The sequence below is a fragment of the Xenopus laevis genome, chromosome 2L (genome assembly GCF_017654675.1).
Source record: "Xenopus laevis strain J_2021 chromosome 2L, Xenopus_laevis_v10.1, whole genome shotgun sequence".
In the NCBI taxonomy this organism is placed as follows: Eukaryota; Metazoa; Chordata; class Amphibia; order Anura; family Pipidae; genus Xenopus; species Xenopus laevis.
Genome location: NC_054373.1, coordinates 8,865,895 through 9,004,359, shown reverse-complemented (window position 1 = coordinate 9,004,359; position 138,465 = coordinate 8,865,895). Strand labels below are relative to the sequence as shown.

Sequence of the window (138,465 nt, the reverse complement as noted above, 5' to 3'; positions counted from 1 at the left end):
GTCAAGCGCTAAAACGGTCGCCGGCGTCTAAGAATAGTCGCCGGCGTCTAAGAATAGTCGCCGGAGCCTAAGAATAGTCGCCAGCGTCCAAGAATAGTCTCCAAGAATATTCGCCGGCGTCCAAGAATGGTTGCCGGCATCCAAAAACGAGACGCCGGCACCTCCATTGGGAGAAGAAACCCTCAATTTTTTGATTGAAACTTACCAGAAGCTGCTGCATTTCTCACCCTCGGCTTATACTCGAGTCAATAAGCTTTCCCAGTTTTTGGAGGTAAAATTAGGTACCTCGGCTTATACTCGGGACGGCTTATACTCGAGTATATACGGTAGTTTATACATTTCTGACTTTTCATTACCAGTTTTAAGAATAACACTCTCTCCTTACAGTCCAAAATGCGTGTGATGCTTCAGTAAATCCATGTCCTGCAAATGCCATCTGCACTTCCCTCAACGGAACAGCCACCTGCCAGTGTAGGTCTGGTTTTAATGACACAAGTCCAAGTGTTCCTGGAAGAACATGTGTAGGTAAGAGGAAATGATAGAGTGTTGAATTGGAGGGTAAATGTTTGTATAGTGTACACACAATTGTACAGTGCTAGACACCTTACTTCTCCCACTGATATTACAGGATTCATGTAGAGGTAATACCCATCTACATGGAGGAGGCCATTTATTACTTTGGGTTTTGTAGCTTGAGTTTTCTCTGCTGTAACCCTATATCCTATTCTTAAGGGAGTGTGTTGTGCATAGTATGAGACATGTCAATACTTTCTATTTTAAGTAGTTTTTCACTGCATAAAAAACCTGTCTTGGATTGGGGTTTGAGATTCCAGAAAGACCACTCATGATCCACAGGTATCAGCTAATGCTAAACTTTTCCCTCCAGCAGCTGATAGTTGTACCCACACAGCATGTGCCTGCCTCATATACATATACATCTTTACATCATAATACCCAATAATGTCTTTTGGCTTCATAGTTTTAAGTGGGATTGTAGCACAACCTCATTGTATTACATATAAAGTTTGTGTAATACCCCTGGTCGAACAAATTAAAATTATACCTCTTTGATTATAGTTGGGGTCTGACAAACGTCAGTATGTCAATTAGAAAAAAACTTTTGTTAAGAAGAAAGAACCCCACTTATATCAAATTAAAACTTAGTACCAGTTACGGTACTTATTAAATAGATGTCTCTTAATTTATCTCAATCTACTGTGCAACGTGAATCGTTAATTAAAAAACATCAATTCATTCACCAATGCCCCATGGAACTTATTCAATCACAGTAATTAAAGTGCAGTGCAATAAATTAGAATTAAAAATGATCAATTAATTCACTAATAGTCCAATGACTTATTTGCTCATGGCGATTAAAGTGCTGTGCAAAAAAATGAATTAATAAAGAGAAGGACATGAATTCCCACCCTTCACTAACGACAAGTGATATAATAAATATACTTGGATAGCTTATGTAAATCTAAAGTGCAGTGCAATAAATGAATCACAATTAAATTCACAGTTCATAGTATTAAAAATGGAGAAAATTAATTAGTAGCCAGTAAAATTAATTAAAAATGAATTGTATCCACCAACTGCTCACATTGTATGAATGAATGCCATCAGAGGGGGACAGGGGGGAGAGTTGTAAGGGGCCCCGAGGGTAAGGAGGGCCCGGCCACGCCACACTTACTTGATTAGCCGGGCCCCCCTGCTTTCTGAGAGCTGCAGACTTTGGAAAGGCAGGGCGGGAGCACTGGGGGAGGTATCTTCTGTCCATTACTTCCCCTTATTGGTCACAGAGTTTAAGTCCCAGTTGAGCTGCTCAGGGATTGGATAGCTGAGGTTTGAACTTCTCCTCCAGCTCATCCAATCACCATGCAGCTTTACCAGGACTGGAAATTCTTAATAAGGAAAGAAAATGCTGTCACTGGAAGAAGATGCAGCCACCTGTGCTCCCCTCCTCCCTTCTGTAGTTGGCAGCTCACTGACAGCAGGTGGGCCACACTAATGAAGTAAGTGTAACATGGCCGGGCCCCCCTAAAGGTAACCCTTTGTGGTCCCTGTTGTGTGGTGGGGCCCTGGGCACCAAATTTTTTTTAAAACTTTTTTTTAAACTTTCATAAACCATTTAAGGGAGGCCCTGGCCACCAATGTTTTTATAATGTTCTGGGGGGGGGGGCGAGTTTTTTTCATAATCCGTTTTAGGGGGGCCCTGGCCACCAATGTTCTTATAATGTGGGGGGGGGGCTGGCCAAAATGTTTTTTTTTTTGCCATGTGGGTTCCAAGCCATCAATATTTTTTAATGGGGGGCCCTGACCACAAATGTGTTTTTTATGGGGAGCCCTGACAACAAATGTTTTTTTATGGGGGGCTCTGACCACCAATATTTTTTTATTTTTTATTAACATGTGGGAACCCTAACCACCAATGTTTTTTTTTTTTACTGTGTAGTGGGGGTGGACCTGTGGGGTGGGGAGGGCGGACTTGTAGGTGGGGCTTGTGGTGGGCGCAGCCCAGGGGGCCCAGGAAATGTTATCGTATGGGGCCCTGCGATTTCTGATGGAGGCCCTGACCGGGACTGTGGTCTCGTTTTTTGCCTGCCCTATACTGTGTAAGAAAGCTGGCCTAACCTAAAAAAACACACATCTTCGGGGCCTTAGCAGGAAAAGAGAAGTTCAATATGAAGGAAGCAGTTGCCTCCCAAACACTACATTATCCCTTAGGTTTCCAGAAAAATTATAAAATTGACTTCCATCTATTTCTGCATTAAGCAATTAAAATCGGTAAGGCAAAAAGAGGAGAGTCCGCCTCATTGTACAATCTCATTGGAACCATAACTCCCTGTTTATTCATTGTTTTCCATTTGCAGATTTAAATGAGTGTTTAGCCAGTTCCAGCCCGTGCCAACCTATAGCCTCCTGCAACAACACCATAGGAAGTTATCAGTGCCAGTGTTTGCCTGGGATACTAGTTTCAAACTCTTCTAACCCTGGCCAACAATGTATCGGTGAGTACAAATGCCTTAAAATAAAGGAGCGGGGTTTATCAATATTTAACATTTGTTTTCCAATGTTCCTCGCTGCATCTCACTCTTGACAAATGTTATAATTAATGTAATGCATGAAAATGCAGAAGGAAGGGTTTGAAATTTGAATTTGCCTGTAATATTCCTTTTACAGACCCAACCTCATGCTTTAACAGCACCACACTGTGCTCCAGCACCTGCCTTGATAACAGAGACACCGTATGTGCAAGTGAGTATGTCTATAATTATGGCTATGTTAAAGGGATAGCTCATCTTCAAATGAACTTTAAGCATGATGCCGACAGTGATATTCTCAAACACATTGCAATTGGTCTCTATTTGAATTATTTAGCAGCTCTCAGGTTTGGAATTATAGCAATGAAAAGTAGGGATGCACCATCTTGGATTCGGCGGAAACCCTGAATCCTTTGTGAAAGATTGGGCCGAATACTGAACCGAATCCTAACCTGCATATGCAAATTAGGGGTGGAAAGAAGAAACAATTTTGACTTCCTTGTTTTGAGACAAAAAGTCATGGAATTTCCCTCCACGTCCCTAATTTGCATATGCAAATTAGGATTTGGATTCGGTTCGACTGGGCAGAAGGATTCAGACAAATCTGAATCCTGCTGAAAAAGGCCCAATCCTGGCCAAATCCCGAACCAGATCCTGGATTCGGTGCATCCCTAGTGAAAAGTAAAAAAAGAACAAAACTAAGCAGGGTAATACCCATATTAGACACAGACCATTGCTTGTAAATATAATAGAGACCTCAAATTATAAGCTCTGCTGGGGCAGAAATTCATATTTTTTTTTGGTCAGTTTCCCACCAGTCTGATCACCAAGTAGTCAATGAAGTAGGGATGCACTGAATCCACTATTTTGGAATCAACCAAATCCCCGAATCCTTTGTGAAAGATTCGCCCGAATACCGAATTGAATCTGAATCCTGATTTGCATATGGGAAGGGGAAATTTTTTTTTTACATTACTTGTTTTGTGACAAAAAGTCTCCCAATTTCCCTCCTAGTCCTTAATTTGCATATGCAGATTAGGATTCGGATTTCATTTGGCCGGGCAGAAGGACTCCTGTTGAAAAAGGCCGAATCCTGGCCAAATCCAGAACCGAATCCTGGATTCGATGCATCCCTACTAGTAAGTTGTCAGGAGAAAGAACGAGGCTGCTCTGATGTTCTTCTGCTTAGGAAAAGTTTGAGAAACGTGTTTAATTGTTTTCCTAAGCAGAAGAACATCAGAGCAGCCTCATTCTTTCTCCTGACAACTTCCTTGACTACTTGCTGGTCAGACTGGTGGGAAAATGACCAGCAGGTGGCGCTGTTGTAACAAAATTCATATTAACAGTACATGTATCCCTTAATATCCTGGAATTTAAAATAAATAAATAATGAATGTAAGTTGCAAACGTGCTTAGAATAGCCCCTCATCAAGTTTACATTTTCACTTATTTTTAAGGTTTACTTATCCTTTAAACTTCCCTGTAGAAGAAAATGATAGTGAGCTCTGTTCCCTCTATAAACATGAACAATGCCAGTCTAATCAGAGGAACAAACACGGTTCTTTTAAAAACAAAAAAAGACTCACACAAAGTTCTCTCTGTTGCAGATAATAAAGTCATTCCTTTCATGATAAAGTTCAACGACTGGACCTTCACTCCAGACCTGTACGACAGAACCAGCGCCGCCTACGCCAGCAAAGCAGCTCAGTTCACAGGGAGTGTAAGGAAATCATTTATCCCTAGTTCACTAGAACTCAAATACTGTACAGGAGACATGAATTCATGCTTTATTTAAGCGGGTGTGTGTAACAGAGAATATTTCTCAGAGAGTGACAATAGAGTCTGCCACAATTTGTCAGTAGTGAACTCTACATTTACTTCTTTAGGATTTTTAGGGGGATATTTACCAAAGTGATAAAATAGAGTTCATCCATAAATATGACAGTATAGGACAGATTCAATTCAGTGAGAAAAAAGGTTTATCAGGTGAGAACCCATGGATGAAATTTAATTTGAGATGCAGTTCAATTCAGATCACGTGATAAACCGTGAGATCGGTTTTTATGAATTTAATTTGATCTCAAATTGAATCTTGTCCATGAGTTTTCACATGATAAACCTTTTTCTCACTGAATTGAATTTGGCTCTATAAATCCTATATAAGCCTTGGGACCAAGGGGCAGATTCACTAAAGGGCGAATTGTCAACAGCGACCACTTCGCACACATCACACCACTTCGCCAGGCGCAAATTCACTACCAATACGCTAACTCACTAATATGCGAAGTTGTGCCCTGGGCGCCGAATGTTGGTGACTTTTCGGTAGCATTACAGTGCGAGCATTTCATAGCGAAGATGCGCTAGCATTCGTTTGTGCCTAGTGAAAATTCGCTAGTGATCTTGCGCGGTCAATTTGCATACGGCGGGTAATTTAAAGTTGTGTGGGCGTCTTTATTATAAATGTTACCACTTTTTATTACACATGTCCAGGAAACCTTAATAAAGACAAGAGAGTTAATATAATGACCTACACATGAGCCCACTGTAAAATTAATGTTCCATGTGTTATAAAATGTCTGGAGAAAACCGGTTACCCAAAGAAAGTCTAAATCAGGACTTTTGCAGGCAATCCCGCTTACAAAAAGGAAAAGTCACCAGCGTTTTTTTGCGTTTTCAGCACACAGGATATGATATAAGTGCCAGAAGATTGAGGAAGATCTATGTAAGACGAGCCGAGAAATCTTCTATCGTCCTTACCTCCTGGCGCATCCATTCCAGGTTGCGGTGGCGCATCCAGCGATGACTTCATGATCCTCGAAGTGACGATGGCTTCACTTCGCCAGCGTTGCGTCATGAAGCTATGCATCATGATATCATCATTCAGTGCGATTTTTTAAATTTTTGTCACCAAGATTCCCTTTAAAAGGCCAATTCGCCATTTTGTCAATGCCCAAGCTGGCTTCTGTCTACAGACCCTGCTGAAGAGTTTTTTCTCTATTTGATTACTCTGGTTTTTGACTCCTGCCTGTTTTTTTACCTTGATTCCTGCCACCTGCCTTGACCCTTTTGCCTGATTGACGTTTTGCCTGATCCATGCCGGTACCTGATTTTGGATTTGTTGTTACTTAAACACACTTATTCCTCCTAGGTTCCGCAGCAAAAAGCCCGGGCCCCAAAAGGGCATCGGTGAACACCGGAACCCTTTGTGCGTCAGAGTGTACCCACCGCCTTCTAAAGGTTCCTGTTTGACGAGTACATTACAATCTTTGTAGCACTTCACCTGGTCTGAGGTGGTAAAGTCAACTCTGGCGAAAGGTGTAACGTTCAGTAAAATCCACACTTAAGTGAATTTGCAGAGTAAGGATCATTCGTCAAAGCGAAAAGTTGTCTGGCGATAGAGTGCGAATGAACGCTAGAGACGGTCCCATTTGCTAGAGAATTGGCGCCTGCGCCTGTTAGTGAATTGGCAATGTCCCTGCGGGTGGCAAAGCTGGTGATAAGTTACTAGCGTTAGCTACTTCGCCCTTTAGTGAATCTGGGTATAATCTCTGGGTACATGAATGTTTCTTATTCTGCAGGTGGTAAGTGCAATGAGAGTGACGCTAAGTGACAGCACCTTCAATATCACCGTGGTTGGCTTCAGACCTGGAAGTGTCATCGCCTCCTTTATAGGCACAACTATGTCGTCCACTCTTGACACAAGCACCATCCAGACCGCTCTCATTAACGCAGTGTCGCTCTTGATATCCAATAACATTACAAACCTGAGTAAGTTCTAATTAGCTTTGCTATTAAGTGTGGTGTGACTGCTGTAAGAGGTATCTGGTTTGAGCTGAGAGACAAAACTAGATGTTATTGGGCCCCAGATTAAATTCATTGTAGGGCCCCCAAATATGCAGAGGTTGTCCTGTGTTACCAGTACATATTAGGACTTCACTGGGCCCCCTATACCTCCTGTAGCCGCAGAGTCTACTTCCTGTAATTACGCCCCTGGTTTGAACATGGACAATGTCATGGGAAAACATGTTTTTTTCAAAACACATCAGTTAATAGTGCTGCTCCAGCAGAATTCTGCACTGAAATCCATTTTTCAAAAGAGCAAACAGATTTTTTTATATTCAATTTTGAAATCTGACATGGGGCTCGACATATTGTCAGTTTCCCAGCTGCCACCAGTCATGTGACTTGTGCTCTGATAAACTTCAGTCACTCTTTACTGCTGTACTGCAAGTTGGAGTGATATCACCCTCCTCCCTCCCCCCCTCCCCAGCATCTTAACAACAGAACAATGGGAAGGTAACCAGATAGCAGCTCCCCAACACAAGATAACAGCTGCCTGGTAGATCTAAGAACAACTCCATCCAAAAAATCCAGGTCCCACTGAGACTGATTCAGTTATTAAGTAGGAGAGATAACAGCCTGCCAGAAAGTAGTTCCATCCTAAAGTGCAGGCACAAGTTACATGGCTGAGGGCAGCTGGGAGACTGAAAATATGTCTATCCCCATGTCAGATTTCAAAATTGAATATAAAAAAAGCTGTTTGCTCTTTTGAGAATTGAATTCCAGTCCAGAATTCTGCTGGAGCAGCACTATTAACTGATGTGTTTTGAAAAAAACACGTTTTCCCATGACAGTATCCCTTTAATAATGTACGCCAGACTCAGCACTGGTCAATCGGTGTTGGGTTCTTCTGTGATGTTGGCTATAACACTTTGGGCCAGATTCGTTTCAGTAATAGTTATTTCCTGGTTTATCATGGACAAGATTCAATTCAAGTAGAAAAAACTTTTCTCCTAATTCAGTTCCAGTTTTTTTCCCATAGACTTCAATAGAGCTTTCCCTTTAGGTAAGTTTTTCTGAATTGAATAGCATCTCAAATTGAATCTCGTTCATGAGTTTTTCACATGATAAACCTTTTTCTCAATGAATTGAATCTGGCCCTTTATCGGATTATCCAGAGCAGATTATGATGTCAAGGAACAACTTCAGGAACATTTGCATGACCTTGACAGGTTTGAGATGGAGTATTTTTGGATTCCGCTTGGGATATAATAAATCTCTTAAAATGCGAGTTTTTCCCTTAAAAACCTCAACCAGATAAAAAGAGATTTAAGTAGCCTCTGATAATGAAAGGAAGTACTCAGATAGTTGCTGTGGGTAACTGATGTTGGGGACAATTTTCCTAATCCCAACACTTTTATTTCTGCATGATTCCAGCTGGAGTAAATCTGTATTTATTCATTATGTTTTCCTTTTTTTTCAGTAAATGTTGCTGTAACGACCTCTGCAAGCAGTCCAGACATATTCTACGGCTGGAGAACAGCCACCATTGTCTTGGGTGTTTTTCTGGGAGTCGCTTTGCTCTTGGTATTGGTCTTTGCTGCAATGTGTTATCGTATCGGGGGCAGATTAGGCCGATACAAACTCACTGCATAGTGAGAGTCAAGACGGTCAGAAACAACACCTATCGTTAAATTAGAAAGGAATCTCTTTGTGCCTCCTGCCTTAAAGGAAAACTGAACCCTTAAAATGAATATGGCTAAAAATGTTATATTTCATATAGTGAACTTATCGCACGAGGCTAAAGTTTCAGCTTGTCAATAGCAGCAATGATCCAGGACTTCAAACTTGTCACAGGGGGTCACCATCTTGGAAAGTGTCTGTGACACTCACATGCTCAGTGGGCTCTGATTGGCTGTTGAGAAGCTAAGCTTAGGGCTCGTCACTAATTATCCAGCAGAAAATGAGCTTCCCTGGCTGTAATATAAGCTGATGCTACAGGTTTGCTGATTATTAAATTCTGATGCTAATTGCACTGGTTTCAGTGCTGCCATGTAGTAATTATGTGTATTAATTACTAATCAGCCTTATATTGTGACATTTCTATTCTATGTGTACTGTATATTGTGAGTGGGTCCCTAAGCTCAGTAAGTGACAGCAGCACAGAGCATGTGCAGTGAATCAGCAGAAAAGAAGATGGGGAGCTACTGGGGCATCTTTGGAGACACAGAACTTTACTTCTAAAGGGCTGTGGTTGCCTTGGGCTGGTACCGAAGCCCAAAATATAATGTACAACATTTCTGCTCTGCTTCTTTAGTTAGGCTTTAGTTCTCCTATAATGTATTTATCCTTATCACTGGTTTTAATTATTAAAATCTGATATAATATGGTGTATATTTCATTAAAAAAAATTCAAAATTATATTTAATGTACTCATTTCTATGCCCTATGAAAAAGAAATATATACAGATAAATAAAACGTATCTTGCCCACCGCGATGAGGCTCCCGGTCTCGGCTCAGTCTTCCACCTTTGGCAACCGCCTTTGGCTCCGGTAGGAGCCCGAATAATAGACCTAACAACGGGCAATGATTTTTGACCCAAGGCCCTTTAAATATTTAAACTTTCACGCTAAAACGTGATGACGTCTTATACACAGCACGTAAAAAACACGGAAGTGCGTGTGGCACTCACCATAGGAGGAACCAGCACCAGAAGAAGAGGATCACCATGGAGGGCTTCCCCACCGCGGAGGAGAGTCCTAACAGCAATCAGGTGATGTTCAGAAGGAGCTGGGCAACGAGGGCTGGAGTCCACTGGTTTTTTCCCGTTGTCCCGTCGGCCCAGTCCAACACTTAGTGGATATGACCATCAGTCAGAATATAAGGGGACCCCTTGTAGTAAACAGATTCTCCCCCTCATGAAGGAAACATCCTTCAACAACAGTTGGTTGCAGGTTGGAAACTCCTAAAATGTATAGTAAAAATATCTAGCAAATGTATTACAGGAATGGAACCTGTTCATGCTCGGATAAGGGATCTTTCTGTAATTTGGATCTCCATTCCTTAAGTCTGTTAAAAAATCACCTAATTGGATTGTTTTGCCTCCAATAAGGATTCATTATAACTTTGTTGGGAAATCATTTTTAAAAATACGAACGATTCGTGTAAAACGGAGTCTATGGGAGATGGTCTTCCCATTTAAGTCCTAGCTTTCTGTATAACAGGGTTTCAGATAACAGATCCCATACCTGTATAATAATTCTCTGTAATATACAAATATACCAGCAGGTGGAAGTATTGCTGCGCATGTGCTTTTTAACCTTGCTGTATGGGAAGTGTTTTATGTATTAGTGAGTTTGCTTTTCCTTTTGAAACAAACTGATAACTGTTTGGCAATGCTGGCAGTCCTTTACTACTTTCCTTTCTTTCTGAATTCTGTTTTCCTATTCCGCTTCTTTGTGCCCATGTTCTCCTGTCCCACCACCTTTTCTGCCTTACCTGTCTGTAAAGCTACACATTTAGGGGCAGATTTATCAAATGTCGAGGTGAATTTTCGAAATGAAAAAAATTCTAATTTTGAGTTATTTTTTTGTGTACTTCGACTGGGGAATAGTCCTAAAATTTGAATATCGAAATTTATCATGGACTGTCTCTTTAAAAATTCGACTTTGACCATTCGCCATCTAAAACCTGCTGAATTGCTGTTTTAGCCTATGGGGGACCTCCTAGAACCCAATTGGTGGACTGAAAAATCTAAGTTTTTTTGGGGAAAAACTTCGAATCAAATTAGAATGCGCTATTCCTTCAATTTGAATGATTCAAATTCGGCTGAATACAGACCTATTAGATCGAAAACTGACCTATTCGACCAAAAAAAAAACTTAGACTTAGGGGCACATTTACTAATTTCAAAGTGGTAAAACTTCGAAATTCGACCATTGAATTGTAGAAATTCGATAGTCGATAGTCAAAGTTTTTTTTAGAGTAAATTAAGCCGTTTTCGATCTAATTCAAATTGTTCGATCGAACATAGAAATCGTTCGAATCGAACCATTCAAACAATTTAATCGATCAATCGAACAATTTTCAAAAAAAACCCTTCGACTTGAAAAAACTTTTATGAGGTTCTAGGAGGTCCCCATAGGCTTACATAGCAATTCGGTAGGTTTAAGGTGGTGAAGTGGAAGTTTTTTTTTCAAATGGTCAAATATTCAAAGTTTTTGCGGTTCGAAAAACAAATTTAGGCCTATTCGATGGTCGAAGTACCCAAAATAGTTCAAAATTTGAAGTTTTTGAATTCGAAAATTCACTTCAAATTCACTTCAATGGGCCCCTTAATTTTGGTTGGTCTTTTTGAATTCGAATTTCTTAGTTTTTTCAATTCGAAATTCGACCCTTGATAAATATGTCCCTTAGAGTCACATTTAGGTTGAATTTCGAATTCACGTGAGTCTCTAAAAACTCCCATAAACTCCCATGAACTCAAAATTCGAAATTTATAAAAAAAAAAAAACAAATTTGTCCAACTTGGGTGATTAGGATTGACCTGAAAACTCAAATCATATTCAATTCGAGTTTAAAAACTCGATTCGATTTTTTCCCCCGAGAAAAACTCGAATGTCAGGAAGGCTGCAAACAAATGACAATTGATCCCAGAACGTCTCCCATTGACTCAGCAATTTGTGGCGAATAGTCTAATTCAAATTTTTTTAAAAAAACTTGAATCAAATTTGAACAATTCCCTAGTCTAATTTGACAGTTTTGGTCATAAAAAAAAATGTGACCCTTGATAAATCTGCCCCCTATTGTTATTGCTACTTATTATTCAGCTTTCTATATATTCATAATATTATCCAGCTTTCTTTCAGGCCTCTCCTATTCATGTTCCAGCTTCTAATTCAAATACATTTATTATTGCTAGGGTAAAGTGGAGCCTAGCAACCAGACTGCTGAAACTGCAACCCGGAGAGCTGCTGAATAAAAAGCTAAATAGCTCAAAAATAACAAATCACTCCCTACATCAGACCTAGGGACAGATTTATCAAGGTGTCGAATTTCAAGGAGATTCGAATAAAAAAAGACCAAACGAAATTTATTAAAAAAATCTAATTTTAACTTCGGGTGAATAGGCTGTATTTTATCATTCAATTGGAATTCAGATCGTATTTGATCGAATTCGAATCGAAGGATTTTTCCAAAAAAACTTAGTCCACCAATTAACTCCAAACGGGTTCTAGGAGGTCTAAAACAGCAATTCGGCAGGTTTTAGATGGCGAATGGTCGAAGTCCAAGTTTTAAAGAGACAGTACATGATAAATTTCGATTTTAGAATTTTCGCATTTTTTTTTTTAAAATTCGATTCGAAATCGGACTATTCCCTAGTCGAAGCAACAAAAATAGCTAGAAATTTTTTTTCTTTGAATTTTCAAGTCAACCCTTGATAAATCTGCCCCTAAAAGTTCATTTAAAGGTGAACAAACTCTTTAAGGGCTTTTGTTGTTGTGCCAGAAACCACCCAGATTACCCCAGGCTCCAATCAGCCCCCCATCACCATCACCTCTCCTATATCAGTCTATTCTACCCTTATTCCTACAATCGTTTTGTTCCATGACAAAGTCCATTGGTTCTGCTTCTCAGGCCATAATCAATAAACAAAGAATCAAAGGGTTGGGCAATGAAATAGTAGGTCAGAAGTTTCAGGTACTTGAAATGTGAACTATGAGGGAAATAGACATGTCTAGGATGTGGGTAATGTTTGTTGTGTAAAACAATATTATGAGCAGCTTTGGTGCCAATGAAAATAAAGACCTAAATGAACTTACCACATGTGCTGTATATTAATTGCATCCCAAACAGTTGGGAAACCCAAGGAAGAATAAAGAGCTATAAATAACTTTACAAAGTAACAAAAGAAACAGATGAATGATTAAATTGCTGTGTAAAAATTCGAACTGCAATTGAAATGTACTGAGTGTTACTGAGCAGCAGTTGAAATAAAAAGGCAAAGTGCAATTACACATAGGGAAACTGCATGATCCAACCAACTTCATTTTTTTTTATCTGCTAAAATCATTTATCCTTCCAGGTTTAGAAGGGTGAAATGGATAAATATTTTACATGATTGATTATGTTATTTCTCAGAATTCCCAATATAGTATATATCACAATGCTTAAAGGGCTTGTTCACCTTTGAAATGACTGTTAGTAGGATGTAGAGAGCGATATTCTCAGACAATTTGCAGTTGGTTTTCATTTTTTATTATTTGTGGTTTTTGAGTTATTTAGCTTTTTATTCAGCAGCTCTCCAGTTTGCAATTTCAGCCATCTGGTTGCTAGGGTCCAAATTACCCTAGCAACCATGCCTTGATATGGATAAGATACTTTAATATGAATAAGACAGGCCTGAATAGAAAAACGAGTAATACAAAGTAGATATAACAATAAGGGGCAGATTTATCAAAAGTCAAGGTGAACAAAAAAATTAGAATTTCAAGTTATTTTTTGCATACTTCGAGTAGGGAATAATCCAAATTCGATTCGAATTTGAAAAAAGTTCAAAAATTTTAATATTGAAATTGATCATGTACTGTCTCTTTAAAAATTCGACTTCAAACATTCGCCATCTAAAACCTGCCAAATTGCTGTTTTAGCCTATGAGGGACCTCCTAGAACCTATGTGGAGTCAATTGGTGGACTTTGAAAAGTCAAAGTTTTTTTTGGGAAAAACTTCAAATCAAATTCAATCGAGTGCGCTATTCCTTCAATTGGAATGATTCGAATTTGGCCAAAAACGGACCTATTCAACCACAAAAAAAAAGTCAACTTAATTTCGGTTGAATTCGAATTTCAAAGTTTTTTCAATTCGAAATTCAACCCTTGATAAACATGCCCCTGAATGTGTAGCCTTACAGAGCATTTGTTTTTTAAATGGGGTCAGTGGCCCTGGAAAAGAGTCAGAAGAAGACGGCATACTGTTTAAAAACGATAAAAAAATAAAGTATGACGACCAATTCTATAATTATATCCTATAATATTCTAAAAATGATCTTAAAGTTGAACCACCCCTTTAGCTGCAGTGATGTGTGTGCCTCTTACTCACCTTTTTGAACTCCCATAACTTGAAATTCGAATAAAAAAAAAAGACCAACCAAAATTTATTTTTAAAAAAATCAACGTTTTTTTTTTTCACGGGTGAATAGGCCACATTCAATCGAATTAGATTCAAAGTATTTTCAAAATAAAACTTTGCTTTTTCAAAGTCCACCAATTGGCTCCAGATAGGTTCTAGGAGGTCCCCCATAGGCTAAAACAGCAATTCGTCAGGTTTGAGATGGCGAATGGTCAGAGTCGAAGTTTTAAAGAGACAGTACATGATAAATTTCGAGATTCACATTTTTTTTCAAATCCGAATCAAATTTGGACTATTCCCTAGTCGAAGTACACAAAAATAGCTTGACATTTGAATTTTTTTACTTTGAATTTTCATATCCCTCCTAAATTTTACAGGGACATTATTCATTCCGGCACGGATCATTCTTCTGGTATCCAGAAAAGACTAGTCTTCCAGAGGGTTAAACACAATTAATCGCACAGAGAATTTATCTCCATTTCCCAGAGTCCAATGACAGCCACCATTATACCACCCCAACCAACACGAGGATTTGGCCATTTAGGCTTGGAACTTGGCCATGACGTGAATTCTAAAAGTTGTGTCTCGATACATTAGACCAAAAATGCGTGGAGATGTTATTGGCGCTATAGTGTATAATCCTGTAAATTATTATATAATTTAATTTATAAGCAATAACATAAACCAGGGAGGTTTATCTAGGAACAAAAATAATAACTGGATTGTTGTATTTGTTGGTTTTTAATGTGGTCTTCTGCAATTTATCATCAATGAATCATTCTAGAAACAATAATAATAAAAATGCTGAGAGATGACTCAGTAAACCTCATACACTCGTGCACTCCAACCAACCCAAACATACCTGGAGTAAACTTAGAAGCATTTACTAAGTAGTTTGTAAATAGTAGTTAAATGCAAGAGAATTTAAACTGCATTTCAGGTCTTCTTCCAAATTATTGCTACATAGGATGATAATTAGGGATGGGTGAATTTGTTCCGTTTTGTTTTGCCGAAAAAGTCATGAATTTCCTGTGAAATTCGGTAAATGGCGAAAAATTTGCGAAACGCATTGAAGTTAAAATTATTTTGACGCGCATCAAATTTGACACCCGCGACAATTTTTATACGGGTGCCTATTTTGTCCCAATGCATTAAAGTCAATGGGCGTCCAAATAATTTTGACGCACGACAATTTTTATGTGAGCAACTATTCTGACACGTGCCCGGATTTTTTTTGGGGGCGGTGCATTTTTTGCCAGTTTTCTAGACAGTTTCACGAATCAAAAGTGAAAACGGCGCCCATAGACTCTAATGGGTGAAAAAATTTGTTGAGCGAAAAAAGGAAATCGATTTTAAAAATGGGAATTATTTGATTAAAATGGAGTCTATGGGAGATGGCCTTTCTGTAATTTGGAGGTTTCTGGATAGTGGGTTTCAGGATAACGGATCCCATACCTGTATTCAATTCCCTTTCTATGGTCTATACAGTGGGGGATTATAATATACTTAGCATTTGCTCCTTGGGAATCAGAATCACTAGCAATAACGGATGGCAAATGATATACAGGTAAAGGATCCCTTATCCGGAAACCCGATATCCAGAAAGCTCCGGATTACGGAATGGCTGTCTCCCATAGATTCCATTTTATCCAAATAATCCAAATTTTTAAAAATGATTTCCTTTTTCTCCGTAATAATAAAACAGTAGCTTGTACTTGATCCCAACTAAGATATAATTAATCCTTATTGGAAGCAAAACCAGCCTATTGGGTTTATTTAATGTTTAAATGAATTTCTAGTAGACTTAAGGCATGAAGACCCAAATTACGGAAAGATCCGTTATCCGGAAAACCCCAAATCCCGAGCATTCTGGATAACAGGTCCCATACCTGTACTTGTAAGTACCTGTATGTAGACATTGTGTTCCTACTGAGTACCTACCTTGTGTAAAGTTGGAATTATAGATTCACAGGTGCACTCAGATATCATGATGTAAAATTATGCAGAATTACAGTGTATGTGTGCTAAGAAGAATTACAACGATGCTGTAGCTATGCCCGCTATCTATCACTAAGGGGGTTATTTACTAAGCAAAAACTTGAATTTCTTGTGGAAAAAAAAACTTGAATTTTCGAGATTTATTATACCCCGATGCTGCACAAAGCTTGAAAACTCCACCATCTCAGACCTGCCAAGGTCTAATTTGAAGATATTGTCATTTGTGCTGAGTTTTGTGCAAAAAGATTTGGGGTTTTCAGACAACAAAGTATTCAGTAAAAAATAGAGTGGAGTAAAAATTCTATTTATTAGACATTAAAAAATTAAGTAGCTGGAGGGCATGGGTGTGTGTTTCAGGAACACCAACGTATTAGGCATCCTATGCACTCCAGCTACTCCATTTTTTAATGTCGAAGGGTAGAACTAGATGGGCAACTTTGGTGCGTTTCCGGCAGATTGGACGCGAAACGTCAAAACGAAGGTGTCAAATCGGATGTGCCGTAGAATGAGATCAGCAATAGCATAGCAATGTTGGATGATGTCACAGCGTTCCTTCAAGAAGACACGACTGTCGGATGCAGACGATGCATGCTGCATCCGAATGTCGTGTCTAGTCGGATGAACGCTGCGACAAGATACGACATTTGTATTTCTTACCTTATTTTCCGTCGCATCCGATTTGACGCCTGCGTTTTGGTTCACCGCGTCAGATCGGCCGTGTAGTTCTACCCTAATAAATATAATTTTTACTCCAAGAGGCGGTGTGACACTCTATTTTGCTTCCGAATATTTTGTATGCTGCAGCTGAGGAGCCCTGCATGATTATGGGCACGCCTGGTTCTCATTATACTCTCCAGAGCATTTTGGAAGGGGTGTGTGGGTGAGTCTGTACCCTGTTATTGTGAACAATCTGTTTTCAGACAAAACAACCTGAAGAAATCATGCAATTTGGGTGAAAAAGTCTTCGCACAATTTTAACGTTTTCTTTCCCTATCCAATTCATTTGATTTTTTAAATGAATAAATAAGGTCAACTCTGGCATGGGAGTTGGTCGTGTTTTTTTTAATAAAATAATGAGATACATTCGGAGTTTAGTAAATAACCCCCTAAGTGGCAGGATTTGCCCTAAGCCCGCTGTAGACCCAGACTCGTCTTGCTGATTTCTACTATTGCTGAAGGCTACCTGTCTCCAGGGCCGGATTTCTGAAAGCCGCACCTCGAGGCCAGTGCCCTGCCGCTTCGTGTGTGCACCCTCCCTTCACTGCGCGGTCCTAGCGCCAGACGCATGGTCCAAATCGCCGGCCCCTGTGAGCACGCGAGTGCACTATTCAGTATTGGAGCACCAAGCGCTTCCTTGGATGCGGCAGGGCGGCATGCCGCCCCTAAAATTTTGCCGCCCTACGCCCGGGCCTATGTGGCCTCGCCATAAAACCGGGCCTGCCTGTCTCACCTTGCTGAACTCTGATATCCAACCCACCCAGCAAAATATCATCTGCAAATTAGTTCTGCCTACATATAATTACATAATTGAATTCATTATAAACAAGCAGGGCTGAGCACATGCCTGGAAAATTAAATCAACCCCATCTTATCCTCAATGAGCACACCCTGAATGAGTAAGGGACACATCTCACGTTTGAAACTCATAAAAAAAGCAGCTTTACATGGCTATATTTTGTAATACAGTAAATATCTGTGTCTCCAAAGATGCCCCAGTAGCTCCCCATCTTCTTTTCTGCTGATTCACTGCACATGCTCTGTGCTGCTGTCACTTACTGAGCTTAGGGACCCACTCACAATATACAGTACACATAGAATAGAAATGTCACAATATAAGGCTGATTATTAATTAATACACATAATTACTACATGGCAGCACAGAAACCAGTGCAATTAGCATCAGAATTTAATAATCAGCAAACCTGTAGCATCAGCTTATATTACAGCCAGGGAAGCTCATTTTCTGCTGGATAATTAGTGATGACCCCTAAGCTTAGCTTCTCAACAGCCAATCAGAGCCCACTGAGCATGTGAGTGTCACAGACACTTTCCAAGATGGTGACCCCCTGTGACAAGTTTGAAGTCCTGGATCATTGCTGCTATTGACAAGCTCAAACTTTAGGCTGGTGCAATAAGTTCGGTATATAAAATATGCCATTTTTAACCATATTCATTGTTAGGGTTTAGTTCTCATTTAAAGTAATGAAACCCTTCCTATGCTGATAGCAGGATCTCCTTATGGCAGGTGGTAAGGACATGACATCAGTGTGGCTGCAACAAACAATCGTATGGGGAAATTGGACTGGGATTTTACCCGCACGCTATGCTCACAATGGTTTAATTAGGACTTGAATAAATATGCAAAGTCACCTCAAAAATACGTCCTCTGTATTGTGCGAAATTAAATATAACAATTCTTTTGGATGCCCAAACGGTCGCACCCTGACACGACGCACGTTAATAAAACCTTGGCGAGAAAGTGCAGATAATATAAAGACTATAAGAAATCACTGGTGTTGTGTCTGAGCTGAGTGACGAATATTCAATTTCCAATATTAGCCCTTTACGGTTAAATTCAGGATTGAACAAGATACTTCCGCTGGTTGGGTGGATTGACGTCTGCCGTCCATGTTAGAAATACAACAAACAAGTAAACACTTACATGAACCCAACTGGAAACAGCAACATAAACCATTCAGAGGCATGAGATGCAGGTGGATAGTTTCTACAGGGCTTTCTATTGCCTCTTTGTTTGTGTGAATGATTCAGACACAACAGTAGAGGTGATGCAAAACAGGTTTGTCTTTCTATTAAATCAAAGGATGCTGATTGGCCCAGGAGCCTCTCCCTTTTATTGTCACAGCTTTTTAAACTGGAGGATAGCAGAACGGCATGTCAGAGGAGCTTGAGGTGCTGCTGAAGGTGTGAGGAGCAGATCTTACCATGGAACGATGGGTCTATTTATTCACTTTGTCTGCCCTCTGCGGTAAGTGTGTATTTCACAGACACCCTGAAAAGGTAGAACTTATCTCTGTAGCTCTAAGATGTTCAGGAGTAACACAAATACAGCACTGTCAGAATGAACTTCTTGTACCGAATGCAACTGACTGTAACTAACATTCTTGGTCAGCTTACAAGGGGACTGTATAGAAGCACAACTGGTTGTAATTGCTTATTTCATATGGAAGAATGAATTAAATAGGATGGTATCTCTCTCTCTCTCTCTCTCTCTCTCTCTGTGTATCTCTCTCTCTCTCTCTCTGTGTATCTCTCTCTCTCTCTCTCTCTCTCTCTCTCTCTGTGTATCTCTCTCTCTCTCTCTCTCTCTCTCTCTCTGTATCTATCTATCATCTATCTATCTATCTATCATCTATCTATCTATCTATCTATCTATCTATCTATCTATCATCTATCTGTGTATCTCTCTCGCTCTGTGTATCTCTCTCTCTCTCTCTCTCTCTCTCTCTCTCTCTCGCTCTGTGTAGCTCTCTCTCTCTCTCGCTCTGTGTATCTCTCTCTCTCTCTCTCTCTCTCTCTCTCTCTCTCTCTGTGTCTCTATCTAGCTATCTATTCTATCATCTATCTATCTATCTATCTATCTATCTATCTATCTATCTATCATCTATCTGTGTATATCTCTCTCTCTCTCGCTCTGAGTATCTCTCTCTATCTCTCTGTATCTCTCTCTCTCTATCTATCTATCTATCTATCTATCATCTATCCATCCATCCATCTATCTATCTGTCTGTCTGTCTGTCTGTCTATCTATCCACTGGGTGGTTGAGCACAAAAGGATTTGAGATTTTAGGGGTGCCCCTTAGAGCACCTCTTCAGGTTCTATACAGGGTCTTCATAAATGACCCATTTTGAGTTTTCTTTCATCCTGTAATTGTTACATACATGGTGCTTAACATAATGTCTAGGTAGTAAAAATGAACCAAATACTAGGTTTTTTTGTTGTTGGGAGTAAGTTATACAGTTAAGGGACTTATTCTCCAGAATGCTTGGGACCTGGGGATGTTCTGTTATTTGCATCTCCATGCTTTGGGCCAGATTCAATTCAGTGAGAAAAGGGTTAAAACTCATGGACGAGATTCAATTTCAGTTGCTATTCAATTCAGAAAAGTCTATTAAAGTATATGGCGAAAAGTCTATGGAGAAAAAACTGGGACTGAATTTGGAGAAAAGTTTTTTCTTCTGGAGTGGAATCTTGTCCTTGAGTTTTCACATTATAAACCACGAGTTAACTTTTTCTCACTCAATTGAATCTGGCCCTAGAAAATCATATCAACATTAAATAAAGCCAATAGACTGGTTTTGCCTCCAATAAGGATTAATTATATCTTAGTTGGGATCAAGTACAAGCTACTGTTTTATTATTACAGATATAAAGGGAAACATTTTAAAAAGTGTAAAAATTTTAATTATTTGCTAAAAATGAAGTCTTTGGGAGAAGACCTTCCCATAATTCTGAGGTTTCTGGATAGCTGGTTTCCAGATATTTCCAGAAATTATTTGGTAATTTAATTTCTGGAAGACTGGGAATGACTTCATCGTGTGGAGCTGCAGAGCTCCTACAATATGAATTGCTTTGCTAACACTTAAAGGAATTGTTGAGTGTAAAAATAAAAACTGGGTAAATAGATAGGCTGTACAAAATTAAAAAATGTTTCTAATATAGTTAGTTAGCCAAAAGTGTCATCTATAGATGTTGGAGTGACTGGATGTCTAACATAATAGGCAGAACCCAACTTCCTGCTTTGCAGCTCTATTATTGGTTACCAGTCAGTAACCAATCAGTGACTTGAAGGGGGACCATATGGGTCATAACCATTTGCTTTTGATCCTTAGCACGCAGGTCAGATTCAAAAGCAAACTAACTGAATATTTATGTCCCATGTGGCTCTCCTTCACTGACTAAGGGTGGCCATACATGATAAGATCCTCTCGTTTGGCAAGGTCACCAAACGAGTGGATTTTAACCCCATATGCCCACCAAAGGCAGGGCAATATCGGGTTAATCCCTAGGACCAAACAATCGCATTACAACAAAGTAAATGGGCGCTGACGGGACAAGGACCTCAACAAACTAGCCAATGCGATCCTTGAAAAAATCAAACCTGCCCAACCAATATCTGGCCTGAGACCCATCGGAAGCCCCATACACTGGCAGATAAGCTGCTGAATTGGTCTAAAGGACTGATATCGGCAGCTTTAACCTGCCCGTGTATGGCCACCCTAAAGGTGGCCATACATGGAGAGATCCGCTTGTTTGGCGATGTCGCCAAACGAGCGGATCTCCCTCCGATATGCCCACCTTGAGGTGGGCAATATGGGGCTGATCCGATCGTTGGCCCTAGGGCCCAACGATTGGATCCTAACGATGCCTAACAGGCGGTCGGATCGCGGGACTGCATCAACGAATAGATGCAGCCGCGATCCGACGGGATTTTTTGTCCCATCCGATCGAGATCTGGCCGACTTTCGGCCAGATCTCGATCGGTGAAGCCCGTCGGGGGGCCTCATACACGGGCCAATAAGCTGCCGTCTGTCAGCAGCTTTTATCGGCCCGTGTATGGCCACTTTAACTCAGAGTTATAAAGCTGAAAAGCAGGAAGTAGTGTTCTGGCTATTATGTTACACATCCAGTCACTCCAGCCTTTATACATTACATTTTTGGCTAACTAACTATATAAGAAACATTTTTTATTTTGCACATACTATCTATTTACCCAGTTTTTATCTTCACACTGAACAAAGGGCTTGTGGGACTCACCTTCTGTCATTCTCCAGGCCCTTGAACATCTCGTGAGCTCTGCTGCAATATATCATGTCTCCCCCATTTATTGTGGCCAGGTTTGTAACTTGATTGCCACTGTGTCCCAGTCCAATGAGGTAATATCAGTAATGTTAGTTAATTTAGGAAGTGCTTGCTTTAAGGTAATATATAAATTCACATCTAATGGAAACAAATGGTACAGTGAAAAATATGATCTATTATTATGTAACAGAGATACAAGATACAAGAACTCTAGTTTTTGATTTCACTTTTCTTCTGTATTTTAGATTTATACATGGCACAGAGTGTAACCAGTACAACATTACAGTCAGCAAACAGTAGCACAACTCAGCCTCTGTGCGTATGTTCTACTGCCTTATCCACAACAATTGCAACAGCTTTCTCTAGCACAACTCAACCTATAAGCACTGCTAGTACCACACCAACAACTACAGCTGCAACATCTACTATAACTACTGCTGCTTTGACTACTTCTACTACTACAGCTTCACCCACAAGCACCACAGCTACAGTTTCCACATCTATTGCACCCTCATCTACAACAACTACCACTGCTTTAAATACTACATCTCAACCAACTAGCACCACTACAACAGTTGCAGCTATGACTGCAACATCTTCTGCAGCTTCATCCACAACAACTGCTACTACAACGCAGCCTACAAACACCACTACTATTGTACCCACAACTGCAAGCACACCAGCATCTACTGCTTCATCATCCACCACAAGTGTGGCAGCTATAACAACTACAACTCAACCTACAAGCACCACTACTACCACACCCATGTCTTCAAATAATTCAACAGCTACTATTACATCATCAACGACAAGTAATGCAACTACAACTCCGACAAGCACCACTACTACCACCCCCACATCTTCAAATACTTCAACAGCTACTGTTATGTCATCCACAACAAGTAATGCAACTACAACTCAACCTACAAGCACCACTACTACCACTCCCACATCTTCAAATAATTCAACAGCTACTATTACATCATCAACAACAAGTAATTCAACTACAACTCAATCTGCAAGCACCACTACCACCTCACCCACATCTTCAAATACTTCAACAGCTAATATTACGTCATCCACAACAAGTAATGCAACTACAACTCAACCTACAAACACCACTACTACCACCCCCACTTCTTCAAATACTTCAACAGCTAATATTACGTCATCCACAACAAGTAATGCAACTACAACTCAACCTACAAGCACCACTACTACCACCCCCACATCTTCAAATACTTCAACAGCTAATATTACGTCATCCACAACAAGTAATGCAACTACAACTCAACCTACAAGCACCACTACTACCACCCCCACATCTTCAAATACTTCAACGGCTAATATTACGTCATCCACAACAATTAATGCAACTACAACTCAACCTACAAGCACCACTACTACCACCCCCACATCTTCAAACACTTCAACAGCTACTAATACGTCATCCACAACAAGTAATGCAACTACAACTCAACCTACAAGCACCACTACTACCACTCCCACATCTTCAAATAATTCAACAGCTACTATTACATCATCCACAACAAGTAATGCAACTACAACTCCTACAAGCACCACTACTACCACCCCCACATCTTCAAATACTTCAACAGCTACTAATACGTCATCCACAACAAGTAATGCAATTACAACTCAACCTACAAGCACCACTACCATACCCACAACTACTACATCTATTGCAACGTCCACTTCCTTATCCACAACTTCTTCAGCACAGAATTCTACAACTCAGACTACAAGCACTAACTCTACAGTCCCCACATCTACAACAGCATCTACTGTAGCCTCAACACCGACCACAGCATCAACTGCAAATACAACCAGTCTTACATCCACTAATACCAGTACCACAACACCAACAACTACTAGCAGTGCTACAACCACCACCACCACCACACCAACAACCACAGCAACAACAACCACAACAACCATTTCAGCCTGTGGTAAGTAACTAATGTATTCAATCAAACTCTAAATAAATTTTTTGTAGTACCACTTGTGACTGAGTTCTAATGCGCCTTTTGTATTTGCAGCACAATCGACTGTGTCCATTCAGCTGATCCAGGTGTCTAGTGATCAAATCCAGCTCATGCCTATTGGTCAAAATGGACCAACTGGAGCTCAGTTCAATGTGACACTGTCAAAGAACAACACAGTCGTAGACATAAAAACAACGTCTGGTTCAACGGTCACATTTTCTGGTCTATTTCCTGCAAGTCAGTATGACATTGCTGTAAAGCAACTATCTTGTCCGAACAGACCCGATACTACCAGCAGTGTTACCACAGGTATGGTTCTTTTGTTAATTAAAAAAAAAACACACATGAGACATCAATGTCCTACAGCCCACAATGGTGCATATTTTTTTGTTGAAAGGATATTTTGAGTCTGCTGGTTTGGGAATTTATTACCATTTGTCAACACTTACAAGTACTGTTTTTATTGTCTACAAATGATACTCCCCTTGTCTACTTGCAGATGGAAAATTATTTTCTGCAGAAATCCGGATAACAAGTACTGTATATACCTCTGATCTGGGCAATAAAAGCAGCGCGGCATACAAAGAGTTTGAAGCCAACTTCACAGCAGATGTGAGTAGCAGTCACATGGGCACAGTTTGCCCCAGTTAAATAACTCATAGATTTGATTTCTATCTCCACTGAGATACAGGTATGGGATTCTTTATCTGGCAACTCTTTATGTAGAAAGTTCCGATTTACAGAAAGGCCATCTCCCATAGAGTCTATTTTAAGCAAATAATTCTTATTTTTTTTAAAAAATGATTTCCTTTTTCTCTATACAGGTATGGGGCCTGTTATTCAGAATGCTCACGACCTGGGGTTTTCTGGATAAGGGTCCTTTCTGTTATTTGGATCTCTTTACCTTAAATCTGCTAATAATCATTTAAACATTAAATACCCATTAGGCTGGTTTTGCTTCCAATAACGATTAATTATATCTTAGTTGGGATCAAGTACAAGCTACTGTTTTATTGTTACAGAGAAAAAGGAAATCATTATCAAACATTTGAATTATTTGGATAAAATGTAATCTATGGGAGACGGCCTTTCCGTAATGTAGAGCTTTCTGGATAATGGGTTTCCGGATACCTGTATTAATAAAACAGGACATTGTTCTTGATTCTAACTAAGTTGCATGAATTCATATTGGTGGCAAAATAATCTTTATTTTAAAAAAGTGAACCAAGATATGCTAAGTAGTAGTAGAGACAAACTCATCAGTAGAAATGTTGGGTTTGGGTGACACACCCCAAGCCTTCCACAAAGGGGAGCAGAATACCATCAATAACAAAATCTGACCTAGCTCTCCAAAAATCGACATGCAGGCCATAAGTGTAAAAATGTAAAAAATCTTTGATTTATGATGTCTACAGCAAACTTCTGATCTTACTGACGCATGAAGGCAAAAAAATGCTTCAAGCCATTGTATAACCATTTAATTTGCATAAGAACATTCTGTACTTTTATACTTATGGTCTGCCTGTTGGATTTTTTTTTTGGAGTGCGAGAATGGATTTTGTTGTCAAAACAATACTACTGGCTTTATCTATTGCCTAAATGAGTATGGTAATCCAAATTACAGGAAGATCCCTTATTCCCAAGTATCTAGTGTAGGTAAATCTAAAAATAACTGGATTTGCTGAGTAATCAATGAAGACGTTGCACTACTCATCCAAGCAGCTTCTTCAGTACAACTGACTGGTGTGGGAAGTTCTCAGCATTTAGACTCTTCCAATAATCCAATCACAATGGCACATTGTAACTCTTCAAAGAGGTGACATCTGAAGAAATTCACAGAGGTGTAGATTCTGTGTAGTTACTGTGATAGGATTATCCAATGTGTCATGCAACTCCTAGAAAGAGGTGTTACTTATTTGAACAAGGCGATTTATGTCAAGGAGGAGAAACCATCCCTGAACAGAGGCGGGGGGCTTGGACACCACCTGACTGCTACATACAATGCTGTTCTAACATCTGTACCCCGGCGGTTCCAGAACACTTCACACGTCCATTCATGCAAATCTCACAAGTAACACCTCTTTCTAAGAGTTGCATGACACATTGGATAATCCTATCACAGTAACTACACAGAATCTACACCTCTGTGAATTTCTTCAGAAGTCACCTCTTTGAAGAGTTACAATGTGCCATTGCGATTGGATTAGTGGAAGAGTTTATATGCCGAGAATTTCCCACACCAGTCAGTTGAACTGAAGAAGCTGCTCGGATGAGTAGTGCAACGTCTTCATTGATTATTCAGCAAGTCCAGTTGTTTTTAGATTTACCTATACTAGATATACCATGACCTGGATGAATGAAAATCTTCATAGTCTTATTCCCAAGTATTCTGGATCATAGTAGAAACCTACTTTCTGTGGAGTGCCGGGATATCTGTTTTCACCATTTACACTGTGCAGATAACTGTTGTTTCTTGTAGTTTTGCAGTTGGGATAACAAAAGGACGTCATTCATTGCACCAATTGATGGGCAGAGATGGGGGGGGGGTGCCTACATGCACTTCCCAAAAGGAAAAGCAGACCCAATGCTAATTCTAAACCAGAGTTCAAAATGTTAAAAACAATGATGGATTGCACTTTTTTTGTACATTGCACCAGGGTCGGACTGGGGGGCCCGGGGCCCACCAGGTTTTTTGTTTCAGGGCCTCCGTCCAGACTCTGAGGGCTGCTGCCTCACTGCCTTCTGTCCTGCAACCCTCCCCCCCGCCTCGTGTGTACGCACTCCCGCATGTGCGTCAGTGCACGTCCTGTTTGGTGGCGCCAAAAAGCTATGCTGACACGCATGCATGAGTGTGCACTTGCACACACATGCGTCAGGCAGGAGGCCCTGAGCCAGTAGCCCTCAGGGTCTGGAGGGGTCCTGAGGCAGAAGACCCGGGAAGAAATCAAGGTGGCGGATCTGGGCCGGCAGGGCCCACTTGTGCCATGGGCCCACCGGGTTTTTTCCCGGTGTCCCACCAGCCCAGTCGACACGGCTTTGCATCCTGCCTTCTAGTGATGTGCGGGCCAGCTTGATACCCATGGGACCCGCGTGTCGGGCGGGTTCGGGCCGACATGTTCACTCCTCTTCACGGGTGGCTTTTGTCTTCCCGCTTCCGGCTTTATAGCCGCATGCCTGCTCCCCCCTCCACTATTGTGACATCACCGCAGGGCGGGTCGTGTAGGCCTATAAAAGGAACCCAGAAGTCACATGCAGGCGGGTGTGGGCTGAGGGAGGGCGAGTTAGGGAAAAACCCGACTGCACATCACTACTGCCTTCCACTTCAAAAATGACCCCTGTGGTTTGCTGTCATGTAGCAATGGCAGCTCCAGGTCATATGTATCCAGGCATGCAGAGGAGGAATATTCTGTGCACACAACAGACCAAACACCCAACAGCTTTGCCTGGGCTACAATGATTAATGAAAGTGAGCATTTGATTGCTTTATAGCCCTGAAGGCAACACCAATGCTGCTTTATATGCCCCAGTCTATGCTGAAGTAAAAGAAATTAATTAAAGTCCTTCCCTCTTTTGTTTGATTGACAGATAAAGAATAATGTGCCATCGGACACCAAGGCCCTGTTTAACTCTGGGAGAATGATCATTTTCATAACCGGTATCAGGAATGGAAGTATCATCGCCGACTTTTCCATAGCCACAAATACGGCTGATAACATGACTCTGACCAACGTGACTCAGTCATTCACCAGCGCACTCAACAGCAGCTCCACATATAAAGTTGACCCAAACTCTTACAGGTTTGCAGGTAAAGACGGTTCTACTAATTGGTTCATTGGAAGACAATTAAATGGCTGTGTGTCTTGATCCTGAATTTCCACGTTTTACTGGTGGCGAATACATTTGCGAAATCGCAGCGAAAATTCACCGGCGTCAAAGTTTTGACGACGTCGGCAATTCAGACGCCGCCGACAAGTAAATGGACGCCCATTTACTTTAATGCACGTCGGAATTGTCGCCAACATCAATTTTGACACCCACTAATTGACACCAGCGTCAAATTTTTCTCCCGTTTTGCAAAACGGGACAAATTCACCCATCACTATTTACATGTTTTTCTAGTAGACTTAAGGTATGAAGATCCAAATTATGGAAAGATCTGTTATCCGTAAATCTCCCGGTCCCAAGGATTCTGGATAACAGGTACCATACCTGTACCTTGTACTTGATCCCAACTAAGATATAATTAATCCTTATTGGAAGCAAAACCAGCCTGTTGGGTTTATTTAATGCGCATCGGAATTATCGCCAGCGTCAATTTTGACGCCCACAAATTGACACCAGCGTCAAATTTTATGCCCGTTTCGCGAAACGGGAGAAATTCATCCATCACTATTTACATGTTTTTACGAATATACGAATATAGGATGGTCTGAATAGAAATAAAAGCAAAGGAATTTGTAGCCTCACAGAGCAATAGTTTTTTTGGCTGGTGGGGTCAGTGACCCCCCCCCCCCCTATTTGAGAACTGGAAATAGTCGGAAGAAGCAGTCAAGTCATTCAAAATCTATGATAAATGAAGACCAATTAAAAAGTTGCTAAGAAATGACCATAACATACTACAAATAGTGATGGGCGAATTTTGGGCGTTTTGATTCGCCGAAAAATGTGCTAATTTCCGGAAAAATTTGCGAAACAGCTAAAAATTTGCGAAATGGCGCTGGCGTCTCGTTTATTACGCCGGCAACCATTTTTTGGACACCAGCGCACAATCGCGACGAATTTTCGCAATGGTTTCACAAATTTATTCGCCAGCGGTGAATCGTGGGAATTCGCTGCAAATTCATGCCTGGCGAATACATTCGCCCATCACTATCTACAAATAAGCCTGAAGGTGAACCAGCCCAGATGCTTGGAAGAGTCATTCCTTATGTTCATACTGTATTCCATGTGATTCCCACATTGTGATATATTTGGCCACAGCCCCAATAAGTCCCATCCTACCAGCCTATTGTGGTTCATATTCACAGTCTCCTTCAATACCTCACTCATTTTCTGTTAAAAAGACCCCTGTTCCCCAATGGGGCCCTTAATATATAGCAATTGAGGCTGAGAAAAGACACAGATCAAGTACTATCCATACAATGGAACAGTAAGTGGTGTAACTACAGAGGGAGCAGACCCTGCGGCTAGTGATGGGCGAATTTTTCCCCAAAAATTAACGAAACTCGAAAATTGTTGCGCGTGTCAATTTTGACACCAGTGTTAAAGTCAATGGGAGTCCGAACAGTGTTGACGCGCTGTGATTTTGGCGCGAGCTACTTTTCGGACGGAGGCCCCAGGAAGTGTAGGGGCCCTATGAGGCCCTAATTCAATTACAATTTCAATAAATATTAAAATTGAACAGGTCAATCTTTAGAGATTTTGAGGGCCTGAAAAATGATTTGCTGTGCGGCCCAGTAATATCTAGTGACACCACTGGGAACAGTTATACTTTTTTTATTATATTGAGTTTCTAACTCTTTATTTGCTGCCTTTCTAACTTACCGGTACTAAAAATAACACTCTCTCCCTACAGTGCAAAATGCGTGTGATCCTTCAGTAAATCCGTGTTCTGCTTATGCCAACTGTACGTCCCTAAATGGAGCAGCCACCTGCCAGTGTAGGTCTGGGTTTAATGACACCAATCCAAGTGTTCCTGGAAGAACCTGCGTAGGTAAGACAAAATGATTGTGGGGGTTATTTATTAAACCTCGATTTTTTTCTGGTTGGGCTTTTAAAGGGAATAACTTAAATATTTTGTGGAAAAAAAAAAGATTTTTTCTACTCCGAGGCTTCTTAAAGTCCAAATCTGTCAATGGCAGATGTCTCTATTCCCAGGCCCAGATTTGTGGTGTCCCTATTGCCAGGCCTAGGGCGCCAAAATTTTAGGAGCGGCATGTCGTCCAGCCGCATCCTTAGGAGCACCGGGAACTCAAAGCTCCCCAGTACTTCTGTGCACCCTGCGACCACGGGGGAGGGCTTTATCAAACCCGGCCCTGCCTATTCCCATTTGAAGACATCGCGATCTGCGCTGGGTTTTCGTACGATATTCCAAAAACGTTTTTAGCGATAACCTGAAAAAAATTTAGCAAGTCATGAGTAAAATCCAACAATTCGTACGATTCGGGTTTTCGCTTGATTTTTTTTTTAGTCTTTCCACAATCCGATTTTTTTGAGTTATTTTAATGATAAATAAGTTAAAATTGAGGATGGGAGTTTGGTCATGCTTGGTTTAATAAAAAAAAATTAGATTAATTCGGATTTTAGTTAATAACCCTAAGCGTTAAGGAGGGGAGGGAAGCATGTCATCATCATGTCTCCATACTATCAATGATGATATTCCAGTACCACCTTAAATTAAATAATAAAATGGTAGAACATCTAAAGTGGTTCCTTATGTGAGAGTTAAAGGAGAACAATACCTTTAGTGATAACTAGTCCCCAAAACGTTCCTGCCCTCTCCCAGCTGAATGACATAGGACCCCATAAATGCAGCCCCAACATTGTCCTGTAAAGCAGAGTAGCACAGCAAGGTTGGAGGGCGACATCTCGCCCTACTCCTCGTCCCATAGCAATCAAGCAGCAATTCAATTTTAACAGTCATCTACAAGTTTAAAAACAAAAGCAAAGATCTGATTGGTTGCTGTGGGCAATATCCCTGGTGATATTTATCTCTAGCATGTAGCATAAGGCCTATGAATACCTTATGTTAATGTAAGTAAGTGGCAGATAAAACTTGGCTTTTGTCTTTATTGGGTTGACCATTTATGAAACACCGTTAACCGATGACGCTGAACTATGTCCCCCAGCTGATTTATATTCTACAATACCCTTAATACTCATTGGCTTCGAAGTTTTAAAGGCAGTGGTGGTTTTATGGGATTTAAGAGCAACTACTTTGCAACCATCGATCCTTAAAGGAAAACTATACCCCCAAAATGAATACTTAAGCAACAGATAGTTTATATCAAATTGAATGACATATTAAAGAATCTTACCAAACTGGAATATATATTTAAGTAAATATTGCCCTTTTACATCTCTTGCCTTGAACCACCATTTTGTGACTCTATCTGTGCTGCCTCAGAGATCACCTGACCAGAAATACTACAACACTAACTGTAACAGGAAGAAGTGAGGAAGCAAAAGGCTGAACTCTGTCTGTTAATTGGCTCATGTGACCTTACATGTGGTTTGTATGTGCACAGTGAATCTTATGATCTCTGGGGGCGGCCCTTATTTTTTAAAATGGCAATTTTCTATTTATGATTACCCAATGGCACATACTACTAAAAAAGTATATTATTATGATAATGGTTCATTTACACGAAGCAGGGTTTTACACATGAGCTGTTTTACTCAGTATCTTTTAATAGAGACCTACATTGTTTGGGGGGTATAGTTTTCCTTTAACTGTTTTCAGTTCCAGATACAAATGATTATACTGCAGCCTCTTAGTGACCATGGCCCTACATTATTTATTGCTTTCCATTTGCAGATATAAATGAGTGTGCCGCCAGTCCCGGCCCTTGCCCAACTCTAGCCTCCTGTAACAACACCATCGGAAGTTATCAGTGCCAGTGTTTGCCTGGGATACAAGATGGAAACTCGTCTAACCCTGGCCAACAATGTATCGGTGAGTACATAACCTGCCTTACCATAAAAGGGTAAGATTTTTAAAAAATCAAAAATTCTTCCTGATTTTCCTCATGGACAATCACTTTTGTGAAACGTCACAGCCGGGAATGATTTCATTCTTGGGTATTTGTCATTGTCAGCAATGCATGAAAATATTGTGTTGAGATGTGTTCAAGAAAGGTCCTGAGCTGGATCCGGTGCTTCTGGAATAAATACAGCATAGTGATTGACAGAGACCTGAAGGAGCAGGATACATGAATTACAATATATTTAAACAGCAATTGGGTTGGGCTGTGAGATGTAAATTGTCGGCAACTATACCTGGAAGATCTGCTGAAGCTGCTCAAGACGACCTTTGCTCAAAAGGGTATTTAGGTGGTAGGCCAAAGCAGTCGGAATTGATCATGAGTGGGCCTGTGTAGAATCTCTGGGAATGGACCACATGTAGGGCTTTATGCAATGTCTTAGCATAAGTGTGAGACGGGCCGGGAGATTCTCTCCGTCTCTTACCTCCCGGCGTGTCTCTCCTCGTGTGCAGGTGCGCAGGCGTGCACTTCCTGGTTCAGGGCCCAGTGACGCTGGCGCTTGAAGCCAAGCCAAACAAATTTGAATTATTGGCGCCAAATCATCTTTAAAAGCCCAGTCCTCCATTTTGATAGTGCCCAAGCTTGTTTCAGTTTACTGATCCTGCCGAATCGTTGTTATCGTGTTTGAATTCCTGTTTTTTGACTTCTGCCTGACTTTTCGACTGCAATTCCTTGATCCCTTTGCCTGACCTTCGACTAAGCGTTTGCCTAATCCTTGCCGGTACCTTGCTTTGGACTACTACTTTTGCACTACCCCTTGGTCGGTTCAGCAGCAGAAAGCCAAGGGCCCAAAAAGGGCGTCGGTGAACACTGGAATCTGCAGGGGTGCCCTGTGCATCTGTGTGTACCCGCAGTCACCATGGTTACAACTAAGTAGTATGTTACAATAAGAATGTACAGTGATGTAACTACCAGCGGTGCAGGGGGTACAATCTCACCGAGCCCTCTCCCAATTGGGGCTAGTAATAAAGCATTTTGTGAGGGCAGGGCAGAAGAATGTTTCTGGCATGATAGTCCAGGGGTGGCCGGGTTCGGGGCCAGGGTATACATCCTGCAGCCAGGACCAATTGCAACTAATTAGGTCACTGAGAACATATTTAGTACTGATATGTAGGAGACAGCTATAGTCCACCCAATGTAATATAGCAGCAGATGTGCTGACGCTCTGGGGAGAGTCCAGGCACCTTTACTTACCATCCCTAGAGCAGCAGTGAAGTCATCTCATAGACTTTAAGCTCCTCAATGATTGCAAGCTCTTCAGGGCAGGGAGCGCATTCCATCTGTGTATTAAACTAGCATGTATGTAAAGCACTGTGTGTGTTGAATTTGCCTGTTCATCAATAAACCTGTAATATTCATTTTGCAGACCCAACCTCATGCTTTAACAGCACCACATTCTGCACCAGCAATAGCACCTGCCTCGACAACAAAAACACCATATGTGCAAGTGAGTATGAATCTGTATGTGTACGGTCACCTTTACATTAACTGTTGCAGACAGCGATATTCTGAGACAATCTGCAGTTGTTCTTTATTTTTTTGTGGTCTTTGAATTATTTAGCTTTTTGATGGCCAGTCTGATTTACCCTACCAACCAGGCGAACAGGAACAATAAAATGATAGTTTTTACAGAGAAATAGTTTTTCAGCTGTCGGGGTCAGTGAACCCCCTTATCTGACAGCTGGAGAGAGAAATAATTATTAAGCTACAAAAAATAAAAATGTCCAATTAAAAAGTTGCTACGGATACGAGATTCTGTAACATTTGTGTAGTGATGGGCGAATCTGGGCCACCAAACAGTTTGCGAAACAACGAAAATTCACAAAACACATTGAAGTCAATGAGCATCAAAATTATTTTGACGTGCGTCAATTTTTGACACGAGCGACAATTTTTATAAGTGCGACTATTTTGTCCAAATGCATTAAATTCATGGTGGTCCTAATAATGTTGACACATGACAATTTTTATGTGAACGCCAATTTTGACACACAACAAGCCAGAGCCAGATTTTTCACCTGCAAATTTTCGCCGAAAACATTCGCGGGCGGCAAAACTCGAAAATTTTCCACGAATCCATACCTGGCCCATCACTACATATGGGAAGTTATTGTAAAGGTGAATTAGGTAAAATATTATATTATGGTATTATATAATATATGTGTTTACTTCTGTTCATGTGTTGGCCAATATATGGCTCAGCCTGTTCTACACAGAGAGCTTTGTGTCTGCATTGTATTCACGTGCTGCCACTGATTAACATGCCGTGGTAAAATGAAATCACTCATGAACCAAAGGTAAAGAGCACACCCTAGTGATTTGGTTATTGTGAACACACATATATATTGGGAGCACACTCCGGATCACAGTGCTGCTTCTGGATACTCGGCCACGTTTCGATACAACCATGCATTTACTAAACTAGTTTTGCCACAGATTCACAATTGCAGCACTTGAACAAGGCACTGTGAAAAGAATATACAGGTATGGGATCTATAAACCCGTTATCCAGAAAGCCCCCATTACAGAAAGGCCATCTCCCATTGACTGCATTTTATCCAAATAATCCAAATTTTTTAAAATGATTTCCTTTTTTTCTCATTTATAATAAAACATAAGATATAATTAATCCTTATTTGAAGCAAAACAAGCCTATTCATTAAGATTCGAGTTGTATTTTCCACTGAAATTCAAGTTTTTGAGTTTTTGGTTTTTTTTGGTTAAAACTCACATTTTCCGAATTTTTTGAGATTTATTATACCCCTATCCTGGAAATAGCTTGAATCTGAAAATACACCTAAAACCTGTTGAGGTCATGTAGAAGTCAATGGCAGAGGTCCCTTGAACCATGTTAACAGCCTGCATGATGTTCAATGTTTTTTTTTTAAAGGGTTTTCCTCAAAACTCAAATAATTCAAGCGATTCAAGTTTTTTCCCGCTGAAAACTCAACATATTCAAGTTTTTTGTAGTTTCGGGACTCAAACTCGCAGAATTGTGATTTGCCATTCAAGTTTTTTCTTAAATATGATACCTTTCGAGGTATAAAAAACTCTAACGCTAAACTCTAACCTTTGATAACTACCCCCCTTAATGTTTAAATGATTTTCTAGTAGACTTAAGGCATGAGTATCCAAATTATGGAAAGATCCCTTATCCAGAAAACCCCAGGTCCCCAGTATTCTGTTTAACAGGTCCCATACCTGTATAATGACCTGGACTGCCTAATTCCACTTTCTAGAAGAAGATCATGGTGAGATTTGTTACCTCTTTGATAAATATGCCCGTTGTCAGTCTAATCAGAGGAACTTCGATATTATAAACTCTTATTTAATAATTCTTTTAAAAACCAAAAAAACCCTCAAGTTCTCTTTTTTATCCAGATAAAAAAGCTGTTGCTTCGGCGATCAAGTTCAATGACTGGACCTTTACTCCAGACCTGTACGACCGAAGCAGCGCCGCCTACATCAGCAAAGCAGCACAGTTCACAGGGAATGTAAGGAAATCATTGATCTCTAGTTCACTGGAACTCTGAGTGTTTTTTACTTTATTAAAGCGTGTCAACACATTGCGGCATATTCATCAAAAACTAACAATAGAGGTCAAGATAACTTGACAGAGGTGAACTCCCCAGCTATTTATGGATATGTATACGTTTTTAAGGAATATATTTAGAGTTCAACCCTAAATATGAAACTAAAAATTGTATATGTGGAAAACTTTATTCTCACATTTTGATATACCGTATATACTCGAGTATAAGCCGACCCGAGTATAAGCCGAGGTACCTAATTTTACCTACGAAAACTGGGAAAACTTATTGACTCTAGTATAAGCCTAGACACAACTACAGCCCTGTCTCCCAGCAGCGCACATTCTGCCAAAGTGACCCCCCCAGCGATCAACCGGACTTCTTTGCAAAGTTGATGGTGACAGAGAATTGCCAAATGGATTATTGTGTGCATTGTCCCACTGTCCCACTACCATGTGCAGAGGGTGCTGTTTGATATTGCCATCACTGTTAATCTTTCGTATAACCAACAGAGGGCGCTGTGTGATATTGCAGTCACTGTTATTCTTTCATATAACCAACAGATGGCGCTGTGTGATATTGCAGTCACTGTTATTCTTTCATATAACCAACAGAGGGTGCTGTGTGTGTGATATTGCAGTCACTGTTATTCTTTCATATAACCAACAGAGAGCGCACTGTTATTCTTTCATATAACCAACAGAGGGTGCTGTGTGATATTGCAGTCACTGTTAATCTTTCATATAACCAACAGATGGCGCTGTGTGATATTGCAGTCACTGTTATTCTTTCATATAACCAACAGAGGGCGCACTGTTATTCTTTCATATAACCAACAGAGGGCATTGTGGGATATTGCAGTCTATCCCCAAGTGTTTTGTTGGTATAGGAATGATTAAAAGTGACTGCAATCTCAGCTACTCGAGTCGGGTACCGCTGACCCGAGTATAAGCCGAGGTAGACTTTTTCAGCACATTTTGGATGCTGAAAAACGCGGCTTATACTCGGGTATATACGGTATTTGCCCCTTTGGATTAGATGTTTAAGGGAGTGGCTACCCATCATGTTTTTCTTCCCATTGACATGAATGGGAAAGTGTTAGGTGCCCCTACACATGGGTGACTGAAGGTGGTAGGCATTTTCAGGTGATAATTGCAACCTGCTGTAAGTCACCTGCTTTGGGTACTGGATATTTTGCCAGATATGTGCCCATAGTATGATATAAGATAATAGTCTGAATTATGAAACCTGTTCTCCAGATCTTCACTTAAGCTGACATTTGGTTGCTAAGTTTACTGACCCTTGCAATGAAGAATTAGAGTCTCACAATGGGACAGGGCATGTATTGAAAAATAAGAGATATAAATAACAAATGTAATTTCACACTAGAGTTGGGCCATCAGAGAAGTGTCTCCAAGACAAGATCCCCCTACTCACCGATCACCTGTTGCAACTCCTCTGTGTCTCCCCTATACCCCGGCCATCGCCATCATTCAGTCTCATTCAGTGCAGGACTTGAGTTAGAGGAGGTGGCACAGGGATGTGCCTAAGGTCCCCTCTCATTACTCCTGGGCCTCTTCTGCCTAAGCCTAGTGTTGGTTCTGCCTCACACTCAGTCATTGTCAACTTTGTGCATATTTGGAATTTTTGCAAAGACCATTTGTTATCCATGTACTGTATGTTCCCTGGTTACATGAGTGTTTCTCATTCTGCAGGTGGTAAACGCAATGAAAGTGGCGCTAAGTGACAGCACCTTTAATATCACCGTGGTTGGCTTCAGACCAGGAAGTGTCATTGCCTACTTTATATGGACAACACAATCGTCAACTCTCGATACCAACACAGTCCAAGCGACTCTCATTAACGCAGTGTCGCTCCTGATATCCAGTAACATTACAAGCATGAGTAAGTTCTAACCATCAGCTTTGCTGTTAAGTGTGGTATGACTGCTGTAAGAGTAATCTGGTTTGAGCTGAGAGTAGAGCGTTGGCAAACTGTTCCTTTTGTGGACCAGACTCAAAAATCACATGCATTTTTCACTCAATATAGTACTAAAAATGTGCCCTATATTGTTAGAGAACTTCCTATCCACTGGGCTACAACTATTGCTTTGTCAATAGAAAAAAAGACTCCCCTGTTTCGAATTTCTTAAGAACATGCCTGTGATTTTTTTACATTACCTCTGGGCAACTTGGTATCTACTACTACACACTACTTGTGTTTTCCAAGAAAATTTAATTTTTTTGAGATTTATTATACTACGAAATAGCTCGAATCCAAAAAATACACCGTTTGAAACCTGTCGAGGTCATGTAGGAGTCAATGGCAGAGGTACCTTGAACCATTTGAAGATAGCCTTCATGATGTTCATGTTTTTTTTCCAGAGGGTTTTGTCCCACAACTCGATCAATTACAGTTTTTTCCAGCTGAAAACTTAATCAATTCGAGTTTTCGAGTTGTTATCCCCGAAGTCGCTGATTCGAGTTTTTCCCTTTCGAGTTTTTATTAAATTAGAAACCATTCGAGTTGTGAGTTAATACAAGTTCATTCGAGGTATACAAAATTTGACCTTTGATAAATAACCCCCTTAGTATAGTAACTCTGTTGCTGCTTAACTACATAGTACCATCTATAGTTTATATATTACTATTAGCTTACATGCACAGGCACACCTTATTAATCCGACCACCAGCAAATAATATCTGGGTGCTCAAATCCCAATTGCTTAAATCGTATTACTTAGTGAAGCCAGACCACAGACAGAAGTGGTCTTTGATTCAGCATTGTTTGGTCCCTTACAACTCTTGCACTTGTACCTGGGGCTGGTGTAAGTAAAAGACCCAAAAAGTCTGCACTAAACTGAATTTCTGAGGATGAGGGGGACGTTGATAACAAATTAACACCCACCACCCCAGTGAATTCCTTCCTTCCATTCCTTTAAAGGGGACCAGTCACCCCAAAAAATTATTCAAAATCCCATTCTATCACATTAGTCAAGCAAAATGAACTTTAATTACACTATATAAATTATTTGAATCATGTTTCCTTCAGTATGGGAATTCATAATTATAACAAGCAGGCAGGAGCCATTTTGTGGACACTGTTGTTAAGGAAAGCCTTGTATCATCTCAGAATCTTGTTTGTGCACCAGAATGGGGGACCTGATGTCCATCCCCATGCCCTGGCTACACAATTAAATGGTGAAGAGAACGAGGGGATGTGGGGAGAGCAGTGACATCTAGTAAGTGAATGGAAAGTGAAAGTAATTGTCTGCCTAAGGCATAGAGGAGGGGCAGACAATATTTGATTGACAGCTGAGATTTTTAAATGAGCTTAAAACAACTGTGAATGCTTTAATAAAAAATAAAAATTGGATTTCATGTTTAATTTGAAAGGACTTTCATTATACAGCTTTTTGTGTCTGGATAACAGGTCCACTTTAATCCTTTAAAATCATCATTTACTGGCCAACTTTTCGAAAGCAAACATCTGATTGGTTGTTAACAGTTGCTAGATCTGGTGCAACTCTTATTACATTACCCCCCCTGAATGTAATGGAAGGACATGCCCAGGTGTTTGCTGTGGGTAACGGATGCTCGGGACAGTTTTGCTCATGATATTCCATTACACATAAATCTCAACATATTTTCAGATGGAATATATCTGTATTTACTTCTTATTCTTTTCTTTACAGTGACAGATATTGCCACCTCAGGAAGCAGTACAGACCCCTACTACGGCTGGAGAACTGCTGTCATTGTCATCGGGGTGTTTCTGGGAGTTGCTCTGCTATTGGTTGCGGTGATTGCACTAATATGTTACAACACTGGGGGGAGACTTGGACGTTACAAACCCAGTGTTAGCAGTGATGAGATGGCCAGAAGCCTCTCCTATCGCTAATTATCCCTATTGCTCTTTGTACCTCTGCCTATTGTATTTATTCTGTATCACTAATTTGCCAGTCTCATATAATATGACGTATAATTATATTTAATGTGCTGAAGGCAATAATCTAAGCTACATGGATAGGACCCAACATTAGAATAAGAGCGGGCACCTAGTAGGGTTGCCACCTGGCCAGTATTTTACCGACCAGGTTGGTAAAAATGATGGTTGATCCCAATGTTATTAATAGGGAAAAAAGATAAATATATAGGAAGGCCGGAATTTTTTTTCCAGAAAAGATGGCAACCCTAGCCCCGAGTAATGTTCCACATGTCTAGAAAGATCAGTTTGTCGGTATAGGATCTGCCCTTTATTTTTGCTTTCTCACCGATATCCGCTCACTGCATCGCAGACTTGCTTGTATAAAGCTAAAGCATGTCTGTACAACAGCCAACTTGTTGTGTGATCGATAGGAAAGTATTACTAATCTGTAATTGCTGGGTTTGGTTCAGCTCAGACTTTACCTGCCAATATCTCCCATGACTTTATATTTGGGGGCGAATTTTACTCCAGATTGGGGATGTCAGACTTATATCTGAACTACATTTCCCATGGTCCCCAGCAAGCAAAAACTGCTGGAAGCTGTCGTTTAATTACAGCTGAAGGGCCACAGACTGAACATTCCTAATGTGAAAATTGCCTCGTTCCTTGAGTTAAATTAATGTAACTCACGTAATCTTGCTCAGCCTGCTTATTATACATAATCCCGAATTAATAATTCTATTTATAACACATTAAAATAGTATGAACTACGTTCTGCATAATTTATTGTTTAAACTATTTTTTGAGTAGATGTAATAAATGATATTTTGGTAAGATGCCTTGTTTTATTTACTGGATATGTCAAGAGGGGGGGTCACTGATATGCAAGGGAATATCTGAAATATGGAACGCACAAAAGAGGGTTAAAGGGGAAGTAAAGTCTAAAATAGAACAAGACTAGAAATGCTGTATTTTGTATACTAAACATAAACATGAACTTACTGCACCACAAGTCTAATCAAACAAATGATTTATACTTTCAAAGTTGGCCACAGGGGGTCACCATCTTGTAACTTTGTTATATATCTTTGCAAGACCAAGACTGTGCACATGCTCAGTGTGGTCTGGGCTGCTTAGGGATCGTCATAAATTATCAAAACAACACAAGTCAAATAATATCTGCCAGAAGCTGATACAGCAAGACTGAGTAATAATCAGAATATACAGACTGCACTGGGTCCTGTGTTGTCATGTAATCTAATGTGGAGTTTATCGTTTTTGTATTGTTTGATACAAACTTTCTCCAACTCTGCAGAACCAGTGGCTGCAGCAAAAAAAAAGGGGGTGTAAAGGCAAAAATAAAATCCAATACAAATCTCTACACAGTCGCCGATTGCTCTACAGGGAAACAAACAAAGCTGCTTGAGTTCTGCATGGCTGGAAACTAAGTCGGGGGCTCCCCCTGCTGTTCATAAGTATGATTGTTTCCCTGCAGAGCAGTTAGGGACTGTCTGACAATTCCTATCCACAGCAGTAAATGAAGGGAGAATTTCACTGCATACAGTCAGGTTTCTTATAAAAACAATACACATTTTTTAATTAAAGTATATTGGAGATAGGTTCATTAAAGAAAGTAAAAATGGGATTTTATTTTTTTGCCTTTACATGCCCTTTAATTTAATTTAATAATGGATACAAAGATTGCTCCCGCAGAAACCAATGAAATCTTTGCAGACTGGCAAATCCTGCTGTTGCCATAGATTACTAGAAGAGGAGCTAACTTTGGCAACTATAGTTACATTATCCCACCTTCGCAGCTTTTTAAGCACTGCTTGACAGCATTTCACAGCATTTCAAGCACTTCCCCTTTTATCCCTTGGTTTACTGGACATTTCATCTAAACCCTCTCAGCTAGGGCTGCCACCTTTGTGTGGCTCATGATCCACAGGGGAGGGTCACAGGGGAGGGTCACTGATGCAGCAGGCAGGGTGTGCTACATCACATGGGCGAGGTTATGATGTTGCAATCAGCGATTGGGATTGTTCACCTCTGAGTTAAAGGGGAACTCCACAAAAACATAACTTAAGCTTTTTGAAAAGTAAACACAATTTCAAGCAACTTTGCAATATACATCAATACATCAATTAAAAATATGCAGACTTTTAATGATTTGTAATGGTTTGGAACAGTTCCCTAAGCGTAGCCCCCTGCTCTCCTTCTGATCTGTCTGACTACTTTGCTGAGCTGTCTGACTACTGTTACTTTGTATCAACAGCCATCTGTCCTCAGCCTGCATCCTCCAAACCCCATAATTCCCTGCACATGTGGTTTCAATAAGGAACATACATCACAGTGCAATGCATTGTGGGTTATGTAGTTCCTGCATGTTGTCTGTAAGCTGTGGAGAAGTTGTTACAATTTGTAACATCAGTGTTTAGTCCCTCCTTCCCTGCCAGGATTTCAAATGATGCAGAAAGAGAAGAACTGTTAAACAGCTGGATTTCAGCATAGAAAATTATATTTATTCATACTTTTTGAAGAAACCGATAACGCTGATAGATATATTAGGGGTTTCTGTGTTATGTGGGGCTCTTTATCAAATTTTGGTTTGGAAGCCGAAGTTCCCCTTTAACTTTTAGTATGATGTAGAGAGTGATTTTCTGAGACAATTTGCAATTGGTTTTCATTTTTTATCACATCTGATTTTTGAGTTATTTAGCTTTTAATTCAGCAGCTCTCCAGTTTACAATTTCAGCTAGTTGCTATCATCCAAATTCCCCTAGCAACCATGCACTGATTTAAATAAGAGACTGGCATATGAATAGGAGAGGCCTGAATAGAAAGATGAGTAAAACTAAAAGTAGCAATAACAATACAATTGTAGCCTTACGAGAGTCAGAAAAAAAGGCAAATAATTCAAAATCTATAAAAAAGAAAAAATGAAGACCAATTGAAAAACTGCTTAGAATTAGCTATTTTAGAAAATTGTAAAAGTTAACTTAAAAGTTGTTCTAGAACATATATAATACACAAAAGCTATGAATATCCTGTAAATTATATCCTTATAAACGGTGAGTTCTGATGTCATCAGTTATAAACGGTGAGTTCTGATGTCATTTCTGTCACATGACTCATTGAAATTTGTGTATTATAATAAATAAAGTACCCCCAGTTGTAAAATATGAGGATATTAGAAGTTACCTCGGAGTTCCATGACCTGTATAAAAACACTCGGCCTTCGGCCTCGTGTTTTTATATGGTCATGAAACTCCTCGGTAACTTATAATATCCTTATATTTTACAAAAGGGGGTACTTTATTCACTATATATATATACTGTAAAACAGGTGCATAATGGGCGCTGTTTCCTACTAAGTAGTGATGGGCGAATTTGCGCCGTTTCGGTTCGCTGATAAGTTCGCGAATTTTGCGTGAAATTCGTGAAACGGCGAAAAATTCACGAAACGGCGCTGGCGTCTCGTTTTCGACGCCGGCGCCCGGAATTTTTGACGCGAATTTTCGCGGGCGTTTCGCGAATTTATTCGCTGGCTGCGAAACGCGCAAATTCGCCGCAAATTCGCGCCTGGCGAATAAATTCGTCCATCACTACTACTAAGTTACCGCAGAGATAGGAGGGGGGTTACCCTACTGACTGACTGAAAACGTGTTCAGCTTGTAACTATATGTGTGGTGAAATATCTTGTATGATCAATCATTATAGGGTAATGGAGGTGAGACAAGGACTTCATTCCTGGATATCTAATCAGTTAAGTGACCTGTATAGCAAATAATTGGACTTATCAAAGGGCTCAGCCTGTCGCTTGGACAGAAGGCAAACTTACATCATTAGGGTACAGACACACGCTCAGATTCGGGGAGATTAGTCGCTCAGCGGCAAATTTCCTCCTCTTCGGGCGACTAATCTCCCAGAAAAGCCTTCCTGCCGGCTAGAATCCAAATTGCCGGCGGGATGGCACTCAGAGCGATTCGTTTTCCGAAGTCGCCCCGAAGCTCTCCGAGTGCCATCCCGCTGGCGATTTACATTCTATCTGACGGGAAGGCAGTTCGGGGAGATTAGTCGCCTGAAGAAGAGGAGATTAATCGCCGTGTGTCTCTGCCCTGAAGGACCAGATTCAATTCAAGTGAGAAAAGGGTTTATCACGTGAAAACTCATGGACGAGATTCAATTTGAGTTGCTATTCAATTCAGAAAAACATCTCACAGTTTATCACGTGTTTATGGGGACAAAACTGGAACTGAATTTGGAGAAAATATTTTTCTCCTCGAACTGAATCTCGTCCACGAGTTTTCATTTGATAAACCGTGAGATAACTTTTTCTCACTGAATTGAATCTGGCTCAAAGTGCCAAATAATGTAATAAAGCTGTATGTTTGTTTTCTGTGTATCAGTCATATCAATATATAAATAAACATTTCCCTTTTAACTTGAGCCTCCATTTTGTGATGTTCAGCTGCTCCATCACTGATCACCTGAAATAACGAAGCTTCTGACTGTACCAGGAAGTAGTGTGTAAAAGTCCCGACCATTTATTGCATACCTGCCAACATTTTGGAAACAAAAAGAGGGACAAAAAAAGTTGCCCCGCGTAGCGTGGAAATTTTTTTGTGGCCACACCACCTAATTACCATGTTCCTTTTGCAAAATTTGGCAGGTTGTGAAAGTGTGAACATATTTCTGTGTTTTTTCCCCAGTTATTACAGTTTTGATAATGAAGGTGAATTGCCCTTTAAGCTGTGAGTCTAACTTTTCCCAAGGGACCTCCTTATCTAAATTGTTACAATTACTTATTTTCTTATTTCAAAATTGTTACAAAGTATCTCAGCTGCACCTGGTGTCTATTCTGGGCTCTCTGCCAAAAGCCAATTAGCCACTTTGTTCCTTTTTCTGGCTGTTCAGTGCAAAGAAAGTTGGGACTTTTCAGTACAAATGCTGGACTGCGGGTTGACCTGTCATAAGCAAGACTGTCCTGCTGAAAACGGGACAATTGGGAGGAATGTCATTGGATGATGTAATCTAGCATGTATGTGCACTCTTTGTCTGTGTGTGAGTGCAATGCCTCATATAGGGTTGCCACCTATCTCATTTTGACCCGGACAGCCCGGTATTTTGGAGGGCTGCTTGGGTCAAAACTTCCTTTCGAAACAAGGAAAAGCGGGCAGGATTCCCCGTGATTAACATGGCGATCACAGCGTAATGGCCCCACCCCCGACATCATGACCCGCCCCTGCTGCGTCATGGTCACACCCCTCCATGTCAATGCCCTGCCCCCTGCCCAGTTTCCATTGGGTGAAATGGTGGCAACCCTAGCCTTATAGGAGCAAAAAGATGCGGCAAAATTGAATGACCACGCCCATTTTGTGGCTACACCCTCTAATTACCATGTTCATTTTACTAAATTTGGCAGGTTATGAAAATTTGAACACATTTTTGTGATTTTTATGTGTTATTACAGTTTTGCTAATGAAGGTGAATTGTCACAGTCACAGTTTTTCCAAGAGACTTGCTTATCTTAAACAGTTCTTTCATTGCTCTTCTTAAATTGTTACAAAATTATTGAAGTGCACCTGCCGGGTATTCTGGGCTCTCTGCCAAAAGCCAATTAAGTTTTACAAATTTGTATCATTTTCTGGGTGTTCAGTGCAGGAGATCAAAGAGAAAGCCGGGACATTTCAGTAACTGAGGGCTGAGCTGTCAAAATCAGGACAGTTGGGATGTATGAAATAGTCCCCCTGACTTCTCAGTAATAGGCATTTATGTCACATCTAGGGCGAATTTGCGGCGAATTGCCGCCAACAAATAAATTAGCGAAACTGTGGGGAAAATTTGCAGTTGAAAAATCCGCCGCGTCGAAAAAATGTGGGTGCGCGTCAGAATAGCCATGTGCATAAAAATTGTTGCACGTCAAAATTATACGGACGCCCATTGACTTAAATGCATTTGGACAAAATAGGCGCATGTATAAAAATTTTGCGGGAGTTGAAATTGGCGCGCGTCAAGATTATTTTGACGCCCATTGATTTCAATGCTTTTCATGAATTATTCGCCGTTTGGAAATTTTGGCGGAGCGAAACAGGACAAATTCGCCCATCACTAGCCACATCACAAATACTCACAGGCTGCGCAGGAGACAAACTCAGATTAGCAAACACAGCAGAGGAAGAATACACAGCCTGTGAATTATTTTACACTGCAATACCAACCTCACTCCACCTATACAAACTTTATATCTTGTATTTGTATTGTATTTGTGACCATGAGTAGAAATGTCAACTTTAAAAAAAAAAAAAATGACCGTATTTTAACTGACTAGAAGTGAGCATTTATTTTTTTATAATATAAGAATGATTTCAGCATATTATAATTCTCTGTACTATATAAATGTGTTGTGGTTGCAGTAATGCATGTGCTTTCATACACTGTTCAACATACCCAACAACCTTGCTGTATGGAAAGTGCTTCATGTATTAGTGAGTTTGGTTTTCCTTTTGAAAAACATATTGTGACATTTATGACTGTGTAATACAAACTGATATCTGGTGCGGATGCTGGGAGTTGCAGTTCTTGCCTACTCTCGCCTTTCTTTCTTTTTTTGTCTATTCATTCCTGGTCACCCCATATTCTTCTAGGATCATAGATACAGATTTCAGCAATGCAGAGGCACACCAATTAATGTGGATTCTGTGGCCTTCCAGCTATTGAATACAGGCTCAAGAAAACTCCCAATAGCTTGTAATCTATGTTTTAAATAATATTTATAATCTGTTTTTCCATAAAAGGAGCTTTTTTTTCCCCAAACAGTGTCTCTTTGTTAAGCCCCCTCAGGGTGGGAGCCTCTAGCAGTTACATGGGATGCTAAAAGGAAGGGCCAACCTGGGACCCTCAAACTCATGCAAGTAACACTGTGCAAGTCCTATTGTGCTAAGGGGAACAAAATTGAACCATTAGTTCAAAGTTAGTGATGGCCGAATATATTCGCCTGGCACGAATTTGTGGCGAATTTCCACGTTTCGCCACCAGCGAATAAATTCGTGAATCCCTTGAGAAAATTCGCCGGTCAATTTCCGATTTTCATGGTTTTCTCGTGAAAACTTTCGAATTGCTTGATTTTTCCATGAAATCGAATTGCTCGATTTTTTTGTAAAAACTGTCGAATTACTGGATTTTTTTAGTGTAACGTTCGATTTGCTCGATTATTTTGTGAAAACGTTCGAATTGCTCGATTTTAGTGAAACCGTTTGAATTGCTCAATTTTGTTTTCGTGAAAACATTCGAACTGCTTGAATTTTTTTGGGAAAACTTTTGAATTGCTTGATTTTTTATTGAAAATGTTCGAATTTCACATTTTTCTCGGGAAAACTTTCAAATTTCACGATTTTTAGTAGGATCATAGGAAAAAATCAAACTTGACCGATAGATATCTGCCCGATTTTTGGCATGATATAGATCGGGAGGACCCCCCGGGAGCCCCCACACATGGGCAGATAAGCTGCTGAATCGGTCTAAAGGACTGATATTGCCAGCTTTAATCTGCCTGTGTATGGCCACCTTTAGCATTTACAGCTATAAAACATTTGATTGAGTGTGTGAAGCTCCGGAGTTTCCGTTCTGCAGTGGAACGCACACGCTGAGTATAAACCAGCGCCATCTTTGATTAACAGAGAGAAGACCTGTAGAGTGGCTTTTCCACTAGAATTCTGGGCTCTGGTCTGCCAGGTATTAAATGAATTGATTAAGAATAGGGATGGGCGAATTTTTTCACCTTGTTTCGCCAAAAAAATTACGCCCATCGACTTGTATGGCGTTGTGCGCCAAAATAAAAAGACGCGCGTCAATACAATTTTGCTGCGGGATAAAAAAATGTCGACGCCCATAGACTTTAATAGGCGTCGGCGACATTTCGCCGGCGGCAAATTTTTGGTGAAACGGGTCAAATTCGCCCATCCCTAATTAAGAACCTATTAAGGGTAAAAAAAAATTTATATGTAATTACTAACTGGTTTCTAATTACACCTTTTTAAATTGACCAAATTAGCTTTTAGTCAAAAGTGATTTGACTAAACTGAGCAGAAATCTGGAAAATATGGTTCAATGTTGATAAGCGCAAAGTATAAATAATATAAATATAGAGTAACACACTAAAGGGGTTATTTATCAAAGGTCGAGTTGTATTTTACCTGAAAAATTCAAGTTCAAAATTCGAGAATTTTTCGAGATTTCTTATACCCCATAGCTGAAAATAGCTCTAATCCAAAAATACACCATCTAAAACCTGTCAAGGTTAAGTAGAAGCCTATGGCAGAGGTCCCTTGAACCATTTCAAGATGTGTTTAGCCTTCATGACGGTCGAGTTTTTTTCAGTGGGTTTCGCTCTAAAACTCAATTAATTCAAATGATTTGAGTTTTTTTTGCCGAAAACTCGATCATTTCAAGTATTTCACCCCGAGTTTTTCACCCCGACTACACTGATTTGAGTTTTTCCATAACTAGGCCTCACCTGGAGTATGCAGTTCAGTTTGGGCTCCAGTCCTTAAGAGGGATATAAATGAGCTGGAGAGAGTGCAGAGACTAGGGGGCCGATTCACTAACTTCGAGTGAAGGATTCGAAAGTAAAAAAACTTCGAATTTCTAAGTGTTTTTTGTGCTACTTCGACCATCGAATGGGCTACTTCGACCTTCGACTATGACTTCGAATCGAAGGATTCAAACTAAAAATCGTTCGACTATTCGACCATTAGATAGTCGAAGTACTGTCTCTTTAAGAAAAAACTTTATTCCCTAGTTCGCCATCTAAAACCTACCGAACGCAATGTTAGCCTATGGGGAAGGTCCCCATAGGCTTGCCTAAGTTTTTTTGGTCGAAGGATAATCCTTCGATTGTTGGATTAAAATCCTTCGAATCGTTCGATTCGAAGGATTTTATTGTTCGATCGAAGGATTATTCCTTCGATCGAACAATCAAACTATTTGCGCTAAAATCCTTCGACTTTGATATTCGAAGTCGAAGGATTTTAATTCCCAGACGAATATCGAGGGTTAATTAACCCTCAATATTCGACCCTTGGTGAATTGGCCCCTAAGTGCAACTAAACTGATTAGAGGGAGGGAAGACTTAAATTAGGGGAGACTGTCAAGGCACTTGCGAAGGGACATGATTACTCTTTACAAATATATTAGAGGACATTAAAGACAAATAGTGGGTGGATATTTTTTCCCATAAAGATCACCGTACCAGAATAGAAGAAAAGAACTTTCATTTGAAGCAACGTAGGGGGTTCTTCACAGTCAGGACAGTGAGGTTGTGGAATGCACTGCCGGGTGATGTTGTGATGCCGATTCAGTTAATGACTATAAGAGGGACTTGGATGATTTCTTGGACAGACATAATATCAAAGGCTATTGTGATACTAAACTCTATAGTTAGTATAGATATGGGTATATACAGTTTATGTTAGTGTATAGATAGGTAGGAATGCGTGTGTATGTGCACTGGTTTTCATTTGAGGGGTTGAACTTGATGGACTTTATTCTTTGTTAAAACCCAATTTACCTATGTGATTTACCAGCATATTTCCTCATACAATTCTATGAGGACTACACGCAGATGCAATTATGCTAAGTATTTTCCCCGGCAAAATTGTCTTCAAATTGCTAAATATATACCTCATGCATTGTCTCCGACTAAATATACCAATGGGGAAATGGCTGCACCCTCACATGATGCACCCTAATGACCCTCGGAGAAGGAAGTATAGGTGATTTAAAGGCTAAGGAAATATTGGCGTCGTGTCTGAGCCGACTGATGAAGCTTTCAGTTCCAATATTAGCCCTTTAGGCTTATGATTTCAGAAGGAAACAAGAGACTTCTGCTGGTTGGGTGGATTGACGTTTGCCGTCCCTGTTAGAAAAACATCAAAGAAGTAAACACTTAATTGAACCCAACTGGAAACGGCAACATAAACCATTCAGAGGCATGAGATGCAGGTGGATATTTTCTACTTTCTATTGCCTCTTTGTTCATGTGAATGATTCAGACACAACAGTAAATGAGATGCAAAACAGGTTTTTCTTTCTATGCAACGAAAATTTCCCATTCAATGAGGTGATTGGCCCCGGAGCCTCTCCCTTGTTTTTCACAGCTTTTTAAACTGGAGGATAGCAGAACGGCATGTCAGAGGAGCTTGAGGTTCTGCTGAAGAAGTGAGGAGCAGATCCCAACATGGCACGATGGGTCTCTTTATTTCTTTTGCTTGCCCTCTGCGGTAAGTGTACATTTCACAATGCTAGAGCTTTGATAGAGCTTCAATAGAATTTACTTTTTCGGAAACGGTAGCAAAACTGCTACAATCCTCTTTCTGAATGCCTCAGGCAGCTCTTTTGGTGTCACCATTGTGTTCACGCTCACCTCAACAGTCAGAAGCACACCAAACTAAAGGACTTATTTATTAGTCCAAATGCCAAAAACTCAAGTTTTTTTTACTATAAAATCCAAATTTTTAGTAGAAACAAAAACTCGAAGTTTCATGATTTATTGGACCCTGAGGCTGCGAAAAGTCAGAATCCGAAAATACTCCATCTCCAAGCTGTCGGGGTACTGTAGAAGTCAACGGCAAAGGTCCCACTTCAAATCTGAAGATATCATGGGATAAACTGAGTTTTGACCAAAAATCCGAAAAAACTTGGGGATTTAGAGCGAATTCACAAAAAATCTGCGTTTCGGGCATAAAACCCGAACATTTCTGGGGTTTTGCCAAAAATTTTTTTAGTTGTATCCGAACCTATTTTTTCAATGATAAACAAGGTAAGACCATGGATTCAAGCGTGGTCAGACTTTTTTTTTTTTTAATGAAAAAATCAGAAAAAATCGGATTTTGACAAATAAACCACTAAATGTTGGAGGTTTAAATAGGGCAAACCTCCTTCAAAATGCTGAGCTACCATGTTCTAATCATGTGCACCTGGTGTGATACACCTGTGTGTGATTTGAGCCATTTTAAGTGGGAATAAATGTGGGGGTGTCCTGAATTACATTTTACAGAAGATTTTGAAAAAGTATTTTCTTCCCTTTTAATTGTTTAGTTATATTTCTTGAACCTTCCAGTATTGTTAAAATTGAGATTAAATATGCTTATGTCCAAGAACGTTACAAAAACACAGGCTTTTATAGGGTATCCTGATTTTTTCACGAGTGTACATCCCTAAGTTTTCTGGTTGAGAAAAAAATGAACTTTCAGACGTAACACAAATACAGCATTCTCAAAATAAAGTTTTGACTGTTACTAACACTATTGGTTACCCTGCAAGGGTTTAGTAATTGCTTATTTTATATGGAAAAGAAATACATATTGAAGTGATCTATGTTGTATTTACTAAGAACTTTAAGGGGGTTATTTTCTAAAATCTGAATTTATCTCATATTTTATTTTACAAAAACCACGACCAAACTCCCATGCTCGATTTTGACCTTATTTATTAATAAAATAACCTGCATTAATCTGATCATTAGTGATGGGCTAAATTGTCCCATTTTGCTTCAGCGAAAAATTCGCGAAACGCATTGAAGTCAGTGGGCGTCCGAATAATTTGTGACGCACGACAATTGTTATGTGTGTGACTATTCTGATGTGGCGTTTTTTTCGTAGGTAAATTTTCTCTGCAGAAATTTGCACCTGCCGAATTTGTTTGCCCATCACTACTAATCACAGAAAGATTCGATAAAATCAAGTGAAATCCTGAATCCTGATTCCTAATTTTTTTAGGCTTTTCCCCGAATCACACAATTTTTCTAGATTTTGACCGAAACCCCTGAAAAAGTTGGATTTTTCAGCTAAAACCAGCACAAACCAAAAGAACTTCAAATTGAGATAGGTGACTCTCCCATTGATTTAGGGTAGGACTACATGGATGTTTTTAGCGCGATCCGACGTACTGCAACAAAATGGCTGCGACAAGTCACATGATGCCGATTACAGAGAGCCCAGACAGAAGTTGAAGGGAATGAATGGGGTGCAAGAGATTGCCCCTTAGTGCTCATGGGGCCTGGCTGAGACATCTCAGGTCGTAGGGTAGGAGGTATGTGCAGCTTCACTGCGGCTTGTGTCTGACACTTTTCCATAACTAACTGTGATAGATTATAGTAGAAAGCATATGGTACTGTCTATTCATATCTAATGGGAGATTATTGTATAGTGAAATATATGATATCTGGCTACATTCTCTAATGTTTGCTTTTCTTCTGTATTCTAGATATTTGCACGGCACAGTCAACAACCAATAGTACAACACAACCAGTGTGCATATGTCCTACTCCCACTCTAAATACTACAACGCAACCTACAAGCACCACAACTAGTGTCACCACAATTACTACTACTGCTCCCTCATCCACAACTACTGCAGCTTTAACTACTACAACTCAACCTACAAGCACCACTTCTACTGCCCCCACATCTACAAGCACCACTACTACTGCCCCCACATCTACAAGCACCACTACTACTGCCCCCACATCTACAAGCACCACTACTACTGCCCCCACATCTACAAGCACCACTACTACAGCCCCCACATCTACAAGCACCACTACTACTGCCCCCACATCTTCAAGCACCACTACTACAGCCCCCATATCTACAAGCACCACTACTACTGCCCCCACATCTTCAAGCACCACCACTACAGCCCCCATATCTACAAGCACCACTACTACTGCCCCCACATCTACAAGCACCACTACTACAGCCCCCACATCTACAAGCACCACTGCTACTGCCCCCACATCTTCAAGCACCACTACAACAGCCCCCATATCTACAAGCACCACTACTACTGCACCCACATCTACAAGCACCACAACTAGTGTCACCCCAACTACTTCATCTGCTGCTTCATCATCCGCAACTACCACAGTACTGACTACTACCACTCAACCTACAAGCACCACTACTACTGTTTCCACAACTGCTAGCACAACAACATCTGCTACTTCCTCATCCACAACAACATCACAGTCAACAACCAGTAGTTCAACTCCAGTATGCATATGTCCTACTCCCTCTTCCACAACTACTGTAACTACTACAACTCAACCTACAAGCACCACTACTTCTGTCCCCACATCTACAACAACTACAACCACACCAACAACCACAACAATTTCAGCCTGTGGTGAGTGACTAATATATTTAATCCTACTCTAATGTAATTTTCTAATTGTCCTTTTTCTAATGGTCCTTTTTATTATTTGCAGCGCAATCAACTGTGGCTATTCAGCTGATCCAGGTGTCTAGTGATCAAATCCAGCTCATGCCTATTGGTCAAAATGGACCAACTGGAGCTCAGTTCAATGTGACACTGTCAAAGAACAACACAGTCGTAGACATAAAAACAACGTCTGGTTTGACGGTCACATTTTCTGGTTTATTTCCTGCTAGTCAGTATGACATTGCCGTAAAACAACTGTCTTGTCCGAACAGACCCGATACTACCAGCAGTGTTACCACAGGTATGGTTCTTCTGGTATTAATTAACAAAATTAAGGTTATTGCAAACAAATAATAGTAATAATAAAAAAAAAACCAAACAAGACATCTCTGCTTATGGTTAGGCTACAAGGGAGTTTCATGTTGTTAGTAAAGTAGATCTTTGGAATCCAAGGAAGATCAAATTTGCTGGCAATATGTATAAAATAATTTCTGTAACTACACTATTATAACCTACGCAATGGTCTGGTGCATATTTTTTAGGATGGGTAATTTGAGCCTTGTGGTTAGGAAATGTATTACCATTTGTCCTTATATTACAAGTAAAATGGAATCTGTGTTTTTATTGCCTGAAAATGCTTATTACCCACCAACCTATTCCTTGTCTACTTGCAGATGGAAGATTATTTGCTGCAGTAGTCCGAATAGTAAATACTGTATATACTGCTGACCTCGGTAATAAAAGCAGCACGGCATACCAAAACTTTGCAGCTAACTTCACGGCAGATGTGAGTAGAAGAGAGTGAGTCATTGGGCGTTACAAGGTTGTCACATGGGCAGGCCATGCTGCCTAGGGCAACAAGTTTTTGGGATGGCAAGCCACCCAGCCGCAACCTAAGGAGCACTGGGGATGCATCATCCATGCAGGGGGTGTGTGTGTGCTCATGAGGGCGATAGGACCCAGCAGCCTAGGGGCACCCAAGCCTGAAATCTGGGCCTCAATCTGGTCAGTTCAGTAACTCACAGCAGTTTGGATCTGTATCTTCACTAAGGTACCTACTTTCTAAGGGTTAAAGATATATCTGTTTTGACCATATGCCAATAACTGATGTTACTTTCAGTTTTTCAGAAGGGAAAGAGCTCATTTACTTAGACTATGGAAGAGAACTAAGGGGTACAAAAGCTGACCCTACTCTGCATCTCATGTCAGAGATTGCATCTGTAGTGGGCACAATATCAGACTGGGATGTGTGGGGCCCACCTCAAAGGCCCATCACCCCAGCCATGGAGGCCTCCACATATTCGTGAGTTCCCCAACAGCACCCCCCCCAGCACCGACTTTTATGCCTTACCTGCCACACCATGATGCTGCCTGAGCTCACCGCAATCATGTTTCATGGTTGGGTAAATAACGGGTATGGGCTGGCAACTTCACTTCATGTTTCAAAGACAAAACAGGTGCACGTTTCATTTTGTCACTCACCAACCAGGTCACACAGATCATTTGAAGAAAACAGCACCAATGTATCAAGTTAAAAAGCTTTTATCAAGAAAGTTGGCTTTGATCAGTAACATAGCAATGTTTCAGGCGTGATGTGGCCTACTGATTCACACATGGCTATACAACTTCATAAATACACCATCTCTTGGCACAATTAACACACTAACAGTTCAAATCCACAATATAAAATAATTGATGCATATCTACAGATACAATCTTACACACAAATCAATACATAGTACAGTATACCTGTATGTGCTTATCAGTATCGTGTTAAGGAAAGTCCATAAGTAATATATATATTCATTATACATGTATCTGTAAAAAATATAAACCATTGGGAACCAAAGGGCCTCAACCGAGAATATCATTTACACAGTATTCCGAATCTAATGACCCGTTTAGTATAATTTAAGCAAACATTTGATTAGTCTATAGTCTCGAAGCAAATGTAAAGAAACTCCCTCTCTTGTGTGATCGACAGATAAAGAATAATGTGCCGTCGGACACCAAGGCCCTGTTTAACTCTGGGAGAATGATTATTTTCATAACCGGTATCAGGAATGGAAGTATCATCGCCGACTTTTCCATAGCCACAAATACGGCTGATAACATAACTCTGACCAACGTGACTCAGTCATTCACCAGCGCACTCAACAGCAGCTCCACATATAAAGTTGACCCAAACTCTTACACGTTTGCAGGTACAGACGGTTCTACAACTTTGTTCACTGGAAAACAACGTACCAATTAGGGTTGCAACTTTTTGGCCCAGTTGAATCTGGGCAGAGGGTTGGGCCATGGTGCAATGGATGGGGGGGGCAGAGTTGAGATGCTGCGGAGGGTGGGTCGTGACATCAGGGACAGGACTGTGACGTGGTGATTAGCCGATTATCATAGGGAATCCTGCCTGGTTTTCCTAATTTGAAAAAATGGACAGGCAACCTTTCAAAAAACTGAACTGTCAGGGTCAAAACCGGAGAGGTGTCAGCCATAGTTCCAATGTGTTATGATCCTGAAAGCCAGATTTGAAGAATTCACAGCAACTGACAGCTATCTTTTTGAGTATTAAAGAACTGAAATTCCTTTTAAAAAATGTATGGCTGCCCCAGATGCTTGTAAGAGTCCCTCATCTATCTTCATATTGTCCCTCCCAATGATTCCCTTTGGAAAACTGGGATCCATTAGGCCACTGTCACAATCTGTTCCATCCCACCAATCTATTGTGTTTCATATTCACATTTTTCCCCAAACCCCACTCATTTTCTGCTAAGAACATCCCTGCCCTAATTGGGCCCTGGATATATAGGGGCTAATTAAAGAATGTTGAGTCTACTAAAATAGAGCAAGAGTGCCTAAACTCCTGTGTGATTTCTTCCATCAAATACCTCGACTTCCTGCTGAGCGGGTTGATTTTCCTTGAGTGTGTTTTTCAAAAACATTAAAAGCTTGGCACCTAAATCCAACCAAGCTTTTTATTTTCTTGCTCTGGAAAAAGCCCACTCAGCAGAAAGCGGAAGGAAGTAACCATGTGAGAGTTTAGAAATTCCCGCATTGGTTTTAGTACCCGAAGACTCGAAATCGGCACCTTAGTAACTAAGGATAAAAAAGACACAGATACATCAAGTAAGAGCTATACACATGTTCAAGTATACATTTGTATTATATTGAGTAGATAACAGGTTACTATATACATTTCTGACTTTTCCGTACAAGTTCTAAGAATAACACTCTCTCCCTATAGTCCGAAATGCGTGTGATGCTTCAGTAAATCCATGTCCTGCAAATGCCACCTGCACTTCCCTCAACGGAACAGCCGCCTGCCAGTGTAGGTCTGGTTTTAATGACACAAGTCCAAGTGTTCCTGGAAAAACCTGTGCAGGTAAGAGTAAATGTGTTGAGTAAATGATAGAGTGTTGAATTGGAGGGTAAATGTTTGTATAGTGTACACACAATTGTACAGTGCTAGACACCTTACTTCTCCCACTGATATTACAGGATTCATGTAGAGGTAATACCCATCTACATGGAGGAGGCCATTTATTACTTTGGGTTTTGTAGTTTGAGTTTTCTCTGCTGTAACCCTATATCCTATTCTTAAGGGAGTGTGTTGTGCATAGTATGAGACATGTCAATACTTTCTATTTTAAGTAGCTTTTCACTGCATAAAAAAACTGTCTTAGATTGGGGTTTGAGATTCCAGAAAGACCACTCATGATCCACAGGTATCAGCTGGTGCTGAACTTTTTCCTCCAGCAGCTGATAGTTGTACCCACACAGCATGTGCCTTCCTCATATACATATACATCTTTACATCATAATACCCAATTATGTCTTTTGGCTTCATAGTTTTAGGTAGGATTCTAGTACAACCTCATTGTAACCATAGTTCCCTATTTATTCATTGTTTACAATTTGCAGATATAAATGAGTGTTTAGCCAGTCCCAGCCCTTGCTCGGTTCTAGCCTCCTGCACCAACACCATAGGAAGTTATCAGTGCCAGTGTTTGCCTGGGATACAAGATGGAAACTCTTCTAACCCTGGCCAACAATGTATCGGTGAGTACATAATATGCCTTAACATAAAGAAACAAGATTTATCAATATTCAAAAATTCCTCCCAATATTTGTTGCCACAACTCACTCTTGACAAATGTTGTGGAGAATATATTCTTGAGTATTTTTCATTGCTCAGCAATGCATGGAAATGCCTGAGAAAGGTCCTGAACCAGATTCTGGATCCAGTGCATCCCTAGTTATTACAGCAATAAAAGAATTAAGCTCACCATGCATTGGAAGGTCATTGGAAGCTGCTCGAGGAGACCTTTGCCTGTTTGGGCATTCAGGTGGTACGACAAAGAAAACTCGTGTGATCATTTGGCACCTGATTCATTGATTGGATCACAGGAGTTCGGAAAGGACTGTGTCCAGGTTTTTATGCAGTCCTCGTCCTAATGGATTTTCCAGCCAGATATTGAGAGTTTGTCTTTTTTGGCCCTGTGCATGATTGCCAACTGGGGCAGTCTTGAATCAGTCTGCAGTATGGCCAGCATTAGATAAATACAGTGCATGTGAGTAATTCAACTGCTAGTCTGTCATGTGACTTGAACCCTGTCAGTCACCGAGGTAGAGTCTTGTGCTGGGTCGGGTACCCTCGGAATACCCACAAATCAGTCGGGTTGTGGGTAGAAAATCCCTAATTCCCTGACCATGCGGGTAGTCCTTGGGTAACTTGCCTGGGTACCTGGAAAATGTGCAGGACTGCTCCTTTCCACCTAGGGTTGCCACCTTTTCTGAAAAAAATACCGGCCTTCCTATAAATTTATCTTTTTTTCCTATTAATAACATTGTGATCAACCATCAACCGGCCAGATGGCAACCTTACTCCCACCCTCCCTGGTGCTGCAAGGAATTTTTTTTACCTATGAAGGTGAAGCGGAGTGACGTCACTTACGGTCTGAAATGATGTCACTTCTGGTCTCACGGGTCCCGGGTTGGGTGGTAAGTTTGGGTTTCCGGGTCAGGTAGTGGCTCTGGGTAGGGGGATGTGTTGGGTAGCGGGTGCTGGTCAGGTAAGGGGTCAGCGGGTTTGGGTCGGGCATTCCAATAGGACCTGTGCAGGACTCTACATTGAGGGCTCTATAAAAACTTAATTTGTCTGTTCATCAATAAACCTGTAATAATCCTTTTGCAGACCCAACCTCATGCTTTAACAGCACGACACTGTGCTCCAGCAATAACACCTGCCTCGACACCAAAAACACCATATGTGCAAGTGAGTATGTGTATAATTATGTCTATGCTAAAGGGATAGCTCACCTTTAAATTAAATGTTAGCATGATGCAGACAGTGGTGTTCTCAAACACATTGCAATTGGTCTCTATGTTTTTGTGCTGTGTGCATTATTTAGCAGCTCTCTAATTTGGAATTTCAGCAGCCATCTGGTTGGTTGTGTCCAACTTACTGTACCCTAGCAACCAGGCAGTTTGAGACTGAAAGATGATATTGAAGAATTAAAAGATAAGTCATAAAAAGAAACAAAACAATTGCAGCCTCACAGAGCAATCGTTTTTTGGCTGCCGGGGTCAGTGTCCTGCATTTGAAAGCTGGAAAGAGGCAGAAGAAGATAAATAATTGATTTGCTGTGGCAAAATAAAGATACGCCTAAACCCAAGCTAACAGTGCACCCTACTGGTCGAGATATTGTGAAACACATCTACTGGAAGCACGCCCAACAGAAACTTGTGTATTATAATAAATATTGTACCCAATGTTCTCAAATATGAGGCTATAAGAAGTCACCTCATCATTCCATGACCTGTATAGAAGCGTTTATATGGTCATGGAACTACTCTGTGACTTATACTATCCTTAAATATCACAACAGGGAGTATTATTTTCTTCTTATTATTATTTTTATTCTCTATATACAGTATAACACTGCTAATTATATAGTATACAAGTCAAGCCCCAGTTTACTTAAAGGCATAAAGTCTAAATAAGCAAGGTAAAACCCATATAAGACACAAACAGACAGTTAGTTGGCTCCTCATGAAATTGACAATTGCATGTGAATATAATAAAGACCTTAAAGGATAAGCTCTGCTGGGGCATGGATTCATGGGAATGAATGAAACTTCTCTATAAAGGGGTGCAGAATATGATGGGGCTTTATAATTAAAGGAAAATAATAAGGCCATCCCCATGCTGTACAATGCAATGACCTCAAATGAACTCTCATTTTCACTAGGGATGCACCGAATCCACTATTTTGGATTCAGCCGAACCCCCGAATCCATCGCAAAAGATTAAGCCGAATACCGAACGAAATCCGAATCCGAATTTGCATATGCAAATTAGGGGTAGGAAGGGGAAAACATTTTTACTTCCTTGTTTTGTGACAAAAGTCACGTGATTCCCCTCCCTAATTTGCATATGCAAACTAGGATTTGGATTCGGTTTGGCCGGGCAGAAGGATTCGGCCGAATCCTGCTGAAAAAGGCCGAATCCTGGCCGAATCCCGAACCGAATCCAGGATTCGGTGCATCCCTAGTTTTCACCTATTCATTTATTTTAAGAAAATTTCAGTAGAATAATTAAATAGAGAGCTACTAAACTTCCCTGTAGATAAGGACTATAGTGAGCTCTGTTCCCTCTTTTATAAACATGAACAATGTCCTTACACAGGCAATACCCCTAAGTTTTCTGAGTTTTCGGGTGAAAAATTCGTAAAAAAACCGTGAAAATCTGATTTTTTTCCCGCAAAGCAAATTTTCGGGAAAATGCCATAATAAATAAGCGCAAAAAACCCGAGCGGATTTGATCGAAGTTTGCAGCAGATAATATGGAGATAAATTCGGACTTCGATAAATAACCTCCTTAATAACTCAACTCTTTAAAAAAAAAAAAAACGACTCACACAAAGTTCTCTCTGTTTCAGATAATAAAGTCATTCCTTTCATGATAAAGTTCAACAACTGGACCTTCACTCCAGACCTGTACGACAGAACCAGCGCCGCCTACTCCAGCAAAGCAGCTCAGTTCACAGGGAGTGTAAGGAAATCATTTATCTCTAGTTCATTGCACTGAACATGAAATGTGAATATTTACTTGGCCAGCTCAGACCAGGCGAAGTGCAATCGAGTGTATAGGACTTCAATGGACCTCAATGACCCAAAAATGCCGGCGTCTTTTCACTTTTTCAGGGTGATAGGCTGCAAAAGTCCGTAAAAATTTTTTTGGGTACCTGGGTTCTCCCCTACATTTCCTAACATATGGCACATAAACTATACACTGGGCTCATGTGTAGGGCAATATAACAACTTTATTTTATTTATTAAGGTTCCCTGGGCTTGTGTAGTGTAATGTATTTGCTGCAATATGTGTAGCAAATACATTACATTATGTGCATTCAACTTTCACTTATCGCGGTATGTAAATTTGGCAACGCTAGTGCAATTTCGCTTTGCTTGCCGAAGTAACGGTAGCACAACTTCGCCAGCGGTCGTCGCCCTGGACGTAACTTCGCATGTTAGTGAATTAGCGTTGTCTGGGCGGATTTACGCCTGCCGATTTGTTGCAATGTGAGCGAAACGGATGCTAGTGCAAATTCGGCGCGTAGTGAATCTGCCCCTATGTGAGTGCTAAGTCACCTGCTGTGGGTTCTGGATATTTTGCCAGACATGTGCCCTCACTATGATATATGATAATACAATTATACGGCAGTTTGCAGTTATGTAACTGTTCTCCAGATCTCCACTTTTACATTAAATGAGAACTAAATAGTGATGGGCGATTTTGTCCCGCTTCACGAAAAAATTTGCTGATTTCTCGCAAAATTTGCTAAAACAGCGAAGAATTGGCAAAATGCATTGAAGTCAATGGACATCAAAATTATTTTGATGCGCATCATTATCGGCGCCTGCAACCATTTTTATACGCACACTTATTTTGTTCAGATGCATTAAAGTCAATGGGCGTCTGAATAATTTTGACGCGTGACAATTTTTATGCGCTCGACTATTCTGCCACGCACCTAATTTTTTTTATTGCAGGCAAGTTTTTGACGCAGTTTCGCAAATGTATTCGTCAGTGGCGAAACGCGGAAGTTCATTGGGAATTAGAGTCTGACTAATTTATTCGCCCATCACTAGAACTAAACTAAAAATGTTTATGGCTAAACGTGCCATATTTTATATGGTGAACTTATTGGATGAGGCTAAATTTTGAGCTTGTCAATAGCAGCAATGATCCAGGACTTCAAACTTGTCACAGGGGGTCACCATCTTGGAAAGTGTCTGTGACACTCACATGCTCAGTGGGCTCTGATTGGCTGTTGAGAAGCGAAGCTTAGGGCTCGTCACTAATTATCCAGCAGAAAATGAGCTTCCCTGGCTGTAATATAAGCTGATGCTACAGCTTTGCTGATTATTAAATTCTGATGCTAATTGCACTGGTTTCTGTGCTGCCATGTAGTAATTATGTGTATTAATTACTAATCAGCCTTATATTGTGACATTTCTATTCTATGTGTACTGTATATTGTGAGTGGGTCCCTAAGCTCAGTAAGTGACAGCAGCACAGAGCATGTGCAGTGAATCAGCAGAAAAGAAGATGGGGAGCTACTGGGGCATCTTTGGAGACACAGATCTTTACTGCTAAAGGGCTGTGGTTGCCTTGGGCTGGTACAGAAGCACAAAACGTCATGTACAACATTTCTAGCTACTTATTTAGTTAGGCTTTAGTTCTCCTTTAAAGCTGACATCTGGTTGCTAAGTTAATTGACCCTAGCATTGAAGAATTAGAATGTCCTGCAATGAAGGATGAATGGGACAGGGCATGTGTTGAAATAATATAAATAACAACACAAATCTAACCTCACTCTCAGTCAGTGACACCTTGGGGCATATGTTGAATATTTGCAAAGATCTTGCATTTTCCCTGAGTATATTAGTGTTTATTATTTTTAAGGTGGTAAGTGCAATGAGAGTGATGCTAAGTGACAGCACCTTCAATATCACCGTGGTTGGCTTCAGACCTGGAAGTGTCATCGCCTACTTTATATCCACAACTCAGTCGTCCACTCTTGACACAAGCACCATCCAGACCGCTCTCATTAACGCAGTGACGTTCTTGATATCCAATAACATTACAAACCTGGGTAAGTTCTAACCATCGGCTTTGCTATTAATGTGGCGGTTCACCTTTAAGTTAAGTTATAAAATGGTCTTTTCAGTCGGTCTTCATTATTTATTTTATATATTTTTTAATGATTTGCCCTTTGCTTCTGACTCTTTCCAGCTTTCAAATGGGGGTCACTGACCCCCCATCTAAAAAAGAAAAAAGCTCTGTTATGTTATTGCTACTTTCTATTACTCCTCTTTTTGTTCAGGCCCTCTCCTATTCATAATCCAAATCAGTGCATGGTTGCTAGGGTAATTTGCACCCTAGCAACCGGATAGCTGAAACCACACACTGGAGAGCTGCTGAATAAAAAGCTAAATAACTCAAAAACCACCAATAATAAAAAATGAAAACCAATTGTAAGTTGTCTCAGAATATCACTCTCTACATCATACTAACAGTTAATTTAAAGGTAAACAACCCATTTAAGTGTGCTATGGCTGCTATAGAGGGAATATGGTGTGAGCCGAGAGTTACTGATGTTGGGGACATAATACTACCAATGTCTCCATGTTTTCATCTGGAGTTTATCTATATTTATTCATTGTTCTTTTATTTTATACAGTGACCTATGTAAATATTGCTGTAACGACCTCTGCAAGCAGCTCGGATGTATGCTACGGCTGGAGAACAGCCACCATTGTGCTCGGGGTGTTTTTGGGAGTCGCTTTGCTCTTGGTATTGGTCTTTGCTGCAATGTGTTATCGTATAGGGGGCAGATTAGGCCGATACAAACCCAGTACACAGAGAGGCAAGTCGGGCAGAACTAACACCTATAATTAAATTAAATGTGGATTTTCCTTGTACCTCCTGGTTTAATGTAGTTTTTCTTATCGCTGATTTGAAATACTTCCAATCTGATTTATTATGACATATATTTTATTTTCTCTAAATTATATTGTTGTGCTCATTTCTGCTCTGTGTCCTAATAGACAGAAATACTGTATATTACAGACAAATAAAGTGTATCTCACTTACAGCACTGCGGGTCATTTGGCAATAGCTTAATCCTATGTGGATAAACATAGATATTCCTCCCACGTAGAAAACAACATGCAACAACAGGTGGAAAAAATAGGGACCATTGATTCCTATGGCATTGTACACACAAAAGCCAATACACAGAAGCACATTTATCAAGGGTCGAATTTCCAGTTCATTAGGGGAGTTCAATTAGGGGAGTTTTTTTAAAACTCCCATAAATTCGAAAATTCGACGAATCGAAATGTATTAATGAAATAGAATTTTTCCAATTCAGACGAATTTAAACGACCCGAAAACTTGAATCAAATTCAAATTAGGGATGCAATGAATCGCGAAAGATTCGGCCGAACTGCGAAAGATTGGCCAAATACCGAACCGAATTCTAATTTGCATATGCAAGTTAGGGGTGGGAAGGGAAAAACATTTATTACTTCCTTGTTTTGTGACAAAAAGTCACGATTTCCTTCCCTGACCCCAATTTGCATATGCAAATGCAGATTTGGTTCGGCCAGGCTGAAGGATTCAGGTGAATCCGAATCCTGATGAAAAAAGCCGAATCCTGAACCAAATCCTGGATTAGGTGCATCCCTAATTCAAATTGAATCCAATCAAACTCAATTTAGTTTTTTCTCCGACAAAAACCCTCAAATGTCAGGAAGGCTGCAAACATCACCAAATTCATCACTGGACTTCATTGACTTAAAAAAGCAATTCGGCAGGTTTTAGGGTAAGGACACACTGGACGATTTGTCGCCAACGTTTTTAAAAAGCAAATCGCGGCGACATATCGCTCGTTTTGTCTCTGAAACGCACTGGGACCCTTTTCCGAGCGATTTATCAGAAATAACATGTACTTAGAAAAACACTGAAATCTCCTAGACACGCACACACATACAGATAAGTAGCAGCAATTGTATTCAAATTACAATGCGAACGCAATGACGCAAGAACGCAAGCACGTCAAGACGCCAGGTTACAGCGGGAAGCACAAACCGTTTCCCATAGGCGGAGGGTGAATATTTTGTTTGGGGAGGCTAAAGATGGGCCATTCATAGACTGACCTAAAGCTACTGTGAGGCTTAGTGGATGCACCACTGGAATGAAAATAAACCCCCACCCCAACTACCTCAAGCGGTTCTGTGGGTTCCACAACTCATATTAAATGGATTCTCAATCCATTTGTGTTCACAGATGTCCCTTTCATTTTAACAAAGGGGTGATATATTTGTGAAGTGTTAAACAGTGTTAAGCTTAGATGTGAGATTTAGTCTATATTTACAAAACAAGAACATATATGCAGTGATATGCAGTGGGTACTGGTGGCAGAGATTCAGATATATTTATGCCCCCACACTGTAACATTGCCACTGAAATACAACATTGGTTTGTTTCCAAGCCACCTTAAAGGGGTGCTTCACTTTTAAGTACACTTTATGTGTATAGAATGGCTAATTCTAAGCAACTTTTCAATTGGCCTTCATTTTTTCTTTTCTTTTTTTTATAGTTTTTTAATTATTTACCTTCTCCTTTTGACTCTTTCTTTCTTTCTTTCAAATGGGGATGACCTCTTCTAAAACAAATGCTCTGTAAGGCCACAATTCTATTGTTATTGCTTTTTTTTTAATGCTCATCTTTCTGTTCAGACCCCTTTCCAGTTCCTTATTCAAATCTATGCATGGTTGCTAGGGTGATCTGGACCCTAGCAACCAGATTGCTGACATTGCACATTGGAGAGCTGCCGAATAAAAAGCTCCACAAATAATAAAAAAAATTAAAGACAATTAAAAATTGTCTCAGAATATCTGACTAACTAACTTACAGACTTAAAAGGTTTTGTTCACCTTTGAGTTAACTTTTATTATGATGCAGAGAGTAATATTCTTAAACCAATTTGCAATTTGTTTTCATTTTTTATTATCTGTTGTTTTTGAGTTATTTAGCTTTTTATTCAGCAGCTCTCCAGTTTGCAGTTTGAACAATCTGGTTGCTAGGGTCCAAATTCCCTAGCAACCATGCACTTATTTGAATAAGACACTGGAATATGAATAAGAGAGGCCTGAATAGAAAGATGAATAATAAAAAGTAGCAAAAACAATACATTTGTAGCCTTAGAGAGCATTTGTTTTTAGATGGTGTGACCATTAAAAAGCTGGAAAGAGTCAGGAGAAGAAGAAGGCAAATATTTCAAAACCTATAAAAATAAATAATAAAAGGCCAATTGAAAAATTGCTTAGAATTGGCCATTGTTTAACATACTAACAGTTAATGTCAAGGTGAACACCCTTTTGACTAAAATAAACAAAGTAAGAGAAAAAAAACAAGTGCAAAAACATAAAAAGCACAATTTGCCTTTCATGGGGAAAGAGTTTATTCAAGATTGGAGCAAGGGAGATAGGTATATTATTGGTGCCAGTTGAGAGCAAAAACTTTGACAAAAGAAACTATTTTATTCCAGATAGTGTTTAAGCTTTTCCAGTATAGTACTGTACCTGTGGGAGCAGTAAGTTGAAATCTGCAGCAAATAAGTTACACCTCTGGTGAGGTTCCTTCTAGTCCTTTCTGCAGTGCCTTCTGACGATCCGAATCTCACCCCCACCCCCTCCTTTATCTGTGACCTGATTGGCTAGTTCTACTGTCAGTCAAGAGAGGTGCATTCTGATTGGGGAAACCATGAGGAATAAGATCCAATCAGTGTGCGGCTCAGAGAACCGGTTTCCACAATGTTAAAGGTGTAAACCAGCAGTCAGAAACGGAGAGAGTTTGTTTTATTTAGGTGCCAGGCAGGTTTGGGGAGGCTTAGCCTCCCCTAGCCTTATTGAAAATCCGCCTATGCCGTTTCCGTTTCCGGCTTGGGTGGAGCACGTACCGCACAGAGTAATGGGATACAAATCGCTCTGTGCCAATAGTCGCTGTGAATCGTCTGTTCAAAAAAGACGATCGTCTTGTCGCCGCAATTTACTTTTTTAAAACGCTGGCGACAAATCGTCCAGTGTGTCCTTACCCTTAGGTGGCGAATAGTCGAATTTAGGGCTGGGACACACTGGCCGATTTGGGGAGATTTAGTCGCCTGGCGACTAATCGCCGCGACTTTCCACGACCAATCTTCCCCGAATGCCTCCCCTCGCTCTGCGCCTGGCTAAAATGAAAAATCGCCTGCGCTAATCACACGCGGCGATTCGTTTTCTCAAGTCGCACGAAGTTTCCTCGTGAGGCAACTTCGGGCGACTTTGGAAAACGAAAAGTCGCTGCGATTAGTCGCCAGGCGACTAAATCTCCCCAAATCGCCCATTGTGTCCCAGCCCTTAAATTCTTAAAGGCATAGACTATGATAAATCTCAAAAATCGAATTCAAATCGAGTTTGGATAAGTCCCTAGTCGAATTTGACAGTTTTGACCATAAAATAACTTCACAGCCAGGGCACAACCTACATTTTCAGGCTTTAACATGTGCAAACATACATAAGGCTCAATCATCCCTGTTCTTGAGCACTTGGGTAGAAACCCCATGTCATGAGTGGGATAATGATCCACTCCAGGGGCATATTTGATACTTTACTCTTGTTATTATTTAGTCTGAAGAGGAATTCGGTACAAGAATGGGCGGTCATCTCCTCTAATGGAAATTTAGATCAAGTAGCCCAATAACTATGATGAGACCAATATATACATTATACATTTAGAGGAGGCAAAACTCAGGGCTCAGGGGAGTAATATTTTTGATACCTTTCATAGAGTACTGAGCATTATTTTACATTAACTCTTTATAGGGACTGGGTCAGCGTTTAGGTAACTCTTCACTGCTCACAATAAAAACCTTTTCGAAGCCGTATTTTTCTTACAGTTGCAGGACTACTTGTTAAACATTCCTGACGTTAAAAGGTGGAATCTTTGCAGACACAGGGCCACATTTTTACTGATAACAAACACGTTAGCGATTGAAGACATTTTGTAATCTTGTACAGTCTGTTTGGCAACCACAATCCTGAATGAATAATTCATTATATTTGTGAGATATTAAAATAACATGAACTCTGATCTGAATAATTTATTGTTTGAAATATTTTTTTTTTTTTTTTTTTAGTGGATGCAATAAATGATATTTTGGTAAGATGCCTTGCTTTATTCTCTGGTTTTTTCAGGAGCGTGTCAACAATACTGGCCTCAGGGTGCTTGAAGCCCCCATGGAAATCTCTTGGTTGGAACTTTTGCGCACAATCATTTTAATAACAGGAGTAAAACATTGCTCTAGTAACAACCCATGGCAACCATCTCTTGACTTGACATTTTATTTGAACCCTCCTGGTAGAGTCCTGCAGCAGGTCGGTTACCCGCGGGTTAGCCGAAAAAAAGCGGGCACCCTGTGGAATAAGGGGAGGATTTTCAAGTATGGGTATCGATGCGGGTCTGCGGGTCGCAGGTCGGGTTGCAGGTCTCATCTTAATTTCTTATCTTATGTAATATTGTCTATATTTTACTCCTTTTAAAGATTTGCAAAACGTGTCACTTCCGGTTTGCAGCAACATCACTTCCTGTTTGATGGTGGTCAGCAGATTGCGGGTCGGTTTGCGGGTTGGGTTGCGGATAAGGCAGTATGCGGATCCGGGTCGGGTAGCTGATCGGGTATGCGGATCCGGGTCGGGTAGCTGATCGGGTCGTGGGTTCGGGTCGGGTCCAGGTCTTAGAAATTGGTTCCACGAATGACATAGTGAATGTTGCCATATAGTCCTGAGACTGGTAGCCAGTATCGGACTGGAACACCAGGGGCCCACCCAAAAACTTTAGACCAGGTGCCCAACCAAAAACCTTAGACCAAGGAGCCCACTCTCAGTACTAATATTCTTCCTCTCCTCACTCAGCCTCTATTCTGCTAGTCTCTTTTCTTTACATACTATAATCCATTATTCCATCTATTTAGCCTCTTTGTTCTCATAGAAATAGGGAATGACCATGAAATAGGTAAAATGTTTAGCAGCATTAGGGGCCACTGACACCTGGGCCCACCGGGAGTTTTCCTGGTACCCCGGTGGGCCAGTCCAACACTGCTGGTAGCTGTCAGGCTGCAGCCCTGTTTTCTGGTTCTACAACTTAAAAATACATATTGGGGGTAGGGTTACCACTTTTTAATAAAATTTCCACCAACTGGTGGTGGGGGCAGGAACAAAAGGGAGGGCCATGACGTAACCGGGGGTGGTCCATGATTTAAAAAGGGATGGGGCCACATCACGCGATGGCCAGAAGGAGGCAAAAGGGTAAGTTTTGAGTTTTACTTTGTACAGGAAGGTGCAAACTGCAAAACAAAAAAAGGGGGTGCAATGTGCCAAGTGTTTTGTCCTTGTGTGTGGCCTGCCCATCACATAAATGAATTGCCACATGTCCAAATGGATCACAGAGATCTCTCTCCCCCCAAGGAACACAGCACATGGGTGTTACCCCGCTTCCCATCCACTACCTATTTTTTGCCCAGATGGAAGTGTTTTTGAATAAACACTAAGGGGTAAATGTTTACACCACGTGGTCCAGATAAATAAGCCCTGTTATTTTGCCATATGGATATAGAGTAGTGGCAAGTTCATGGTAGCTAGGAGAGATGACATTTGTTTTCCCTCCAGTTTTATTAAAGGAGAACTATACCTTATCAGCAAAAAACGAGCAAACAGAAAACGTATATCCTAATAGCTGGCCTATCGACAAATCTTATCAAATTGGCTATGCATAAGAGTAAATATTTTCCTTTTGCATCTTTTACCTTGAGCCTCCATTTTGCGATGTTCAGCCGCCGCCGCCCTCTCTGATCACCTGACAGGAAATAATGCAGCGTCTCCCTGCACCAGGAAGTAGTGTGTGAGTAAAAGATACAGCTTGACCCTTCATTGGCTGATGTAACCTAGCAAGTATGTGTGCCCTAGGTTTGTGTGTGAACGCAGTGACTCATGTACGAGCCAGAGAAACAGTCTATATTAGTCAAAATCATATTTTTTTTCTAAATTACATAGTGTCATATGCTATCATACCTCAACATTTAAAAAATGGAAAGAGGGACAAAAAGTTGAGGTGCGTTTAGTGCTGTGAAATGTTTTGTTTTATGAAAGTTTGAACAACTTTCTGGAAGTTTTACTGCAGTGCTTTATGTGTTATAGCAGATTTGCTAACGGAAGTGAATTGCCCTTTAACCAGTGAATCTCAGGTCTGCCAAGAGAGTTACGATTGTATCTTTGCTTATCTTAAATTTTTACAGATGTGCAGCTGCTGACTGTTCTGGGCTCTCTGCCAAAAAGTCTCTTATTTTAATTAAGTTTCAGAAACGTTGTATCTTTTTCTGGCGTCACTGCAGGAAAAGTTGGAAAATTTCAGTAAGAAACCTGGAACTGTAGTCTGAGCTGTCAAAATCAGGACTGTCCTGTATGAAACGATGTATGTAGCAGGGACTGGAACTTAAAGGGGACCCGTCACCCAAAAAAATTATTCAGAATCCTATCTTATCACATTAGTCCAGCAAAATTAACTTTAATTACACTATAAAAAATATTTGTATCTTGTTTTCCTTCAATCTGGGAATTCATAATTATAACAAGCAGGCAGGAGCCATATTGTGGACACTGTTATTAAGACAAGCCTTGTATCATCTCAGAATCTTGTTTGTGCACCAGAATGGGGGACCCGATGTCCATCCCCATGCCCTGGCTACACAATTAAATGGTGAAGAGAATGGGGGAATGTGGGGAGAGCAGTGACAACTAGGAAGTGCTGAATGGAAAGTGAAAGTAATTGTCTGCCCCGCCTCTATGCCCATGGCTTAGAGGAGGGGCAGACAATATTTGATTGACAGCTGAGATTTTTAAATGGGCTTACAATAGCTATGAATGCTTTAATAGAAAATAGAAATTGGATTTCATGTTTAATTTGAAAAGGACTTTTATTATACAGATTTTTGTGTCTGGGTGACAGGTCCACTTTAAGAGTAGGCAGAAGAGGCACGTGCCTAAGGAGCAATAGTGGGGGCAGAGCTGTCAATTCCCCTGATTTTATTGGGAGTTACTGTCTGATGTCCTAATATCTGATGAATTGTAATGATTTGCAGGCAAAACTCCAGCGTGCATGGTTTTGCACATGTGTGATGTCACAAACCCATAAAAAAAGATATATATATATATATATATATATATATATATATATATATATATATATAGGGACCCATAGGGTTAATGTGCCCCTATGGCTTTAAATCCCTATACTTCCTGATCTGCCTAGTTGCTGGGCAGATGCCCATGTATCTAGTTGTGATTTACATGCCACAGTTATTGGCCAGGAGGCACTGTGACCACTTCCATACACACTTTGTTATAGTGAGAGAGAAGGGGTGGAGCTTTCTCTTTGGCTTCTGTTTGCTGATCCATCTGGATGTTTCCAGGGAGCCTGTGTACAACAAGGCCCAGTAAAGCCATTCTGCCCTAGAGGGACCTGAACCTCTAGAGAGTTAAGTCAGGAAGCAGGGACCCAGGTAGAGATAGGATACTACCTGTAATCAGGGTCGGACTGGACATGGGGGGGGCCCACCAGGTAACTATACTTCAGGCCCCCCCCCCACGCGCATGCACAAACATCTGGGCACACACCGGCGTGTGTGCGCAAACGCTGAATGCTGATGCGCATGCGATACCGGTGCAACAATTAATTTATATTTCGGGGCCCGGACATCGGGGGAGGCGGCCCAGTCCAACGCTGCCTGTAATAGGACAGTGAGGGAAGTAAGACAGGGGGAGAAGAAAGAGAGAGCAGCTTTGTGCTCCATCAAGGAGGTGCCGCAGGGTGTAGATTCCCAGGCTGTAAGATTTGCCTACAGTGAGGGGACACAGTGGATAAGGTGTCAGGCTTTAGCTTCTCCTTCCTGACCCCTCCACTGGGTGAGATCCAGACCACGTGTGAGTTATTTCTGCCTGGAGGTGCTGTACTGCCTTAATTACATCCTCAAGGAATGCACCTGCCTCTACCCGATATACTGTCTGACACGTGTGCCTATATATTCTGCAAATGCCTCTTTAGGGTAAGGCCACACGAGGCGATTCGTCTTTTGAGCGACTATCTCCCCGAACTGCCTCAGAGTTTTCCCCATAGGTTAGAATGAAAAGTCGCCTGCGCTATGCAAAAAAATTCAGCTACCGAAATTTATCATGTACTGTCTCTTTAAAACATCAACTTCGAACATTCGCCATCTAAAACCTGTGAAATTGCTGTTTTAGCTGATGGGGGACATCCTAGAACCTACTTGGAGTTATTTGGTGGATTTTGAAAAATCAAAGTTTTTTGGGGCAAATACTTCGATTTCAAATACAATCAAATGCGCTAAAACTTAGATTCGAATACAGTCTATTCACCCGAAGTTAAAAACTTTTTTTTTTTTTAAATAAATTTAGATTAGTCTTTTTTAATTCGAATTTCGAAGTTATGGGAGTTAAAAAAAAACTCCCATTACTTCGAAATTCGACCCTTGATAAATCTGCCCCTAAATTGATTTAGGAGAAAATGTATATTGCTATATTCAACAAACTATTGTTTCTTCTGTAACCTTAACACAATGGTCCATTTACTGTACTTAGCTCGAATGAAGGAATAGAATAAAAAAAAAACTTCGAATTTCAAATGATTTTTTTTGGCTACTTCGACCATCGAATTGGCTACTTCGACCTTCGACTACGACTTCGAATCGAACGATTCGATAGTCGAAGTACTGTCTCTTTAAAAAAAACTTCGACCACCTACTTCGCCACCTAAAACCTGCCGAAGTCAATGTTAGCCTATGGGGAAGGTCCCCATAGGCTTTGCAATCTTTTTTTGGTCGAAGAAAAATCATTCGATCGATGGATTAAACGATTCAAAGGATTTAATCGTTCGATCGAACTATTTGCGGTAAATCCTTCATATTCGAAGTAGAAGGATTTACATTCGACAGTCGAATATCGAGGGTTAATTAACCCTCAATATTCGACCCTAGGTAAATCTGCCCCTAAATATCTGAATGAAAATCCTGAAATAGGAGGGTGATATAGACAAGCTGTTTGTTGACAGTGTCTTGAGATCTACTGATCCCCCACTAAAGGTCTACTCGTAGTTCCTGATCTATCTTTTGGGCACCCCTGATTTAAATACTGTAAAAAAAAGCTTAAAATTCTCTGTAATATACCAATGTACCAGCAGGTGGATGTATTGCCATGCATGTGCTTTTATTCAACACAACCAACTACTTTCCGGCATCAGTGAGTTTGGCTTTCCTGTTAAAGCAAACTGATAGCTGTTGGACAATTCCAGTAGCCCTTCCATACTTTTCTTTCTTTCTGATTTCTGTTTTCTCATTCCCCTTCTTTGTGCCCATGTTCTCCTGTCCGACCACCTCCGTTTCTTCCTCACCTGGCTGCACAGATAGCACCATATAAACATACCTCCCAACTGTCCCTTTTTCGGAGGGACAGTCCCTCTTTTGACAGCTCAACCCGCAGTCCCTCATTTGTACTGGAAAGTCCCTCTTTTCTCTGCACTGAACAGCCAGAAAAAGAAACAAAGAAACAAAAACACTTAATTGGCTTTTAGCAGAGAGCCCAGAACAGCTAACAGGTGCAAATAAGATACTTTGTAACAATTTTGAGACACAAAAACACAGTTTAGATAAGGAGAAATATTTCATAACTTTCATAACCTGCCAAATTTTGTAAAACAAACATGGTAATTAGGGGGTGTGGCCACTGAAAGGGGTGTGGTCAAAAAATTCTGCACTTCGTGCTGAAAACATTTTTTTGTCCCTCTTTTTACTTCCAAAATGTTGGGAGGTATGATATAAATTCTAGGGAGGTTGGGTGCCAGCAGCAGCTGGTCAGAATTTAGGGACAGGCAAGAGCAGTGATGAGCACTAGGGTGAGCTGTGTCCTTGTCTCCAGCACCTTCATTCCCTACTCATGGACACAGTTGGATATAACAGGCATGGCCCAAATAGATTGAGATGTGGCAATACATTCTTTATTTGTATTTTGAAAATTTGGATAGCTTCAGGCAGCTGAACCCTAGCATAACTATATACAGGTACGGGACCTGTTATCCAGAATGCTCACGACCTCAGGGTTTCTGGAAAACGGATCTTTCTGTAATTTGGATCTTCATACCTTAAGTCTACTAGAAAATCGTGTAAACATTACATAAACCCAATAGGCTGGTTTTGCTTCCAATAAGGATTAATTATATCTTAGTTGGGATCAAGTACAAGCAACTGTTATTATTACACAGAAAAATTTGGATTTTTTGATTACAATGGAGTCTATGGGAGACTCCGTAATCCGGAGTTTTCTGGATAATGGGGTTCTGGATAACGGATCCCATACCTGTACAACGAGAGACATTGCTCAGTGCAGTGTGTAAGCACCAGCAGCTCCACTAGACAGCCTCTGTATAGGCAAAAATTATATATTAATTTCTTTATCAGTGGGGAGAGGCTAAGGTAGTGCACATTTAAACCCAGTATTTACAATATTCACAGCTTGGCTGTTTATCAAATTGCCGGAAAAAAAAAAAAAATTTATGCACAGCCACAAGCCTTTGTTTTATGCAGCTTTTGTATTTGCTGCATATTGATTTGTGACTTTGTTCTCCATAAAAGATCTGCCAGCCAGAAATACTATAGGAATAAATAGGGATGACAAGAGCAATTAATGGCTGCTTAGTGTGTGAGCCACGTCTTAGCCAAACTGCACTTATTTTCCAAACCCGGCAAAACCCAACAGGTAAGGGAGTTATTCCAGAGATCAGGAGGGAAATAAGTTGTACGGCACATTCTGTTTGGACATATTTTGTCTAGCTGGCCAGTATATAGTGATCCCTACAGATCTGCCCTTTAGTATAGATTATCTTTAAAGGGATCCTGTCATCAGAAAACATGTTTTTTTCAAAACACATCAGTTAATAGTGCTACTCCAGCAGACTTCTGCACTGAAATCCATTTCTCAAAAGAGCAAACTGATTTTTTTATATTTAAGTTTGAAATCTGACATGGGGCTAGACATTTTGTCAATTTCCCAGCTGCCCCTAGTCATGTGACTTGTGCCTGCACTTTAGGAGAGAAATGCTTTCTGGCAGGCTGCTGTTTTTCCTTCTCAATGTAACTGAATGTGTCTCACTGGGACCTGGATTTTATTATTGAGTGTTGTTCTTAGATCTACCAGGCAGCTGTTATCTTGTGTTGGGGAGCTGCTATCTGGTTACCTTCCCATTGTTCTTTTGTTTGGCTGCTGGGTGGGAAAGGGAGGGGGGTGATATCACTCCAACTTGCAGTACAGCAGTTAAGAGAGACTGAAATTTATCAGAGCACAAGTCACATGACTTGGGGCAGCTGGGAAATTGACAATATGTCTAGCCCCATGTCAGATTTCAAAATTGAATATAAAAAAATCTGTTTGCTCTTTTGAGAAATGGATTTTAGTGCAGAATCCTGCTGGAGCAGCACTATTAACTGATTCATTTTGAAAAAAAATTTTTTTTCCCATGACAGTATCCCTTTAAGGGCTTATTTGATAACTCAATGAAAGTGCAACATGCGCTAATGAGAAGAAAATTGCACCCACTAGAACTTACACTTGTGTATATTTGGCACAAGGCATAGAGAGCAGTTCCCTTGCACCATGCAATAGGGCCCTTAGCTAGTGACGGCCAAATTTATTCGCGAGGTGCTAATTTGCGGCAAAGTTCCATGTTTCGGCGCTGCGAATAGATTTGTGAAATTGCAGTGAAAAAATACCGGCATCACATTTTTTTTGACGCCAGTGACAATTTTGGCACCAGCATCAAAATTCGAATTTCGCCAATTTTTCATCATTTTGCTAATTTATTTGAAAATTCACACATTTTTCAGCGAAGCAAAACTGCTTTCTTTGTCAGTTTTTTCAAATTGCTCATTGTTCTGCCACTGGTTCAAACAGGCAGATCTTCCTGTGTATTACCAGAGTTTTCATCAGAGCAACCCCAATATTCACCAGTGTTTATTGTCTGGGATATTCCAGCCATAGAGATAATTTTGCACTCATGGATCACACTACAACCCCAAGCACCACCCTAAGAGGCCCTGCACCTATAGGAGGAATAGTTGGCCTTGAAGGGGTCTGCTCCCCCTCTATAGTCACAGCACTGATCCCTACTTTCTGTTTTTACTGAACTGGGCTTTTCCTTTGATTCATTTTAGTTTTTCTTTTATCACGCTACAAAAAACAAAACAAAACAAATGCTTGTGTAATCCAACCCATTCACTGCTGCCAAACAACCATATAAATCAATAGAAATCAGCCGAAGGAGACCGGGAGACAGTTCATTGTCACAAATGACGTGGGAGTGTTTTTCTCATGTATAAATCCAGCAATAACTGCAGGGAAATACATTATCTTCCCCAGTGAATCTGCCAGCACGTTAGGCCCTGCAATGCAGTTTCATTTAGAAATAAGTCACAGCTCCAGGAAATTCTGTTGGGAAACTGACAGTGAGACATTGCAATTTGGGATCAGTGAGAAGATACCCTGGAACCGACTGTAAGGGAACCGAAACAGAGTCCTTTCCACGTGTATTTGCATCTCAACAATATTATTTTAGTTTATTCAGAAGACATTGTATGGCCAGTCTAATATTATACTGTGTTTGAAACCAAGGGGCAAATTCACTAAAGGACGATGTGACTAATTCTGGCGAAAATTTTCCAGCGTGACATCATTTCGGAACTTCGCTGATTTACTAACGGTCATTGCCGTAACTTCGCTATCGAAGGAGATAGATTCTAGAGGTACTTCGCTCCCTAATGCCAGGCGAATTTGAATCTTACGAATGGACGTAACTACGCAAATTCACTAAGATGCGGATTTTACTGAACGTTACCTCTTGCGCCAGACTTGCCTTCGCCACCTCAGACCAGGCGAAGTGCAATAGAGTAGATAGGAGTTCCTAAAAAAATAGTTGAAAATGTTTCTAAGTCCCAAAAAACATAGCGTCTTTTCCTTTTTTCAGGGTGATAGGCTGCAAAAGAGCATAAATTTTTTTTGGGGTAATCGGCTTCCCCCCTACATTTCCTAACATATGGCACATAAACTATACAGTGGGCTCATATGTAGGGCATTATAACAACTCTATTTTATTTTATTAAGCTTCCCTGGGCTTGTGTAGTGTAATGTATTTGCTTAGGGTTGCCACCTTTATTAAAAAATTTTACCGGCCAGTGGGGGGCGGCACCAAAAGGGGGCGGTCTGTGATGCTAAAGGGGCGGAGCTATGCGGTGTGCCACAAAAGGGGCGGAGCAACATCGCACAGCGCTGGAAAAAAGGTAAGTTCTTTACAAATTGGGGGCAGACCAGGGGCTTTTTTTAAAGGGTATTACAAATTACCGGCAATTGTATTGCCAGTAAATTTGTAATACAGGCCCCGGCCTTGGCAGGTGCGGGTGGTAACTCTATATTTGCTGCAACATATACGTCCATTCAAATTTAGCTTCCCGCCGTATGCTAATTACTCAACGCTAAAGCAACTTTGCTTTGCTTGGCGCAGTAATGCTAGCGCAACTTCGCCATCGTTCGGTGCCCTGGACACAACTTCGAATTTTAGTGAATTAGCATTGTCCTGGTGAATCTACGGCTGGCGAAGTGTTGCGCTCTGAGCGAAGCCGTCGATGCCGCATTTTCGGAGGTTAGTGAATTTGCCCCCAAGAGAGACAGATGTGTAGAGAATGAAGAGGAAAGGGAAATATAGGAAGATAAAGAAGGGGGTAAACAAACAGGGGAAGTGATATTAACACAGCATAGAATGTACTATTGAGACAGCCAACTTGTATTAAAGTGACAGTATGTAGGGTATGTATGTACATTTTTATTAATACAGTGCTGCTTATGCACACTCATTTAATTTGAAAAAAGGGTTGTTACAATAAAAACTAGAGTACAGTTACATTAATAATTAAGAGCTAAGTGCTAAAGAGACAAGCATAAAGAAGTCCCTGTCCTGTAGAGCTTACAATCTAAGTGACTGGGTAATTACAGACACATATGGAAGGATACTAGAAGTGGCAGAATTGGGTCACATCTTATGTGAGCGCTTCAAGAGGTAGTCTTTAAACAGCACTAGAATACACCGTTGAAGGCTGGCACCAAATAGTTGAACCAAGAGCCAGAATTCTAGTTTAAATGAATTTGGATCAATTACCTTATGAATACAGAAGATAAAAAAAGTAGCCTTATCATGGGCTCAACAAAGCCAATAAACAGGGCAAGCGGGGAGACTGAAGCTACTCCATGATTGGTTCTTGCAAGGTAGACAATTAGATTCCCAGTGCACATACAAGCACCCTACACAATGGACTTCTGGTAGCAAAACAGTCACAACAAAGGGAGAAGTAAAGGGTTTTATACAGGTAGATTCAGGTTGAAAATAGTGCATCAACTGCTCACTGATCAACAGTAGGCCAAAAAACTAAACCCATCCCGTCAGCCAACCAACCCACTCAGCAAGAGGGGTGGGTTTATTATTTATTTTACAAAGAGTTATCATTTAACCTTGCACTTCTCCATGCACAGCACCACCCCTCGTTGAGCAGTATGTAAAACATCAATGCACACAAGGCTTTAATTACTGCTTATTACTCTTGCATCAAAAGAGACGTATATAAGGCGCTAACCGGCATTTAAGTTATGAGCTAAGAATGTGCACATTGTAGGTAAATATAGGATGTATTTATGTATCGTGCCACACTGTGATGGATGCATGAATACTTTCCTTATTGCATAGCTTGCTTAATTAATACAATTCTAATGACATTCTTTAGGGAAGGTGACACATTCCTAATGACTCTGGAGCAACCGGATGAGCTGGTTCTTCCCAATTCAGCATGTAAAAACAATTGCATTGTTACTACACAATTTAAGGGATTAAATACATTTCTTATATGAAAATGTGTCTGTAATAAATTGAAAGAGAAGTACTACCCTACTTCAGTGGTTTATCTTTGGCATACCATAGTTGTAAACCAAATCTACCATATTAAAGTGATACACTTCTGTTATTCTAAGGAAGTGATTGTCAGACTTTTTTCTTTACAACCCCTATTGAAGGTCCAATAGAGTTAGCTTATGATATGTTTCCAGTTATAGGAACGTATTGTTATATCAGTTATTTATCCATAGTTCCAAGAATATATAGTGCACCAAATACACCAAATACATTTTCACCCTAAAGCTTATCCAAACTAATTTACAGTACATACTGGGATTTTAACTGAATCTAGGAGAATAAAAAAGGATTTTTCCCAAATCTCATCAAAACTCTCATTTAGTCTGAGCCCCCCTTGCCACTACTCCAAGCCCCCAGGAGACATAAGTCCCATAGTTGGGGACCCACTGGCCAAAGGCAACACTGAACACTCATTGAAAACCAAATGCATTTGAGCTCAGAAGGACCCAAGGCCGTGTATTTTTAGATGCTGTTAGTTAAAGGTACTTGCATCCAGTTGTCATCTAGTTATGGAAGATGAAGTGGAGAGGACAGGAGAAGTCAGGCAAGCAGCAGTCAATAACCAGACTTGGAAACCCCTTCAGTATGTCTTAAGGGAATTTGTAATACATGGTCTGAAATGACAACAACCTAACCAACGATTTGACAAGAGGGTCTGAATTACATTCTGCTGTCAAAGCCTAAAAGGTCCTGGAATCCGATTGATGGGGACAGAAGAAAGATTGAAGAGAGTCATGCAGGACCCGCTAATCCTATTTATATTCTATAACCTTAGTTAGATATATCATTATGAGACCGATGTTCTTGCATTTTACCCTATCCCCCTAAATCAGGTGTCCTCAATCTATTTTACCCGTGAGCCACATTAAAACAGTAAAATAGTTGAAGAAATGTATGAAAAATGTTCCTGGGGTGCCAAATAAAGGACATGGCTTGCTATTTGGTAGTCCTTATGTGGACAGGCAACCAACAGGAGGCTCTGTTTGGCAGTACACCTGGTTTTTATGTAACAAAAACTTGCCTCCTAGTCTGGAATTCAAAAATAAGCACCCGCTTGAGGCCACCGGGAGAAACATCCAAGGGGTTGGTGAGCGACATATTGCTCATGGGCCACTGGTTGTTGACCACTGCCCTAAACCATTCTGACCACGGTAGCATACTTACTATAATTTATTTGCGTATAGAGGTAGATATTGCAAAGAAGAGGGCTACCCATTGAGATCTGAAACCACTGAAATATAACATTTGAAACTTGTTTCAATCCTCTTCTATCCACAGCAACCAGTTCACACCTCTTTCCCATCTATGGAAGCCAAATGGAAACAAGCATTTTCCATTGTTGGTGCAAAAACGTGTAAAACCAGTGCCAAGTTTTTTTCTTTAGCTTTTGTAGCGTTGTAGCCTGGACTGTGGTTGAACGAACTTAAGAACACTTTATATCCTCCTTAAGCTAAGACAATAAGTGACTGGATGTGTGGGGAGGTGTTGTTTGTAGTTATTTAAGCTCTTTAGATTTCCAGTGAGGAAGGTGAAAGTAGTAAGTCGAGGATTAACCTGCTGTAAACTTATGATCATCCTGAAGATCATCAGAGGTGCATATCTGACTAGTGGAACAAATAAGTTGATCTCATTTGGTACGTATTAATATTGGGAGTTTGGAATTTAACGACTAATGTTCCTCTACACTAGAAGAGTCTTCTAGGACTTTTAGTTTCTTTGCTCGTTGTGAATGTATTCGATACATGATAGTTAACAAGGCTGCGCCATCCGACTCTAGAACAGTGGTTGTATTACATTACCATCGTGCGTAGTTCTACCTTAAGGCATTGGTCATAAATCCAATTGAAATAAAAAAATAACTATTTCTCAGCTAAGTCCAAAATGGTATACAGTGGTCATGTCCCAGAAGACCAGTCCAAGGGTTATACATCATTTGGTAAAGCAAATCAAAAAACAAAAAATCGGAGTGACCTACTGTTTAGTGAAAAAGTAGCCCAAATATTTCTTAAAAGTAAAAAAATTTTATTAGGACATACATTAGCCTAATGCGTTTCCTGCCAAGATCGGCATTTACTTATAGGCTGTCCAATCTTGGCGTGAAACGTGTTAGGCTAATATATGTCCTAATAAATATTTTTTACTTTTAAGAAATATTTAGGCTACTTTTTCACTAATCAGTAGATCACTCCAGATTTTATGGTTTTTTTTATTATCTAGAACAGTGGTTCTCAAGCATTTTGGCTCAAACCCCACTTGGAAGACCAATTTTTGTTTAAGCCCCTTTAGCTTATAACAACTAAAAAATGTTGATTCTGGCAAAAATAAGAAAATAGCCTAACTAACCTTCTAGCGGGCCCTTCAGGAGTATCTTATAGAACTATAATAATAACAACATTATTACCAATTCATACCCCAACCACTTCTGGAGCCCCACAGTTATGACTTAGGATATGACAAAGAATCTGAATTCTGTGTTGCTTTTTTTTTTTTTACGGAGGAAAAATTTGATTACAAACAGATCCTCCACTGGACTGGAGATATAAATGATTCAGATTCGGATATTGTGAAAAGCGTTATTTACCTCCAAGCTATTCCTGTTTAATAGCCACGTACTTCCAAGAACACTGCTGTAAATTTGAGGGTGATAATCAATGAATCAGTTCCACTATGTTCTTGCCATGTTGGGTTAGTCCCAGGCTGTCTTGGCAAGGAGCAAACCAGATCACTCCTGCTGAATCTCGCATGGTTCTGAGATCAGACGTAATGGAATCTAATTAGACGTACTTACACCTTAGGAGAAGCTGTCATTAGATTGTCCTCAACAGACTGTACAAAATGAACACAACCTTGCTTGTGTCAGGGAAGGTAAGTGTTTTGTGTGAGTAAATCTTTGCATAGACATGTTTTAGACTACATTCTTCTGTTTATTGTTTGTATAACACGTGACACGTGTGGCTTATGGAAATCCCACTGGATGTTATCATATGTGAATGGAATACAGTAACAAATAATTTGCAGAGAGTACTTTATATCATTTGCAATTGTCGCTGGCGTCAATTCCGTCGACAAATTCTCAGCGAATTCTCAGCGAATTCACACCTGGTGAATAAACTCGCCCATCACTAACGATGCACTATGGGGTGCAAAAACATGGACCCAGGGCCGGATTTACATAGTGGGCGCCCCTAGGCCCCCCCCCATCCCCTTCCTTTATTTGCACAACGTTTCTTGATTGGGACTGAAGCAATGGGGATTGGTGCATGGGAAATTTTAAAAACTATTGTATCTCCTGCGTATCCTCACCAAGTGATGTCCTTGATGTCCATTCCAAAGGTGCTTCTGTCTGAGGTCTATTTGGACCCTGCACCCAGCACTAGCTAGCATAGCGCCCATGGGTGCAAGGAAGCCTTGTCCTAGGGCAGGAGGTATAGACAGTACTCAGTTGCACCTGTACCCCCTAGTGCTCTTGAACAGGCATATCTGAATTTTGGGTAAAGTGCAGAAGAGGGTAAATACCTACATGCCTTCTTCTTTCCACCCCTCATGAACACAGAGGTGCAGAACAAAGGCCACTCTGTGTTCATTGGGCAGACATAGGTCTCTGTGCTCCACTCTTTTGTTTGTCTCTGCAATATATTTATATACAGTAGACCAACTATATCAAAGTCATCAGTGGTCTTGACAGTGTTATACCCACTTTTATCTTCTTCATTCTGTTCTTGCCATTGAGAAATGGAGAACCTGCAAAATATGCGGGTGCTCTATACATGTTAATAATAATGTTTTCAACAAATTTCAACTGTAACTTACCAAGTAGCCTTTTTCCATTACCTGCACCTTGGTGTGAAAACTAACACTGCTGATAACTGGAGCAGGGAAGGACCCTGGAGGAACAAAATTACTTTTTGAACTCACTTTCTCTTTTAATGTTTTTACAAAATTATCAGTTAATTCAGAATTTTTTCCAGCAAAATGTACTTTAAGTTTCAAATTTCTGATAAATTTAAACATATCAATCGCCATGTTAAACGGTGCCGCAGTATACGTGGGTACAAAATAACTGGAGCACCCGAATTACCTGTCTACAGGAGAGGGGTAAATCTCTCCCTTTAAATACATAGAGAACACTTATAGTATAGCAGCGCAAGTCAGATAGAAATAGCTATGGTAATTAGGCATGTCACTGCCTTAAACTGCTTAACTGTGCATTTTTAATGGGTTTATAAATAATACAGTAACGAGAACTGCCATTGTGCAAATGAACAGAAAGAGCAGACCCAATGGCTGCTGAAGACACAGCAGGGGTCTGATGCACAGTTATAATAGAAGGTCTACAAAAACAGATTACTTTTGCCAAGGTTTGTGGTACTGCTGAAATCCACCTGGAATCACTATAAATATTGGCCTTTTAGTACTTCTGCCTATTTAAGATTGACTTTTTACTGAAAAATTCTTTCTAATTATTATAAGAAGTCTACTGTTTCTTATTGCCCCAAGGAAAAGACCTCAGCAGAAGAATGGTGTCCTACACGACAAAATAAGCATATGATTAAATTCTGTTACCACATGAGAAATCTCAGCATATCACATCACGTTTTAAAAGCTACAAAAACAAGGAATCCAGACGGAGGCGTTTCCTTTGTCCTCTGGGAACATGCTCTGCATATTCTTATTCATATTGTAAGGGCTGGTTTTTAGTTCCTGATGACGGGTGTGATTGTCTCATGGACCCATAGTTGGATAAGTATTACGAGAGATCATAATATCCCCTTCTTATGTTTCAGTGCATCCCATAGGCACAGTGTTGGACTGGCCCACAGGGATACCATGGCCAATTCCCTTCCCTATGAGAACAAAGAGACGAAATAGATGGAATAATAGATTATAGCATGTAAAGAAAAGAGACTAGTAGAAGAGAGGAATTATAATAGCACTAAGAGTAGGCCACTGATCTAAGGTCTTTTGATGGGCCCCTGGTCTAAGGTTTTTGGGTGGGCCCCTGGTGTTCCAGTCCGACACTGCATAGGCAGTGTGTTTCCCACAGACCAGGGCTGGCTAACTGGAGGCATGTATTTTGGATGAGCTGCTACAATTTTTAAGTCCCCAAACCTGCCCATGGACTCCATAAACAAAGGGCAGAGCAGGTCTAGACTGAGAATGAAAATAGGCCCTGGCATTTCAGGTACACAGAGACAGAATCAGCCCCCACCAGCCCACTAAATACTGACTTTCTATAGCACCTTATAGCAGCCCCTCTGGCATTTGCCAGAACCCACAGATTGCCGGGCCTGGGGCAGAGACACACACTGCGATTCGGGCGACAAATCTCCCTGAACTGCCTCCCCTGCCTTCCCCGTCGGCTAGAATGAAAATCACTGGTGGGTTGGCACTCGGAGAGCTTCGTGCAAAGTTGCCTCATGAGGAAACTTTGGGGGGACACTATTGAAATATAACTTAAAACACCACATGTTGTTTTGATTAAATGTCAGACTGTCCACACTAACATTTTCTGTAATTCAGGAAGACGGTACTAAGAGAGATACATACAATTATAATTAATATTTGCTGCCTATGAGCTGAACTGTAGTTGATCTGTTGTAATTTTTATTTCTGGGCACATCATGTTTTTAATGTCACATTGATATTTCAGTGAAGGCCATGGGATGACTAACAAGGATTTGTGAAAATTAAATTATGCTTATGTTTAATAATCAAGATGATTTCCATGCAGGGTCTATGGGTTGGGGCAGAAATGAAGTTGGGGAGAAGTGCACGGGCACGGTCTAAGCTTTGGGGATAAGTTGAACATAGAAGATTGCGCTATGGGTAGTGGAGAAGATCTACATGTAGGACTGGGTTGTGGGAAGGAATATAAATTAAAGGGATGAGGTGAAGGGGAGAATTTGCATATACTGGGATGAACTGTGGAAGGAGGATTTGCATACAGGGGCTGGACCCTGAAGGGAGAACTTTTCTCACACAGGGTCCAATTTGAGAGCATTTAGGTGTACACACAAGGGCTGGACTGGTTAGGGGAAGGTGATGTAGATACAGAGTGTGAGCCCTTAGGGAGAAGTTGTACATAAAGGGTCTGAGCTGTGGAAGGAGAAGGTCGATATACAGTAGTAGTAGGAGAATGTGAAATTAAAGTGGCTGAGCTGTGTGGAGAGAAATTGCACATGTAGCAGTTGAGATGATGCTCTGTGGAGAGACATAACACATTCAGGGTCTGTGTCTTAGAAGTTGGACATACAGGGTCTGAGTTGTAGGGAGAAGCTACACATACAGGGGAGAAGCTGCACATACAGGGTTTTCGTTTTGGGTAGAAGTTGGACATACAGGGTCTGAGCTATAGGGAGAAGCTGCGCATACAGGGGAGAAGCTGCGCATACAGGGGAGAAGCTGCGCATACAGGGTCTTCGTTTTGGGTAGAAGTTGGACATACAGGGTCTGAGCTATAGGGAGAAGCTGCGCATACAGGGGAGAAGCTGCGCATACAGGGTCTTCGTTTTGGGTAGAAGTTGGACATACAGGGTCTGAGCTATAGGGAGAAGCTGCACATACAGGGGAGAAGCTGCACATACATGACAGTGCCGGGGGAGGTACATGTACAAGGACCATAGCAAAAAGAAGAAAACAAGAGCACGTTTGCTTAGATCAGCAGATCCCGCCCCCTTACTTCCCTATAGCCAATGAGTCGTGTCCCATTGCACAGTGCAGTCTGCAGCAGCTGAGCCAGAGAAACATTCAGAGAGAAGATTCAGAGGTGGAGCTCAGTGTTCAGCACCCACGGCCCGGGACAGCGCCCTGAGATCCCTGCCAGGGAATGGCTTGTCTGAGTGCAGCTTTCACACTGGGAAACAACTCTCTGGTAAGCTGGCACCTTCCTGGGCACCGAGTATTGGCACAGCAGCTGCACTCGGTGATCGTTGTCCTGCAGTCGATGTCACAATGGCTACTAATGTTACAAGAGAAACACAGGGCTGTGAGTGGGCAATAGTAAAGTGATAGAATGTCTGGAATGTGTAGGTACAAAATGATCATGGCTGGTGTCAGAGGGTTTATTACAGGGTCTGGCACAGAAATATGTGGGTGGCAGGTCTGCGTGGCATATTGGTGGCATAGCGAGGGTTGGCATGGAGAAGCCTGGTCTATAGCCATAGCATTGCCTGGGATGTTTTTTGCTGTTCTGTATGGCATTGGGTGTATTATGTGCTGCTCCATTAAGTAATTAGCAGAGACTAACAGCGAAGGCAAAACAGTGCTGGATGTCTCTGTGCTTGTGCTGGGAATAGTCAAGGTCAGGGGGGTGTAAATTAGTATTTGATTCTGTAACCCTGTGTGTGCTGGGAGCACAGATCGTCCACTTCCCATTAATATATAACACACTGTATCAATGAGTCGGGGTTAATTTTGTTCTCATAAAGCTTCGTATTAAAGGAGAGGTCAGAGCAAGCCTGCCTATTTGAATACAAAAAGAGCAGCTGGAATATTCAGGGAATGTGAATTAGTTAACGATGTCGTTAAAAAATGTGTGCGAATGAACGTGACAGGTTTAACACTGTGTAGAGAAACGTTAAAGCCAACGTTGATCTCACTATGACATCACCTGCTTCTGCAGCTAAAGGGTTAAATGCAGACGTTGCTTGTAACCATGCAGATACCTTGGCTATTTCTCACTCATTTGTTTGAACCCCCCCAATCCCCACCGGGGGGAGAAGTCATTGCTCATTATTCAAATTAGGCTTTAAAGAAAGTGTTGGCACTCGGATTTCCAGTCTTTTTACCTTCGTTTTGTATGTGGATCTCATTATACATGGACTCTTGTAACCCCGACCCTTCACAGATTATTCTAATCCAGGGAAATTAGACCACCGGGATTTGGAATGATGTCATTTATGTCCCTACAGGACTGAGATCCTGAAAAAAATGCAGAAAAGATTGGGACCCCAAACTTGAAAAAAAAAAAAATGCAATATCAATAACTGTAGCTGCAGTGTGGAGGTGACAGTTGGGTATCTGACATTCAGTGTAAAAGAATTGATTGTTTTTTGAACCATGAAAAATGTCTTATATCCCCCCAAATTGTTTATCTGCCTTACCTTGAACTGGCCTGTGCCACTCTGGGGAGTGTTTCACTGGGCTCCACCATCACCCCATTCATGGGGGATTCAGGACCTTGAACAGGGTGATAGGTGTTGGGGACCACACTGGGTGCACTCTTATGTCACTGCTGATTATCTTCTAATAAAAAATCTGGGAAAAACTGTAATTATGTATGCACGTACATTGTGCAGCCTTGTGTCCATTCTACGGAATGAGGTCGAGGGGTGCAGGATACCTTTAGTACCTCTCTTTATTGTTCCATTGACTTGTAGCTCTTAAATATTTCTGTACCTGCTGTTCATCCCTTTTCTCTACGACCATTGCTGAGAGATTGACCGCTAGTTACCTCTGAGCAGTGCTGAGCCGGTATTATTGGATTCATGGAGCATGCGCTGATTTAGCTTTGTGCTTGTGCATACTGCTGCTGGAATCTCAGGCTTCACACACATATATACATTTATATATATAAACATCCACCGGGCTGGCAGCTTTGGAGTACAGTATTGACAGAAATGAAAGGAAACCTACCCCTAATATGATGTACAACCCATAATGTAAGCAGCACGGCCAGTCAGAGTCATTTTCTGCTTAAATCTTTCCTGTTGTCACGTTCTGTTGCTAGGGTCAGTGACTTTTGTTTTCCTTATTCCTCATCTTGCCTGTTAACAAAGAAACCACCGTTTCACAGTTTGAGCTGCTCCATTCATATTTAGGCCATTGTTTGACACTCAAAGAAATAAAAGGTCGTTGACGGCAAATGTGTTGGAGGGGGAGTAACCTGATAACCAACTAGGGTTAGATTTGCCTTGAATATTTATTTGTACCCATGGTACCCCTGGAACTATAGCAGGGTAACTGTTACCCCAATGTTTCTATATATCTGTAACCTTGTTATGAGCTAAGGGGGCCCAGTCTGAAGGTCAGTTAGGGGGAGATTTGGGGTGAGTGCTTATTTGTGCCCTGGGTACCCCTGGAACTATAACAGGGTGACTGTTACCCCAATGTTTCTATATATCTGTAACCTTGTTATGAGCTAAGGGGGCCCAGTCTGAAGGCCAGTTAGGGGGAGATTTGGGGTGAGTGTTTATTTGTGCCCTGGGTACCCCTGGAACTATAGACAAATACAAGATTCCTCTGCACTCAACCCATTATCAATATATTTAAAACCGAGACATTTTGTGCATACTGCTACTGAAAAATGCCTTACCCTTTAAACAAAACAGGGATTGTTTGTCCATATATTGCAATATATTTAAGCTGGCCAACTACGTCAAAGTCATCCCATATCTGGCCAGTCCTATGCTCAATTTTCATCTGATTCATTAAGAATTCTATGGTTTAATTATACATTTTATAAAAGGGACGAATACGTTTTACCTGCAACTTACTTGCTGCTTTCAAAGTAAAACTCCCAAACTTGGCTGCCCTTTTATTAGACACCAGTGGGATCACCTGACTATAGTTGGAGGGGGTGGGAGCTACAACATAGAGCTGGTCACTGCTCTTGTAGAACTATAACAAACAAGGGAAAGTTGTGCTCACCACTAGTTTTTAAAAACATTAGGCGGGGGTGCAATGAGGGTGTGACCACAAAATACATATAGACAAATACAAGATTCCTCTGCACTCAACCCATTATCAATATATTTAAGACCGAGACATTTTGTGCATACTGCTACTGAAAAATGCCTTACCCTTTAAACAAAACAGGGATTGTTTGTCCATATATTGCAATATATTTAAGCTGGCCAACTACGTCAAAGTCATCCCATATATTTGTGCCCTGGGTACCCCTGGAACTATAGCAGGGTGACTGTTACCCCAATGTTTCTATATATCTGTAACCTTGTTATGAGCTAAGGGGGCCCAGCCTGAAGGCCAGTTAGGGGGAGATTTAAGGTGAGTGCTTATTTGTGTATCTTTAACTTTGTCATAAACTGAGGATGTTGGTCCACAAAGGGGACTATAGGCCCATACTGTATATGAGTATACCTCTAACATGGCAGAATGAAAGTTACATCTGATCATTTCTTCCATCTTCACTTTGTCTGGGAGAGAAAAACATTTGTAGATGTGATTTCTCTCTGCTAACTGGCTGCCAGAATCAAAGAGTAGGGTTGAAAATAAAACCTATTAAGTAAGTCAATACCATGTAGTACATTCTGCTCCTCATCCCTTTGGTGTAAACAATATTTCAGGAGAAAATGACTGAGAGGCTAAATAGAAAGTAGCGCGGTTATTATCCCATAGGAAGCAAATGCTGCTATACTTTCACGCCTGCTTGTTGCCGACCGGCCGCAGAAGCTTCTTTTTTTGGCAGGTATTTGTGTTTGTTTTTATGGATGTCTGGGAAATAGCTTCCCTGCCGGAGACGCGGCAATTAATTCCTGGAAATAGCAAGAGGTTAACCCCTTTTGTTCTTGAGGGCAGGATTACTTTGACATGGTTTCTATAGCACAGAAGAACATGGAAACTTACAGATGTCATGGGCTGCTGGGAGTTGTTGGGCTCATTGTTGTGTACTTTATCCGAGGTTGTTATACAGCACATTGCACTTCACCCATTGCTCCCACAAAGTTGAGTGCAGGAGAAGTAGCATTTACACCGTCTGCTGTTTTGCAGGCAGGCGACACTGTATTTCTTGAATAATGAACAAAATAGGGCAGCGATCCATGTGCATACATTCAAGTGATTCTATATTTGGCTCCACTTCCAGCTCACTCCGACTGCCAAGCTGCACCATGTGCTACAGAGTTTGGGAACGGCGTGTTCTAGAGACTTTCAAGAGCCGAGGGGTGCAGGGATATGGGAACAGTAACCTCTTGCATTCTTCATTTCCAGAGATACTTTACACAAAACGTATTGATTCCAACAGGGGTCGTTAGGGGTTTTTGTCTTTTTCTGAAATATTGACCATTTCAAGGTCTGGTTGTTGGGGCCATTCCTGTTGTGAGTGGCGTCTGCTTCTTCTGTAGCCAGTGCTCGGCAGTGTTCACAGTCCATTTGCACACACTAAAAAAAGTGGACATCCACGTGCCTCTTTTAAATCCCCCGAGTTCCGGATCTGGGGACATCTTCTGGTCTTGGGGCAGGGTCAGACTGGGCCGGCATGACACCAGGAGAAAACCTGGTGGGCCCAACCAGCCCAGATCCACTCACCATTGCTGCCTAAAGGTGGCCATACACAGGGTCGGACTGGCCCAGTGGGACATCCAGTGGGCCCTGACCCTCATGGGCCCCCACAAAGGCCAGATCCCTGATATTGGCATTCGACAAATAAAAAAAAAAAATGGCATGTGCGCCAAATTAGTCACTTGCGTACTGCAACATCAGCCACAGTCTCCCGGCGGCTTCAGGTGCGTCACAGTAGGAGGCGTAGGGGGTCCTGGACAGCAGTCCTGGTGGACCCCGGGCCCCCCAGTCTGACCCTGGCCATACATTATAAATTCTGCTTGTTTGGGGATATGACGATATGCCAAAATCAGGGAGATATCGGGCTAATCCAATCATACGGCTGTAGGGCCAAACAATTGGATTACAATGATGGCTATGGGCATTGACAGTACGAGGACCACATCAACTAGCCGATGCAGTCCTTCATCACAATAGAAAATCAAACCTGCCCAATCAATATCCGGACAATTTTTGGCTAGATATCGATCAGGGAGGAACCTTTAGGCTGTGCATTCCCCCTGACCTGATAAAGAAGAGAAACTAGGGGAAAGAGGGAAAAGAGATGTTGCACCTGGGGAGGGGGCTATGGTCATGGGTATCCGCTGAAGGGGGCAAGAGGGGGCAGTTGCCCCATACTGAATTCTCTAGCTATTTCCAAGAAATTGTAAGTTGAATTCCCAATGGCGCAAAAAGTTTTATATACTTCACACCCAAAAGCAAGCCTTAATAGGGTTATCTTCTGAATAGGTTCATCTTCAGTGGGATGTTACTCTATGTGATTTTAGCTCACTTGTCCTACCCTGGAAAATTTTCTATGGACACCCATGGCCATGGGGGTGGTGGAGGGGGGGGGAAGCGGGTTTATGGGCTCCAATGCCCCCAGTGGCCCAGGACCCCCCCAGTCGGATGCTGTTTTGGGATATCCAATAAACATCTGTTTATGAGGTGCGACCCATAAAGACAACTGGACTTGCTGAGTAATCACTGAAGACATTTCACTACTCATCCGAGCAGTTTCTTCAGTTCAACTGACTGGTGTGGGAAATTCTCGGCATATAAACTCTTCCACTAATCCAATCACAATGGCACATTGTAACTCTTCAGAGAGGTGACATCTGAGACTCACAGAGGTGTAGATTCTGTGTAGTTACTGTGATAGGATTATACAATGTGTCATGCAACTCCTAGATACAGGTGTTAAAGTGGCCATAGACACACAGATCCGATCGTACGAATCGAGGATTCGTACGATTTTCGGATCGTGTGTGGCGTGTCCCAACTTCTTTCGTCCGGCGGAGATCGGTCGTTTGGTCGATCGGTCAGGTTTGATTTTGACCCGACCGATCCCGCCAGAACCCAGGGCACATCGTAATCGGATCGTTCGGCCATGCGGCCGAACAATCAGATTACACCCGATATAGCCATGTTTGTTAATGGCATATCGGGGAAAGATCCGCTCGTTTGGCGATGTTGCCAAACGAGCAGATCTTTGCATCTATGGCCACCTTTACTTGTGAGAGTTGCATGAATGGATGTGTGAAGTGTTCTGGAACAGATGTTAGAACAGCATTGTATGTAGCAGACAGGTGGTGTCGAAGGTCCCCGCCTCTGTTCAGGGATGGTTTCTCCTCCTTGACATAAATCGCCTTGTTCAAATAAGTAACACCTGTATCTAGGAGTTGCATGACACATTGGATAATCCTATCACAGTAACTACACAGAATCTGTGAATTTCTTCAGATGTCACCTCTTTGAAGAGTTACAATGTGCCATTGTAAATGGATTAGTGGAAGAGTTTATATGCCGAGAATTTCCCACACCAGTCAGTTGAACTGAAGAAGCTGCTCAGATGAGTAGTGAAATATCTTCATTGATTGCTCAGCAAGTCCAGTTGTTTTTAGATTTACCTATACTAGATATACCATGACCTGGATGAATGAAAATCTTCATAGTCATAGACCCATAAAGAGCAATTCTGCCAAAGCATTGTAAGACTGAGCTGAATAATTATAATACCCAGTGGTCTAATTGGGGTTAACTGGGACATGGATGACCCCCAATTTCATGATTCAACTTTTTTGTGCACAAGGGAACAATGCACATAGGAAGCATCATAATTTACACTTGCTTAATGTTAACATGCCTAACACATAATTCACATTAACTAGTGCAAGCGGTGCTTTGGAGCTAGGTGCCTCGTGCCATTGTGGGTGCAAAGTGTATATATATATATACTATTAAAGTGCCCACGCCAGCTTATTTTTGAGCTTAGTTGTACCCATATGAGTAAATAAGCCCCATACTACTTTTGCCCAGGAGCAATAACCAATAGCATGTTTGCTTTTAAATAGTTGACCAGTAACTATGCCTTGCTGATTGGTTGCTATGTGGTACTGCCCCTGGGCAAACCTGGTGTCTTTTATTACATAACCCCCTAAATGTATTGTGCCAAACTATTATGAATGTTTAACGAATCTAGTATATAGGGCTCAAGTCTAATACAGATATGGGACCTGTTATCCAGAATCGTCAGGCGCTAGGGATTTCCGGATAAGGGGTTTCTTTGTAATTTGGATCTCCATACATTGTCTACTAAAAAAATAATTTCAACATGAATTGAATCCTATAGGATTGCTTTGCCTCCAATAAGGATTAATTATATCTTAGTTGGGATCAAGTACAAGCGACTGTTTTATTATTACACAGAAAAAAAAAATTGAATTATTTGATGATAATGGAGCCTATGGGAGACAGACTTTCTCTAATTCTGAGCTTTCTGGATGACAGGTTTCCAGATAACAGATCCTATGCCTCTAGTCTAGGTGCATTCACAGGAGGGCAGCTAGACTACTGGAAGATGTAGAGAGAGTATGCAGCAACCCTACTGCCTAAAGATCTCCTTAAAGGGGTGGTTCACCTTTAACCTAACTTTTAATATTTCATAGAATGGCCAATTCTTAGCAACTTTTCAATTAGTCTTCATTAGATCTATTTTTTTTTACAGTTTTTTTAGTTATTTGCCCTTTTCTTCTGACTCTTACCAGGTTTCAAAAGGGGGTCACTGACCCTGTCTAAAAACAAATACTCTGTTAGGGTAAGGACACACGAGGAGATTCAGGGAGATTTTGTCGCCTGGCTACTAATCTCCTTGTCTTTTGAGCAACTATCTCCCTGAACTGCCTCAGCGTTTTTCCCCATAGGCTACAATGAAAAGTTGCCTGCGCTAATGCACACACGGCGATGCGTTTTCAATAGTTGCCTGAAATAGCCTCACTGAGGCAACTTTGGGCAACTATTGAAAACGCATCACCGTGTGTGCATTAGCGCAGGCAACTTTTCATTGTAGCCTATGGGGAAAAACGCTGAGGCAGTTCAGGGAGATAGTTGCTCAAAAGACAAGGAGATTAGTAGCCAGGCGACAAAATCTCCCTGAATCTCCTCGTGTGTCCTTACCCTAAGGCTACACATTTATTGTTATTGCTACTTTTTTTTATCCATCTTTCGATTTAGGCCTCTCCTATTCATATTCCCATCTCTAATTGAAATCAGTGCATGGTTGCTGTGGTAATTTGGACCCTAGCAACCAGACTAATGAAATTGCAATTTGGAGAGCTGCTGAATAAAAAGCTAAATAACTCATAAACCACAAATAATAAAAAAAGAAAACCAGTTACAAATGATCTCAGAATATCACTCTCTACATCATACTAAAAGTTAACTCAAAGGTGAACAACCCCTTTAAGGCCCCCATACATGGGCACATATAAGCTGGTGACACATTAAGTCGGCAGCTTATTGGGCAGTGTATGGGGCCCTCCGAACTTCTTCCCCCGAAAGACAGCCAGATGTCGATCAGGTGGGTTTAAAAATCCCATCAAATCAAGGACCGCATTGTTGACCGTATTCTTCTCGTTGTGATCCGATTATTGGGGCCACTATCGGATCAGCCCAATATCTCCCACCTCAAGTTGGGCATATTGGGGAAAGATTGCCAAACGAGCAGATCTCCTTATGTATGGCCAGCTTTAAAAAGACACTGTAGTATTTCCAGGCTGATATAGCCCCAAATACAGCACAGAAAGCAGTAGAGCACCATCCCCTGGATATTGGATCCTGCAGATGGTACTGATGGATTATTTTAAAACAGCAAAAATCGGTGTCAGTTTCCCTTACAATCCTGCTTTTTCTCTGTACTTAGGACTTTGATTTTCAGAACCCTCTTGATTTTCAGAACCCTCTTGATTTTCAGAACCCTCCTGCAGTGATGGCGGATCCGAAATCAGTGTGTGTGTCCTTGGATGAAGTGGTGTCCAACTGCACTGGGACTCAGGAGACTCCGCTGCTTAATGGACACTTGAAGAAGGTGGATAACACCCTCACTGAAGCCCAGCGATTCTCCTCCCTTCCCAGGAGGCCAGCGGTGAACATTGAATTCAAGGATATTTCATTTTCAATCCCAGAAGGCCCATGGTGGAAAAAGAAAGGTAACAGAACTATTTGCTAAACTGGGAACACTGTTTGCTGAACTGTGTCATTTGGAACAACTTGTAGTAACTTATGGTGGACAGGTCAGTTTGCTTCACTCTGTCCCGAGGCTCATTTATTAATACAGGTCTTTATTATCCAGAATGCTTGGGACCTGGGGTTTTCTTGATAATGGATCTTTCTGTATTTTGTATCTTCATACCTTAAGTCTACTAGAAATTCATGTAAACATTAAATAAACCCAATAGGCTGGTTTTGCCTCCAATAAGGATTAATTATATCTTATTTGGGATCAAGTAAAATCTACTGTTTTATTATTACACAGAAAAAGGAAATTAATTTAGTAAAATCATATTATTTGGATAAAATGGAGTCTACGGAGATGTTCTTTCCGTGATTCTGAGCTTTCTGGATAAGGGGTTTCCGGATAATGGATCCCTTACCTAGGGCAGCTTTGCACCTGGGTAGTAACCCCTAGCAGCCAGTCAGTTATTTGCTTTGTGCAGCCAGCTGCAGGTAGAAGAATGAAAGCAAAAATATAAATGGTTGCCATGGGTTAATGCCCAGGTGCACATTTTCCTGGTGTTGATAAATGAGGCCCAGTATTCCAGTTCTTTGTAGTCTATTGGAGGGCCAGTATTGAGGACATGGAAATCGGGTCGGGAGAGAGGTATCCCCCACTGCTCCAACGCAACTATCCAGTGCCAGGAAACCATAGAATTACTTATAGCCTGGACCAAAATTCTATGGTTCCCATAGCTACAAGTAGATCAAACATGAATGCCTTTATTAAAGGGGTCTTCATTTTTTGATTCATTTGCCTTCTTCTTCTTTCCAGCATTCAAATGGGGCTACCAAGTTATTTTTATTGCTACTTTTTATTACTCATCTTTCTATTCAGTCCCCTGCTATTCATATTCCAGCCTCTTATTCAAATCAAAGCATGGTTGCTAGGATATTTTAGACCCTAGCAACCAGACTGCTGAAATTGCAACCTGGAGAGCAGCTGAATAAAAAGCTAAATAACTCAAAAACTTCAAATAATAAAAATTAAAACCAATTGAAATTTGACTCAGAATATCACTATCTACATCATGGATCCCCAATCTTTAGAACCCGTGAGCAACATTCAGAATTAAAAGAAGTTGGGGAGCAACACTAGCATGAAAAATGTTCTTGGGCTGCTAAATAAGTGCTGTGATTGGCCATTTGGTAGCCTTTATGTGGATTGTCAACCTACATTGAGGTTCTGTTTGGCAGTGCATCTGGTTTTTATACAACTAAAACTTTCCTCCAAACCTGGAATTGAAAAAAAAGCACCTGCTTTGAGGTCACTGGGAGCAACATCCAAGAATTTGGTGATCATCATGATACTCATGAGCCACTGGTTGGGCATCACTCAAATTTAAAAAGACCCATTCACATTCAGATTTAAAAAGACCAACCGAAATTAAGTCAAATGTTTTTTTTTTTGGCCGAATAGGTCCGTATAGGTTCTGTATTCTGCCTAATTCATATTGTATGAATTGAAGCAATAGCGTATTCGATCGAATTTGAATCGAAGTTTTTCCCCAAAAAAAACTTAAATTTTTTCAAAGTCCACCAATTGACACAAGATCCCCATAGGCTAAAACAGCGACAAGTTTAAGATGGCGAATGGTCGAAGTCGAGCTTTTAAAGAGACAGTACATGATAAATTTCGATATTCGAATTTTAGAATTTTTTTCAAATTCAAATCGAATTTGTACTATTCCCTGGTTGAGTAGTAGCTCAAAGGATGAAAAGGTGGTACTCCAGTTAGATAAAAAGGTGGTTCATTCCAAAAGGTCACTGACCCTAGTTGAAGTACACAAATAATAGCTCGAAATAACGAATTTTTGGAATTTGAAAATTCACCTCGACCTTTGATAAATCTGCCCCTAAAAGTAAACTAAAAAGTGAACAGCCCCTTTAATTCCATCTACTTGGAATCATGGCATTCACACATAGATCCAATAAGCAGTAAATTGCACGAGGTGCTACTTTGTGGGTAGTGTCGGACTGGCCCACCGGGATACCAGGAAAACTCCCCGTGGGTCCAAGTGTCAGTGGGCCCTCCTGCTTCTAAATATTCATGGTCAATACCTACTTCTGTATGGCAACAGAGAGGCTAAATAGATAGAATAATAAATAATAGAATAGAAAGAAAGAAAAAGATAGAGGTTAAGTGAGGTGAGGAAGAGGAGAATGGGCATATGGACTAAGGTTTTCTGGTGGGGCCCCTGGCATCCCAGTCGGACACTGTTTGTGGGCACCCAGTATTATACTAGAGTTCTAGGGGGACAAAAACACTGCATTATGGGTAAAAACACCCTTAACATTGGAATATGACTACTGGTTACAACATAAAGGCACAGAAGCCACAGTCAGTGGTAACAAAGGAAAAGCAAATTGTAACTGTCGCCCCAGAACATTTGTATGCCCCCTGCTAATTGTGTGCTCCATATTCCTCCAGGGTTATTTACCCTGTTTTGCATTAGAACCTTTTCTTCCAAGAAAGAATTGACTATACAAATGCTGCTCGGCACACCAGGAGGAATCCTTGATTATGAATTACTGGCGTTAATTATCATAGGCGCTTGCTGATATCTGACATGACACTTGCTACTGTGCTACTGGGACGTCAGTATAAATCTGATGGGGAAACACAGCCCTGCTGGAATGGGTTTGACATAATTTGGCAACTTGTTTCCTATTCTTGTAAGTCTTAAGTACAGTATACTCAAAGGGGTTGCATGACGTAGAGAGCGATATTCTGAGACAATTTGCAATTGGTTTTCATTTTTTTTTTTTGAGCTTTTTATTCAGCAGCTTTCTAGTCCGCAGTTTCAGCTGTCTAGTTGCTAAGGTCCAAATTCCCCTAGCAACCATGCATTCGTTTGACTAAGAGACTGGAATATGAATAGGAGAGGCCTGAATAGAAAGACAAGTAATAAAAAGTAGGGATGCACTGAATCCACTATTTTGGATTGGGTTCAACCCCCAAATCCTTTGCTAATATACAACCAAATCCAAATTATAATTTGCATATGCAAATTAGGGGTTAGAAGGGGAAAAGATTTTTTATTTCCTTGCTTTGTGACAAGAAGTCACTAGATTTTCCTCTCCATCCCTAATTTGCATATGCAAATTAGGATTTGGTTCGGCCTTGCAGCAGGATTCGGACGAATCCGAATGGTGCTGAAAAAGGCCGAATCCTGGCTGAATCCCAAACCGAATCCTGCATTCAGTGCATCCCTAATAAAAATAGCAATAACAATACATTTGTAGCCTTACGGAGCATTTGTTTTTTAGATGGGGTCAATGACCCCCATTTGAAGGCTGGAAAGAGTCAGAAGAATAAATAAATAGGCAAATAATCCAAAAACTAATAAAAAAGAAAAAAATGAAGGCCTATTGAAACGTTGTTTGGAATTAGTCATTCTTTAACATATTAAAAAGTTCACTTAAAGGTGAACCAACCCTTTAAAGGAATTGTTCAGTGTAAAAATGAATACTAGGTAAATAGATAATATGTACAGAATAATACATCTATTTAAAGTTAGTTAGGCAATGTAATGTATAAAGGCTGGAGTGACTGGATGTGTAACATAATAGCCAGAACACTACTTCCTGCTTTTCAGCTCTCTTGCTTTCCATTGATTGGTTACCAGGCACTAACCAATCAGTGACTTGAGGGGGAAGCACATGTTGCTTTTGAATCTGAGCTGAATGCTGAGGATCAATTACAAACTCATTCAACAGTTATGTCCCATGTGGCCCCCCTTATAGTCACTGACTAACTCAGAGTTAGAGAGCTGAAAAGCAGGAAGTAGTGTTCTGGCTATTATGTTACACATCCAGTCACTCCAGCCTTTATACATTACATTTTTGCCTAACTAACTGTAGTTTTTATTTTTACACTGAACTGTTCTTTTAACGCTGAAGCCAATGATTGACAGCTCAGCCTTCCAAGAGGTAGTGGGACAGCCATGTGCTGGTTCCAGCCAGTGCTCTTAGTGTTGCACAGTAATGTTCATGACTTTCCCCGGTAACAGGGTAGAATGTATCTATTGAAATGTAAATTACAGTCTGCCATTGGACTGCATTAAACCAGCTGGTGGCTGAACCGAGGCTTAATGGCTAATGTAGCTAAGAACAGGCTTCGTCCTATTGATTGCTACCTGCAGGCTCGTAATGGGGAAATGATTCATGAGTAATAACAGCTAGTGTACATGTCAGTTTGCCTCAGACACGTGTCCGGCAATGAAATAAATCATCATGTGTGTATTCAAAAAGTGCATTCTTATAGTTCAGTGTTGTTGGGCAGCAGTATGGCATGTCCTACCTGAAGCTTGGTTACAATATTTTTGTTGTGTTACCCTAACAACCATGCACTGATTTCAATAAGAGACTGGAATATGAATAGGAGAGGCCTGAATAGAAAGACAAATCATAAAAGTAGCAAAAACGATAAATGTTTAGCCTTATAGATCATTCAGTTTTTAAATGGGGTCAGTGACCCCAACTTGAGAGCTGGAAAATAATTCAAAAACTATAAAAAAAAAAAACAAGTAATAAAAACCAATTGATACGTTGCTTAGAATTGGCCACACTATAACATACTAAAAGCTATCCCAACCCTTTACTAACAGAAGCAGTCAAAGTCAGTTTTAAATTTAGAGAGGGAAAAATAATTCTTAAAGGGGTTGTTCCCCTTTAAATGAACATTTACCATTATGTTGAGAGCGATATTCTGAGACAATTTGCAATTGGTTTTCATTGTTTATTATTTTTGTTTTTTGAGTTATTTGGTTTTTTATTCAGCAGCTCTCCAGTTTGTACTTTCAGCCATTTGGTTGCTATGGTCCATATTACCCTAGCAACCACACATTGATTTGAATAAGAGACTGGAATATGAATTGGAGAGGGACTGAATAAAAAGTAGCAATAACAATACATTTGTAGCCTTACAGAGAATTGTTTTTAGATGGGGCCAGTGACCCCCTTTTGAAAGCTGAAAAAAGTCAAGAAAAAAAGGCAAGTAATTAAAAAACTATAAAAAAATCAATAATGAAGACCAAATGAAACGTTGCTTAGAATCGGCCATTTTTCAACATACTAAAATTTAACTTGAAGGTGAACATTTAGCATGGTGTTGATAGCGATATTCTAAAAGAATAGCATTTGTCGTTTAGATGGCTGGAAAGAGTCAGAAGAAATCATTTAAAAACGATAAAAAAATAAATAAAAAATAAAGGCCAATTGAAAAGTTGCTTAGAATTAGCCAGTCTATAACATACTAACATTTAAGTAGAGGTAATTTATTCCTTTAAAGGAAAGTGATACACATATATATCATACATGTATCATACCCCACCCAAACCGCAGCACTTGCACTCTAATGTATGGCCCAACTCCTCTGTAGATTTTCTGTGCATAGAGCAGTGTAGTTGGTGCAGTTCAGGAGAGTTGCCTCTGTATGGGGTGAAGTAAACATCAAAGATTTATATCTTATATACCTGGGAGTTTTATTCGCTCGGAAGTGATGGGAAGACTGAGCTTCCTATAGTTGAACATTCAGCCTTCATAAGAAGAAGCTTCAATAGAGATTTCAGCTGAGAAGTTAAAGGCTACACTGCATAACTGTCCCATTATTTCCCCACATTGTGAGCGGTGATGAGTTGGAGTCGGGAGAATGGGCAAGAATCTATGGGCCTCTGCTAAGTAGAAGCTTTGTGAATATAACATAAAGGACTTAAGCTTTTTATCTGGCCGACCTCTAATCTTTTCGAGTTTGATATAATGAGAGGGTTTAATTCAAAGAGCCGTAACCCGCGTTATGTTCCCTGATTGACTCCGAGCCCAGCCTTTGCTTCATTTCAAGGTGGATTTATGTGGTGGAGGGGGGAATATAAACTCACAAAGTCGTGCTGATATTTTCTACTATGTTCTAAAATGTTGAGCGAGTACTGAGATTGTGGGATGGAAAAGCTCTTATATGCGGAAGTATCAGAGCCGCCATTGATTGTGTATGAAGCCTCTCTGCAGACTAAATGAGTTGACTTATAGGGACAAATTCACTAACCTCCGAAAATTCGCCAGCGATGGCTTCGCTCAAAGTGCAACACTTTGCCAGGACAACGCTTATTCGCTAAAATCCGAAGTTACGTCCAGGGCAACGAACGCCCTGGCGTTACTGCGGCAAGCGAAGCGAAGTTGTGATAGCGTCGGCTAATTTGCATGGATGTATATGTTGCAGCAAATACCTTACACTACACAAGTCCAGGGAACCTTAATAAAGAAAATAAATGTTATATTGTCCTACATATGAATGAGCCCAGTGTATAGTTTATGTGCCATATGTTAGGAAATGTAGGGGGGAAGCCGGTTACCCAAAACAATTTTACGCTCTTTTGCAGCCTATCACCATGAAAAAAGGAAAAGTCGCCAGCGTTTTTTGGGACTTAGAAAAATTTTCAACTAAGTTTTGAGGAAGTCCTATCTACTCGATTGCACTTCGCCTGGTCTGAGGTGGCGAAGGCAAGTCTGGCGCAAAAGGTAACGTTCAGTAAAATCTGCATCTTAGTGAATTTGCGTAGTTACGTCCATTCGCCAGAGCGCAAATTCGTTTGGCGTTAGGGAGCGAAGTATCGCTAGAGTATATCTCCTTCGCTAGTGAAGTTATGCCAGCGACCGTTAGTAAACCGGTGAAGTACCGAAATGATGTCACTCTGGCGAATTTTCACCAGCGTTAGTCACTTCGTCCTTTAGTAAATTTGCTCCTTAGGGTGATGATGGTATTAGGGATGTACCGAAACCAGGATTTGGTTCGGGAATCGGCCAGGATTTGGCTTTTTTCAGCAGGATTCAGGATTCGGCTGAATCCTTCTGCCTGGCCAAACCAAATCTGAAACATAATTTGCATATGCAAATTAGGGTTGGGGAGGGAATTTGAATGAATTTTTGACACAAAACAAGGAAGTAAAAAATGTTTCCCCTACCCACCCCCTAATTTGCATATGCAATTTTGGATTCAGATTCGGTTCGTTATAAGGCCGAATCTTTCAGGAAGGATTCAGGGGTACGGCTGAATCCAAAATAGTGGATTTGGTGCATCTCTAGGTGATATACAGCGTAGGCTTCAAGCCAAATTGCCCAAAACAGACATGAAGGTAAATTATCTGAAGGATTCTTGTGTCAGTCCATAATAGCTTTGAATATGTAGTGATGGGTTGAAATTCACTGTATGATTTACAAGCAACTCTATGGGGATCACTATGGCACCATATTTTCAGGCTAAACATGCTTCTAAACTGAGTGATTCTGCACAGTGAAATATCATCTATAATAACACAGCATTTCTAGGGGCCGTGAGGTTGTTTGTTTGAATAGGAAATGCATCAGATCGAGTCGGTATGGCAGCTCCCACACACGTTGCACAGAAAGTATGTTAGCTAAAACATCAGGTAGGTGCGCAAGCTCAATGACGCAGTGTTGTATAGTTTCAAACAGTATTTATCTAGCACTTCACCTTCTATCCCAACAAATAAACTCTGGTATAAGGTTACATGTCCCACCAATGCACCACCCTGCACCTGGCACTTGCACCCAAACTACAAGAGAAACATGTAGCACTTAGTTTAGACTTGTCTTTTAATGACACTTCTGCAACGGTAACTGACTCATCTTAATGATATGTTGTGTTAAATGATAAGACCTGTTGGCTCAGTTTTACAGTAACACATGAATAGACCCTTCTGCTGCGCTTTACAGTTCATTTTTGTAAGGTGACACGGTTGATGTGTGTTTGTGTTTTGCTGAACAAATTCGTTTTACAACGTCAAACAAAACCAATCTTCATTAGATCCACCTGCAATGGCCTAGAGAAATGCCTCTTCTACATTTTCTGGGATAATTTCAACCTATTAGGGTAGGGGCACACTGGGCGATTTGGGGAGATTTAGTCGCCTGGCGATTAATCAGCTCGTCTTTGCGGCGATCAATCTCACCGAACGCCTTCCCTCTGCCTCACGTGGAAACTTCGGGCGACTTCGGAATACAAAGGGCAGCATGTGCCATGCCGCAGGCGACTTTTCATTATAGCCGACACAAGACAGAGGGAAGGCATTCAGGGAGATTGATGGCCGCAAAGACGAGGTGATTAGTCGACAGGCGACTAAATCTCCCCGAATCTTCCAGTGTGCCCCTACCCTTAGGTTACATTGGCCTGTGTTGCACCATGATGGTAGTATACTCTCATTCACGGCTATTGTTATGTTTAGAAGTGGGAGGAGCTATCTTTTGGGGGTTATACAGTACAGTCACAAGGGAGTGTGACTGTGGGATAGCAGGTATAGTAGGGAGAGATGGTGTCTATAGTAACAGTGGGATAATAGTCTCTGGGAAGGGAGTGTGACTGTGGGATAGCAGGTATAGTAGGGAGAGATGGTGCCTATAGTAACAGTGGATAATAGTCTCTGGGAAGGGAGTGTGACTGTGTGATAGCAGGTATAGTAGGGAGAGATGGTGTCTATAGTAACAGTGGATAATAGTCTCTGGGAAGGGAGTGTGACTGTGGGATAGCAGGTATAGTAGGGAGAGATGGTGTCTATAGTAACAGTGGATAATAGTCTCTAGGAAGGGAGTGTGACTGTGGGATAGCAGGTATAGTAGGGAGAGATGGTGCCTATAGTAACAGTGGATAATAGTCTCTGGGAAGGGAGTGTGACTGTGGGATAGCAGGTATAGTAGGGAGAGATGGTGTTACACTATTAGAGGACATTCTATGCTCTGTAAATAAACCTGTATTTGTCTGAACTAGAGGTGATTGCTTTTGAGGTTTCGTGAGAAGTCTATAACAGAACATGCTAAATTCATACTCTAACTGCAAATAAGCAATCAGTTATCCATGCCATGAAATATCTATATTCCACAATATAATGACAGAAGCCTCTCTGCTCTTCAGAATCGCTTTATGGTCCATTTCTCCCTTTAGAACCCGAGCTTGTGATATAACAGCAGACGACAGATGAGATGTCACCGGCTGGAGATATGGACTCACCTTTGTAAACAGAAGCTTTATGCTTTTTGCTGCCATTCTTCTTGCAGCTGGAGTTTAACATTTGAATGGGGAGATCGGTAATGATCCTATGGCTGGGGCTTAAAGGAAAACTATACCCCCAAAATGAATACTTAAGCAACAGATAGTTTATATCAAATTGAATGACATATTAAAGAATCTTACCAAACTGGAATATATATTTACATAAATATTGCCCTTTTACATCTCTTGCCTTGAACCACCATTTCGTGACTCTATCTGTGCTGCCTCAGAGATCACCTGACCAGAAATACTACAACTCTAACTGTAACAGGAAGAAGTGAGGAAGCAAAAGGCAGAACTCTGTCTGTTAATTGGCTCATGTGACCTTACATGTGGTTTGTATGTGTGCACAGTGAATCTTACGATCTCAGGGGGCGGCCCTTATTTTTTAAAATGGCAATTTTCTATTTTTGATTACCCAATGGCACATACTACTAAAAAAGTATATTATTATGATAATGGTTCATTTACATGAAGCAGGGTTTTACACATGAGCTGTTTTACTCAGTATCTTTTAATAGAGACCTACATTGTTTGGGGGGTATAGTTTTCCTTTAAAGGGTTGGTTCAACTTTAAGTTATATTTTAGTATGTTATATAGTTGCCAATTCTAAGCAACTTTTCAATTGGTCTCCATTATATATTTTTTTAACAGTCTTTGAATTATTTTCCTTCTTATTCTGGCTCTTTCCAGCATTCAAATGGGGGTCAGTGACCCCATCTACATAGTAACATAGTAACATTTTTTTAACTACCTGCCAGTTGATCCAGAGGAAGGCAAAAAAACCCATCTGAAGCCTCTCTAATTTGCATTAGAGGGGAAAAAACAAAACAAAAACAAATGCTCTGTAAGGCTACACATTTATAGTTATTGCTATTTATAACTCATATTTCTATACTCGTATTCAAATAAATTCATGGTTGCTAGGGTAACTTGGACCCTAGCAACCAGATTGCTGAAATTGCAAACTGGAGAGCTGCTGAATAAAAAGCTCAATCTAAACTCAAAAAGCACAAATAATAAAAAATAAAAACCAATTGCAAATTGTCTCAGAATATCACTCTCTACATCATACTAAAAGTTAATTCAAAGGTGAACAATCCTTTTAATTTAAAGATTATAATATTTTATATCTGCACTTACCCTTACCCTGTGGCTACAAGGTTTAAAATTATGACTCCCAACATCCTACAGTTATGGAGCAGGTGGTGAGGGACAACAGAGGTTGGAAAGCTCTAATAATATAAATATCACCCCTGCCCATCTTAATGATCTGATTGGTCAGTATGACACATTTCCCTTGTACGCATCACTTCCTGTTCTGCTCATTCTAAGAATCAAACCTTGAGCAGCACCTTAAAATCTTTCAATCTGAAAACATGTGACCATCTTTAACACTCAGTACTTTAAAGCAGCATGGGGTGTAGATTAAGGGGGTTATTTATCAAAGATCGAGTTTGTGAGGTTTTTTTTTCTTCGAATAAACCGACAACTCAAACGTTTACTTATTTATGAAAAAACTCGAATGTAAAAAAACTAGAATCAGTGTAATCGGGGTTAAAAACTGGAATACTTGAATGAGTTTTCGGCAAAAAAAAAATTGTTCGATCAAAACCCACTGAAAAAAACCTGAACATCATGAAGGCTACAAACATCTTTAAATGGTTCAAGGGACCTCTGCCATTGGCTTCTATATGACCTCGACAGGTTTTAGTTGGAGTATTTTCGAATTCAAGTTTTTTTTGTTTTTTTTTAAAAAAAGCCTGAAAAATGTGAGTTTTTTACCCAAAAGTTCGAGATTTTACTGAAAACTATCCTCAAAAATATGATGTTTTTTGGGACCTTTAATAAACAATCCCCTAATGTTCCTTTAATGGATCACCTTATTTCACCTATGAGACACTATGGCCGAGGTCAGGTCCATTATACTGTATTATCAGCTGATAAACCCTTAAGCTCCATTATCCATAGACACCGTACTCTGCTGGATTTGTTAATTACAATTTCCTTCGTAGCATCTCCATATAAGTTCCCCTCTTACATCTCCATATAATATTTGTGTTAATTAAAAATGTATTAATACTGAAAAATCTATTTTTAATTTCCACATTGTGTTCTTACCCTCCGTTCTGACAATTAGATGAATCTCATGGGATTTATTGCTCACCTGGGAATCTTATTGCTGTCTAGCAGAAACACTGAGAGTAATTATAGCACAGACAGTGCACTGCCTTCTCTGAACAGACAGACGGACAGAGACTCTATTCGCACTGCAACTATAGGCACTAGTGATGGCAGAATTTATTCGCCTGGCACGAATTTCAGTGGAATTCCCGCGTTTTGCCGCCGGCAAATAAATTCTGATGGCCGAATTTATTCGCCTGGCACGAATTTGCGGCAAATTCCCGTGTTTCGCCGCCAGCGAATAAATTCTGGAATTGAACGTTTTTATTATGCTGGCGACAGAATTGACGCTGGTGATAATTGGTATCTCTGGCGATGAGTAACGGACGCCAATTACCCTTAATAAGCGCGTCAACTTTGATGCCGGTGCCCATTTTGATGCCGGCGAATTGTCGCCGGCATCAAAATCATCGTTTCGCTAACTTTTCACCAGTTTGGCGAATTTTGCAGGAAATTCACGTAATTCGTTGCGAAACAGGACATATTCGCCCATCACCAATAGGCACTCATGCCCCCCCAAATTCCCACCCCCCCTAGGTGCAGGACACCCACGGTACACACCAAGGGGGTTATTTATTAAAGTCCGAATGTCAAAAACTCGAAAAATTAATGTTTTTAACTATAAAAAATCCAAATTTTTAATGGAAAAAAAACCTTGATTTTTCTAAATTTATTGTCCCCCGAGGATGGGAAAAGTCAGAATCCGAAAATTTGGCATCTCAGACCTACCAAGGTTTTATATAAGTCAATGGGAGAGGTCCCTATCCTATTTGGAAGTATCTGTGGTCTGCGCTGGAATTAGCCTGAAAATTTGACCATTTTAGACTTTTCACGCAAAAATCCGAAAAATTCTGAAAAAATATTATGATACTCGTGTTTCTCCGATTAAATAATCTGAAAATTAGGATTTTGATAAATAAGGCCCCAAATCATGGGACATCTGCCAAAAAAAAAATCACAGGGTGACTTTTTCAGATTTTTGTCCGAAATAGTCGGATTTTCAGGCTAATTCCAGCGCAGCCCACAGAAACTTCCAAATAGGTTATTGACCTCTCCCATTGACTTATATACAACCTTAGTAGGTCTGAGATGCTGGATTTTCAGATTTTCATCCTCAAGTTAAAATAAGTTTTTTTGCAAATAAATATTCAAATTTTATAGTAAAAAAAACTTTTCAAGTTTTTGGCTTTAGTACTTTAATAAATAACCCCTTAGGTGTGTATTGCAGGTCTTTCATGGACCCCCTGCAGAAAGGTATTTAAGAGAGTGATTTAGCTATTATTTGTAAACTACGCTTCCCATGATCCTTTGCAGGCTGTTATTGCATTTCATCATGAAAACAATGTATCTAAGCTGTATCCTATTCTTCATTCCCGTCTTCTAGTCTTTTATTCAAACTATTGTCTGGTTGCAAGCCTTGCGTTCAAAATTGCATATATATATACAGGTATATATATATATATATATATATATATATATATATATATATCTTTCCAATTCCATTTAAAAGGCAGATTTGAGCATTTAACCCATTGTTTGCTGCATGCAATTCTCCCTCTGTGTGGCATTCTCATTCCCTGCCTTGTGCTTGTAATCATGTGGAAGTGGACGTATTTATCTAGTTCTTTATAATCAAGCACAGGATTTGTCCTATATTCCTTGCTAATCCCCCAGCAGAGAGTCCCCAAAGCCCATGGAGCAGGTGCACTGCAGTAGAATGGAGCTGCTGTGTGAGCAGAATGGGAGCTGGTTACTCACGGCCAATGCACTGCAGTAACCTCCAATGGAGATGCAACATCCTACGGCAGAGAGCTCTGATTGGCTGCCGGATGCCTTGTTGCTAGGAGGAAAGAGAACACAGAGTGGAAGGATTGTACTGGCTTTGGTTTTTCCACCAGCTGACAGTTGGTGTCTAGTGTTTCCCCCAAGTGAATAAAATGCACATTGTTTACAACCGCACATTTGCCTATGGGTAGCAGGACATATTGTCAGGACAAGCCAACTGTCTGCCTGTGTAGTGCCTGGAGCTTTTACCCTCTGCAGTTAATGCTCTATTGTACCCTATGCAGGAAAATGACAGTTACAGAGTTAGATGATGGCAGGTAAAACAGATATGTATATCTGTGATTGTAATAACACACAGCTGCTGAAAAAAACTCCCATCATCCCCCTCCTCATCCATGTTGAGAATTATTGGCCAATATTCAGCTGGTTTGGCTGTGTATTGCAAATTCTAAGCAAATGCATGGCTTTTGAAATGTTAATTTTGAGAAGGGGGTGGAATTTTCGCTTTACTCTGACCCATGATTAAATAAAGCACAAAGCATTTTTAGCATGTGGGGTCCCTTCAACTGTTGCACTCCTAGGGATTCTGGGAGATGTAGTCCAATAAGAACTGGATGTTTTTAGCTTAATTTTTTCCATAATGCTCCTTATCAGCTCAAACTCTGATTAAATAAAGCACAAAGCATTTTTAGCATGTGGGGTCCCTTTAACTGTTGCACTGCTAGGGATTCTGGGAGATGTAGTTCGATAAGAGCTGGATGTTTTTAGCTTAATTTTTTCATGAATGAGAGCTTCCATAATGCTCCTCATCAGCTCAACCAGTTGAATCTCTTCTGTTAACATAACAATATTACAATGTTCACTTACCTTTCATAGGTTTATTAAGGATCAAAGTAGGAAAAAATTTAAAATATCACTTTCATGATTCAGAAAGAGAAGAACATTCACATCCCCCTGTCTGAGTTATACATTGCACATTTCCACCATTTGTATGGTTTGTGATTGTTATAGATGCGACCAGTTGCCAATTCATTGGTTTTCATTCACCATATAGAATCATGGCAAACTTGCTACTTGTCTGGCCAAATTGTTTTCCAGCTGATCTGTCTGGCTGTTTATTTTCTGTGCACTGCTCGCTATGACTACTGAAACAATGTAGCAGAAGCCAGATTATTAACAGACCTGAAGGAAACAACTTTCTTTTACATTGGTTCAAGAATCAGATTCAGTGGCGTAACTACTCACCGGCAGGCCCTGGTATAGGATGAGCACCTGGGCCCCCTGTCGGACCCTCCCCCCTATGAATCGCGTACGATGTAAAATCTCACCCTGCCCAACCACGCACGATATCCATTATTGTGGCTCTGGTGGGCCCCAAGAGGGTGCAGACCCAGGTGCCATCGCACCCCCTGCACCCCTGGTAGTTACGGCACTGAATCAGAACCAGAGAACAGAAATGGATAAACAAATGCTGCTATTAATAGCAATAACATATATTTGAAAGTTGCTAAGGATTACATTTCCTATCACTATGCAAAAAATAGTTTTGGGTGTAGGTTCCCTGTATAAGACTTACCCATGTTACCTGCCTGACCTTATTTATATGATATGGACTTAAAAGTTGTTGCTCTGAAAATGTGTGCATGGGCAGTAATTTAGCTGCAACCTCATCCTATTATTATACAAAGCAAGTGGTTAAAATTTTCTTCACACTGGGCTCAGAGGAATATCACCCTTTTATAATGACATGAGTCATGGTCCCCTATTCATCTTCTTTGGGTCACCAAAAGAACTGAAGCCCAACAGTCTGAGAATTTCCCATGTAGGAGAAGAGGTATCCAGTGGGGGCTGACCGAGTGACTAGAAGACCTTTACTGCCATATGACTCAGGTACATGAATTATAAACTACGAGATATTGAAGAAGTAGCCGGGGCAGTTGGACTGAAGGAGAACACTGGCAAAACAAGAGAAATTACTGTCAACACTAACATCTAGGGATGCACCGAATCCAGGATTCGGTTCTGGATTCGGCCAGGATTCTGCCTTTTTCAGCAGGATTCGGCCGAATCCTTCTGCCCAGCCGAACCAAATCCGATTCCTAATTTGCATATGCAAATTAGGGGCGGGAGAGAAATCGCGTGACTTTTTGTCACAAAACCAGGAAGTAAAAAATGTTTTCCCCTGCCCACCCCTAATTTGCATATGCAAGTTAGGATTCAGATTTGGTTCGGTATTTGGCCGAATCTTTCGCGAAGGATTCAGGGGGTTCGGCCCAAATCCAAAATAGTGGATTCGGTGCATCCCTACTAACATCCGAGACCTTAGTTGACTCTAAGTAAAACTGACTGTGAACACTAACATCCAAGACCTTAGTTGAATCTAGGTAAAACATTAGGGACATCGAGGAGTTCAAAGCGTTTGAAGATTTCACATACTGGGCAGCATGGTCACAAAGGATAGAGGAGACAACATGAATGTCAAAGCACAAATATGGAAGAGAAACACAGTCTTTATGCAGCTCTACCCTGTGCGAAACGCTAAAAAAATGTCATTGTTGCCTCACAAACTTTGGAAGGTCACGTCTGAGATCACTAACATCCTCAAGTGGTGCTTGCAAAAGATCTTCAAAACATTATCTCCCATAAAGACCTGTGGAGCCAAGTGAAGTAGGAGCCAATCACCACCCTTGCTTGGAAGAGAATTGTTAAATCTATATGGTCTGGCTAAGGCACCCAAGGAGATAACTAAACTCGTGACCATGCTCAGATCCACCTAGGCCAATGTTTTTCTGATTTTATTTCAAGCCTCTCTTTAATGTGGAATATTTGGTCAGGGACCCATTATCTGATAGCAATGTTATAAGAACACATTGTTATGTTAGACATTAGGAAACAGTTCCAAGATTACTGTATCTATGATAGAAAATAAACAATTACCCAAACTGGTCTTTAAACTGGTTCTGAAGAGTTATCTGGAAGAGCAAACCTCCTCAAATCTCAGCCTTATCAACCTTTACCTTTGGCCTCCCTCAGGGGCTAGAATCACAGTTTGGGAACCACTGGCCCAGGTGTTAGTGATTAATTGTCAGGCCCAAATCCCCCAACATCATTTTTGATGCCATCAGAGAGGGTTTAATGTTGCTCATTGTCCAATTTTTTGTTGACCAGTTTGGACCCAGGTTGAGAAAGGGTGGGTAGGGTAGGTGAGATAACTTGCAATTAGATCATTTCAACATTTTAACAGCCAACATGTAAATGGCACGTGCTGACTGGTTGCTATGGGTTACTAGAACTGGAGCAATTTTTGTAGCTGCTGTCTCTTGTTTTCTTAACGAATCATCTCACGTGGGCCTCATTTTTTTTAACTCCCCGTCAACCTTGTAAATTGAATGGAAGTGGGAGGGTTGATGAACTAATGGTATCGAAAACACAGTATGTGACACTTTCTCATAACCATAATTAGCTTAATTATAGGGAGAGAATTGCTTGAATAATATCATTTTAACTCTTAACATTTGTAGTTAAAGCACGTAATGAGCCTCAGGACCTTGAGCTTCATGAAAAAGATCCCTGACTGGCAGAGCGAGCGGACAATTAAAGATTGGCACATATGCAAATGACTGACAAGATCCTAACGAGCATGAGTGCTACAAGGAAATTGATAGGGTGCTGCCACCTGTCTGCTTCGGCCATTTTAGCCAAAAACAATGATGTCATTGCTGCAGCGGGTCCAGCATTAAAGATACTGCAGAGTGTCGCTCACTTGCTCTATTTAGTAGCTGGCTTTAGGGCAGGGCAAGGGAGAGTAAATTTCTAACTTCTCTTGGAAAATCAGAAATAAATCCTGGCACTTTCTCCTGTAATAATTCTCGAAGTGATTTTCCCAGAGCTTGGTTACTTTACTTGTTTTTCTTCCCCCTGTAGCTGACTTTAAAGGGGAACTGCTTAGTCGAAGAAAATATAATCGAAAGCAATGCTTATTTAAAGGAGAACTAAAGGTTTTATAAAGATGGAGGCTACAAATGCTTATGTTTGGGATTTCTGTACCAGCCCAAGGCATCCACCGCCTTAGCAAGGAATATCTGGGTCTATGAACATGTCCCTAGTAGCTCCCAAGCTGCACATGCTGATTAGGGCCCAACTCATTATATATAGGATGTATAAAATATAAAAGTCACAGTACAAGGCTAATTAATTATACAGCAGCTCAGAAAGCAGTGCAGTTTACATCTGAATTTATTCAGTCATGTACCATCAGTTTCTATGACGTGAGAACATAGTTTTCTGCTTGATGATTTGCGACGACCCCTAAGCTTAGCTTCTCAAAAGCTGCCCAGAGCACACTTAACATGTGCAGTGCCACTGACAAAATCCAAGATGGCGACCCCCTGTGCACAACTTTGATGGCCTGAATAATTGCTGTTATAGAAATTCTGAAATCTTAGGCTTGTGTAGTAAGTTCAGTACATAAAATATGACATTTCTACCAATATTTTTTTAAGGGTTTAATTATACTTTAAATTAAGGCCTTTAAAGCCATTGAAGCTGGAAAGTCCTGCCCTAAATCATAACCAGTCATCTGCCATCATGTTTTCTAATAACATTTCTAGATTTTTGCCCAAACTATACATTGCTAAGGGTTATTCTGTTCTAATATCACTAAAATCAGAAGAGTTAAAAAGAAAAATAAATGGTGCTGCTGTTGTATGCTTTAGAAATATGTACCATAAATTAACACTGAGCCTACAAGGCATCATCAATGAGCAATACGCAGATGAGAGAGGTGTCAGTAGTTATCACAGCTTTTCTGCAATGTGTAAAGAATGAAATTAATAAGCAAGCCAAATGCAAATAGAATATATTTATATTTGTAACATAATGTATATAAATATATATATATACACACATACTGTATATATAGTCACATTTGGCTCAGGGTATATTGAGCTTGCATGTGTACTGGCACAAGTTTGGGGAGGCATGCCTGGCTGACCTGTAACAAATACACTATATGGCCAAAAATATGGGGACACCTGCATGTCCAACATCTCTTTCCAAAACTAAGAGAATAAATATGAAGTTGGTCTTCTCTTGGAGGCTATAACAGCTTTACCTCTAGGAAGGTTTCTACTAGAACATTGTTGGTGGGATTTGCTTCTATTCATATGTAAGCATTTGGCCACCGATGTTGGGGGAGCCTAGTTTGCATCAGTATTCCAGTTCTTCACACAGGTGTTTATTTGGGATAAATTCGGCACTCTTTGACCAATTCTGTACAGACTTGGCTTTGTTCATGGGGACATTATGGCTATAAAACACGAAAGAACAGTTCCACAAAATTGGAAGCACTCAGTTGTCAAGAATGTCATTGTATGATACAGCAGTACCCATGTTCACCTAATTTTGACTGTATAGTGTTTAAATTACAAGTTGTATGTAGGCCTATACATAGTGTAGGGAAGTGATCCCCAATCAGAGGCTCATGAGCAACATGTTGCTCACCAACCCCTTGGATGCTGCTCCACGTGGCCTCAAAGCAGGTGCTTAACTTGGCTTAGAGGCAAGTTTTGGTTGCAAAAACACAGGTCTACCCCCCAACAGAACTCTTGTAGGCTGTCAGTCCTTGTAGGAGCAACTAATTGGCCAACCACAGCACTTATTTTGCACCACCCTGTCACATTTTCATACTTTCGTTGCTACCTAACTCTTTTTACATTTGAAAGTTTCTCATCGGTAACAAAAGGTTGTGGACCCCTGGCTGAGTACATTTCTCAAAAAAACATTGTGATCTTGCAGTATTTTTGTAAGGTTGCCATAAACAGCTTGTTGCCAAATTGTCAGATCTTTCCTGAAGACCACTTGGGTTAGACCTTTTCTAGTTGACTCACAGTCCAGTGGCAAAGTAGAAGGCCCATTAGCCCTGTGCTGTAGCCTTTCTTGTCACCCCCAAACACCCAATCGCATTTTTCCTAGGTGCTTCATGTAAGACTACAGGAGGCCCTTTACATTTGTTGTTTTGTTATTCTATTGTAAATGTTTTAATTCTTTATACTTTCCCATTGGATTCTGGGGCCCAGTGTTTAATATAATTGCTTATAAGACACATATGAATTTCTGCACTCAGTGATTGGGCCCCAATCAGGATCAACTGCCCTAATCATGATATACAGTAGACCTTGCATATCAGCAGCTATAGATGGGAATTGTGGTTGGTATTGACAGGGTGGCAGTTTTGCCCTGGGGCCCACCTTGACTATAGATGGCCTTGGCTACACCATAATGACTTCTCTAAACTTCAGTGCCATAAATCTTTGCATTACATCCAAGAAAGTTCTTCGACTCCTCGCTGACTCCCGCCATATTGAATCTCCCTCACCATATGGAAGATCAACAGACACTATTGAAAAAATCAATAGCCTCCTACTTACAGTGTTATTCAACCCAAATGACTTGTGTATAAATAGAGCTGCTTGCGGCCTCCTTTGCTTGCTAAGTGCCTTCATACAGTGGCTTAGTCCTCTCCGCAGGTCTGGCTAATGAATCCTAAAAGACACTGCTGCAATGATTCAATACCTGCCCATCCCCATCAAAGATAAAGTGGTAGCTGATAAATATTTATGAGGCAGAGGAAGGTCATTAAAGTAATATTCTGCTTTTAATGAAAACACTCAGTAGGAAAAAGTTTTCTTGTGTAATGCAGAAAGCTTTACTGCATCTAACACTAATGTCAAGCCTTGTTTTTATGAACGTTCAACATCTGTGCCCAGCTATTATATATACACCCACACTGCACAGCTCATGTTTATTTATAATATAATAATGAATATTAAAATTGGTCTCATAGGCAGATATAGTATTACTAGGGGTATAAATGCCCTCTAGGGACTTCTTCCAACAGTGGGAGTGCCATTTCTAAGGTACCATGAAACTCCTTTTGAAATGTTAGACCCCTCTCCCTTTGACTTCTTGAAACAATGTCATAACACATTGGAAGATCTGTGGAAATTGATAAAGAAACTTGTGTTCAGCCATACTGAGACACTATACATTCCAGCATAGGCAAGGCTAAAACTGCAATCTGAGCCAGTAATTTGTAGCTAATTTAACCCAACTAGGGCTCCCATATTTGATAACATTGAAGACAATAATAAGATGGAATCATGGCGAAAAATGCCAGTATACGCCCTACCAAAATATATTAGATTCCAATAACAAAAATACGTTTCTCCAAAAAAATCAACCAAAAATCAATACAAAACATAATTATTAGGACATCACAGGTAAAAGCCTAATGCGTTTCGTGCCTGTTGGGGCACTTACTCATAGGCTGTGAATAAGTGACTCAACAGGCATGAAATGCATTAGGCTTTTACCTGTAATGTCCTAATAAATGTTTTTTGTATTTTAACCACTTTTCGGTTCATTCTTTTAGAGAAACTCACAATTTCTGTTGTTGTTTCAAGTGTTCCATTTAACCAATTTAACAAGATGGCGTTGTTCCTTTCCACATGTGACCCAGCCAGCTGAGATGCCAGGATGTGTGAGCTCTAAATAAACATATTAGTATTGCCCTTAAATAACTCCTAGAATTTAATTGTGTGAGTCAGCTGCTCCATGTAAAGTATAATGGTTAATGGATGTACAGGGAACATTCAGTGACCTACATTGCACAGAACGATCAATAATTGGCAAGGATGTGCAATAACAAGGGTGCCGAGACATATGGATCCCACTAATGCGAGGCTCAAATTACAGTATCTTTCCATCCATGCACTGTAGGTTCAACTGTTTCACGTGCTCTTAGTAATGTCATAATAGACTTTTAATGATCAGCCCAGTAAAAGCTACTTGATGATTGGTTGCTATGGGTTATTGTATACGTTCTTTGACCACAAAGGAGGGAACTATGTACTCTGCAGCTAGTAACTGTGATACTCAGGCAACAGTCATGGAAGTTGTTCCCCTAAGGCTCCATATTCCATAAGAAGGTAGCTAAAATTCTTATTAGGGCTTTAATTGGTGTTAAAACAACAGTGCCTGCCTTGGTTTCCTGCTGTACAGCTGTTTTTTGCCCTTTATCCTATAAAATACCCCACCACTGGCTGGAAAAGTTTTAGTTCAGGAATATAGTTGAGTGTTGGAATCTGAAGAAAGGATATGGGCTCAGCATATGGGGTCATTTACCAATTCAAGTGCAATGTGCATCTTCACTAGGAGCAAGTCTACCTATTCAGCCACTAGGAGAACCCAGGAGCTAGTGCCAGGTCCAAGGTGGCATTGTCTCCAGGGCTCCTCAGCATCAATAGGCACAGTTGCCCACTCTCGAGAAGAGACAGGAGGGATGTTTTGGCACCCATGTGTTATAATAATTCAGTGATAAATGAGCACTTTATTTCCTTCATTCTGCAGAGTTTTGGGTCTGATATTCAGGCTACAGTTCTCCATTCCTCTGGCCAGGACAGTTCTGAAAAGGGGAGGAACTTTCAAAAACTGGGCAGGGTTTTGTGTAGATTGTGGTGGGCTTATACACCAAGCTAAGTCAGAAGTACATTTATAGAAGCCAAAGAGGAAATACATTGAAAACAATTTTTCATTCACCTTTTAATATTTCCATTAGCTAAATACAAAAGGAAAATACAAAAGAAAAGGTCTAGTGGAGCTTTGAATCCTCACTGTAATTAAATCGCTTAAATCCCTGTAATAAAACCCCCGCCAACTCCCCATCACTCTTGTACCTTGATATTGGCTCTTACAGGGTTCCTGGCATATTATGAATGGCTTCTCCACTGATTTCTTTAGAGATGACTGAGTCATAAAGAGATTTCATTTGTTCCGACATTATTGAAAACGTACTCAATCATTGTGTCTGGGCGGAACTAAAATCATCATCATTTCCACTTTCTCTTGTTTAATCAGCCCCATTAAAGGTTGTGATTGTTTTGCAAAACATTTATTATTATTTTTATACAAACATATTTCTATTTCTTTCCTTCAGGCTACAAAACCCTGCTGAAGGGGATCTCAGGAAAATTCCACTGTGGAGAACTTGCAGCAATCATGGGGCCATCGGGGGCAGGGAAGTCAACTCTTATGAATATCTTGGCTGGTTACAGGTATGTTACACGCATGAAATAGACATTTACTAGTGCACAGCACATGATGCCATTTGTATAGTTTTGAAGTGGATGGGACTATCAATAACCTGGAGCTAGCATATTGGAATTAGCACTAGACTATGGAGTATCTAGTAGAATTAAGTCAAAGGCAACTGGACATTTAGGGGGTTATTTACTAAACTCAGGTCTGGCTTTTTGGGGCAAAACTCAAATTTTTCTTTTTTTTTTCAACTCAATATTTTCAGGTTTTATTAAAAGCTGATGATAAAGAGGCCTAGGATTTACCTGAACCCTCAAAATAAATCTGCCATGATTGGGGAATGCTTACGGGCATTGGAAGGGATCATTATTCTCATGCTTACCCTGTAGTTCAACAATAGATAAAGGACCGCAGGGAGAGCAACACAAAGTATTATCTAGTATAAGTAATTCTAAAACAACTGAACTTGCTGAGTAATCATTGAAGACATTTCATTACTCATTCGAGCAGCTTCTTCAGTTCAAGAATACATTGTGAGGGCTAATTAGTGTCCTAGCAAGAGACAATATATTATGAAGATTACATTTCATATAAAGGAAAGTTTACACATTATGTTGCCATTTCTATTTGAGTTGGGTTTCTACCTCTTATAATATTTCTATTGTGAATATTCTGCTGCTTTGATTGGCTGCTTCTGCTGGCTCCTTAGTCTAGTGCTATTAATTATAATTACTAATTGTAATACTTTTCCTCTTTGTTCTATTGTTGCAATCTTGCCTCACTATACCTACTTACTCTCTCATGATTTTTCTACATTGGTGCAGTGCAGCGCCATTATACATCATGGTCTTTGACCATTGCCATGATTTAGGTTCCTTCACATAGCTGAAGTTGGACTAGATGTTGGACAATCATCAGGAGGTTGCACATTAAGGGCTGCCATCTTTGTTGTGTCATGTCGTAGACCGTTAAATAATACCTATTCAAGTGTAACTTATTGGGCAGTGTCTAAAGAGAGAATGCACATCCCTGAAAGGGTCACCCCCTTTTTCAAATTCTGGGTTATGATTAGTTTGAACCCATTTCTTACATCAGCACCTTATCTAGAGAACTAAACAGACTGAGGTGCTGTGCTTTCAGGGCCCTATAGAAACAATGGCCGTGGTGCAAGTGAGAGTGGTACTGCAAATACTAGACTTAAATTTAATTAAATTTTTTACATCTTTATTTCAGGGAGACTGGTATGAAGGGAGAAGTTCTCATTAACGGTCAGCCTCGTGACTTGCGTTCCTTCCGCAAAGTGTCCTGCTACATTATGCAAGATGATATGCTTCTGCCACACATGACAGTGCAGGAAGCCATGATGGTAATGGAGCTTCAACTAATATCCCAGTGGTGTTATATTGTGTATGAATAGCCACAACTGATCATAATTAACACTATTTATATGTACACAAACCACTTTGCAATCAATACATAGGGGGCTATTTATTAAACCTTGATTTTTTTTCTTGTTTTTTTTTTGGGCAAAACTCAAATTTTTCATGCAAAAAATACTCAAATTTTTCAAGATTTATTATACCCCAAAGCAGAAAAAATTCATAATCCAAAAATCTGCCATCTCAAACCTGTCCAGGTCATGTATAAGTTAATGGGAGATGTCCCTTTTACAATTTGAAGATATCATGATCGGTGCTGGGTTTCGTCCGAAAATCCAAAAAAATCTGGGTTTTTGGTTGATATAGCAAAAAAATCAAGAGAAACAGGCATCAAATCTGAAAAATTCCCGCGATTCGGGTTTCCACTCGATTTTATGGATTTTTTTTCCAACCAGACTTTTTCTAGCTATTTTTTTGATATATAAGATAAAATCGTGGATGGGAGTTTGGTCGAGGTTGGTTTAATAAAAATTTGAGATAAATTCGAGTTTTTTAATAGGCGTCTTTATGAAAGTTGACTGGTTGAAATGTAAGCGCTAACCAATTATAATATTCTTGCTACACTTTTAGCCAGCAAGAGTAGAAATGTTGCTTACTGTATGTGCAGTCAACTTGAATGTTGTTAAAGCAAAAGATGGTACAGGTAATGGGACCCATTATCCAGAACTGTCCAAATTACAGTAAGACCATCTCCTATAGACTCCATTATAGCAAATAATTTTCATTTTTAACTGTCATTTTCAGAATCTGAGAAATTTGAGAAAGCCAATCGAATGGCTACTGAAACCTCTGAAAAATGCCGCTAGTCCAGTTGATTTGACTTACTACTATAGATATTCCAATCATCTGTAGCCATCTTCAATATAAATGCTTTGAGAGTTTTAAGGCTTGTCCAGTTCCAGCTAATCACAAGAATCAAGCAGGCTGATAGTCTGGATTAGGGTCCTGCAGTGGGTCGGGTACCTGCAGATACAGTTGAGGGTACGGGTTGGGTGAGAAAATATGTGGGTTGCGGTTTGCCGGTCGGGTCCAGGTCTAAGAAATTGGTTCCGCGCAGGACTCTACTCTGGATCACTTCTGTTACCTTTACTTTCCTTTGCTTAAATGCTTGTTGCATGAAACCGTTTTGGAAACACTGGTTTTGTTCATATAAATATAAATGTATTAAATGATATACTCTTTGTTCTTAAACATCCAACTGAAGCAGAGAAGCAAAGGAGAAATATTACTGTGAGCTCTGCAATTAGGCTGATTACCTTAAAATGTGAGAGAAAATAATCTTTCAGTTCCTCTGTTGATTCAATTGCCCAGAAACACTAGGGAATATATCATTTTAAAGTGTACTGTATTCTTCATTACTTCATTACTTAGCAACATTATAATATTTTCTAATCTTTGTGTGTTATGTCATAGTGCCGGTTGATGCTGTGTGTGTTTGGAAAGAATAAAATAAATTAATATGATACTGACTTTCATGTCTCCAGGTTTCTGCCCATTTAAAGCTTCAAGAAAAGGATGAAGGCAGAAGGGAAATGGTAAGTACAGTTTGCCAAGGCTGATACTCTTGAGGATATTATACTGTTGGGAGGATAATAATCATATAACAAAAAGAACTGTTTTCTATGGCAAAAAAAAAAATCCAACATTTCTATGTGTCCTAAATGGACACCTGAAATGGTGACACCTGATGCAGTGACATCTCTTGAAACACGAAGAACACCACCAATAAAGGTACTTGTAAAATATGGTGCAATCCATTGTTGCCCATGAGATATGTAGGCACAGCCCAGATGAATCACTACTAAAAGATAAAATTAGTAATGTATTAAAATGCACATGGTTTGCAACCAATCTAGCAATTTAAAGCAACCAATTGGGTCTGGTGAACACCCTCTAAGTACAAGAGGATCTTCTAATCAGTGGGAACTGGAGCTTGTGGTCCCCAGGTTTGGAAAATTCCTATTAAATCTTTCTGCTCTAAGCCTTACTAGTCTTTTAATCTAAAGATTGTCAATGCGAGATTCTCTGGTGGATCATAGGAGGTCCAGTCCAAAAAAATCCAGAAAAAGCACTGATTTATTGCTAAGGGCTACTTGTAAACAGTTACAAGCAAAGCTCACCAGTAATGCATGGTTTAGATACTGAAGCCCATCCTTCTGTTTAAGGAAAAGGAGTACCATTAATAACTAGTGAAGGGCAAATTTGTCCTGTTTTGCTTTGCCGAAAAATTCATGAATTTCCAGCGAAATTAGCGAAACTCGAATTTTGGCACCCGCAACGTGTCAATTTTAAATTGATGTTTAGGCCAATGGGCATCCAAATGTTGACGGACTCCGTTTTTATGCGAGCGTCATTTTTGACGCGCGTCCAAAATGGTTTTGCGGAAGTTTCACTAATCTATTCGCCGTTGGTGAATGTGGAAATTCACGTGGCAAATTTATTCGCCCATCACTATTCACTATTGATAACCATGGGTAGTCACACACAGATGACCCTACAGTCAGGTCAGTAACACTCCAAGAACATCCATATGCATTTCATTCTGAAAAGCACGTAATCCTTGGTTCATCCTAGGTCACCTTGTTTTCTAATGAATAAATAGACCTGGAGCACATCCCCATACATTCAAATGATCACGTTATACCAAGCATCTATGCAATATGGCTCAGAGTTGTGCTAATTTAATTATATTTTGGAACCGCAGGTAAAGGAGATCCTGACTGCTCTGGGATTGTTGTCATGCGCAGACACTAGGACTGGAAGTCTTTCTGGGGGACAAAGGAAACGCCTGGCAATTGCTTTGGAATTAGTGAATAATCCACCTGTGATGTTCTTCGATGAACCAACCAGGTACAATCACCTTGTCCTGATAGTCCGATTCACTTTTATTGTGACACATGGCCTGTATCTCCATGCAAAATAAGACATAGCCACATACTTTACTTCAGAGGTTCTCCTGGTTTGGCACCTCTGCTTCACCGCTCCTGGAGTGGTTGTGCAGCAAGTACGTTCTGTCTCCAGGTTATTGATGCACAAACACATCCATACCTTCCCTCATGGGCAGCTTATGTGTTTCTCTCTGATACAGCAGGGGATAGAGAACCCTCCTAGTGGACCACAAAAATTAAGTCATTGGGTTGGGGTAACTTTGGGTCAAAGATTAAAATATTGTAATCAAGCCCTATCTCCAGTATTAGATAATTCTCAAGGCAGTAACATTTTGATTATGATGAGAATTATCGTGTCTCAATTTCAGCCCATATTTCCATAAATGATATTCAGTCCCTTTGTCCCAATAAAAATAAAGATTGCTAATTAGGCATTTGATTTATTGTTGTAGTAACCAAAATGCAGTTTCATATTGGCAATTAAAAGGAAGAGTATGGTTCATTACGAGCCACAGTGGAACAGGAGATACAGATTATTTGCTTATTAATTTCTACTGGATAGCTTGCATGCCCTTTCCTTTAAGTTGTTTTTTTTTATTAAGACTGACAGATGCTGAGTTACTGACCCCAAAAAAAGTAGTTGGATGGGGAGTATTCTGGCAGATCTTTGGCTTTGCTTCCTATACAGACAGAAATGATCTCCCAGTCATTTATTAGTATCCCTTTAATTCCATCACACTGGCTATAAACTTTTATTGAGCTTGTGCCAATAATGTGGCCTTAATTGCTATGAGTCTGCAATCAATCTGTTCTACTAACTTACACATAGCTGAGCGTATTGCCATAAAAAAAGTCTGACTGCCAAATGTAAGAATTTAGTGGCGTTCATTAAGGCTAAAGGTGGCCATACACGGGCAGATAAAGCTGCCGATATCAGTCGTTTGGACCGATTTGACAGCTTATCTGCCCATGTATGGGGGCTTCCGACGGGTCTTCCCGATCAATATCTGGCCACGATATCGATCGGGAAGGTTGGGTTTTTACCTGACCGACCTGTCGGAGCCCCTTGGCGCATCGTAATTCGATCGTTCGGCCATACGGTATGGTACGATATACAGTAGCCATGCAGTTAGTGGCATATCGGGGAAAGATCCACTCATTTGGCGATGTCACCAAACGAGAGGATCTTTGAGTCTATGGCCACCCTAAGAGGTTATGTAGAAGTAATGGACACATGTGGGAAGCCAGATGCCACAAGTATATTGTGTTCTAACTGGTGTGACTGTGGTGCAGGTTGTCCTAATGCCATCCAATGATTAGGCTAAAATACAGGTTCCATCCTATATGTCTTAACATTCTTCCAATATGTCTAAACATTCTTCATAATGTGCCTATGGGCTTGTTCCTGTTGGGTTTATACTTACCAGCCAGAAAATGTAAAGTTTGGTGATACCTTTTATTGGCTAACTGAATAAGTGACAATTGCAAGCTTTCGGAGCACACAGGCCCCTTCTTCAGGCAAAATACAAATGAAAGGCTCAGCAATGTAAATAGAGGGGGGCAGGCCGTGGCGTGGGACATGCAGCCGGGCCCCCCCGTCCCCTCCCCCTCCATACGCCAATCAAGTCAGTGGCACGCAAGCTGCCGGGGGGGCCTTGTTCATGATCGAGCTCTCCCCACAATGATCCCTGATTCTTGTTTCACTCAAATTGTTTTTTGTTTGTTTTTTTTTTGCAGTGGTTTAGACAGCTCGTCCTGTTTCCAGGTTGTCTCACTGATGAAATCGTTGGCTCAGGGGGGCAGGAATATTATTTGCACGATCCACCAGCCCAGTGCCAAACTGTTTGAGTTGTTTGATCAGGTGAGTAGTCCATCCACCTCTTTGATAATATTAACTACTGGTAAGATTACCCCACTGGTTGCAGGAGACCTCACCCAGTATATTCCACAAGCTCAACTATTAGTTGTAATTCTATAATAATTCAGTAGTTCTTTTTATCCTTCTGTCATGCTCTTGCATTCAGCACTAAGCCTTACTGCCTCTTAAGGCATAGAAGTAAAAATAAATCTATTCTTATTATTCATGCTTATAATATGGAATGGGCACATCAGGCATATATTATTACATGTCCTCACCTTATTCTCTCACTCTGGTTTTGCAGCTGTACGTATTAAGCCAAGGACAATGCATTTATCGTGGGAAAGTGTCACACCTTGTTCCATACTTAAGGGTTTTGGGATTAAACTGCCCAACATATCACAACCCTGCAGACTTCAGTAAGTATCTCACATGGCCAATGTCTCCCTTGCACCCCCAATGCTCAATTAGCTGTAACGGTATATGTAAATGTGCAGAAAAATGTCTTTGTGTATTGAAAGTACTTTGCCATTAAGTTGGCATTAAACCAATGGCTTTGTGATAATGAGGGGGTTCAAGTGTATGTCAATAAATCCAGGATGAAACTAAATCAGACTGACTCATAACTGTTCATATATAATTTTTATTTTTATCTAATGTATTTCTGGCCAAGGGGCCCCTCAGAGCGGGGGTAAAAATTGCCTCTCTCTGGTATAACCCTTTAATAAGCCATAATAACAAAGAGAATGGCTGAAGACGTTATGAGTTGGTTTGGGGAGTCTAAGAGTAACCAATAATTCATTGACCATCCTAACATAGACATTGCTTGTATCAAGACAATACTTCATGACAAGCCTTGCCTAAAACCAGTCCCATGTTTGGGCAGGAAAGGTTTCATGCACTTGGGGGTGCCAAATGTTAGGCACGCCCAAGTGATTGTATTGACTTACCTGAAACCCCGGGCCGGTGCTCCTATGAGCAGAAAACGGCACCAGCCCGGGTTTATACCAGTGAGCACCACGGAGCGATCCTCTTCTGTATTCCTCTTTCCTTGCACGGCTGCACTTGCGCAGTAGAATGAAAAGCCAAACTTTAACTAAAAGTCGTCTATTTCGTTCTACTGAGCATGCATCTGAACCAGGAAATTTTAAAAAAGAAGACGCTGGAAGAGGATAGCTCTGTGGTGCTCACTGGTAGAACCCTGGGCTGGTGCAGTTTTCTGCTCATAGGAGCACCAGCCAGGGGTTTCAGGTAAATCAATACAATCACTTGGGGGTGCCTAACATTTGGCACCCCCAAGTGCATGAAACCTTTTCCATACCAGCCTACGTGTTTCCCTGCCTATGGGAACTAAATATATTTGTTTGATGATGCACCTCATTGGCAGCCAACGATGGGAACAAGGAGGTTATCATCATGAACCAATTAATCTGTCTGTATGTTTTTGAAACATTTAAAACATTGCCATCTTGTACAGGATAGTGTTTAAGGGGGTAATTCACCTTCACAGTAACATTAAGTATGTTCTTCATTTTTATTTTTTTGTCTGCATCTGCCCCTTCCAAGCTTTCAAAAGGGGGTCATTCACCTCCCAAAAAAATATTGATCTGTAAGGCTACAATTTTTTTTATTGTTACTTTACATTACTTATTTTTCTATTCAGGCCTCTCTTAGGGCAGAGACATCTATTTCAGGAGATTAGTCGCCCAGCGACAAACTGCTTTTTCTTTGGGCGACTAATCTCCCCGAACAGCCTTCCCAGAATGAAAATTGCGAGCAGGATGGCACTCAGAATGCTTTGTTTTCTGAAGTCGCCCGAAGTTGCCTCACAATGAAACTTCAGGCGACTTCGGAAAGCCAAAGCGATCCGAGTTCCACCATGTCGGCAATTTATAGGTTTTAGCCAGTGGGAGATTAGTTGCCTGAAGAAGAAGCGATTTAACGGTGGGTGACTAATCTCCCTAAATAGCAGCGTGTGCCTCTGCCTTAATACATATTCCATTCTCTTGTTCAAACTACTGCCTGGTCACTAATTGGACTCCAGCCACTAGCTGAGCAAAAAAAGCTAAATTATTTAAAAAAAGGCAAAAAAATTAAGACCAATTTAATGTTGTCTCTGAAAATCCATGTCTACATAATACAAAAGGTTAATTTCAAGGTGAACTAGCCCTTTATCAAAAATGGATTGTATGTGTTTTTGCTCTGCAGTTTTTTCTTTAGCTGAGCTCACCCTCTGTTGGATAAATTGCATAATACATGCTGAATTCCAAGCTCTCTGCTTTTCACTTACTTTACATTTAGGGGTGCTTTATCAACATTCAAATTAGAATTTTGGCCTTGATTCAGTTTTTCCCCACAAAAACTCACAAATTTGAATTATATTATATAATTCTGTAATTTTTTTTTTGGTATTTAACAAGCACGAAAAAACTTGAATGTAAAACTTGGGCATCTAAAAGCTTGTGAGTTCATGTAGAAGTCAATGGGAGTTGTCCTAGGCAAAATTCAAGAGTTTATTCGAAGTAGAAAAAACTTCTACAAATTCAATTTTTGATAAAGCCCATTATATTGAGATTTAATTAGGTATATTTTTTTTATTTAACACACAAAATAAAGAAATATACTGTATCTATAAAATACAGATAATAAAAAATATACTGTAGATATACACACTACATTACTAACGCCTTCCTTCTGGTTTAGTTATGGAAGTGGCGTCGGGTGAATATGGAGACCAGAACCCTCGCCTGGTAAGAGCTGTGCAGGACAACCTATGTGAGGCAGAACCCAAGAGAGATCATTGTGGAGAGAATGAGCTGAGCCCCTTCATGTGGCACAAGCCTGACGAGGTGATATCATTAGTACATTGATTTTCCATGGCAACCATTGGATGTAGCCTTATATATGTAACAATGAATTTGCCTTTTGCTTCACAGGACTCCTCACCGACAGAAGGTTGCCATAGTTTTTCGGCCAGTTGCCTCACTCAGTTCTGCATCCTATTTAAGAGGACTTTCATCAATATCATGAGGGATTCGGTACGTGGTTCCCTGACTCAGTGGGTATATTACAGTTACTTACGGGAAGAAACAGAACCATTGCTTACTTTGATTTAGTGAGATTAGTGTCAGGAAGGATTTATGAAAGAAGGAATACAAATATCAGTGGAAACACAGAGCCAGAGTATTAATGACCAAGGGTCATTTATTCACATTCATAAAAGGTCTTATACTAGTTTTACTCTTTGGGTTTTTCCACCTTGTTTATCTCAATAATAGTAACGCCTGAAAAAAAATTTGCCTTAAAAATAAATGGGGGATGGGAGAATTTAAAGGGGTTGAAAACCATGCTGTATCGGTTTGTGGGAGGGGCTTCCAGATATTAAAGGGGAACTTAACCCAATTTCTTAGTCACCACACGAGACTTGATATAAAATGAAACAGGAGATATTTATTCGGAATATGTACACCAGGACACTCAACAGTCACTCCAGCACACACTTGTTCAAAGACACTTCCAATTTAAATTATTTCAAGGAATCACTGCAGAGTAGGCACACCTGCCATAGGATCTTGGATCACACCTAACCGACTAGTGGTCTGATATATGTTCCACCCATATCCCCCCACTCTCCAATAGTAGCCCGATACCTCTTGGGTGATATCCCTCCATCCCATTCCTGTCCAGAGACTCAGGTGTTCTTCCTACCTTGTCCTAAACTATCACTGATTCCCTTACTTACGGAGTGCCCATAGGAAACTAATCCCACTTTCCTCCTTGATGGGGCCACAGCTGCCCTTACTAACTATCCTCACTATCTCGTGCACCTAGTGCTCGCTTTACTTAAGATCTTTCCTATTCTAGCTTTTCCTATCTATCAATGTAGTCTTCACTCACCGATCAGCTGATGTCCTTCTGTCACGCCCTCCCATCAAGACTGCTCACCTTGGGTGGGGCACCTCCTTTTATAGCCCTTGTGTGCTCTATAGTGGCCTCTAGTGTCTGGGGAAGAAATTACAACTAAACTGAGAACTAAGAACCTCTACTGCCATCTAGTGGTGATTTACACAAATTACATCCAACACTTTTACAAACACACAACATTTCACAATCAAACACATTTTTGTCACATATCACACTTACATCTGGTTCACCCCCTTACAGGTTGTAAACTTTACTCAGTAATTGCTGGACTACAAATCCCAGAGTAATGTAACATATAATGAAGGTTTAGGCATGCTGGGAGCTGTAGTATTCTTGAAAAAAAAGGAAAACGGCGGCTTAATCCCAGCCGTGAAAATTAAAGTTTTAAAAGTGTGGCTCATCCGATGAGAAAACCCCAGGTCTGACGCATCCAGGCTCGACCTCCACACGTCGACATTGTGGTAAATGGCAGCACACCTAACCTGTAGCTTAGGGAGAAATACCAACGGCAGTCTAAAATGAACACGCACCCCTGGAATGCGAAACGCATTAGGACCTATTGTTTTAGCTACTTGGAATAAAATCAAGTTTTATTGAGACCGGTTGGCTCCAGGAGTGCGCATTCATTTGTATTCTTAAAGCAATAAAACTTTCCCCCAATCTCCACAGCCAGTGACTGCTTTAAAACGCAAAACATCCTCCAATCTGAATACAAGATAATCTGTATCAGTTGTTCCTGCAATTGTTTCCCAGCACTGAACAAGTCTCTCATTTATCCCCATGTTTGATTCCAGTGTCATTTAATGAAGAATAAAATTGACACAATAATCTCTGTATGTAAGATAAGAGCAAGATGCCTGACAAGGTGCTGAGATTCAGCCTTCTTATTTTTTTTGCATTTATAATGAAGATTTTGATCAGTAGAATTCTCATTGGTGAATTTTCATGCACCTATAATTATGTTTTTCGAGAACTTCTATAGAAAACTAGAGCGAGATGTGTGACGGCATCATGGCTGGGATTACAGCCCCTTTAAGTTTTTTCCATGGCAAGAAAAAAATTGAAAACTTTGAAATCTGAATAAATATAATTTTTTTCCCGTGGTGACTAGTAACGACTTGATGATCACAAAGGGGCTTCAACATAGCACAGCCTTCAACTTTACAGAACATCTTCCTGTGAAGATTTCCCTTAATTAAATAAGCTCTTAGTGGTCCAAAGTAAAGACCACGTGACTGCTGTAATGTGGGGAAGGTAGAAGACCCATTGTGGCTAATGCTGCTCTGCAAAATTTGTGTGTGATACAAAGTAGATGCTCTACACATCTGTTTTATCTATGGATGCACCGAATCCACTATTTTGGATTCGGCCAAACCCCTGGGGAAAAGAAATTACTTGCTTATTTTGTGAAAAAAAGTCACAAAATTTCCCTCCCCACTCCTAATTTGCATTCGGCTTTGGTTCGGCCGGGCAGAAGGATTCGGCTGACTCCTGCTGAAAAAGGCAAAATCCTGACCGAATCCCGAACCGAATCCTGGATTCGATGCATCCCTAGTTTTAACTGCTCCTCTTCCTAGGGGCTTGCTGTAAAGTGTTAAAGGGAAAAATTTTTTGCCTTGTTGCCCATTCTTGTTAGACCCCAATACTGGTGCTGGATAAGAATAATGATGAGTTTATAGTTTTTCAACAGCTTTAGAATTTGGTTGGGATTACTCACCCCCTCTCCCTAATTTTATACTGCAATTACTTAGTCTAAATGAATGAATAAATGGAGTAACTGGCATAAAGGCAGTAGGTGGCATCAGTTCTAGAAACCCTGGAAACCCTTACACTAACCCAAAAACAAGCAAACTGGAGTTATGGTCTGGTGTTTAAATGTAAATATTTCATTGGTTGCTGTGGGTTACTAGACCCTTTACTACATAACTCCCAAAGCTTATGGAAGCACAAGGTTTGTTGTGATTGTGGAGCCGACTTGTGGATTGGGTCCATTGCATTTTTGTCATTCGCTGTTTCTTCTCACTTTTAGGTGCTGACCCATCTGCGAATAATCTCACACATAGGCATTGGGTTCCTGATAGGCTTACTGTACTTAGGCATTGGCAATGAGGCCAAGAAAGTCTTGAGCAATTCCGGCTTCCTCTTCTTTTCCATGCTCTTCCTGATGTTCGCTGCTCTCATGCCAACCGTCCTGACTTGTACGTAACCAATGGATTTTTCTATTTTCTTTAATCCCAGGAAAAGAAAGAGATAGCGAGTACTAATTCTGCTGTATTTTTTTTCTTGATAATCAATGACATACTTGCATATTATGGCTATTGTTTAACAATTCCTTATTTACCCAACATTTCTACTCTTTCATTCCATTATCTTGAATGTATATAATAGTAATTGGATATATGCACTCAAAAACATTTGTACTTCATGCTGAAACACTGGCCCACCGGGATACCAGAAAAACTCCCGGTGGGTCCAGTGTCAGTGGACTTCTTGCTTCTAACCATTTGGCCTATTTCATGGTCATTCCCTCTTTCTTTATGGGAACAAAGAGATTTAATAATGGAAGAATAGTAGTGTATAGTATGTAGAGTAGTGATGGGTGAATTTATTCGCCAGGCGCGAATTTGTGGCGAATTCCAGCGATTCGCTGCCGGCAAATAAATTTGCAAAACCACCTCGAAAATTTGCCGGTGTCAAAAATTGTATTTTTTTTTTAGACCCTGGCGCATTTTCGCCAGCAAATTTGCTCTGGCATCCAAAAAACGGACGTCGGTGTCAAAAATGAGACGCCGGCACCATTTTGCGAATTTTTTACCATTTTGCGAATTTAGCAGGAAATTTGCCGGCGAAGCGAAACACCCCAAATTCGCCACCACTAATATAAAGAAAAGAGACTAGGAGAATAAAGAGGTTGAGTGAGGAGAGGAGGTATAATAGTTTGGAAAGTGGGCCCTCAACCTAAGGTTTTCCGGTGGTCCCCTGGAATCCCAGTCCGACTCTACTGAAACAGAAAAGGGTCCTTGACTTTCTACTGACTAAGTGGAAACCTTCGTTCTGCCTATGGAAATGCCTAATTGAAACCTTTACACTTTATTGGCTTATATTCCAAAGCAGTAGTGTTAGTGGTGTCTGAATTTATATCAGAAGAATCAAACATTTTTATTGCTCCTTTTTCTTTCAGTTGACCAGTTTGACAGTATAAATGTCTTGTTAGTGCTTAGTAATCTTTAATAGTTTATTCTGTTTTGGTGCTAACTGATAATCTATCTCTACCGAGACAATATACAAAAGTGATTTATTGTAGGCTAGAAGAGACAGTATTTGTAGTCACAGGTTTGAGTATCCTAAATCTAAAATAATACAAACGATTAGTGTTCTCTCATCTCCATGCTACATCCGAATTTCTGCTCTAGAAACACTGTACATTGCTTTATCCTTGGAATAACTTTATCTTATATAACATTTCTATTCTATTCAATCAACAGTTCCACTTGAAATGGGAGTATTCCTCAGAGAACATCTGAATTACTGGTACAGCCTGAAGGCATATTACTTAGCCAAAACAATGGCTGATGTGCCCTTCCAGGTAAGAAAAAAAAAACTCGTACACAAACAAATCGTATTGTCTTTCAGGCATTTTAGGGCTTATTTACTAAATGGAATGAAATGTGCAAACTGCAAAAAATGGGCACATTTGGCAATTGTTTACACTGCCTTCTGCTGGTGGTAAATTGACACAGGTCTCTGCATTCTGTTTTGGAGCTTAGAAAGCATTGAGTACAACACTGCTTGTATTTGGCAGTCCTGTATTCATGAGAGGTGGGCAGGGGAGGGCCACAATGGGGCCACTTTTTCTATTGCAAGGTGAAGCCAGACCAGGGAACACGTAAATGAGCAATAAGAGGTGCACTTTTTAATGTCTTCCTGCAATAATTGTAAATTACCCTTAATAACACGTGGGTTAATTTCTGTGATATCCAGTTTATCAGTTTATCAGTTCATGGCCAGATCAATTGATGTTGTCCGGTTTGATCTAATTTTTATTTTGACAAATTGTGCCATTTTAAATGTGTGCCCCATCTTCTTCCAGTTTAGCCAGTGCCCCCCATTCATGCCATAATGAGGGTATTCAGTCACTTAAATTAATTATTAGACTGATTATTGTAATTTATTGGTAGCTGTACATCCTATTCTGCAGTGTGGCACAAGACATTGCAGAAATGACTAACAATGCAAACCATGGCAGAAAGAGCGTTTCTGAGTGACCCATAAGTGATGACAATACCAGCCATTAGGGTTCAAGCAATATATGGTACATTAACAAAGTATGTGGTATATTTAGACAATCTTCTAGACTTTTCCATAAAGAATAATAAAGCAAGTTTTAGTAGTCAAAAACGGCTGAAATGAGAATACCAGAAGTAATAATTAAAATGGAGTGATCGCTATGGAATTCTCTCTGTATAGATCATGTTTCCAGTGGCGTACTGCAGCATTGTGTATTGGATGACCTCACAGCCATCAGACGCTCTCCGATTCATCCTGTTTGCTGCTTTGGGAACAATGACATCCCTTGTTGCTCAATCTCTAGGACTTCTCATTGGAGCAGCCTCCACATCATTGCAGGTACTGCCTACATAACAGTTCCTTAAGTTTGGTTTATTTTGGTTGGGCCTTTATATGGTCACAGAACTCCTCAGTGACTTCTAATACCCTTATCATTTACATGAGTGATACTGATAATTTCCTGTATAACTCAGCCTGCAGCCTTGTGCCTTTATATGGTCACAGAACAACCCCTCAGTGACTTCTAATATCCTTATCATTTACAGTAGGGGGTACATTATCCCTTATAATACATGAGTGATACTCAGAGTTCCCTGTATAACTCAGCCTGCAGCCTTGTGTCTTTATATGGTCACAGAACAACCCCTCAGTGACTTCTAATATCCTTATCATTTACAGTAGGGGGTACATTATCCCTTATAATACATGAGTGATACTCAGAGTTCCCTGTATAACTCAGCCTGCAGCCTTGTGCCTTTATATGGTCACAGAACAACCCCTCAGTGACTTCTAATATCCTTATCATTTACAGTAGGGGGTACATTATCCCTTATAATACATGAATGATACTTAGAGTTCCCTGTATAACTCAGCCTGCAGCCTTGTGTCTTTATATGGTCACAGAACAACCCCTCAGTGACTTCTAATATGCTTATCATTTACAGTAGGGGGTACATTATGCCTTATAATACATGAGTGATACTCAGAGTTCCCTGTATAACTCAGCCTGCAGCCTTGTGCCTTTATTTGGCCACAGAACTCCTCAATGACTTCTAATATCCTTATCATATACAGTAGGGGGTACACCTGTACAACTGTACAAGTGTAAGTGGCAAGAAACAGTGGCGGAATTACCAGGGGAGCAGGGGGTGCGAGCGGGCCAGGGCCCGCCCCCCTCTAGGATCGCCACTGGCAAGAAACAAATCATTTTATAAATGTATTGACCACCCACCATAACTTTCAGTTAGAAAGCTGGACTAAAACTCACTGATTTATTTGTCTTGCAGGTGGCGACTTTTGTGGGTCCTGTTACTGCCATTCCAGTTCTTTTGTTTTCCGGTTTCTTTGTAAGCTTTGATACCATTCCAAGTTACCTTCAGTGGATGTCCTACATGTCCTATGTCAGGTATGATACTGTGCATAGATTATACTATATTACATACTATCAGCTGTTTGGTAGAGCAGCTTGATCTGTAGACAACAAGGAGCATTATTATTTCATCGCCCCTTGCTCTGTCCAGACAAAAAAATGTATTTGCTATGCCTCTTCTTGGTGCTTGGATGGGATGCTGGCAACTCTGAAAGCAAGAGAAGCTAAACTCCTATGTAACTCAGTTGATTTAAACAACATAATGACAACAAGAGTCTGTAAAAGATAAAGTTGTCTGTAATCTCATGTATAGTGCATGGTATGCATATAGACAATAACCAACAATCCAGTCCAATTGTGAATGGTAAGATTCCCACTCAGTATTGTGGTGCCTCTAGTATTTTAGTATTATTATATGTTTTATTGCATACATAAAGGTTCCAACCACACAATTGCTTGGTACAGTAAACATTGGATATTCCTTTTTTTATCTGAAATATCTGTGTGTTTTAAATGTACTTCACTCTAAGCACTTAGACAGTTAGTCTTAATGTACACTTCATTACACTTTTTATGATTGGGGGGATACTATATTATTTAGTATATAAGGTTTAAATGCAAGTGAATGTTCTTTTTCTTTTTAGGAAGCATTGAAACAAACTCAATAATAGTTAAAAGTACATTTTCACCTCTTCAAAATAATTACAGTATTGATAAGTTCATTTAAAATTTACAATTCGGGTAATGTACCATGCAGAATTAGTGAAATAAAAACAAGGAAATCGGGAAACAGCGTCCTACTATTTTGCAGCTATTTCCCACCAATTTATGTCCCAATATGCTCTAAGAATAAAAGCTCTGAGCTTCCATTATCCATTATGTTGCCATTATGTTGTATTTAAATGCCAAGATGAGGCCTGCTCAAACATCACTCATTGGCATCTACTTAAATATCATTGATGGCCTAAAAACTACACTCGTTAGATGATGATAGATGGATAGGTAGATGATGGATGGATGGATGGATGGATATAGACAGATAGAAATATGAATAGATAGATGACATATAAATAATAGCTAGATGATAGATAGATAGATAGATAGAAGATAGATAGATAGATGATAGATAGATAGATGATAGATAGATAGATAGATGATAGATAGATAATAGATAGATGATAGATAGAAGATAGATAGATAGATAGATAGATAGATAGATAGATAGATGATAGATAGATAGATAGATAGATAGATAGATAGATAGATAGATAGATAGATGATAGATAGATAGATAGATGATAGATAGATAGATGATAGATAGATGATAGATAGATAGATAGATAGATAGATAGATAGATAGATAGATGATGATGATAGATAGATAGATAGATAGATGATAGGCACAGTAGATATGAATTAACAGGTAGACTAATGGATACAGCTGATCAGACTGTGTTATAAAGTAACTTGCATCTGACTCTTTCCAGATATGGATTTGAGGGTGTCATCCTGTCCATTTATGGTCTTGACAGAGAAGATTTGCACTGCGAAAAGGATGAAACCTGTCATTTCCAAAAGTCAGAAGCCATTCTGAAGGAACTGGATGTGGAGAATGCCAAACTCTACCTGGACTTCATTATCCTTGGAATATTCTTTGTCACCCTGCGCCTCATTGCTTATTTTGTTCTCAAATACAAAATCCGGGCAGAGAGGTAAAGGTGAGGCAAAGCAAGAAAGGTCCAACCAAGCTTGTTTGGTAAATGTCAACTGGGGTGATTCCGAAGCTTATTATTGTCTTTCTGTATTAGGCAGGTCAGTGCCCTGCTGTAGAGACACTATTGATGCCTAACCTTCTGGAACTATGTTGGGTTAGTTGCTTTCTAGCAAATCCCACTGGGACACTACTTGGGTCACATGTCTTTCTAGGAAGGAATAGAAGGAACCTGTACAATGGAACTACACTATTGCCCTGAGGAGGGTAATCTTAAAATGAGTCCTTGTCCTAGGAATGTCATTAGTTAAATTATTTCTCATAGGAATGACTGCTACACAGCAGCTCTAGTTGATTGTAACTGAAGAAGCTCTGCTTTGGAAACCTTCAAGTATTATTTTAATTTTCTCTGAAATGATAGGAATCAAGATATTCCGAAATGGACTGAGCCAGTATCTGTTTTTTTTAGGGTTTCCATACAGTGGTTGTTGTTATGCAACAGAATGCAACTTGAATAAACCATCCATATTAGTCTTTGATTTTTAGGGTTATACTTTAGAGAGCTGGCCTCTAATTCAAGATAACGTGGATTTAGAAGAGGATACATTTCTTGGTTTAATCAGCAAAGCAAAGTCCAACTGGCGGCTGAGATTTGGCATCAATTTCCTTGGCTACTGAAGTGGAACAAGACCAATTTTTATTTTAAATAAATGTTATTATAACCCTCAAATTAAAGGTAAATTTGATTGCCTAGACATAGATTTTGGAAATGGATCTGAAACGTTAAACCTTACAGAAAATATTTCAAACATGGCGGCTATTAGTACATTTGATTCAGTTATTTGCTTACATTACAACAAACACTAACAATGTCAGTTTTTACCTCAATTTGTGGTGATTGTAATGGTGGTTAGAACGCCAAATTCCATTGATGATGTCCCATTAGGAGATAATTTCACTATGATGATGTATGAATGTCATTATTTCTACTACTGGAGCGGTTTTGTTAATCAATATTGTCTTTAATTTTATTATTATACCTGTACACGGACCAGTACATTTCCAGTGCTATATGGGCCAAACATTTTCCCTGCACTATATTTGCTTCCCAGTGATAGTTTTTTAAGCATATACTGCCAGTAGAATGTAGCAGAATGTGCAAAGACACATCAATGCCAAAGAACTTATTGAATCTGTTTTAATTTTTGGGGCTAACAGGTTTCTGAGATCTGTCTTTGAACATCTGAAAGCAGCTGAATCCCCACAACCCCCAAGAAAACTCATTGTTCCCAAGCACCTTGATAGTTTCATTGGTCTACACCCTTCTAAAGTGAGCAAACCCCAGCTCGTAACTACCTCATCCACATGCGTGAATGTTAACCAATGTAGATGTTTTTAATTTCATTAGCGAAAATGCACTTTACATTTTTTTTATAGTTTTGAAATACCACCACCTGCTTGTAGATATAATGTTAGCACATAACAGGCTGGAAAACTATTTCAATAGTTAAAGTTTCCAGGTGACCTGCATTCTCTGCAAATACTTTGCTATTCTCTCTGTTCCATTGAATTATTGTTAGATTACTTTGGGTTTGGGAACCAATAAATTTTTCTTTTTGCTTTAATATTGGTGTGGAGGCAGCCAGCCATCTCAATGCATTGTGCCTGATTCTGAACTTTGAGAAGGAACCAGCACTTCAGGGTGGAACTGCTTTGAGATAGCTATAGTTTCTCCTCTTCTCATTGTACTTGAGTACGACCCTACAAAAGCAGGGTTGTTTCCGCTTGGAAGCAATTCTTATGTCTACACTGGGTGGGGCATTTAATAATGCACGCACATCTTTCAGCAGAGTTGACAGAGAGCTGCTTATCTGGTTAGCTTCCCATTGTTCTGTTAATAGGCTGCTGATTAGCTGATGGGGGGGTTGTTATTACTCTAACTTGCAGTGTAGCAGGAAAGAGTGACTGAAGTTAATCAGAGCACAAGTCACATGGTTGGGGACACCTGGGAAATGGTAACTTCAGATCTTGCATCTTCCATAAAATATCTGGGTTTATTTATGCAATTTTTTTTTTTTAACATATAGCTGTTTTTAAGAATTAAGCAGTTACTTCTGAACCCTGTCCACTTCTAATTGCTGTTTTTATCAAGTCCCTTGTGCTAGGATTTGACTCCAAGTTAAACAGATTGAGACATTTTGGAAGGCTTTATTGTGTTAGGCATAGTACGTCTGTAAAGTATCTAACTTGTTTGATACTTTACAGATGTTTTTGTATTTATTTTTCAGATATATCTGTTCTTTTCTATGGGAAACAATTAATGGGAAAAATCCCAAACTAATGTTATAATAAACATTGTTAAACACCTAATTAGATGATATATGGTACAGTCCATCACATCCAGTTAGGTGTTTATCAATATTTATGACAAACGCACAAGACCATTTAAAGCTACTAGCTATGGCTTACAGTTCCGATGCCAGATTGCTCCTATTAAATGCTACTGCCTTTTTCAGACAATCAGAAGACATGAAACAATCTCTGGCACTCAATGGAGTTATGAGAATATTATGAAACCAAATTAATTGTTGTGTAAGGTACAATTTGGCACCAGAAGAAGAGCGACAGAGCTGCCAACTATCTGCTCCTCTATGGCCATCTTAAATGTTTACTCCCAGGCATCATTTAGTAAGATATTTAGACCTAATGTGTGCACTTTAGAAAGTATAGTGGCCTTAAATTCACCTCTTTATGGATGAGTCCTCTAGATGCAAAAATGGCTTAACAATGCTACCCAGAGGGCTTGAGACCTTAGATTGTAGAATCTAGAGGAAAGGAGGGATTGGGGCAATAGATTACAAATGTTCCTAAACTATGACGTGGGCCATCATGGTTGAAAGATGATCCTAATGTGTGCACTTGTGTGATCCTAATGTGTGCACTTTAGAAAGTATAGTGGCCTTAAATTCACCTCTTTATGGGTGAGTCCTCTAGATGCAAAAATGGCTACCAAGAGGGCTTGAGACCTTAGATTGTAGAATCTAGAGGAAAGGAGAGATTGGGGCAATAGATTACAAATGTTGCTAAACTATGATGTGGGCCATCATGGTTGAAAGATGACTTGTTAAAGTAAGGAATATAAGGACAGAGGATCTCCTGTACTAACCTGTGCAACTAAGAACAAAATATTGGTGCAATGCACAAAGGGAGTGCTATATGTAATGACTTGCCAATTGTAGATATAAATAATATTTGGATCAAGTGATCCTCTTCTACTTTTCCATGGCTTAGAAAGGTCAGCTGTTTCCAATCCACCATAATCAAATGTATTTGAACGGATGTAGTATCGTGGTCTTTAAAGAAGTTTGTTAGTCTTTGCCATAGTTCTTAAAGGCAAATATCCAGAAACATAATTTTGGCTAAATATTGATCTACATAATCCTTTAAATGGCAAACTAAGTCCTCAACTACTTTTTTTGTTTCACCACAGACCAGTGTATGGGGCAACTATATGAACTTCCATATCCAGATGTCCTACATATGCCTTGACATTCTCTCCCCCTGCCAGTTGACAGACTAAATCTGCCTAAATCTTCAGTATAATGGGAGATGTATTTTTAGCTTTTCAAGATTTCATTTTTTTCATTTGTAAAAATGAAGAGAAATAGAGCTGCCATAAAGTTTTTTCCATTAACATCACATAAGTCATGTTTTTTCATAATGCTAGTGCTTGAGAAAAAAAATCACAGTTGAGTTTAACCACTATTTTTTTTAAACAGAATATTGAAAAATCTTTGCTGCTTGCATTTGCAGTATAACACTGTAGTTAGACTTGAATGCATGAAAAGTGAGTCGCTGGATGTCACAGTATCACTAGCCAAATACATAAAATGTATCATAGTTTTTGCTGATGTTGGAATTGCGTTGGTTTGAAGTTGGAGCAATTGTCAATAAACTACACAGATAATTTGGGTTGAAAAAAAGAGAAAAGCGAGGCATTGATTGTTTTTCTCCCGTCATCATCATCTATATTATGCCTAGGCATTGTGTAATAATCCTCTCATGTCTGTAAGTGTAATAATAGGAAACTATATGGGTTAGCAGGTAGGTGGGTGATTTTGTATTAGTGGTGTCCATTTAAAGCTGAATGGATCAGTAATGGCAGAGATCAAGCATAGGAATGGCAGACAACTACTCAACTTACTTTCACAACACAGAACAAGAGAAAGAACATATTGCCCCTATACAAGGTGCAATTAAGCAAATACCTTATGAGAAAGGTCTCAGAAGATAATATTTCAAATTTAAGTACAAAATCAACACAAAATCTCACTACAAATGTGAAATTTTGAAATATGCCCAGAAAATTTCCACTCACCTTATATAAGTTATTATATTTATATTATATGAGCCAGGAACTAGTGTAGTAACAAATTCTTAAGACTTTAGATCTGCACAACTCAAATGTGTTTAAGTTAATTCCATACAGTACATGACCGTGATCTAGAACTTTGTTACCCCTGGACATTATTAAAACTCCCTCTCAGAACTAAAATGTTTCAGCACAAATTCTAACATAGAGATGAATATTTGATTTTATTCCCTTTGCAGGATTTATCTAGTTTCTATGAAAGTATTGCTTTGTTTGCAAATTCTGGCTTGTCTACAAAGATCTTGCTATGACCTCCCAAAGCCCCACTACCATTCCTGAAGTAATAAACATGTTCTTGCTAAGTTTTTGGCCTAATTGAGTAACTCAAGTTGCCTCGGTTTAATTTTTTACGTTTAGTTACAGGTATTTTCCCATTTAATATACAATGTTGTATAATGCCATTTAAGGCTCATTTGTAGATATGCTTTGATGATCAAGTTAAAGTTGAAGTGAAGTTATAGTAGTATCACAAGGGGTTAATTCGGAAATAATAACCAACTTGTGGTTTCAGAATTGGCTCAAAATATTCTCTTATCAATTTTATCAAATGCTCCAAGACAAATATTTAGAAACAAAGTAAATCTGTCTTCCACCTAATCTTGGTTCCCCTAGAGGGTGTGACCTAATACTGTACTGTTCATGGAGGGGGGAAGGGTAACTGAAAAATAAATAATAGTTTCGAAAGCAAAGTGACATTTTCATTATCAAATATACAAACCGGTTTATATGTTGAATATTAAAGTCCCAGAAAATATGTGAAAAACTATTCCTGTAAGTACACAGCTTGGTACAATCCGCCATTGACAATGCTATTATTGTCACACTTTTTGATTGATTGCTATAATTCTCCCTTAGTCATTGTTTCAATTTCTTTTCATATACACTTATTAAGAGGTGTTTTTAAAGGCTGTTCATAAATGCTTATATTTTCAGTGATTCAACAGCTCAATTTGCTAACATTACTCCTTCAAAGAGTTCTTTAGAAGTTCACTTCCATGGAGAAAACCAGCACTTGCTCCACAGTAACTGGAGCTTACAAAATACTGTAGCCTTGAAAATATATTCATTTGAAAGCAAATATTTGGCTTTCCAATGATATTTGCACTTCCTAAATTTCTACATTATGGAAGTATTTCTATAAGAGACAATTTGCCCACAAGCAGATTCAGTATTACAAAGTTTGGAGTGATCTGTGGATGTTT

The 138,465-nt window shown here is 40.3% G+C and overlaps 4 protein-coding genes across 4 annotated transcripts in view; all 4 read left to right on the top strand.

Annotated features, from left to right (window-relative positions):
* LOC121399621 (mucin-5AC-like) overlaps positions 1-8,620 on the top strand; it is a 19,249-nt gene extending 10,629 nt beyond the window's left edge. Inside the window, exons 7-12 of the mRNA XM_041581162.1 lie at positions 388-525; positions 2,874-3,011; positions 3,184-3,258; positions 4,652-4,764; positions 6,623-6,812; positions 8,308-8,620. Of these exons, the coding sequence (XP_041437096.1) occupies positions 388-525; positions 2,874-3,011; positions 3,184-3,258; positions 4,652-4,764; positions 6,623-6,812; positions 8,308-8,480 (827 nt within the window). The 3' untranslated portion in view covers positions 8,481-8,620. The remainder of the gene's footprint in view (positions 1-387; positions 526-2,873; positions 3,012-3,183; positions 3,259-4,651; positions 4,765-6,622; positions 6,813-8,307) is intronic.
* Positions 8,621-18,852: 10,232 nt separating this feature from the next.
* Positions 18,853-39,772, top strand: LOC121399810 (mucin-5AC-like). The gene is made up of 11 exons (XM_041581509.1): positions 18,853-18,938; positions 22,019-23,743; positions 23,834-24,088; positions 24,279-24,391; positions 27,365-27,584; positions 29,355-29,492; positions 31,317-31,454; positions 32,909-32,989; positions 34,924-35,036; positions 36,788-36,977; positions 38,767-39,772. The coding sequence occupies exons 1-11, from the start codon at positions 18,896-18,898 to the stop codon at positions 38,970-38,972; spliced, it is 3,222 nt and encodes a 1,073-aa protein (XP_041437443.1). The 5' UTR covers positions 18,853-18,895; the 3' UTR covers positions 38,973-39,772.
* A 9,464-nt stretch (positions 39,773-49,236) lies between these two features.
* LOC121399620 (cell wall protein DAN4-like) lies at positions 49,237-62,383 on the top strand. Its single transcript, XM_041581161.1, has 11 exons — positions 49,237-49,279; positions 51,264-52,184; positions 52,267-52,521; positions 52,895-53,007; positions 54,205-54,424; positions 55,465-55,602; positions 56,142-56,279; positions 57,415-57,495; positions 59,162-59,274; positions 61,192-61,381; positions 61,970-62,383. Exons 1-11 carry the CDS (start codon positions 49,237-49,239, stop codon positions 62,185-62,187), a joined length of 2,430 nt encoding a protein of 809 aa, XP_041437095.1. The 3' UTR covers positions 62,188-62,383.
* A 21,718-nt stretch (positions 62,384-84,101) lies between these two features.
* abcg1.L (ATP binding cassette subfamily G member 1 L homeolog) lies at positions 84,102-137,565 on the top strand. Its single transcript, XM_018245870.2, has 15 exons — positions 84,102-84,271; positions 92,930-93,164; positions 115,255-115,372; positions 116,589-116,721; positions 118,279-118,329; positions 119,499-119,644; positions 121,420-121,543; positions 121,845-121,959; positions 124,244-124,389; positions 124,477-124,578; positions 127,494-127,662; positions 128,950-129,050; positions 129,932-130,090; positions 131,038-131,156; positions 132,608-137,565. The coding sequence occupies exons 1-15, from the start codon at positions 84,227-84,229 to the stop codon at positions 132,834-132,836; spliced, it is 1,992 nt and encodes a 663-aa protein (XP_018101359.1). The 5' UTR covers positions 84,102-84,226; the 3' UTR covers positions 132,837-137,565.
* Positions 137,566-138,465: the final 900 nt, after the last annotated feature.

What these genes read in the sequence shown, in the direction of transcription:
- LOC121399810 (XM_041581509.1), top strand. Translation starts at nt 18,896, where the DNA reads ATGGAACGATGGGTCTATTTATTCACTTTGTCTGCCCTCTGCG. An exon ending in TACCAGCAGTGTTACCACAG is followed by an intron (nt 24,089 to 24,278) that starts GTATGGTTCTTT and finishes GTCTACTTGCAG; the next exon opens with ATGGAAAATTATTTTCTGCA. An exon ending in CCCTGGCCAACAATGTATCG is followed by an intron (nt 31,455 to 32,908) that starts GTGAGTACATAA and finishes TTCATTTTGCAG; the next exon opens with ACCCAACCTCATGCTTTAAC.
- LOC121399620 (XM_041581161.1), top strand. Translation starts at nt 49,237, where the DNA reads ATGGCACGATGGGTCTCTTTATTTCTTTTGCTTGCCCTCTGCG. An exon ending in CACAACAATTTCAGCCTGTG is followed by an intron (nt 52,185 to 52,266) that starts GTGAGTGACTAA and finishes TATTATTTGCAG; the next exon opens with CGCAATCAACTGTGGCTATT. An exon ending in CAATAACATTACAAACCTGG is followed by an intron (nt 61,382 to 61,969) that starts GTAAGTTCTAAC and finishes TATTTTATACAG; the next exon opens with TGACCTATGTAAATATTGCT.
- abcg1.L (XM_018245870.2), top strand. Translation starts at nt 84,227, where the DNA reads ATGGCTTGTCTGAGTGCAGCTTTCACACTGGGAAACAACTCTCTG. An exon ending in CACTGGGAAACAACTCTCTG is followed by an intron (nt 84,272 to 92,929) that starts GTAAGCTGGCAC and finishes CTTGATTTTCAG; the next exon opens with AACCCTCCTGCAGTGATGGC. An exon ending in CAGTGCAGGAAGCCATGATG is followed by an intron (nt 116,722 to 118,278) that starts GTAATGGAGCTT and finishes TCATGTCTCCAG; the next exon opens with GTTTCTGCCCATTTAAAGCT.